The sequence below is a fragment of the Juglans regia genome, chromosome 2 (assembly GCF_001411555.2).
Source record: "Juglans regia cultivar Chandler chromosome 2, Walnut 2.0, whole genome shotgun sequence".
In the NCBI taxonomy this organism is placed as follows: Eukaryota; Viridiplantae; Streptophyta; class Magnoliopsida; order Fagales; family Juglandaceae; genus Juglans; species Juglans regia.
In genome coordinates, this window is record NC_049902.1 from 31,989,228 (window position 1) to 32,109,896 (window position 120,669).

Consider the following 120,669-nt stretch of genomic DNA (forward strand, 5'->3'; position numbering starts at 1 on the left):
TTGGCAATCCCTCTATCAAGACGTTCTTTGATGAGATTGAAACCAGCCCTCTTGTTTGACCAGGTATATTTAGGACCATTAAACCCAATATCCACAAACCCAAATCTATGCATGAAAAGAGGAAGGCCTTTTAAAGTGGAAGATTGAGCAAAGCTTTTACCACCAAATTTTTCAGATTGAGAAAGAATAGAATTGAAGTCACCAATTGCAAGAGAAGGCCCTAAAAAGGAATCAGTGGTTTGACTGAGCGTATCCCAGAACCATTGTTTTTGATTAAAAGCGGCAGGACAATAAACAAGATTTAAAAGCCAAGGCATATGAGCAGGATCCGAGTAGACCAAAACAGATATCATATTAGTACAGATATTCACAAGTTCTATATCGATACCAGGGCGATACAGAAGCAAAAGGCCTCCCCATTTCCTTGTCGGTGGGGAGTGAACAAAAAACGAGAATCCAAGCATATTAACAATACGAGTATTTTCACATGGGGATAATAAAGTTTCAGAAAGGAAAACAACATCAGGATTATAGGTCCTGATTTTTGCCCTAAGAGATCTAATTGCAGTGGATCGGGCAATACCCCTGCAATTCCAAGCAAGCAGTCTCATGGAAATTTCGGTGGCAGTGAAGCCCCTGCCACACCAGTCGTTGGATTAATAGGAAAAAGGTTCATGGTTTGAGTCTGAACTGTATTACCCGAGACTATCAAATCTTGCTTCTGAGATGGTGCATAATGTGTTGATGAAGAAATCTTTTTGTTCCTACGCTGTCTGCGGTCCACTTTTGTTTTTCTGAGTGGAGAGCTCTTCAGAGGGATGTGAGGTGCTGTTCTGAATTCTGGAACTGTGTCTTGAGTTCCTTCATGATCTTCAATGGCCGGCTCACGATCAGCAATTGTGATGGTAGAAGATAAGAGAATTTTTTTGTTTGGGAATTGTGTGTTTTGTTTCACTGGGTTGATGAGTTTCCTCTTTCTTGTTGATTCACTGGAAGAAGCTGGAGGCGAAAGTGGCATGGTGAAAGCTGAGTTCAATATATTCTGCTCTAGGGTTTGGGTAAGGTCGGGTTGGGATGAAGGAAATTGGGTGAGGAACGTTGAAGGGCTGGGATTAAGTTGGAAAGTATTAAAGGCTATGCCTCGGCCTGTTGGACTAACCAGAATCTTCGGAAGCTCTGAAATGATTGGGCTTTGGGTTGCTTTAAGTTGGGCTAAGACTTGATTGAGAATAGAAGGGTTAGACTCGGGTTTTGGCTGGGATGAGTTTGGCGGGTCGAGATAAATTGATGATGGATTCGGATTGGACGAGATTGGGATCCGCGGACAGGCGATATCGGTTAGTATACAGGATTGAGATAAGGGAATGCTGATGTCACCTGAGCATTGAGAGGAAACCGAATAATTGCCTGCCATAAGTGGAGCTGACAAGAATGACGGCTGAAGACTTTGAAGGGCGCCACGTGTTGCTGAAAAGTCTTCCACTGGTTCCTTTCTGGCTGAACAATAAATATGATGAACATGATTGTGAACAGTGTCGTCTTCTTTGTTGATCGAGAATTCTGAGGAGCTGCTGGAAAAAAGATTCTTGATACAGAATTCCTTTTTTTCTCCACTTTCAGTGTTGATAATAACTGCTTTGCCTTTTCCCAAATGATTAACGGGTGGAATATTTTTTGTAGGGGCTAAGCTGTCTTGTACCTCTTTAGAAAATGCTGGTTCAGGCACCGGTTTCTCGAGCAAGAAATTAGGCTGGAGTTGATTATAGAGAGAAACTTCCGGTTTTACAAGGCTGACAGGGATACGACGAGTATCAACAGATTCCGCACGCATCCAATTACCATAACATGGATCATCAGAAGAACTAGTGTAAATAGGACAGGATTGCTGAAGATGACCCAGCCGACCACATCCATAACAAAATTCCGAAAGCCTTTCATATTTGAAACAAATTTTTGCTGGCTTCTTATTAATTCTGGGTAAATTAAAGCCTTCATACAGAGGTTTCTCAGTATTTATCTCCACTCTAATTCGCATGAAAGGTTTGACACTGTTTTCCGGAAGATAAGCATAGTCAATCTCAATCAGATTTCCCAAGACTTTACCTATTTGGATCGCATTCTCAATTGTCATCATTTCTAGAGGAAGACCACAAATATGAATCCAAAAGGCTGAATAAGATAGGTCAATTTCTTGAATACTAAGTCCTGGAGGCCACTCTTTTAGGACCAAATGATAACCTTTAAAATTCCATGGGCGCTGATGAAATATCCTATTTTTCTCCATGCTTGAAGAGAAGGTGAAAAGAAAAGTATTTAAACCCAGATCTTCAATATTCAGGCCAGGTGCAAAACTCCAAACTGCTCGGATTGTGGTATAAAAGATGTGCTTATTAAGAACTTTTGTGGATACCAGCTTACCTATAAGCGCATGGTTTGAAATCTGAGCAGCTTTTTCTGTTGCTGGGACCAGGATGATGTCTTCCCAAGTCAGTGCTTTAGTTTGTTCTATAAGCTGATCGATACCTTGATTCTCCTTTGACATTTTGGGAAGATGGTTGGTGAGAATGATGAGAGTGGTTGAAAAGATTGACTAAAAGGAAAAATGGTAGATGGAACGGGACAGACGGTTAGATAAGAAGCGGGACCTAGGGGAAAAGGTATAGATTGGCTGACGGTTAGGTTAGAGGAAGGTCATGAAGATGGAAACAACAAGAGGAGAGAAAACTCATCTTTCCAGAGAGCGGTCCATACCAGTATTTACTGTATTTTTTTAAGTAATGCATTATCTGACAGTGTGGACTAATCTACCTACAAATTCATATTATAGCTAAAATCTAACATTCTAGCTAAAATTTGGACTTAGGCCATTGCCAATGCTCTTACTGGTCCACGATCAATGGTTTGGATTTAAAAATAAATTAAAATAAATTGAGATAATTTATAAATAATAAAATAAAAATTAAATTATTTATTATATTTTATATAAAAATTTAAAAATTTAAAAAAATTATTTTAATATTTAAAAAAATTAAATTATTTATTATATTTTATATAAAAATTTAAAATAATAATAATAATAAAATTAATTAAAATTAATTGATATAAATTTTGAATACAAACAATAACAGTCTATCGCTATGTCCAAAGAGCTTATTCTTCCCTTCCAAAGTGGAACCTGTTATTTCTTTTAATAATTATTTTATTATCAAAGAGTATATATCTACATTATTAAATTATAAAATTTAATTTATAAGATCTAAAATTTAAAATTTATTTTTTAAATCTAATTATGTAACATGTGGTAATGATATTTGCAATCTAAGCATATTCATTTTAAAAAAATGAATAAATATGATACTCATTTAAAAAAATTATATTTTTTAATAGTGAATATCACTTTTCTTCTAAACGAACTGTGCAAAATTTACATATTCTAAAACTATATCTACCATTATTCTTTTAATACTCAAAAAATTTATCTGAATCCTGCCCACTTTTTTTTTTTTTTCATAAGAGTGCGGCTAGAAATTCTTGTTCCAGAATTGGATTTGCCAGGGTTGAGAGGGGTAGTCCTATTCAAAAATGAAGGGTGGCAGTACATAATTTTTTTCAGCTTTGGGAGGAAATGTACAACATGCTCTCAACTGTAAATTTAGAATTAATAGTCATGGTTATGAGAAATATTTGGTATAGAAGAAATAAGTTTGTTTTTGACAAAAAATTCTTGGATCTTGCTAGTGTTTTACAGGTTTCATTGACAGGGTTTGAGGAATTCAAATTGACTCAAGGAAGGGAAATGGGGTGTGGCAAACCAGATTGCTAAGGTGGGGCAAGCGGGAGGCAAAGGGTGGAAGAAGCCAGTAAGCTCTAAACTAAAAGCCAATTTTGATGCTGCGATAAATGTATCTTCTAAGAAGTTAGGACTTGGGGTGATCATCAGAGATGAAAAGGGAGAGCTTTATGTTGTTTTATATGCTACAAGAGTATTTAGTAATGATGCTTTTGTTGTAGAGTGTTCTACACCATGGGAAGTAATGGTCCTCTGTGAAGAGCTGGAGTTAGGAGCTGTTATCTTTGAAGGGGATGCAAAGGGTGTAATTGAGGCTGTGAGCAAAAAGGATAGGGATGATTCCAACTATGGTCATCTAGTGGAAGGTCTGCAGTAGAAACTAGGACTCTTTGCCAGATGGAAGATAGGTTTTATACATCAAGAGGGCAATGAGGCTGCTCACCAATTGGCAAAATTGGCTTTACATGGGGGTTGTGATAAGTATTAGTTAGAAGAAGGGCCTGAGATGATTACAAATCAATTACTTATAGATAAATTGTATACTGACTCTGATACATAATAAATACAATGAGGTATATTGAGAGAGAGAGAGAGAGACATCAAAGTAAGCCAACAAAATCTTTTACAAGTCAATTATCGACAATCCTTACATCATTAATATCAAACTTTTTACATCTGTTAGCACAAAAACTATCAAAAAATCTGGTATTCTGATTATTTTTAAATTCAATTTAGTTTCATGAAAAATTGTGTATTTATACACTAACTTTAAAATGGAATAGAGAAATATTTTAGTCATTAAAGAATTATATAAAAATAAACTTATAAATTGATGTGATTGTATGCGATTCGTGAGATTATAAAGTTATTTTTGTTGTAAAATAAATCTAACGAATCACATGAAATCACCTCAACATATAATTTATTTTTATCTAATTTCTTTATATCTGTAGTACTTCTCAATCAAACAACTCTATTTCTTTTTAATGATTGGTTCTCATTTAGGGTTGGTTTAAATTCAGTGATGAGATGAGATAGTTTTAGATAAAAGATGAAAGTTGTAAAAATAATATTGTTATAATATTATTTTTAATATTATTATTGTTTTGAGATTTGAAAAAGTTGAGTTGTTTATTATATTTTGTGTGAAAATTTAAAAAATTATAATAAATAGATGAGATGAGAGACTTTCTGGTTCCAAACGAGGCAATGTCTAAGCACTCTAAAAGGCTTCTAATATGAGCAAAAAGGATACCCACATCCTATTACTTCACTGCCCATCATGTGTGGCAATAAAAGAGCACCATTCTCTTCCACTGTCCTAGACTACAACAGAGCCCGTTTCTATCATGTTTAATTACTTTTATAAACAAAGTTTTGAATACCGTACCGGAGGCCGTACCGTTTAAGGCACTGGAACAAAATATTTCGATATCGGTACCGTTTCATGTACCATTTCGGAATAATATTTCGGTACCGATACCGTTTCGGTACTATTTTATGTACCGTTTCGGAATAATTTATACCTGAATAAATTATATATATACAAGCATTAACTCCATTCCAAAATAACAACAAAAGAAGTCAAAAACTTAAGACTTGTATTACTTAATACTTCTCAATACAAGTCTTAAGTTTTAAGTTACAACTAACATAAATACCAACATTATCATGATAAAATCATTAACGTTACTACCGTCATAAAAAATCACTCATTCTCATTAAAAAGACAATAATGATCAGGATTCGACATGTTAATCAAAATATTTTCATCAACGTCACCACCGTTATCAACATCAACACTAACATTATCATCGTCTTCCTCATTTAGTGAGGCTAATGACTCATCAATACTTGTCCAATCCAAATCTTTTCCATCAAGAAGCTCAGATTCTTCACCCACCCACTCTTCCATCAAGTCAATATTTTCAACATTGATTGGATCTAAAGCACCTCTTTCATTTTTTATGCTCCTGTCAAAATAAAATTAAACATAAGTAAAAATGTTATATATTTTTCAACAGTGAAAAACATTAGTTATAAAAAAATTTACATCTCTTGCATTTTCAAGTTATAATGAACAAATATTAAGTCATTCAAATGTTTATGCGTTAATCTATTTCTCTTATTCGAATAAATAAAATCAAATGTGTTTCAGTTTCTCTCACATCCAGTTGCACTACAACATTGACTTAGTACTCGAACAACAAACTTTTGAAGCATTGAAACCTCGCAACCAAATTGGGTCTACCATGTAACTATAACAATAATGTAATTATAAAATATTAATTAAATGCAAATAAAAATAAAATAAGATAAAATTTAAAGTACAAAGTCATTAATAAATGATATTGCTAAATGATAATACCTGGATTAATCTTATCATGCTGGCGGATTGCTAAAGAATGTCCAAACTTACCTATTGCATTCATATACAAGTCAAGTTATGCAATGACATTGTCTTGATTATCGAGATCAAGTTTCATTTTCATAACACAGCTGTTGAAGCCTCTTACAACATCATTTTTATTTTTAAAGTTGGGGCTATAGTAAATTCCATGGTTAAGAAAACAACTCGCCGCATGTAATGGACTGTGAAACTGCTTATCCCTTCTAGAATCAATGATCCTGGTGAATGGACTAAATACACTAACTTTGTTATTGCATCTTACTTTTATGTTATCTTTGGCTCTTTCCATTGCATCATACAAGTATCTCATTATAGGCTTATCATCCTCGTCAACAGATCGTAGAACACGAACCAAAAACTCACTAATTTTAACAATAAATTGACATTGAGCCCAAAACTATTTATCTTCTAAAACGATCATAGATATCTCCTTCCCTATGTTGCTTTCAGAATGACTTGATGCAATCCATTTATCACAAGTAAACATTTTCTGAGTTATTTCTTAAACAATAGCAAGCATTGGATACTTAAAAAATTTGTCGCAAATCTTGTAATTGCAGAACGACACAAATCATGACCTTTAGTAAAGTCTTTTCTCATCAATGCCAAAACCCAATCATGGTTATATATTAACTTTGTTATCTTTTGTCTTTTTATAATATAATCAATAAGGGAAAAATGTTTTAGATCAGAAAAATTCTCCAAAATTAAGTGTATGCCATGAACTGCCCATGGAGACTAGTAGAAAGAGCCATACTTCTACTATAACTTTTTTTTTTACAGCTTTATAACTTGCATCATTATCCGTTATGAACTACACAAGATTCTCAACTCCAATTTCTTGAACAACCTTATCAAATATATTAAACAATGTTTCAACATCTTTTCTAAGACCAGATGTATCAACAGACTTCAAGAGCATTGTACCTTTCGGACAATAAACTAAAAAGTTGATTGATGATTGTTGTTTCTGGTTTATCTAACCATCTGCCATTAGTAAACAACTGGTCTGATTCCAAACCTTCTTAATTTGTTGTAAATAATCTTGAATTTCATCTATAGCCATCTTTAATAAATTTCCTCTCAACTCATATAAAGAAGGGCCTTTGAATTATGACCCGATGACAGTCATGGTATCGATAGCTGGTTGATAAAACTTGGATTGAGCAACATTGAAAGGTAAATTAGTATCATACCACCAGCATGCTACAACTATATTTGTTTTTACAATCATCTCATTTGAACACATAGAACTCTTAATTGAAGGTTGGGCCCAGGAGTTGTTCTTGGAGCAAAAGATCTACTCAATCCCCCTACTAACTTTCCAATTACAGATTCTTTCGACTTCCCCTTACCTTTTGAAAGCTGAGACTGTCCCTCCATACCATCACTATCATCAATATCAACAAATGTTAAATCTATATTGCCTCCAGTATCTGACCTTATTTTCTTTTCTTCTCTTTGCTTTTTTTTTTTCCATCAAGCAATCCTTCATTTGCCATTTTACATCTTCAGAGACATTTTTACATGCTTCTACATCGCCTGGAATCCCAGCTAGATGATGTTTCAACTGAGTGATCCCACCACCTCTAATAACTTTATTACAATATAAACATTCAGTATTATTTCTTGCCCCTGGCACTGCACGTGCATGGGCCAATACTGGATCTTTTGATTTTACAAGAGTAAGTGTTGGAGTTTAAGTCATACCACCGGTTGATTGACAACTAGACATTTTTAATTATTAAAGTATAAAAAATTAACACTAATAAGTAAGCAAAATTAAAAAAAAAAAAGTTAAAAGACGTAAGAAAACAGAGATAAGAAATATTTTTTTTTAAAAGTTATTTTTGGAATGATACAAAATCATTTTGTAAATTTGTAAAAAGATTTTTGAATTTCTTATTTTTCACCCTCCTTAATTTCACAATTTTTTTTACAATTAAATATAACCATCAATTTCATTAGATTTTTTAACAGCATATATGGGCAATTGACATTAATGACATGTAAGATCAAATAAAATCTAATGCATATGTAATAACGTATTGAAGATAATGGATGTCCATTTGGCAGGGTGCTACGATCACCCCTTTGGGGATGTTAATTTTTATTAAGGAATAGAAACAGTAAACAATTAGGGTTAATCATCCACGTTCAATACTTGAACAGTGATATATATATATATATATATATATATATCTATATTTATCATAGTGAGATGAACTTTGCTTCGCAATGGATGCAATCCACATTTCCCACATAGGCGCAAGGGACATACATGATACTATGACTAAGACTAGTACACAACATATTTGAAATTATTCATGAATTTTGAATAAAATTATATATCAAGGACTATCCATATATATATATATATTTAGATAATTTATTATAACTACAATTGTTGATTGCATCACATCTATTTTTTTTTTAAATAAAAATACATTGGGAGAAAATGACAATCCTTGACAATCAGACAATCACCCCAAAGCTATAGATATAATGTAGAATCTAAAAACAAACAAATACTATTTTTTTAAAATTATTATTTGGGACTTGGGTGCAGGGGTGTTACCGTGCTGTAGCTGCTGCTGCCGGCTGAAGGAGAAGGCTGAAATCGATTTGGGCAACAAAAAAAAATGTAAACCCTAAGTTATACATGTTACGTGAACATTCGAAATAACTCCTAAGTGTTTACTGAAATTTTAAAAATGCCATCCAAGATTCCAAACAGGCTACAGAATTTCGTACTGGCCGAAATATGTGCTTTGGCCAAAAAATCAAATATCGGCCAGTACACCTGATATTTTGGACAGTATGAAATGAATATATTACCAATATCAGATCAGTGGCCGGTATGATATATATCGGCCGTACCAACCGGTATGGTACAGTATCAAAAATACTATTTATAAATGCAGTTGATTTTCTTTCTTATCAAAGCGAGCCTTTTTTTTTTCCTTATATATAAAAATCTTAAATACATAAGTCTAGCATATACTTTTTATAAATAAAAAAAAATAGACTCCACAATAAAAAAATATAAAAACTAATTTTTACTTTATAAAATCTTTTTTTTTTTTAAATCTTGCACAAGATTTATATATTTAAAATGAGTTATGGTACATATAATCACTTTTGCTACTCCTTATATATTCTACTAATATGATTAATCAAAATAATTATTTTATATTATAAAAAAGTAACATAACTAATTATTTTAGTAAAATATATAAAGTATAAATTTTTGATTTAAAATTTGCACCTACCGTTATTATTATTATTTTTTCCCTTTCGAAAGATGGCAAAGTGATGATGCGTGAGACTAGTTGGAAATTGAAATGTACGTGACTTTTGATTAAGAGAAATTTTATTTGTAATCTTTATTTAAAGATTGTATTTAAAGATTTTTTATTAAATAAAAAAAAATCATCATTTTAGAAAAGATAGTTTTATAATTTTAAAAAATTTTAAAATTAAAATTATCTAAATTTATATTACAGTCTTTAAATAAAAATTATATCTAACATTTCACTTTGATTAATTGTGTAAAGGACATCCGAGGAAGTACATAATGGATAGACCACGTTTGCCCAATTTGTATCGGTCGGGCTTATCCACTTAGCACTTTTGTGATGTAAATAAGAATTTTTATTTGGAGCAGTCCCATCAGTTGCCACTACAATTTTATTTAATGCGTAGATGATTAGAAAATGTATATTTAATCCTAGTACATATCTATCTAAGAGCATTAGTATTAAATTTATTATTTTTATTTTTAAAATTTAAAAAAAATACATATTTTTTATAAATCTAAAACCTCTCTATTCATAACTCTATTGATTAGCTATTGATTCATCAAAATAATAATATAATATTATTATGTTAATAATAATATTTTTAATTTATTTTTTTCATATTTTAAATTATACTAACTATATGTTAATTAATAATTTAATTTGATACTTAAATTATTATTTACTAACTTAAATATATTGTGGCTTAAAATTAAGAAATAATAATTTAAATAAATAAAATAATGATTATAGAGTGTAAATAATGAATCTTTAAATTTGAAAATAAAAAAAAATATACTGTGATTAAAAACTTGACATTTGAACATATGATGAATTCAATATCAAAATTTTAAAATTAAAATCATTAAATTGTGAAGATTAGACTCATTTTAATAAATTCAATACTAATACTCTCAGTAATGACCCTCATCAAAAGTAAAACCTTGATTTCAAGATAAGGGACACCAAATAGTCATGCCACTGTGGAAAGTGGAAAATGGAAATCATGCTCAAGCTCTCATGTACAGGAGGGTTGTCCATTTTGGGTTGTCAATTTAAGAAAAAAACTGATTTTGACCGGTTGAAAAGAGTTGTCAAAATCAATTTGCGGTGGTGACTGTCCCAAGTGTCTCCAAGTAATTGTATTCTTGTGCGTGACGTTAAAGTCGAGTCCATTTTTGGGTGACAAGCGAATTTATAAATACTAAAAAAAAAAAAAAGTTACCTAATCAGTTATTTTCTATTAAATTGATTATATTATATTTTGATTAAAAAAATATTTATAATATGTCAAAATGAATCTATTTCGTCATAATAAATTACGAGAAAGATCGATTTTGTATGACAACTCATGCACTGTTATATAATATTTTGGTTATAAAATATGGAGTAGTTTGGACCAAATTTGTTTTTATAAAAATACTCAACCACTCCACTTTATATAGTTTGGTGACATGTGATTAAGCTGTAGCATGCAGAATGGATGGTAAATGTCGTCACACACCTTCTTCTACAGAATTATTAAGAAAACGGAAGATTTTTTTTTTTTTTTTTTCTATAAAGATGAATTGGTATAATAATGTCGCATTGAAAACAATGTTCTTGCCCACAGAATCGATTCCAAATTATATTTTTACTGGTTTTCATTTCATTTCATTTTATATAATTATTATAATTTTTTTAAACTCTTATATAAAATATATAAATAATACTAATTTTTTAAATCTTTAAATAAAAATTTTATTATTTTATTTAATTTTTAACAAAAACATCTCTTTCTCATCTGAAAATCAGGCCTTGTGGTTGTGCTACATGCCACGGCACACAATGTTCAACTGCCCGATTCGGAGAACCAATTAAAGGACAGGAAGGGTGAAAACGGTAAAAAAGAAAAAAAAAAGGAAATATTTTATAATCATTTTAAATATTTTTTTAATTACTAAAAAAATATATATGGAGACCCATTATCTGGACTACCATTGGACACGTTTTCCTAACAAAAAAGACGCATAATTGCTGACTGAAAGTTGAAGACACGAGTCACCTAACCCCTCATTTCCATCGATATTCCTTTCCATGGGAAAAAGTATCATCCAAGCGTCCAGGTCCTCCTATAAAGCATTTGAAAATGAAAAATATCAATCCAGTACCTCCCAGGAGTTATTTCATTTTAAGGATAAATAAATAAATAAAGATGTTTTCGCTAAATTGTCTGGCTAGGGTGCGGGTTAATACGAGTAATTCTACTTATCCTTGTTATTATTATTATTTTATAATATGATATTAAATAATTAAAAAATATTTATTATATTTTACTTATAGATTTATTATTTAATATCACATCAAAAAATATTGAGAAAATGATAATATAACGGATGATAAATAAATTTTTTCAGATTAATATTTTGTAGGATGGTGGATAAAGAGAAGTGATATTTACAATAATAGAGTGCAAAACAGTGCACTTTTTTCTTTTAAAAAAATAAATATAAAATTTATATAAAAAAATTAATTTTTTAATAATAGACTTCACTCATTTTTAAAAAAGAGTGTATACTATATATCGCTTGCCAATTGTATTTACAAAAATTCTATATACAGTCACATTTACATATTTTTTGTACACTTCATTAATATAATTAGTCGAATCACTTTTTTTTTTTAAATATAAAACAATTATTTTAACTAATTATATTAATAAAATATACTTTAATTTCTATTTGACACTAGTTGTACACCAAACACGGAGAGGTGCATGAATGAAGCTAACTGTTGAGTTAGCTGAAACGTGTATAGCCCGGGGCGATATGGTATAATGACTTTGATGCGCCATGTATTAATTGCCTCCATCCCCTGCCGACCATATAAATATAATTCGGATCATGTCGGATATGTTTGCAAACTCTTAATTTAAATGAAAAATGTTCATAGATTATAAAGTTATGCAAAATTAAGCCATGGGTTTCATTAAAAATTAAATTTGGATAGTTAAAATTTGTGAAAAATATGTTTTATTGATTAAACCTTTATAAATGTATTAACTATATATTAGGATTAAAACATAAAATTCTAAAACTTAAAAAAATTTACCAAAAAAAGAAAAAATGACAAGGGCCGCTTGATCGTAAGATCAGGTGGCCACCAGACATGGATGGCCCTTTTCTCTTTTCAAGTTTCTGATTTTTAACTGCTATTTACAAATTATTTGAAGACACTATCCAAATTAAGCCTAATCAATCGTATGCATTCTTAAGAACAACCTCAAGAATTACCGTGCAGATTCGTGAAGACTCTTCATGCGAAAGTTACGGGTAATGCAAACAGATCTCATGTGCGCGACTTGGTAAAACGGGCCATTTCTTGCATTACTCTTCCAATCATGACCATGGTTTCAACTTTCACATCGAAAAAGACGCCCCATTTAGCTAACCCTAGCTAGCTAGCTAGCTAGATATTGCATGTATATATATTATTTTAAGGCTTTCTTCCGTCTTTTTCCTCAATTTTGTAATGCGCGCTTATTTCACTTAAAATACATTAATATATTTAAAATTATTTTTTTAAATATTAAATAAAAAAAATTATCAATTGGTCAACTTGAACAGTCAAATTAAGAGGTAAAATAGTTTTTTTCTTTACCTTAAAACAAACAAAAAACAACATGTATTGCATGATGCGGAAATGAATGCTACCAAAAATAAAAAAAAAAACAACTTTTTGCACCGCTTAATATCGTCGCAAAAAATATGATCAGCTTCACAACTAGTTTTTAGCATCACTTACAAATTGGCGCAAGATGGTAGGTAATACTGAGTTCTAAAAGTCCTTATGAACTAATTACCATAATCGAAATAAAATAACCCCATAAATTAAAATTTAACAGAAGGGTTTCACTTGTGCATATGGGCAAAGATTATGGCTTGTTTGTATAGTGAAATGATATATTTTTAGATAAGTTGAATAAAATATTGTTAGCATAAGAAGATTTTTCCCTCAAGGCCCAAAAGGCATATTAAGCCCGGCTCGAAGCAGAAAGTCATCAACTCAACCCATTAAGAGACTCCTTTGTATATGACCTATAAGAGGGATGGTGTTGTAGATGATAAAACTCGTCGATCTGAAGACCCTTCGAGGAGTGTCCAGTTCTCGAGTGCTCGCCTACACAGCAGGAGTAATTTACGAAGAATCGTTGATCTACTGATAAGAAGGGCATGAACGGACTAGAAGGAAAATAGACTAAGATGAGAAAGTTGGAGAACCACACCGTATTAGTGGTTTCGCCACCTGAACAACACGTCACATTAATGATGCAGTCGTAGAGTCACGCCACATTTAAAGATTTTGATAAAAGGAACAGTACGGGAAATACGGACTTATGAAAGAAGGCACGGTCTGCTTTTCAGGCCTATAATATAAATAACAAATCTCAGGCACGAGAATAGCTCTCTGATCCTTAGACTCTTTTACTTGTTTACTACACTCCAAAAATATTTACTAATTTTGACATCAGAGGTTCCCGGCCCCAAGGCTGCCCTCTCAAAGCTGCAGTGTTTTCTACGTTGTGCAGGGCCTGTTTTCGAATACCTATGTTGTCGAAACTTGACCCAAAGGCGTGCGAAACAAAACGTTAACAGTTAGAATATTATTTTTTAATATTATTATTGTTTTGAGATTTAAAAAAGTTGAATTATTTATTATATTTTGTGTAGAAATTTAAAAAAGTTATAATGATAAGATGAGATGAAACTATCTATATATTCAAGAGTACTACTACGGGTTCCAAATTCAGGATCCAAAAACTATCCCGAATAGTGTAAATTTTTTCTTTCTTTTTTTTTTTGTATTTTTTTAATTATCATAAATATTTTTTAAAATAAATAAAAAATTCACAATATTATTAAAAAATGTTTTCTTAATCATTTGGTAAAAAAAAAAAATTCCATTCAAGATATTTTTTAAATCTCGAATTTGAGAGCCAAAGCATTTCTCTATATTCAAACAGGGCCTAAAGCATTCTTGTTTTCATCGAAACGAGTTTGACTTTTGCATTAAGGCGAGGGCCATGTTTTAACATTTTGCCTCCTTCGTCAAGTTTGCTCTGATCTCCTAGAAAACAAGATCAAATGGCCACTGATTTTTTATATATCAATTAATATTTATATATAATGAGGGTTATATGTATATATATAAAGTCTTTTTATATATAATAAATCTAGTAAATAAAAATATAAGTAAAATTATAAAGATACAGGATCTTTAAAAAGCGACTACCTGCTCGAGAAGCTACTTGACAATGGTAAGTGTTAGCCCGTGCTTGAACCTCTGGTCAACGACACTTTCTCGTATTCGACCCGAGTCTTTGGGTAAGGTGTGTGGGATAGTCACGTGAACAACCAACCAGCACGGGCTCTTTCTCTGCCCCTCTCGCCATGACGGGTAGCTTCACGCCCCTGTCTTACGGTCTGATCTCTCTCTTTCGAACGCTTCTGCACCCTCCATTGATGCAGTAGTTTATTACCCTTCGGTGGGCGGACTCTATCGCCGAAACATGTTCGTTATAAAAAGCTGTGAGAAACGTTAGCATCGGAGCACGTATTGGTTTGCCATTTTATAAGACTTCAGAGGGTGCGAAAAGAGTACTCTGTGTCTGTGCTGCCAGAGAAGAAAGAGGCGGCAAGTTAAAACAAAACGAAACGACCCAAAGCGTGCTGATATTATTACAATGGTGACTTCAGTTTTACCAAGAGTTGAGAGCTTGGCAAGCAGCGGGATTCAGGCAATCCCGAAGGAGTACGTGAGGCCCCAAGAAGAGCTAAACAGCATCGGCAACGTTTTCGAGGAGGAGAAAAAGGAAGAAGGGCCTCAGGTACCGACCATTGATTTGAGGGACATAGACTCCCAGGACGAAGCTGTTCGACAAAAATGTCGTGAGGAGTTGAAGAAAGCTGCCGTGGATTGGGGTGTCATGCACCTCGTCAACCATGGCATCTCAGACGAGCTTATTGACCGGGTGAAGATAGCCGGAAAGCAATTCTTTGATCTTTCCGTGGAGGAGAAGGAAAAGTACGCTAATGACCAGGCATCGGGCAGGATTCAAGGCTATGGCAGCAAGCTGGCCAATAACGCTAGCGGCCAGCTCGAGTGGGAGGATTATTTCTTCCACCTCGTCTACCCTGAGGACAAGCGCGACATGTCCATCTGGCCCAGGACACCCAGCGACTACGTGTAAGCTAAGCTAAATCTTTATTTGTTTTTACACACACACACAAAATGATATCTCTTGAATATAATTATTTCCGGAATTGATGAAAGTCTTACCGAAGGATCTGTCAGATTTATAATTCGGATGAGTTTAGCAAAAAGATCACGAAAGGTTTGTACGAAGTTTGTATCTTTGGAACTTGTATTTAATATTATTCACCTCTATCTTTATGAAAAGTAATTTGTATAAATTCTAAATGGATAAGTTTCATAATAATTTTTATAAAAAAATAGATTTCATATTAAAAAAATATAAAAAAACTATTATTTATTAATAAGATCTATTATTTCACAAAAAATTCGTATAAAATATATCTATTTGAAATTTATATCTAACATTTTTCTTTATTCGATTATGTTGGATTTCGAGCTGTAACATTGATCTGATCCCCAAATTAATTTTATATATATACTATGGAAATCTCCATCACCAACATTTATATATATTGCAGTGAGGCAACAGCCGAGTACGCGAAGCAACTGAGAGGCCTAGCAACCAAGATATTTTCCGTTCTATCTCTTGGCTTGGGATTGGAAGAAGGGAGGCTAGAGAAGGAAGTCGGCGGCCTTGAAGAACTTCTTCTGCAAATGAAAATCAACTACTATCCCATATGCCCTCAACCCGAACTCGCTCTTGGCGTCGAAGCCCACACGGACATAAGCGCACTGACCTTTATCCTCCACAACATGGTGCCCGGCCTGCAACTTTTCTACCAAGGCAAATGGGTCACCGCGAAATGCGTTCCAAACTCCATCATCATGCACATTGGGGACACCATAGAGATTTTGAGCAACGGCAAATACAAGAGTATTCTTCACAGGGGGCTGGTCAACAAGGAAAAGGTCAGGATCTCGTGGGCGCTGTTCTGCGAGCCACCGAAGGAGAAGATCATCCTGAAACCACTGCCGGAGGTTGTGTCCGAGAAAGAGCCTGCACTCTTCCCACCTCGCACCTTTGCTCAGCATATTGAGCACAAATTATTCAAGAAGACCCAGGATTCTCTTGCCTTGAAATGAGCCAGCCATATCTGCACGGTTGCCACTAAGATTTAATTTATTGTCAAATATTGGACATCAGACTATCCTGTGTTATTGCTCCGTTGTTTTGCACTTTTTGTTTCATGCGGCTCTCTGGCTGTCGCTATGCCGTTGGCTATTGGTTTGTCCTTTCGATTAGCTACTTCTCTGTCTCCTTATTAAATAAAACTTCATTATAACCAAGGATGTTTTTAATTAATCACCTATATTTGTAGGGTATTTCATCACCTATCATGTTTTCTTTCTTTCCTTTTTTGAAAATTTAATTACTGTGCTTTATTTATTTCAAAAACTCAAAAACCAATATGTACGGAATAGAAATATTCTAACCGTCCAAGTAAATAACTGTTATAAATAATGAAGAAACTAATAGATTTGTATAACAAAAAATTTTGGGATCTATATTGATAAGTTTAGAATTTTATAAAATTTTGTAGAGCATATGGAGATTATAAATTTTTTTGGGAGGCTATTTTCTGTATTTATAAAATTATGATTAAAAACTAGGGTATATTTTGATTTTTTTAAAAATTTTGGGGGGGCCATGATACATGTAGGTTCGCCACTGCTCGTAGGGTTGTGTAAGACCTACTAAAAGTCGGGTTTGATCAACACATTTTTTTTTAAATGTTCTTATTTTTCAAAGATGGCAGTGTCAGAAATCCTACGAGAGTTCTGCTTCAACATCGATCAACACCGCCTGCTTCAACATTGTTGGAGAGTTATGCTTCTTCAATATTCAAAGTAAATTTAACTTAAAAAGATGAGGTACAAAAAAAGAAATGGAGAAAAGAAATGGAGACAGAAAAAAATGTTTATTTGGTAAAGTAAGTTAAGCATACTCGAACAAGAGTATCGTGCGATTTAAGTCTCTGCACGACGTGTTTCCTCAAGTCACGTATTCCGCTCTGATCGTCATCATCATTCGCGCAATCCTCCACCAACTCATACCTACAATCCAAAAATAATCAGATTTTGAATACAACATTTAAATATATATGTATTATGACTGGCGGCTGACCTTTCTTTTAACACTTAGGAACCACAACACCAACCTCAGGAGGAAGAACATGTTGCTTGGGGAAAGAAATGGAGTGACGAACAAAGGAATGGAGGCAATGGGAAATGAGTAAGAGAATGGGAAGGCTAGGGTTTCATTTGCTTGACTTTACGGGTTAAAATCGACATTTGACGGGTTTGACCCAAAAATACATTAACCCGCATTTTATCAGTTGGGTCGGGTTAAGTCATTCAGACGGGCCAAGCCTGCGATTTTTCTGCCCAGGCCTACTTGTGATAGGGATCAATTGTAATGGAAATGGGATGTTAAGGAAATCTTGAAGTGAATGGAAGTTGTTGATGGATTGTAGATAACAAAATGGAAAATGACAAACATGGCTTATCAACTCGAGATATTCACTCTTCAAGAAACAAGCTCATGAATATTAGGAAAAGGAAGTAAAAAAATAAAAAAGAAATAAGTCCTATTGTTGATTTATAAATTGATATAATTTCATATAATACATCTAAAGTTCTTTTTTTATAACATATTGGCCAAGATGTCATGGTGATTTTAGCCAAGATTGATAATTTCTTGTGTCATATTGATTTTGTTTTGATTTGGTAATTTGCTGATTTTGTTTGATTTTGGCCAAGATTGGTAACTTGTGTCATGCTAATTTCTGTAAAAGAGTCGGGTTTGGTAACTTGTCTATGTTTATTATCTTATATGCATGCTAAGTTGCTATGTTTATCTTATCTGGTTTGTAACTTGCAGCTTGCCTACTGCTATACCCGAATCCATGATGATTTATTTATTTTATCAGATTTCTTGTATAATTGTATTGTATAACTGTGTAACAGATATGACATTGATTGTTGAGGCAAATTTGCATTCCTATCAAACATCCATTGGCAGTTAATACTAAGTTAAAAATATTTGAGTAATCATATAAGAGATTAAAACTAAGCTTAATTTTTTTAGTCTATTAGTGTATGCCTACTGCTGCCTGCTGATTTATCTTCTTGTGTCATGTTAAGTTGCTATGTTTATTGTACCTGGTTTGTAACTTGCGGCTTGCCTATTGTTATACCTGAATCCCTAATGGTTTATTTTATTTCTCTGATTTCTTGTATAATTGCATTATGTAATTGTGTTAGAGATATAACATTGATTGTTGAGGAAAATTAAGTTTTGCATTCCTGTCAAACATCTATTGACAATATTACTAAGTTAAAGGTACTTGAGTAATCATGCAAGTGATTAAAAATAAGCTTAATTTTTTTAGTGTATTAATGTATGCTGGGCAGCTGGTTGGTGTCAAGATTTCTGGGTCCATTCATGAAGACTGAGGACTTTTTTGAGTTTACTCCACATTTTTTTGTTCTGAAGTTTAATGTACTAAGTTCCATAATTTGTTTTTGTAAAGTATTTTTTGATTCACTTGTTCCATTAGGATGTCAAACCATAGCCAGAAAAGACTCTTGAAGGCTTCATGATGTAAAATTGTATTTAATTTGTTATTTCATGTATGTATTTATTTAAGTTTTTTATTATTTATTTTTTTAAAAAAGAGGTTCTAATCTCGTGCCGAGCTTAGCTGAACTCGACTAAGCTCGTTAGCAAACTGAGATTCGAGCTGAGCTCGATCTAAACCTTAGGCTCGACTTATTAACGAGCCGAGCCCAAGCTCGCTCATCTTGTGAACGAGCCGAGCTTAGACATCCCATGCTCACTCGAATTCGGCTTATTTACAACCCTAGTTGGGACGAAGAGTATCAAACATGATGGTTTATTTGGTTTCTTCAAGATCATGAACTTAATCATCGCTAACAACATTGATCATTGGTAGCACAAGACATAAGTTGGTATGGATCTGACGAAATTTATGATACGAATCAGTCTTGGGGTGCCTATCGACCTAGTGAGTTATATATATATATATATATATATATACTAGAATTTGATCAGATGCTTCCTATATTATGAAGAATATATTGTCCTTTGTAATCCTGATCACACGATCTCTGCCACATGTTGGGATCTTGTTAGATATTGCTGAGTGTGTCTGAGAGTTGATTGGACCTCCACCCTGTCACGAAGCACGAGACACTCGAGATTTCGTCTTCATGCTCCTATTTCAGAGCCGGTTGATACTCAGGAAGATGCACACCCGATAGATTGTGGAGTATCGGCCGGTGAGACATCCACGCAAACCGAAGCATCACTCACTGTTACTCGTGATGAGATTGCATATATAGTGCATGTAGAGATCCGCGCACAGACATCAGAGGTGATTGATATAGTGTGTATGAAGATTCGTAATGCCATCTCTGACTTACGTACAAAGATTAATTCTAGCATCTATAACTTACGTATAGAGATTGATGCGACAAATTTTGGGATCTAACCGGTTTACACCGATTTTGTATTTTCAATAATCGATACTGCACCGGTTACCCTCATAAACCGGTACTTTCGATTTTATCCTTTTCGGTCCGGTTTGGTCCGATTTTAGTATTATTATTACTAGTGTATTTATCAAAAAGAATATTTTGAGAATTTATTAGACCATAAAATGTAATAAATATATATACTTTATATTTTAAACATTTGATCAAACAAATATTCATGTTTAAAATTTAAATTTTATGTTATAAATTATAATATAACATTATTTCATATATAATTATATATTATATATAATATTAAAAATTAATTAAAAAATATATATACGAACCGGTCCGGTGCCGAAAAACCTAAAATAGGAACAGGATCAATTTTGACCGATTTTTAAAATGGAGGAACAGGTCCCGGATCAAACCGGTCCATAATCGGACCAAACCAACCAATCCAATCCAGTTCTCTGTTTTCTTTTTACAGCATTAGTCTCAAACTATGATCCATCTTTAATTTTGCACGCATGCACTCTGTCTCTACAGAACACATAATGTATGAAGCTTCACTAATTAATTACAATTTGTAACATGCAACAATTCTACCGATTTAGTATAGATTTCAATTATTTTGCTTGAAATTAGTGGACTCAATTCAGCTAGATAATTAAGTCATCATCTGACTTCAATGTCTATAGAACTTGAAACTTCGTCAATTAAGCCAATTAGGAGATATTTGGTCATGTATCAATAAACAAAATTATAGTCTAATGTATTTTTTTTTATTGTCGGAATTAATTTCTAGCCTTCGAGTAACACAACCGTACCTCTGTTGCATCTCTTCTTTCCTTGACTGAGGCTCTATATTAACAACTTTTGGCTATGCTCCATTCCCATAAAAGTTCTGATGATTCAAATCACACTGTTAATGATGTAGCTTCATCTTCATATCCCTTATCTGGTATTTTTTTCCCTCATGACTGGTACACTAATTCTCATTCTATTTTTTCCTCTCCCAAACATACATTGTTTGGTTCTTGATACGGGGGCAATAGATCACATGGTGCCCTCAGTTAATTTTTTTACATCCATTACTTCTGTTGTAGACACTTCTGTCAAACTTCCTAATGGCTAATCTGTTTTTGTAACACATATTGTCACTATTTGTATTTCTGAACATCTTATTCTCCATGATGTTCTTTGTGTACCATCGTTTACCTTCAAATTAATTTCTATAAGCAAGCTCACTAAATCGCTCACTTGTTGTTTTCTGTTTTCCTCTGACTTTTGCCTTATCCAAGACCTGACCAACTCGAAACTAATTGGATTGGGTAGACAACATGGAGGACTTTACATCATGCAGCAACCAGGCTCTTCTTGTCCTTTTCTATTGACATTGCTTCCACTTTCTCATAATAAACTTTATAGTTTTAATAATGTTTATTTGCCAACTGTTTGTTTTACCTCTTCCAAGTGTTCATTGTTTAAACCTGGGCATAATAGGTTAGGTCATCTCTCAGTTTCAAGGATGCTTTTCTTGAATAAGGTTGTACTTGATTTGTTCTTTCTAATAATCCATCTACAGTTTGTCTTTTAGCCAAACAAAAAAATTCACCATTTCCTAGTAATAATCATTTGTCTGCTTTGTCATTTGATCTTGTGCACTGTGATGTTTGGAAACCTTTTTCCATTCCTACCGTTGAAGGTTATAGATTTTTTTTAACAATTGTTGATGATAGTGCTCAGGCTACTTGGGTTTATCTCTTTAAGTATAAATCTGAAGTCTAAATTCTTATTCAAAACTTTCTCAAGATGGTCAAAACTCAGTTCCATGCAAAAATAAAGAAAATTTGTATTGATCATGGTTCAGAGTTTTATATCTCTCCATTTCTCAATTCAAAAGGAGTTATTCATCAACATATATGTGTTGAAACTCCACAACAAAATTCTGTTGTGGAAAAGAAACACCATCACATTCTTAATGCTTGAGGCTTATTTATTTTATTTTTTTATAGGAAAGCAAATTATCATTGATAAGAAACATTATAGACATTTATCAAGTTATGTAGCTTGAGAAATAAAGTTTGGAATATAATCCCACCACATCTCTAAACTTTCAACATTTCAAGCATATTGGCAAGTCTATGTGTTGCCACATTTCCTAAGTAGAAATTTTGATGGGTATATATTTATTTGAGCATGAGCCTGAGGTGCCAAGACTTTTATAATTCTCATGAGGGCATGGTGCTGCATGTGACAAATGACCTCACCAGATGCTTCAATTCGAAGCCTTTTTTCTAGTTTTTGTTTTTGTCTTTGTCTTCTAAGCAAATTGAAGTTTGTTCAACGTACTGTATGTTTGGTGGCTGAGAGTTCTTCCCCACAAACATGTGTAGGAAACTATGTCGACATGCTTGGAGGCCATGAGTACATCATTTATGGTAGTTACACATCCATCTAGAGAGCCACGTGGAGCGACATCCATCTAGGTATATCTAAAAATTGTAACCATTTGATTTGCTGAGGTGTAGGATTGTAGTTGTGAGTGGGGGCCCTCTGGAGAGTGGCCCAAGCCCAAAAAGACCAAGCTGCAAAGACCTTAGGCCCCTCAGACGGAGACCCAAAGGAGGCCAGGAGGCCAAGTCAAGAAGCTGCGTACCGATCCCACGACCACGCTGCTCGTTCGGAAAGGCCTTGGCTTCAAGCTTGGCTCGGTCAAGGAGCCCACCATTGGGCAGTGATTGCCTAGGACCTCGGTGGGCTGACAAGCCTTGCAATAGAGTACGTAGCGGACAATTGCCGCCTGGGGTAGGCGGTTGGGCATGTCTGATTGTGGGCATGTAGGGTTAGAGACACGCCGCATTCAATGCGTGTCAGGAAACTCAGCAGGCAACAACGTGTTGCTAAAGGTACCATAGGACGGCTCAACCACGACCTGACACACTGCCATGACAAGAGGGTGGTAGCAGGTACATCCCACGATCTCCCTCGACAGTCAGGTCCAAGCCAGGTATAAATAACGAATGTCCCTAAGGGAAGGCTCTATGAACTCGTCTACTATTTTCAACTTACTTAGATTTCTTCATCATTCAACCATTCTCTACTAACTTTGGCATCGGAGTGACCCTGAACATCACTAGAGCTCCTTCTTCCTCTTAGCTGCAGGTCCAGTGAGTTTGACTGCTATGATATTACTCAATAATAGTGAACCCACCTTTTTTGTTCGACATTCAAGATTTATTAGAGTTCCCAACAGTATCAAGAAGATCTTGATAACCAAATGGGAATATGAATATTATGATAAGCAATCCTTCCTTCAATTGGGAAGTGATCAGTCATTTCAAATTGGATTATTCAAAGGGCAGAAGACGACAAGGCCGTGTCTCTTCCTCTCGATCATGTTTCTACTTGCTAGCTCAGGAGATATGCTCGCAGTCTCCTTAATTATGTAAGGATATTGTTCATTCCTGCAGGGGAACAAGATCAGGTTAAATTATGATGGTTGGTCCAAAATGTGCAAATCCTCATAGAAAGTGCTACATACGGATCTTGGGGTCCAACTTCAGTCTTCAGCCAATATATAGAGTGAAAGTCGTCAGGCAATATAGATGCAGCGTGCGACGGAGAAACTTCAACCACCGACTACAAATTAAACATGCTGCGTCAACTAACGCCCATCTGGAATGTAGCATATTATGCAGTATTTCCTTGAGTTCATGTTTGAATTGAGGGTTGAGATGAGATAAATTAAAATGAAAGTTAAAAATTGAATAAAATATTATTAAAATATTATTTTTTAATATTATTATTATTTTGAGATTTGAAAAAATTGAATTATTTATTATATTTTGTGTAAAAATTTAAGAAAATCGTAATGATTATATGAGATGAGATAAGATGAGTTGAGTTGAAATCACTTCTTAATCCAAACGTGACCAAATGATAAATAGGTCCGTTTGCAGTTATGAGATGTATTTGAAAAAATTAATTTTTTAATAGTAAATTTTTTTTATTTTTTAAAAGGAATGCACGATATTTGCACAACTCATAACTATATCTAACATTACTCAATACCATAAAGCCCACGCTATAAGATTTATTTTATGTATTTTATCTCTTTCGTTACAAGTTATTAAAAAAAAAAATCTAAAGAAACATGAAAGATATTGTGTCGTTCGATCAGTGTAGAAAACTGTAATTCAAGTATCTCTATTCAATGTAAGGTCTATTTATAGTTAAATAGGCTACTGATAAATAAGAAAATACAATCAGGACATAAAAATAAATACAATTAAAGCTTAATGGCAAAATATTATATTCCATTAATCTAGTTAGGAATTATGTACGCTCAATTATTTTAAATAATAATTTAATTTAAATATTTTTTCTATTATATATTATTTATGTGGTATAATTTAATTTAAAAATTAAATTTTATAAATTAGGTAAATGATATATGATGTAAAGGCGTTGAAACCTTTTCGGTGAGTGACATTCAGATGAACGTAAAGGCCTCAAGTCCTTCCTAGCTCAGTGAATTTAAATCCTTCTTCGCAAAGAAATAATAATAATTAAAGAAAAATCCTCTTCCAATGAGTGGCCGTGACGATACGTTGTGGTACCTTCTCCATCCAGAAAATGATCGTAACCATCCACGTACTCATCCCTCATACCCCTTGGATTACCCTAGCATAAACATTTTAAGGGAAAAAAAAAAAATTTGAATTTAGAATTTTAGATAGAGAGTAGAAGAAGAAAAAATAATTAGGGCTCGGAAGTTGCAGAAGCTGACCGAGTTCGCGAGCTACTGCTCTGTTCTTTCACTCACTCAGTCACTTACTCAACCTCTTTCTCTTTTTCTTAAGAGGTGTGCTTTACTTCCCTTTGACTTTTTGTTTCGCTTTCGATCTTCTTGCTTTTTTTGTATGCACGTGCAATTTAATTTTTATCATAACATCTCTTTGGATGAATAGAAACAATGGTAAAAGAGAAAAGATCTTTATAACTAATTTAATTTGGATTTATCGTTAAATATTCTCAGAGAATTGATCGAGCCTGATTCAATTCAACCGTTTTCTTTCAGTTCTTGCGGATTTTACGATAATTACTTTTGTGTTTAGGAGACTGACACACTGTAATGGATGAAAATTACTCGGCTGTTAGAGAGGCTTAAGGGTGAAGTGGGTTTTCGTTGTATTGGCTTGAATTTTATGAAGCAAATTCTGATTCAGAATAAAACCTTCTTACTAGGGGAAAAGTGGGAAAAAAATTCTCCTGACCGACCTCTATGATATATTTCATAAGCGGAAGGGAGTCTGATCTTCGTAATATTATTTTATGAAATATGCGTGGTGTTTGAATTGTGGCGTTCTTGAAAAAAGAATTGGTATAATTGATTACTATGCTAGAGAGGGTGTGGATTAAATGGCATAGTGTAGCATATTGTAGGGTGTGGATAAATTATAGATTAGGCTCTTGCAGAAGTTTTACAAGTCATTGGATGATTACAATTAATTATCAGACGTTGATGGATTAGTGGGAAAGGGCTAAGCATAATTTTTCGCCTTTATTACTTGCGACTGAAAAGCTATGGCCACCAATCAGGACTATCTGTTTTAATGCATGGTGGGAGGTTGGCGTAGGTTCAAGAGGTGATGGGTGATGTTTTACACATTTTGAGCCACTTATAAGTGGTTTAGTTTGAATTGGGCCCTTGCCAACGCTTTGCCAATGCCTAAGGCAGTCAAACTCTGGAGACTGTTAATGGAGAGCTGGTATTTGTAAATAGTACAACAAGATGTAGTGATGTAATGGTTTTGTTCTCTATTAGTTTCAGTTTTGTGCTTGAATCTATTTGTTGAACTTCTTTTTAATATATGCATTTCCTATTTATTTGCTTTGATGGACCTATAAAAAAAAAATTATCTGCTTTGATGGTTGTTATTTGTGAGCAATGCTAAGTTGTGCTTCTAGAATATGTGTCATCCAACATATTCAAGGGATTTTGCAAGAATTTTTAATAAATTTGGTGCATAATTTTTTTGGTGAATGGGAAGCTCTGTATAGAGTAGGTTGTGGTAGATTTATCACAAAGATTAAGTGCTCGCCGAAGCCTTGAATCCTCCTTCCCTTGGTGTTCTGTAGTTGAGTTATTACTTGGGAGTTTTGAACTTCTTGCCTTTGTGATAGTAGTGGTGAGAGTACTAATAGTTGGTTCATAAGTTGCTAGCATTTATTATCAATTGCTAAAGGAATCATTAGAAGAATGCTTATGTAGTTCCTGTAAAAATGGCAGTTGTGCCATTGTAGCTTCTACTAGGTTTGGAAGGTGATTTGACATTTCTTATATATCTTCATTTATTCTTGTGAATTATTACCAATTCTTGGTATTGCTTATCTTTGTTTTGCACTCAGTTGTTGTCCTCGGGATTCAGTAAAACATTCTATAGAATTCTGATGCTCTGTATCATTTAACGTAGATAATATTGCTATTTGTTTCTTCACCAGATACCTTAGTTTTGACTTTTCTACCATCCAGCTGTATCTTCGATATACAGATGCTTCATAACGTGGTAGTTGATTCATCTGTAGGGACATGTCTTCTGATACTGCAAAAGAAAATGCATCTGTTGTTGATTCATCAGTAACTGAATGGAAACAAGACATGGGAAATTCAGATGACCCTGGTAATAATTGATGCAAGTTAATCCTAGTGTATTTAATCCTCTTGTAATTCTCATTGAAATATGAATGTTTAATATAGGACTAATCTGAAATTTTTATGTCAGAGAGCTCTAGTTACAAAGCTAATGAGGTTAGCTATCCATCAAGGGCAGATAAGGCAGGGAACTCTTATTATCCACTGGGAATTTCCACTACTGACAGAAAGGGTAAATTGTACAATACGAGATACTTCATCATTAAGAGTTTGAACCATCATAATATCCAACTGTCAATTGAGAAAGGAATTTGGGCTACCCAAGTCATGAACGAACCTATTCTAGAAGAAGCCTTTCATGTAAGATCCCTCTTACTCTAATTTCTTGCTCTGCTTTCGCAATTATTTTTGCTTTATATACAAAGCATATGGTTTTATTGCAGAACTCTGGTAAAGTAATTCTTATATTTAGTGTAAACATGAGTGGTTTCTTCCAAGGATATGCGCAAATGATGTCTTCTGTTGGGTGGAGGCGAGACAACGTTTGGAGTCAAGGAAGTAGCAAAGGCAATCCGTGGGGGCGCAGCTTTAAAGTCAAATGGCTGTGTTTAAATGATTTACCTTTTCAAAAGACTCTTCATCTCAAGAATCCATTGAATGAATACAAACCTGTCAAAATTAGCAGGGATTGCCAGGTGTCCTTTTTATTAAGTGCTTTCTTTTTCCTTCTTTTTCTGTATTTTTTTTCAGGGGGTGGGGGGGTGGGCTGGTTGGAAGGGAGGGTTTATACATTAAATCCAGTTTAAGAAAATGACTTTTGAGTCATGTATTCTCTCTAGGAGTTATCTCTAGATATTGGAGAAGCGCTTTGTGAGCTCCTTGATGGAAAGAGTGATGTGGATGACTCTCCAAGTAGGTATGTCTCTCAAGAAGCTGAATGGTCGACATGCTATGTTGAGAAAAATAAAAAAGACTTCTGACCAATTCCTAATCAATAACTTATTGCTTATTATTGCTTTATGCTGGAGCAGTCTTTACAGGAGTGATCTTCCTTCAAAAAGGCTTTGTGTAGAGTCTCCATGTTCTTTAGGGGATGAAGAGTATAATGTGCCTCCAATGCATATGTCATGGTCAAGAACACCCATTCTTTATCCTTTGCCTCTGTATCCACATCAGGCTGAGGCGAATAGATTTCATTTAGCAAACCAGATTTCTACAGGGGTTACTTTTCCTAGAAATCTTTCAATCACTGCTGGTGCATCAAAAGTTGAAAGGATGAAACGTTCTTGCAATAGCGGAGAAATTTCTAATTCACAAGCGGAAATGGATATGTCTCCTCATTTTGATGTTTGGGGTTTGTATGCAGAAAGCCCATTTGCTTGTACCCTGACTGAGGATGATCTTCTTGAACTGGTATTAGTGTCCTAGTTTAGTTTCTTTGTTCTGTTTGGCATCACCAATCTCTCTCTCTCTCTCTCTCTCTCTCACACACACACACACATGCATTTTTATTGAACATCTCAAGGCTATCTTTTATGTGAACATTTCCTTCCAATTTTATGGAATGATTTTCTCTATGACTACGAAATTATAAAGTCTTAAGTAACCCTCTCTTTTTCTGTCCCTCTCCCACCAGCTCCTCCCTCACACCAAAAAAAAAATGATTGAAGAAGTCATCATGAACTTGTTGATTGTTTTTCCTTGTGAAGTTTGATGGTCAAGGTCTTTTTTGGAGAAGGGTCTCTCCCTCAAATAATGGCTTTATTTTCACTAGAAGGAAAAAGGATAAATCCCTTTGTTAACTCTGTTTCTTATGTTGCACTTCGTATCTCTTTTAACATCTTTGTGAATTGGGACTAGGCTATTAATGAAGCCAGACTGGCATACTGCTGTCTGAGCTATTAAGAATGGAATTTTTTTATTTTGTTTTCCTTGTTTGTTATGGCAGTCTTATGAAGAATATCTGGAGCGTAGCAGAAGCAGTACACAATTATGCCTCCCTGTCAGTATGCTTATCCAATAACATTTCACTCATTTTTTTCTCATCTTTCTAAGTAGGTGTTCATTTTGTTTTATTTTTAGACTATTGTATCTTTTGTGAAATGATGCATATTTTGAGCACAATATATCATCTTGACCTGCAGACTTTGTCCCCGCTATTATAATTGTGGATAATCTCAGTGTCCCAATTTGTAACTTATGCCCTTCTTTGTTTCGGTTTTGGAGGATTTTGATGATTATTGTGGATAAGTATCACGCCACTAGTGATCAACTAAGCCTTTGCTTATGATCAGTCCACCTGCCATGTGATTTTTAAACCAATAGATCTGATCAGTGACAGTCCACCCACCATCTGATTATAAAACAAAGAGATCTGTTGAGGCCCATTTATAATTCACGATGTGAGCAGGGACTAGATAATGGCCACTGGAGTTGTTTCAATCGCATGAAAAAGTTTTCTTGACTCATTCTATTGTTGTGACAATATTTAGAAATCTAGGAAGATGCAGGACAGGTGGGTGGAGCATCTTTGTGTTCAAATACACTCCTAAACTGAGCCGTTACCGTCTTTGACAGGTGGCTGGACCATCTGGGAAAATGCAGGAATCATCAAGAAGCAAAAATCAGGATGAAAATCTGTGAGTTTATTTATGAAAACCCGACCTGTAACATCACAAATTTCTATTTGTTTTACCTGACGAAATGTTCTGCAGGAATTCGGGCTCTAAAGCTGACCGGCGAAAGAGGACTCATTGTTCGTCCCAAAAATTATAGTTCCCTTGATATGGGAAAAGAGGTTCTTTTTGTTTCTTTCTTGGGATGGTGTTGCTGTTTTCAGGAGTTTCGCAATTTCCTGCTAAGCAATGACCGATTGAAGTTATTTATTCTTATCCCCGGGACTCAATATCTTGTTACGTTGTACACAATTGTACCATAGCATCAAAATCTCAATACCGGACTCAACTGGGGAATGTTGCCAACTTGTACATAAATTGATGCAGCATTGGCCTTACATCCTTTGATTTGCTTCCTCCTGATAGGTGGTAGTTGGTTAGATTTGATTATTAGTTTAAGAATTCTATCAGAAGAGGCAACCGATCAAATAATTCTGACAGATGCTCCTAAAAAAAATTAACTGACGAATTTTCAAAGGAAGAAAAAAAAGGGACCAAAATTAGCAAGTTTTGGGGTGGGGAAATAGAGAGAATCTGATTGTATGTACATTAGTGAAGGGCTATAATCGATCCGAGCTAAGTTGAGTTTTTGGAATATTTAGTCGGGCTAGATTCAAATAATTCAGTTTGAGTTGAGAACTCTTCAAGTTGAGTCCAGTTCGAGCTGATTAAACACGAGCTTGAATTGAATTGAGTCGAGTTATTATTCAAGTTTTATTTGTACTCTTATATATATATATATTTTTTATTTTAAATAAATTTAATGATTAAAAATAACGATTTACAAATCAAAATATTAAATCTAATGAAATTTTTATAATTAATATGTAAACCTTATATTTAACTATAAACATTTTTATGAATACATTTCTTATATGGTTATACATTGTAGTATATAATGAAACTACCAAGTCCTATATAATAACTATTATACATTATAAAATATATACTATAACTAAATACTTAAGTACTTAATTAACTAACATATAATTATGAACTATATTCAATATATAAGTATAAATGACTAGGCATAAGTAATTGGGTTACATATTAAATATTTAATTATAAAGGTAATTATGCTTATGTTATTAAATTTAATATGTATAGAAGCATATATATGTATGTTAATAAGAATACTAATATATATAAATAACTTATATATATATATATATATTCAATGATGTATGGACGAGCTCTAATCAAATTGAGCTAACAAGCTTAGTCGGGCATGAACGAGCAAGTCTTAACGATTCTTAAATGAGTCAAGTCGAGTTTAATCAAGTATGTGTCACGGGCGGGTTTCTGCTTTCAGGATGGAGTTTTTTTTTTTTTTTTCTTTAAGTTTAACCGAGTGAGTATTGGACGAGCAATCGTATAAACTGATTCATTTATAGCCATATTAACATTACGTAGTATGACTAGGTTTTATTTAGACTAGGGAAATAGAAAATAAATTTAGATAATACCAGACATATAATTTAAATAATAAAATTTGATATTTTATAAAATGTGATATCCATCAAGATGATTTGAGAATATAATTTTTATAAATTTAGAGTGCTAACACTTGATTATTATAATCAATTGACAGTATCCTATGAAATTGAAGTCTAATATAAATTGACATAACAGTAGTTTTGTAAGAGCATTTACATTGGATTCTCAATAAATTTTCTTAAAATTTGGCTAAAAGACATGCTTCTTAAAACTTTTTCCTAAATTTTACTCATCTTTCAAAAATCTCATAAATCTCATTTCATATTATTTTTTTATTTTATTAAAATAATATTTTTCTATTGTTTATTTATTATTTTTTTCTCTCACTTCTATTTACAAACTTAACTCTCACTATTTTATATTTTTTCTTATATTTTAAATTATTACTCTCTAAGGAATATTTTAAACAAAAATTTAAATTACTGTTTTGCGGGTACGATAATATTTGTAAATTTAATTTTTTTTTACATTTTTGTAATTATTTAAATTATTATTTAAAACTATAACAAATTGTCAAATATGAATATAAAAGAAAATGTAGATAATTAGAAGAAGAATTTGTTTTATTTGTTAGAATAAAATATTTATAAAAAATAATTTAAAGATAAATAGCAGCTCCCCATATTTTTTAATATTATAATACGAAAACTTGAATTTTTATAAAGAAATAAAAAGGTGTAGAAAGGATAAATATTTTATTATTCTAATTGTTAAAATTATTATTAAGTGGTACAATGGCTGTTTAATACTGACCTACTCGCGCCTTCGCGGTGTGATTGTGAAGATTTCCCCTTTTGAAGCACTCTCTCTCTCTGACGCAGAGGAAGCGATGGAGATCAGTCCCACGATCATTGGCAAAGATGAGGTCATAGCGAAACTCAAGGACGACGGCGACTTCGACAAACTCCGCCTCAAAATCATTCGCAAGCTCAGGGACAACGTCAGTCTCCTCCTTCTCATTATCTTCATCTTTTTCTGTTCCTGCAAATTTGAAGCTTGGAAGCAATTTTCTTTATTTTAAAGGAAAATAAAATATCTCTTCCGTCCTGCTTAGAAAATTGGATAGATTAGAGTGATTAAAGACGAAACAATGCCGAAAATTTTTCTTGAAAGCAGTTGGTTTTTAATCCGTTGGAGTGTTTGAAGAGGAGGAAGATTTATTTTCTTGTTAATTTTTTTTTCTGTATGAATTCGAGTTTGCTTTATATTTGAGAAAATTAAGCTGAAATTATCCCTATTCTGAATCTCTGATTCAAGGTTACATTGAAATCTCAATTTCGTCCATTTTTCACGGAATTTATCTAATTTCAAAGCGAAGAACATGTAAATATATTCAACTTCTGAACCAAAATCGAATAGCTGGGGAGTCTCTGCGTTCAAATCTCAGTAGGCTTCGTTGCTTTGATTCTAACATATCCTGAAAAGAATGTACAAATGAAAATTTTAAAGTCTCGTTGGTTGGCATATGGTTTTTTGAAGCATATCGAATTGTTTTCGTGGATGGGAAGATAGCTCAGCTCGTCTTTTTCAATTGATGTGTGTGTGTGTATGTTATGTTCCTTTTAATTTTTAAAACCCCTTTTCCAGTGTCTGTAATGCTGACCAAGGAGAGAGTAAACGCAGGAGGAGTTGCGGAATGAGATTATTTTGACAGTGAAGCAGTCAGCAGCACTTAATCGTGCAGGTGCTGAGAATATGAAACCCAGACAATTATCTGATGCCATATATGATGACGTTGGGTAAGTTTCTAATTTTTCTCAAATTTTTTTTTTTGGTTTTTAATTGTTATTTTCCTCACCAAAAACAATTCTTACAAACCACGTTAATAATTTTGAGGATTGAATCTACGGTTCTAATTAATGCGCTTTCTGATAAAACTCTTTAATTGGGTTGTTATTTTGGGACAGGGACAATAAGGATATATAGTAAAAGACTCAAATGAAATCTGATGACCCATTATGCTGTTTCAGGAATAAAGTAATGAGCCGGATATCTGATGGTTTGTGGGAAACAATTAGATCAGGTGATGGCATGAAAAGTGAAATTACAGAAACTGTACAATCTGTTTATAACAAATTATTAAACCCAAAATGGAAAGAAGAGGGTGAATCATCCACCCATGGCATGATGCCAAAGCAGAAGGAAGCTGAAAATAACCGTTCCATTGCAGCCTCAGCTAGTGAAGCTGATGACATCTTTTCTGATAGTGAGCCAAAAGAACCTCCAGGGTTTTCTCTCCTCAATAACCATCAGAACAACAAGAATGAGGAGCAACACAGACAGGAGCTTCAGCCTCCAATGCCTCACAAAAGAGAACCTGTTGAAGCACAGGAGGAAGATACACACCACCCAAAGGTTGTCTTGGAGCCAGAATACGTTGATCTTGGTGTGCCACCTGGCTTTCCTGCAGAATTGGAGCAGACGCAGCGATGTGATGGTAGTGATGAGGACCCTGATGTGCCTCCTGGTTTTGGCTGATGCGATGACAAGCAATGCAATTGATCTCTCTATCCTGAAGCATTAAATTTTGTAGAAACTGTGTGATCAAGGATTAGAAACTGTTACCGCCGTATTCCCCTCTCCTTGTGTGCTGAATTTATGCTATTAGAGTGGCTTTTCTGAGTACACCATAGTTGAAGGTCAGATGCTTCAGATATTATTCCTACGATGCCTGTGACCTTTTTTTTTTTTTTTTTTATCATCATCATTACAATAGATCAAAAACAGGTTTTGGTTTTTAATTACCAAGTTATCAGGTTTTGCTTTTAATAGTAGTGAAGCTGTTTATATATTCAGTATGTTTCCTTCTATGCCTTACTAATTGGCCTCTTTGGACCTGATTGTATGACTGGCTTTCCACAAAAGGTCATTTTGCATGCTAGCCAGACCATTAGTGAAACATCTGAATATTGTGATCAGAACGGTAGAAATCAATGTGAAAACCAAGTTTCTGAGTTTCTATCACCAAGTTTTATAGGGCCATTGGGAGTACCACCCCATAACACAATAATCCACTGTAACTGCAAGTGGATATTAGGAGAAATAAATTATGTTGGACCTATGTATTTCAGGTTGTTTTGCACTGTATTAAGCTGACATCTCTTGTAGGTTCTAGTGCTATCGTCTTCTCCGCCTATCTTATGCAACATTCTTCTCCTGTTCTCCTGATTGTAGGATTCTTTTTCATCTGGCAGTAATATTTTTTTTTCACTGTAGAATTATTAAGTCCCGTACATCATCCACTGGAAATTCTTCTTTATGCTCATTTGCTAACTATGGAAGTAGAGTTCAGTTTTTTCGATGATCATATTCAAACGATCTATGATAATTATTAAATACAACCAGTACAAATATGATGGCACAGATGCTTAATCACACAGTACCGGGATTTTTTGATGATGACAATACAAGACATTGCTTGCATACAATCTCTACATGCACTACTCAAACCTAACAGAAATTGGGCTTCTAACGCAGTGTTTGGCAGAATCCCATTTTATAAAACCTTGCCCATATTCACCCATTTTGGTATCTGGCACTGTGCGGCTGAATGTTACTGAATATTTCACTTTCTGGTTCACCCGTGAGAAGTAGAGCTTATTGGGCTTGACACTCACATGAACTCCTTCTGGTGCAACCACAGTGACTGCAAAAGATGATGTTGCCTCGCCAACATTTGTCACAGTCCTGGTAAATGTCTGAGACGATCCCAGTGTAACAGAAAATGAAGGGTAGTTTAGCTCTCCTTCAGGGATACTTGATACGTCTGAGCACTTTATTGGTCTGTGCACAAGGATTCCAACCTCCTGGTCTTTGTATCCCAGACCACATAGATATGGTATATAATCGTCTGGTTGAATATCATAGATTAATCCTGGTTCATTTGCTCTTGATGGATTGACATGGCCTGCACCTATGGCAAAGACATCTGCAGGCTGAAGTGTTTGATCAAAAATTGGTTTGCCTTCAAGATTTTGTGTATCAGCAGAAGTCATTATAGCAGATTTAATAGCAGCTGGTGACCAATGAGGATGTGAGCTCTTGAGCAAAGCTGCAATGCCGCTAAGATGAGGGCATGCCATTGATGTGCCAGACATGATGTTGAAATTGAGTTTTGATTTTGTATCATCGTCAAGAGAGAAGGGCCAGGCTGCTAGAATGCTCACACCTGGTCCGATAATGTCTGGTTTCAGAATGCCTGGGCTTGCTAGGTTGGGGCCTCTTGAAGAGAAAGAAGCAACGAATGGGGATACTGAGCTTCCAATGAGAGTTCCTTTGAATAAGATAGATGCTGTAGGAGTTTCTGTAGAGTTTATGTAGGCTTTGATCTTTAGTCCAGCAGCAAAGCTGACATGTGTTGCGGGAAGAACATGAGCATCAGCTGAGGTACTAAAGCCATCAGTTTCTTCATTCATGAGAATCATGGCGGCACCCCCTGCATTTTTAACTTCCTCTCCCTTAGCGATTCTTCCTATCCCCCCTCCTCGCTCGCATAAAACTACTTTGCCTTTGACATTGATATCTTTCAAGGATCCCTCACCACATAGTGCAGACTCTGGTTTATCATTAACGCCAGCATAAACAAGAGGCAATGGAGTTGAGGGGAAGTCACCAGGCTGGAAGAGGGATTCACCATCGAGTTCTTCTCTATTTCCCAGCTTTGCTGTCGACACAATGCTTCTGTCAATGTTGCTTGCTCCGACTGTGAGTATCCACGGGGCTTCATTAGATAACGTGCTGTTGAAAGGGCCAGCATTCCCGGCTGAACAGCTTACAAATATTCCTTTTTGGATCGCTGCAAATGAGCCGATTGCAACACTGTCCTCGAAAAATGGAACAGAGTCTGACCCCAGGGAGAGTGAGACCACATCGACGCCATCTCCAACAGCTGCATCAAGCCCAGCCAGTATATCGCTCTCGGGACAATCATCCAATATATCTCCAAAGCACACTTTGTAAATTGCCAAGTGGGCATAAGGGGCCATTCCAACCGCTGTGCCCCTGGCATTTCCTAGCACATCGGCATTCTTTACAAAACCGCCAGCAGCAGTGCTTGCAGTGTGGGTACCGTGCCCGTCTACATCGATTGGTGGCTCATCTTTTCCTTTCATGGCTTTGGCTGCAACATTGAATGTTCTTGCACCAATGAGTTTGTTGTTACAGTCTGTAACGTTGAACTCACACCTCCCTTTCCATTTGGCTGGAGGTGGCTGCATTCCTGCATCACTAAACGAAGGATGAGAAGGCAAAATTCCACCGTCCAATACCCCAATAATCACCCCCTTTCCAAAGTTTGATTCTTTCCAGAATCCCGTTTGCTGGTGCAACCCTAAGAAGCTTGGTGTATGTGTTGTTTGTAGACGTAACATCCTCTCAGGACGGGCTGACACAAAACCGTCCTTCTCCTCCATAGCTCTCACTTCTTCCTGGGTCAGTCTCGCTGCAAAACCCCGGATAACATTCTGGTATGAATACAGCATGCGTGGCTGCTCATCCGAATTACTTGCGACGGTATTTGGCATAAAAGAATGGTACCAGCTCTCCTGATCTTCTAACTGGGAAAAAGCTCTACCCTCTGGTTGCTTTACATGGACAATGTAAGTTTGTAAATTTGTCATCTCGGAACTTTTGGTGACAGATGAAAGTGCACTTCCGAAAGCAAACTCGTAGTAGAAGTTAAACACGAAAAGAAGAGAAACGAAAGGTATAGCTGCCATGTTTTGTGACAATACACCTTTCTGCATGAAAGTGAGGAGAGGTAAGAGATTTTTGTGAGTTCAAGTGGTTTCCATACTGATTTATATAAGAGAATAGTAGAGTGAGAGGGGTCGGCATTTCCGCATAAGCCTGTTCCGGAATAAAAACATTGCCGTTGGAGCTATGTGATATGGTCCGGCACGTAGGGAATTTACTTTAGTGATTCCTATTATCCTGAAGACGGCAGCTGTATTTGTTTAGAGGATACTCATTGTCCTACGGAGCTTTCATTTTTTTTGCCCGAGCTTGTCTTTTCTTAAAATAGCAGGCTGACTCAGTCGTAATGGACAACATAAACAGTGGCTGCATGTAATTCGGCGAGTTGAAAACGAAGTCCAGGATTGATGTGTAATTAATCATGATTTGATCGGGCCAGGTTGTGAAATCATTTGCTGCAATATGCCGTTTGCAGCAAAGTAATGACAAGCATAAGAAAGATTATACATGGGATGGGAAGCCTTTTTCCACTATAGTATAATATTTCACAATGCCTCAGCCTTGAGATTTTCTTTTTCGAAAGAGAATAATTAGTATTTAGATTAATGCAACTTAAGCATCACTCTCCGGCTTCGCCCGCGCGCGCGCCTACTGCATGCATGTACATCTCGTCTGCACCCACCCTTATACGGTGGGCAGGTGTGGCACTTGAACCGTTCACATGGTATAATAATTAGCCCTAAAATACTTTTTTGAGAGCCAAACAATCACGCCGGCCAGATCAACTATTTTCACCATCAAACGAATAGTCAAATTAGATCCAACTCACACAAATGAAGAGACCGAGATCATAATCGCACAAAGAGAAGGAGACCACTCAACAGCTTCAAGGGCTCGAAATCCATGGTTTGATCGAGTCCTCGAGAGAAAGGTCCCTATATATGCATGCTAACGGATGTCCCTTCTTCATTTGAAAGTATCTTCTCCGAAATTATTGATTTTCTTTATATGCACGTAAACCTGGTTGAGTGCTCAGTACTGGGTAATCAAACATTAGCCTTTTGATCGTACCTTTTCGTGAGTCTATGATGTGTTTATTTAAAGCCTATTAATGTTAGTATGTCTCCTCATTTTGATCGTTCATGTATTTAAAATTTTTGTTGCTTAATGATTAAAGAAATGATTATTAGTGTATTGACATTTTTGTATTTTTAAAAAAATTAGTGTATTGATATATATTTTTTATTTTTAAAAATGTTTAAACATGTTTAAAAAATATTTCAAAATAAAAAGTATAAAAAAAAGTGCAATTTGCACTAGGAGTACACCAAGTGGGCAAATTGATGGGGCATAGTAGCACTACTCTATTTAAATCCATTTTATGTTGGGTTTGGATAGACAGTTTAGATGAGATGAGATGTTTTGAATAGTAGTTGAATAAAATATTGTTAGAATATATTTTTTAATATTATTTTTATTTAAAAATTTAAAAAAATTAAATTATTTATTATATATATTTTTGTATTGGAATTTGAGAAAGTTGTAATGATGAGATGAGATGATTTATGTATTCAAACTGAGTTAAGTGTTGGACTTGGCCAAAGTCACCATTCTTAAAGTAGCTCTCTGCTCAAATAAGAGTAACATGTTTGTCTAAGCTGTTTTCATGAGAATAAGAACAACAACATGATCATAAAGACTGAAGATTATGCAATTGCCACTTGGTAAAAGTAGGCAACAGCTAGAATTAGCAATCTTGGGTTTGCAGAATTTTCATATCTATTCACCGGTTAGTATTTTAATTTTATAAAGCGCTGAGTCTTTTTATTTCATTACTTTGAATAGTTTCGAAGATCTACCAAAAAGTGAAAGAAAGTTGGTCTATATATAAAGATTTTATAAAACTGAAGTTACAAATTAACGTGACATAATGTAAAACGTTAAATCGTAAATATAACGTCTCTCATCAAGCCACGATATGTTTACTCTTATAAAATCTGGTGAGCGGCGCTGCCGGTGCCAAAATTTGGAACACCCCAACGTTAACGAAACAGGAAAGATGACCCTCTCTCTCGCTCTGTACTGTCTTCTCCCAAAGCACCGCCTATACAGCTGCCAAGGTCCTCGAATGGGTTCCACATCCATAAGTGCTTTAGGTGGAACAGATTAATAAATTCCCTTATTAGTGCTCTAATTCAATGTCATGAATATATACTAACTGATCATTCGGTTTCTTAGAACTTCTACTAAAAGTCATTATTATCTGAGTTTTTATGATCGGCAGACCATAATAATTCAGACAATGATGACTTTTTAGTAGAAAAGTTTAAGATACCGAATCACTCCGTCTTCTTAACGGTAAACTAGTTTATTCTACATATACAGGAAAAGACGGTGTGTTCTAGAATTCAGAAGGATGGTTTGACATCACACAATCACAATGATATGGGAAACGATTGACCAAAACAAAAATGACAAAGATTGATATATATGGGTTACATCTCGAGAAACAATGGGCCGGTAAGGTGGTTGCGGAGTTTGAAATGATTAGAACTTGAAGGATGTTAATGCATGACACCCCTCAGAGCGGAAATTTATTTGTTATTTGTTCCTTCACCCATCACTCTTATTGCCAACTTCTTGTGCTCCAAGATATTGAGGCTCCGATGATCATTTAAAAATGATAGTTATTGGGCTTGTAACTGAGTAACGATCAGAAACCCATCTCAGGTATCCCTGAGAAAATGGCTTGCCGATGCTGCCACTTTGTGGGATGAATTCCACTGAATAAGTCACCTTCTGGTTCGCCTTTGTGAATGTAAGCTTGTTAGGATTTACACTCATACCGATCCCTTGAGGTACAAGAAGATCCAGAGTATAAGTGGAATTAGCCAGGCCAACGTTTGTCACCGTCCGCGTGTAATCCTGAGTGCTAGATCCCAGTACGATTGAAAATGAAGGATAGTTTAACTCTGCTTCCGCTATGATTTCTACTTGCGAGCAGTTCACCGCGCGTTGCACAATGAGCTCTACCTGTATGTCAGTGTAGTTCAAACCGCATAAATATGGAATATAATCCTCCGGTTTGGTGTCGTAAACAAGCCCCGGGTTGTTTGCTTTTGTTGGGTTAACATGGCCTGCACCGGTGGCAAAGATGTCAGCAGGAAGAAGCCTTTGGTCGAAAATTGGCTTTCCTCCAAGGTTTAGCACATCAGCGGTGGTCATGATTGCTGACTTGATGGCAGCAGGTGACCAGCTGGGGTGGGAGCTCTTGAGCAAAGCTGCAATGCCACTGAGGTGAGGGCAAGACATTGAGGTGCCGGAAATGACGTTAAATGTTGATTTTGAATACGTGTTATTGTCCACAGGAACTGGCCATGCAGCTAGAATGTTTACGCCGGGTCCAATGATGTCTGGTTTCAAGATTCCAGGGCTTTCTTCGCTTGGGCCTCTGGAAGAAAAGGAAGCAACACTGGGAGCAGATGAGCCTCCAATTACAGTTCCTTTAAACAAGATTGTGGCTGTTGGTGCAGAGGTTGAGTTTATGTAGGCTAGGATTTTCAAACCCGCAGCATAGTTCACCAATGTTGCAGGAAGTACGTGAGGATCAGCTGAGGTAGTAAAGCCATTGATCTCTAGGTCCATGAGAATCATGGCGGCTCCACCAGCAAGTGCAACTACTTGGCCTTTTTCAGTTCTTCCAATCCCCCCTCCTCTCTTACACAACACTACTTTTCTTCTCACATCAATGTCATTCAAGGATCCGGGGGCACAGAAAGCAGATGACATGTTACCATTTGCGCCTGCATAAACAAGAGGCAATAATGTTGAATCGAAATCTTTAGGCTGGAGTAGGGATTCGCCATCATATTGATCCCCGTTTCCAAGTTTTGCTGTTGCCCTAAAGCTTCTGTCAATGGTGCTCGCTCCAACTGTGAGAATCCATGGGGCCTCGTTCGATAAAGAACCATAAAAGGGACCGCCATTCCCAGCAGAACAGCTTACAAAAATTCCTTTTTGGATCGCACCAAATGCACCCAATGCAATCCCGTCGGCATGGAAAGGAGAAGAGCCTCCACCAAGAGAGAGGGAAAGCACATCCACACCATCCTCAACGGCAGTGTCCATCGCAGCCAATATGTCACTCTCAGCACAACCTCCGCCTGCGGAACATACTTTGTAGATTGCCAAGTGAGCAAAGGGCGCCATGCCAACCGCAATACCATTAGCACTCCCAAAAACGTTCGCACCTTTAACAAAATTTCCCGCTGCAGTGCTGGCTGTGTGGGTGCCATGCCCTGCGTCGTCAAATGGCGGTATAGCCACTTTTCTTCCATTTTGGAAACTTCTTGCGCCAATTAGTTTGTTATTGCACGCCGCCGCATTGAATTCACACTTGCCTTTCCATTTAGCAGGGGGAGAAGGCACTCCTTCATCACTAAACGAAGGATGATCCGGCAGTATCCCAGTGTCCAAAACTCCAATTATAGCACCCTTCCCCAAATTCGAATCTTTCCAAACTCCCAACCCCTGGTGCAACCCCAAGAAGGCAGGAGTGTGAGTTGTATGTAAGGACAGAATCCTTTCTGGCCGTGCTGAAATGAAACCATCCATCTTCTCCATGGCTTTCACTTCCTCTTCTGTCAATTTTGCTGCAAAACCGGTGACCACATTTCGGAACGAATACACCATGCGTGGTTGCTCGTTCGAGCTTTCGCTGGTGGAAGGCAAGAAAGATTCGTACCAGCTATCCAACTCTTCTGATTGCAACGTAATTCTACCCTCTGGCCTTTTAACGTGAACGATGTATGTCGGTAAGCTGCTTTGATTTTCATCTATCTCGATGGTCTTTAGAGATTCTTCTTGAGCCATAGTTGGAGAGAGATGAAGCATGAAAAAGAGACTAAGAAAAGAAATGACGACCATTTTTAGCAACACCCCACACTTGTTCTCCATGTTTGCAGAAGAATTAAGTGCTAGTGTTTTGTGTCAGTTCAACCCCATGCACAAATATATATAGATAGAGATCAGGAAAGAAAGGGAGGGGATGTTGGGCACGAGCGCCGGCATTAATTCAAGTAGCAGAGTCGTCATTGGATCTTCCGATACCGGTTTTTTGGGACTTGGCAAAGAGCAATGATAGGTTTTGCATTAGAATTTCAGGTGCGGATTTCTCAAATAACGAGGGCCAGTTCATCTCGTTTAGTACGAGCAGGCGATAGACCCTATGCTATTTCACGTGCATTTTAGCTTTGGAGGCGATCCAACTGATGCTCTGGTACCTGCCGTCAGCTCGTTGGCGCGTACGTACTCGTGATGGTAATTTTTTTTTAGACAATGCTATTATGCTAGTATGTAGTTTAAGTTTGTGTCCTATCATATATTTAATTTTTTTTATTTAATTATTAAAAAAATGGTTTTTAATATATTGATGTATTTTTTTTATTTTTTTTAAATATTTAAATATGTTAAAAAATATAAATAAATAAAAATACAAATTTGTACTAAGCGGCACACCCATCGATCATTGTTGGGCGGTAGTCTGACTCTTTTTTTTTTCTATAAGGATTTTTTTTAAGCAAACGTATTATAAATATATTTAATAGTTACAATATACAATAGTCAACAGTGTGTTAGGTCCCTACATTCATCTTAAACCAACAAATACACAGCACAAGAAAAAAAAATAGGGATCTAGAGTCAAAAGACTTGACCCCCACCCATTTCTCACAAGGGGAAGCTGCTTGAAGCGATTTTGATATAGTTCAAATAAAGGGTTGTAATACTATGACTAAGAATCGCAGTGAAGTGAGTTGTATTGTATTTTGTTGGTCCGGATTGAATGTAGGAGACTTCCACTACCTCTTTCCTACGATCATTGCTTAGGAAAAGTAAAAACATAGGAAAATAACAAACGGTAGATGTGTCGAATTGCTAGAGGATGAGCGCTAGGGACTATGGAGGTGCATGAAGGCCACACGCCACTCTAGAAAAGTGAAAGTTGGTCGGATCTAAAGCATCCGAGGTTGTTGGCCCTGAGGATGCCGCCCATGGTGGCAGCAGGTGCTCCTCGATGGGGCAGCACGTGGATCTCACGTGCGAGTTGAACTGCGTGTGTGAATCACACGCCACTCCATTCGTTATTTTGCTTCGACTGTTTGAAGTATTGGCAACAAGGGAGTCATGTAGTGGGGCGTGTGGTGGTCGTGGGGGGCTAGAAAGCAGTAGATCAGCGCTTCTCCTTGCTATAGATGAAAAACACAATAAAAACTAAAAAACAGTAGACAAGAAGATTAGATCTTTGGATTTTAGTTAGGAGGAAATTGCCTGGAGAGAGAAACTCTTGATATTTGGTCCTACGAGGAGGACCTTACTTCTAAATTTACTGATAATTCTCACTTTTGTTAAAAAAAAATAACATGTATAAAAAGAAAGTTTGGATTTACGAAAAATCTCAAAAGAAACTATCAATGAAACTTGTTTATCCATTTTTTGACTTCAATAATAAGGTTGGATGATTTTTGATTTTTTTTTTTGATTTTTTTTATGTGGTATTTTGTGGCGGTGTATTTGTAATTAATGCTTAATGATAAATGATTGAAAATAAAGACAAATATATATGTGATTCGACATTGAGACTTACGTCATGAGTGTAAAATCCACTTAAAAGTAATTAAATACAAGATCTTCATTATCACTATGCTCTCTACAATCAATCCCAAAGAGATGAAAATGATTGAGCCACTCTCTTGGTCTTCTTTTCCCTTCCCTATATTGATCCTAGCCCCAAAGGAAGCAGATCATTTTTCTTTATTGTTGAAAATATTTTTAAAATAATATATATTATATTTATTATTAAATTATTTTTAAAATTTATTTTGAAAGTCATGAGTTATTTTGGAAAAAGAGAATTTAAGGAAAGGTTGGTTATAATAAATTGGGTCCATATAGGACAAGGGTCCGAAGCACTCTTATGTCAAGAAAGGGGTTTTAATGATTTATTGATAGGAAGGGCCTCTACACGGGCTTGAGGCGTGCAGCCCAGCAAGCCCAAGGTGCAAAGCACAACGCCCAGCCAGCCCAAGCTCCCAGGAAATTGATCTAAAATTTAGTCTTTTAGAGAGTTACAAATGAATTAAATAGAAAATAAGGGAGGGTCCTTCCTACTATGAAAATTTAATAAATATTGTGGACTATTAATAAGGAGTATGCTTCTATAGAGATGATTGGAAGCAGCCCATTGCACAATATTATGTGCACATCAATTTTTTGATCGATGAACTTTCGTCATTTGCCACTCATCAAAACTGTTAAGAATGTGCTTGATGTATCTGATGATGGAATGCATTGTCCAGCCAGATTAATTACTTTGCATTGGTAGTTGCTTGTACTACTTGCTTGGAATAACCTTGGATGTAGAGCTTTTTCATGTTTCTGTTTTGTGCTTCTTGAATGGCAAGTAGAGCTGCTATACTACCTACCATTATTTCGGATAGCCACATCAAAAGATAAAAAATGGAAACCTTTAGAAATATGTCCATGCATTGAGAGCGCCTCTTCCTGATGTTGTTTAGACCTCCAGGCTTGTTTATGGTCTTTGCAGGGTATTGTGGACTTCGGAAAGATACAGATCTATGGTTGGGGTTATAGAATTATGGATGACCTGATTTCTAATGAACCAAAGGATGTCCATGGCTAAGATGGCAAAGAGTTGAAAATTTGAAATGCATGAGCTTCCTCATCAGCGAGGTCCAGTACATATAAATTGACCTAATGGTTGGCCCACGAATTGAATAATCCTATAAGGTAATTTAGAAATTATCTCTTCCAAAAGTTTTCATTTTTTCAAAATTTGTTATTAGGATCTGTTCATTCTGCAGAGAACATGTTTATAATCTCTAGGTTAAATAGTAAAATTTGAGGGTATTTGGATCTAATTTTGTGTATGCATAATACAGTTAAACAAACAAACTTGTTCTGAACTTCATTATATTTTATAAGCAAAATTGCTTCTAACTCGTGTGCATACCATTACTGTTGGAATTGTGGGGGCAAATGTTTTCTTAAGGATAGCGACATTATAATGCGTCTTGAAACAAACTATTTTCTCTCACTATTTTTTTTTCTTTTGCAGCACCTTTGTAGGGTTTGCACCAACATTTGTTGCCTCTTCCCTCTCTTCAAGTCTATTCTCTTTGCTTTATGTCTTGTACTCTAGTTTTATATCTTGTTATTGACTTTTATGTCTCATCTTTACTTTATGTCCAATTAAGACTTTGCTTGGATACTAAAAATAATAAAGAAATATTCATAAATAGTTTTGTGAATAATTTGTAAATAGTAATAAAGAAATTTGAAAATATCTAAGAACAATTTTATTATCAAACAGACCCTATGTTTTATAGCTAACAACTCTCCCTTTCTCCATTAATACTCTTACATAGGGCTGAACAACAACAGAAGAAACCGGCCGGCACCTACGCAAACCAACTGCCGGAGCATGGAATTGGCAGAGAACTGGTCGGCCGATAGTAGAAATTTCCTAAAACCAACGTCGGTCGGTTCGGTTCTGATTTGAACCTGGTTCTAATCGTCGAACCAGCTGATTAAATATATATATTTATATATATCGTAGTTAAAAAGACGTCGTTTCACTTTAGTTTAAGTGAAACGACGTCGCTTTAGACCTAAAGTATACAAAAAAAATAAAAGTGAAACGACGTAGACCAAACGGCGTCTTTTTATACATAACATATTTAAAAAAAAAAAACATGAGTGAAATGATACTGTTTGATTTTAAACTAAACGGTGTCGTTTCGATTTGAGCTCGTTTTCTTGCCCTCTCTACTTCTTCTCCGATTTCTTAGTTTCTCTCATTTTCTCTCTCCTCTGCAATATTTTCTCTCTCTATTCTTTCAGACGAACCTCGCCGCTAAGGGGATCGAGAACAACTGGAGTCGATACGGCCAGTAGGGGTGGGCAGCGGGGCCCCGCCCCCGCCCCCGCTGCCCCGGCCCGGTTCCGCCCCGCACCCGTGCGGCGGGGCGGACCACCCCGTCCGCCAGATATCACCCGAGGGGCTTCATCCGCTATGATGGGGACCACACCCGCCCCGCATCCATATATATATAAAAAAATATATATATACGCATGAAACGACGTCGTTTCTTGCGTAGGTTTTTTTTTTTTAAAACCCAGGCATGAAACGACGTCGTTTCATGCCTGGGTTAATTAGCCCCCCCCCCGATTCCCTCCCTCGGCCTCGCTCACTCTCAGACCCTCACTTCTCTCATCTCTGTCTCTCCGCTCAACCCTCCCTCTCTCTGAGTCTGAGTTTCCGGCGCCGCACCCAGCTACCAGCGGTGGCTTCAACGTCGCCGTGCGCATCCGCCATCCATCCGGTCCGTTTCTCTGCATCTCACCGAAGATCCGAATCCCGAAAGGTAAGAAACGACGAAACCCATTTTATTTTGTTGTGATTTATATTTTTAATGGAGATTGGAGGAAGGATGGGGTTTATCGGAGATGGAGGATGGGATTTTTGTGAATTGTGTGCTGTGGAGCTTAGATTGTGCATGTGTTTTGGTTTGAAATTTGAATGAGTCCGTGAAATGCATGTGAATTGTGTTTGATTTCTCATTTCTGTAATTATTTCGGTTTGGAATCTTTGGATTGAAATTAATTGTGTAATTAATTTGGAATGAAACCCCTAATTTAATTTAGGGCTCAAATCCGAAACCCTAAATTAATTTAGGGGTTTCAATCTTTGAAACCCCTAAATTAATTTAGGGTTTCGAAATACCCTAAATTAATTTAGGGGATTCAAAGATTGAAACCCCTAAATTAATTTAGGGCTCAAATCCGAAACCCTAAATTAATTTAGGGGTTTCAATCTTGAAACCCCTAAATTAATTTAGGGTTTCGAAATACCCTAAATTAATTTAGGGGATTCAAAGATTGAAACCCCTAAATTAATTTAGGGCTCAAATCCGAAACCCTAAATTAATTTAGGGGTTTCAATCTTTGAAACCCCTAAATTAATTTAGGGTTTCGAAATACCCTAAATTAATTTAGGGGATTCAAAGATTGAAACCCCTAAATTAATTTAGGGCTCAAATCCGAAACCCTAAATTAATTTAGGGGATTCAAAGGAGAAAAATCAGTAGAGAGCAAGCATGATTTGGAATTAATTCCGAAAAGTCTCATGCTATACTTTCATTCTTTGAGTTAAATCATACTTATCTAAAAAATTTAAACTCCAAAAAATCTAAACTCTTAGGAGATGATAAATTCATCGTTGGCATGTGGGGTCAAATATATAGCATCCAAAGCCTCGTATTAGCTAGAAAATGAATTTGATATTTTCAATGGGAGGTAAATGAGTTTTAGGCCCCATTTCACAATTTCTTTTGCATATCCATTATGTTATGAAGCCTATGATAATTTGGATTTTCTGCTGCTTCTTGAAAATCATATCCAATATTAGTAGTAACAATTGTTGTTGTTATTATGGAATGATCTCTGTGTGTGTGTGTACACATTTGAAGACATGCAGTCTTCTTGCGAAGCTGGGTGCACATGCATATTGGTTAAGTGGCACCCCTTTTTATGTCAACTTGTATGTATATATATATATAATAGTTGGATAGTATATACAACTAATAAGCAAATAATTGTTTATATATAATTGTATGTAGCTAGAAGGTGTCAAATTGGATTCAATACCTCCTTTGTGAGGACTTGCTTTCATTATATAGGCACTGCCGTGCATGTTACAAGGCTATATTATTTTTTTATTTCTCATTTCTTTGTTAATATTTTATAATTTGTTGGATGTGGACTTTTCCACCTTACTTAAATAAAGGAAACATCCATATTTTCTTGCCTCATATAGTGTATTTGTTAATATACTTTATTAACAACATATAGTGTATTTGTTGTTAATATACTTTATTACATTTTATAACCAAAGTACACAATATATATATGAATGTAAAGTGATAGTGTGATACTTTTTGTTATTCTACTTTTATTTTATGTTCATTATATAGTTATGTTTTCTATTATTTCAGATTTCTTGTTTGCTTTAGTTCATGGATATTCCAGCGGATTCGAGTGCGAGCTCTCCTTTTCAGGCCGAGGGCACCCCTACCCCTACACCTACACCTACACCTACCCCTCCTACTCATACCCCTACCCCTAGCCCTACGGCACCTTGCCCCGCCCCCAAGTCCAGCAAGAAACCTGCTTCAATAGGTTGGACTCATTTCACCAAATTAGAGGGTGGTGACTCAAGTAACCCCCAAGCCAAGTGTAACCATTGTGGCAAAATTTATGGATGCCACTATAGGAAACATGGCACCTCTCAATTAAAGGTGCACTTAGAAGAGCAATGCAAAAAAAGTCCAATATTAAAATCATTACAAGATAAAAGTCAATCTAGGCTAGAAGTTGGACTTCAAAAAATGGCGGATGGGACTAGTGGGGGTGCAAGTTTGAGGGGGTATACTAAGTATGATCCCGATGAGTGTAGAAGACATCTAGCTCGTATGGTCATAATGGACGAGCTACCTTTTCAAATTGTAGACGGGAAAGGGTTCCAGGCGTATTCTCACTACTTGGAACCAAGGTTTAATATTCCCTCTCGCCACACGGTGGCAAAGGATGTAAAAAAGCATTTTTACATTGAAAAGGAGAAGTTGAGGGGTCAATTGGCAGATCAATTTGTTTGTCTCACCACTGACACTTGGACATCGATCCAAAATTTTAATTATATGTCTTTGACTGTGCATTTTATTGATTGCCATTGGACATTACACAAGAAAATCATAAAATTTTATAAAATCACCGATCATAAGGGTGAGACAGTTGGGAAGGCCTTGGAGGCTTCAATAAAAGAGTGGGGTTTGAGCCGAGTTGTTACAGTCACAGTCGATAATGCCTCGTCTAACGATGTTGCATTAGGACATTTGAGAACTTATCTTAGAGAGGCAAATAAGACACTTATGGGTGGTGAGTGTCTGCATGTGAGATGTGCAGCACATATTCTGAATTTGATTGTCAGTGATGGTTTGAGAGATCTTCATGACTCGATTGCTCGAGTTAGGACTGCTGTGAGATGGGTGAGATCTTCTCCTTCAAGGTTGGAGAAATTCAAGGTTGCTGCGAGATCTGCGGGTCTAACATCTAAGAAGGGTCTTTGTACTGATATGCCTACACGATGGAACTCAACATTTCTGATGTTAGAGGCGGCCCAAGAATATAGGCTGGCATTTGCATTATTGGGTGATGAAGACATCCAATATGTAAAATATTTTGATGATCACGGGGGATTGGGGAAACCCGTAGCTGATGATTGGGAAGTTGTAACTATTTTTGTAGACTTTTTGAGGCTTTTTTACGATATCACCACGAGGCTATCTGGAACTTTGTACCCTACATCCAATGTTGTATGCCAGCAAATATGTAGGGTAAAAGAAGAATTAGATGACATGGTCGCGGGTGGTCACATTAGGCTGCGGGAGATGGCATTGATTATGAGGTCAAAGTACGACAAGTATTGGGGAGATTTAACTAGGGCTAATATTTTGTTATATGTAGCTGTCGTATTTGACCCGAGGTATAAGTTGGATGGCATGATATTTGGATTGGGCCTTGCGTACGGGCAAGTATGGGCGGAGCTTATTGCAACAAGGGTTCGGGAAACCCTTACTAGATTATTTGATGAGTTTTCCACCTTGCGGGGTGGTAATATTGCGGCACCTATATCTACCCCCTCAGCCTCAGGCTCACAGTTTCCTGAAGTCGAGAGTGGGAAAAGGAGTAGATTGGAGTGGGGTGAGAGGTATGAGCAGGCCCCCTTCCTCCGGACTTCTGTAGAGGCTCAGTCAGAGATAGACAGATACTTAGCAGCAGAGATGCTACCATTTTCACGAGATTTCGATATATTAAGTTGGTGGAAGGTGAATGCTGTGAAGTATCCCATCCTTTGAGAGATAGCCCGCTCACTTTTGGCCATCCCTGTTAGCACAGTAGCCTCAGAGTCGGCCTTTAGCACCGGAGGACGTGTATTAGATTCATTTCGGAGTTCATTAGCTCCTGCCACTGTGGAGGCTTTGATTTGCACCCAGAATTGGATCAAGGGAACTCCAATTCATGTTCCGGATGTTCGTGAGTATGAGGAGGTCGACGTCGAGGAGGAGGGTGACTTTTGTATTGGACTCACCATTGCCATGGTTTGCATAATTTCTTCCCTAATTGTTTGTTTATAACTTTTTAATTCTAATTTGTTTTATTTTTAACTTATTAATATTTCAGGTTTTTTGACTTATTAACTTTTATTTTTAACTTATTGATTTTCAGTCTCACAGCAATCGACATTCGACACAACTCAGTGAACTCACAACTACGGCTCCACCCCAAAATTAATTTTCTTAATTTACAATTATTGTAATGTTGCTACAATAGTTAATTATACAATTTGTAATATTTATTTTTTTTAGAAGAGTTTGTAATAGTGTAATAGTTTATTAGTTCTCTTAATTTGTATAATTGTAAACTATTTATTGTAGCATAGTGTCTTATTGCCTTAGTGATGAATATTACTTAATTATTTAATAGTTAAAACTTAATATCTACTTATCAAAAAAAAAATATTTCTTTTCTGTTTTTAAATTTTATATTTTTTTTAATATAAATAATGGGCCCAAAGTGGCCCAAAATGAATTCTGGGCCCAAAGGGGCCCAAAAACTGATTCTGGGCCATTTATGGCTAGAAAGCATCAATGGGGAGGCCCAAGATTCAGACGGGTGGGTGGTGGGGGTCCACCCCCACTCAAGGCATGGACTCACCATGCGGGCTGGTCCCGGTCTTCCTCCCCGCACTGGGCTTGCGGGTGGTCTCCGCCTTAGGGGCTGCATCACCCCTAACGGCCAGTATTTCTCCTTCCCATCGGCCGATACAGTCGGTTGTTCCATGCAAATCTCCTCCATCGGTCTGCGTCGGTTTTCACCCCTACCCTTACATATGGAGGCTTAAATCCTACTTGAGCTCTTGGCGGGCCTTCAATCCTACAAGTTAGCCTAGCTCCTCCCTTTGCTTCATTTTAATACGTGAAAATGAACAGCTATGAGGCTTCGAACGTTATGCTTATCTGAAACAGTTGGATATGACTAGCTACACAAGTATTAATTGGGCTTTTAAGGGCAGAAAATGTGATTAATTAAGACAACTAATTTTGATATATGCTCCTTAATCTTAACTTGTTTTGAAAGGCTTCAGGTCTGCCAGAAAAAGAGGAAATGATTCTGGTTAAAAGGCCATATTTAAAAGCTTATAATTTAGAGAAAATATAAATGTAAGCCTACTGTTTATGGAAGTCGGCGCACACCTAATGTATGGAGTGAAAAAAAAAAAAAAAAATTTGGGCGGTGTGCTGCGGGTTCCGGCTGATGCGCAGCACAACCATATAATTTAACTTGAACAAAATACGGAAAGGGAAAGGAAGAAAGCTAGCATGCACAAAACATGAGAAAATTAATCCCTTAGCGTCCTTTGCAAGCCCTTGTAAAAAGCTTGGTTTCTTTTATTTTTATTTTTCATAATGCTATTTGAAAAAACAAATTGCTTTGTTCCACTTTGAAGTTTTGTATTCATTTTCCTTGAGAATTATAATATAATTAGTGATATAAGAGTTATATCCTCATTGGAAATATATGAAAAAAAGTTGAGAGTACAAAGTTTAAAATGAAAGATATTAATTTTATATTTATGTTATTGTAGAAATCTTCTTTAAAAGTGTAAGGGAAATAAAAACAAAGAAAATTTTATTCTTTAGAAAAAATATGAAAATAATAAATTTATAAATATTTTATAACTCTGTTTTAAATAAGAGCAATGCTACACAACCTCCCAAACCTCTACACATCACATTTTTTAAAATTTTTTAATATATATTTTTAAATTAATTCAATTTTTCTATTTGTTATTTATATATTAAATATTTGATAAAAAAATAATAATAAAAATTAAAAAAAAATGTAATGTGTGGAAATTGTATGAATAATAGGAAGTTGTATAATTTTTTTTTAAATAAATAATAATAGCCATATAAAATTGAAATTATTTTTAATAAAGTAATACATTAATCAGATGTTAAATATTTATTGGTATCAGGCTGTAGGTAAGATCTGGAAAAAAGGAGAGAAGACGGGAAATCTAACTATGAAGAACAGGGAAGTCAAAGTGTATCTAAAACAAAAAGCTGAGATAAAATAATGGCATTTCTCAGGTCGGTGGCCACAACGAGCACTGCCATAGCTGCCTCTGCTCTCCCTGCAGCCTTTGCTCTCTCCTCTCTCTCTTCCTCCCAATCTTCACAGTCCCAGAAACCCATAAACATCACCTTCCTCTCCCCCGCACGTAATCAAACCCCAACTCGATTTGGTCTCCTCAAGGCTTTCGCTCATCCGCCCTCGGCTCTTCACATGGACGCCCCGGCTTCTCATCACAAGCCCACCTCTCAGGTTCTCTCTTCTTTGCAGCCCATTTCTTCCTTTACTTTAATATTAGCTAGGCTTTCATCAGATTTTTAAATTTCTTTATTTTTTAATCTCAGGGCGATGATACCTTACCAGAGCTACTGGTAAGCTTCAGTTTCCACTTTCCAATCAATCTGATTCTCCCTTCTTTCATTTAAATCCCATCTTGTCCCTGTTATTTTATCAAGTCTTTTGCAATTTCTTGGGGGATTGAGATGGTTATTAAGGTTGGTTTTTTTTAGGATTGTCGAGATTGGGTTTTGATCAGCCGAATCAAATGTTTGAGCTACATTTGTTTTATATGAAAATACTTGTTAGTGATGGAAATTCAGTGATTATGTTGGATTATTTAGCGAAGTCTTAGACTTGGGTATTGGTTTGGTATCAGACGGAGTACATGGTGGATATGAAATGTGAGGGTTGTGTCGACGCAGTGAAGAATAAGTTACAGACTGTTAGTGGTAAGTGATATATGCTGGTATTTAATTTCATACGTGGTTCTTTTTTTCCTCCCTTTTTTCGGGTTTATGACAAAAAGATATGTTTCTGGTGAATTAATCTAGGGGTAAAAAATGTTGAGGTGGACTTAAGCAATCAAGTAGTGAGGATTCTTGGTTCAACACCTGTGAAGACCATGACTGAAGCTTTAGAGCAGACGGGTCGAAAAGCCCGATTAATTGGGCAAGGGGTGCCTGAAGGTGGCTCATTCTTATTCTGGTTGTTTTACAAAATCTGTTTTTATCATTGATATGAATACATCGGTGTTATTCTTCTTCTTTGTTCTTTTATTGTTCAACTTGACGTGTAAACTATGTCTTGAATCATTGTGCTCCTACTAAATGCCTACCTTGTTTTCTTTTAAACTTCCAAATAGGAAGCGATTTTCATGAACACTAAGTGACTAGTAGCTTTTTTTCCTGTGTTGGTTTATGGTTTTATACTCAAGGCGACTTAAATCACACTTTTAAGTTCAGTATTCCAATATGAAAAATTCTTCTCATCAGCCACTATTCATAACCCCACACCCTATAAAAAACACTCCATATCCTATGAAAAACACCCCCATACTCTATGAAAAAGTTATAGGTGTGGGGTGTCTACAGTGGTTGGTCCGTAGAATTACTCATTCCAACATTTGCAGTATAGCTTGCTTTTCACAGTTTTTTTTTTTTTAATAATTAATAAGAATTTTATTAGCAAGAATAGACACAGACCAAGTACATAGGAAGTATACAAAGGAAATACCTACTGTGAAGAGCAAGCAATAGTACATAGGAAGAATTTTATTCTCAAGCCTAGTTTTTCTCTCCGTACAACTTCCCCTCGTACAACTTTTCTGCATTGTCGCAATGGTGGTGGTGGGAGCTTGATCGTGGTTTTGTTTTTTAGAAGGGAAGGATTATGGGTCATCGAAGAGTAGTTTACATAGAGCTAAAGTCTTTTGAGGTGTTAAGGGATGGGCGTAGGATCCTCATTACCGAAAAGGGATGGAAGCTGGTGAAGAAAATGAGTTTGGAGTTGGGCACGGCGCACTGGTTCACTAAAGCTCTGGAAGATTGTTTAAGGGCTGGGAAAAAGGAGTTCTAAACAGGGCATAGGGAAGGTGACAGGGGCTTTATAGCACAGAGGTGCTCTAACCTTCAGGGTGTTTTCATGGCACTGGTGTAGTACGGTAGAGGTGGTCGCGGGAACTGTATCTTTTTTCCTGAAGACAGGGACGGTATGGGTTGGAGGAAGTTGGTGGAGGTCCTAAAGGAGGCTGGGCGAGGTGGTGGGTCAGTGACGACGGCCACTCCACCTTCGTACTTGGAGGCTTTCAAAAATCCAAGGGTTTTGGACTCGTCACGTCATTTAGGCATATTGGGAGGTGCATCGCCATTGCAGCAGTTTGGAAGAGACGTTGTTCCTGTAGGGACGCAATGTGTTGAGGGTGGTGACAGAGGGGGTGTCAGTCTTAATAAGAAAGTGATCTTGCGGGCTATGATGGATATGCAGAGGCAAGTGGATGATTTGCAGTTTAATTTTAAATGTGTTAAAAATGTGCGTTCAAGAGGATAAAGAGGAAGGGGGCGTGGGTCTGGGTGACAGGGGGGATATTGGCAAAAGAGAAAGGGCTAAGAAACAGAGCTGGGTTGGGCCAGTGGGCCAGGATCAGTCGGGGCCCAGTCACAACTTGCAGGCTGTAAGGCAGGAACAAATAGAGCTGGGCCCAGGTGATGGGCCTCAGCACTCACGACCTATGGGCCCTGTTTGGAGGAGACGTCTCCCGTCTGCCTTAGGTTTGCCGACGGATGGGCCTCAGCCACCCTTGCTGGCGACGAGCCAGGTGGTCCCAGGGAAGACGGCGACACCATTGGCGAAGCCCAAGCTGCTGGATTCTGGTTTGGTTGCGAAACAAGGCAGGATTTCTGCCGATATGGGTCAGTCTCAGTCCACAGCGCAGGACGACGGGGTTTTGTCGGCAACAGCTCTGCCAGTGGATCCTTTGTCTTTGGTAGAGGCTCCGATTCTTGAGTCCTCTCTGTCTTGAGATGGGGGGGTTTCCAAGATATTTCCAAGGCGGTATCCAGGGGGAGATGGTGGAGTTCCCTCCACCAAGCGCCGCCGCTGCAGTTTCCCCTAGCCAGAAACTGCCGATGAACTTGTTGGGAGGTTCATCTCCCTTGCTAGGGGTCCAGATTGATCTCGAGGATCATCTTGAGTCTATAGGGCTCGCCGATGTTGCTGAAGCCCCACTTCTAGGGGTAGAGGGGGTTGGGATGGAGGTGGCAGATGTTGGGCTCCTTGGCAGTGAGGTATTGGTAGTCCCTGAGACTCAATTTCCCTCTACTGAGGCTGTGGTTGAATGGGAGGGTAGGAAATTATTTGGGGAGGAAGAAAGGGGAGTGACACCTACTTTGTAGTGGACTTCTAGTGAAGGGGAGCCTATCCCATTGAACCGTCTACTACCAAATGAGTCGCCTACACCGGATTGGATGCTACAGAAGGTGAAAGATCTACAACACTTGATAGGTATGGACTGTGTGGGTTATGAAGAGCAGTTTTTGGTGTTACTTACTGCCATTGAAGCGGGTCACACACAATCTACGAAATCAGGATCGAAAAAACAGCAGGAGCTCAAGTGCCTCACTTGGTCATTGAACCATGAAGGAAGCTCAAGCCGCGAAAGATCCAAAGGGAAGGGGCTTGCTTCTCCTTTATAAAGCCAAAAATTGTATCTTGGAATGTTCGGGGGTTGAATGAGGCAAGTAAGCAACTTCGTATAAAAAACTTGCTGCGAGAGTGGAGGGCGGACATAGTTTGTTTACAAGAAACTAAGCTGAAAACTGTTTATAGAAGACTAGTTCGAAGTGTTTGGAGTTGTACTTGTACTTATGCGGATTGGGTGTATCTTGCTTCAAATGGGGCTTCAGGTGGAATATTAATAATGTGGGATAAAAGAGTCGTTGAAAAAATAGAGGAGTTTGTGGGGGAATATAAAGTGGCATGCTCTTTTAAGAGTGGTGGTGGATAATTTTGTGTGGGCTTTTGCTGGGTTATATGGTCCAAATGTTGACAATGACAGAAGATTTTTATGGGAGAAACTTGCTGGGTTACACAGTTGGTGGGATCTTCCTTGGTGTATAGGAGGGGATTTTAATGTTATCAGATCCCCTAGTGAATGGTCAGGTGAAAGTAGGATGCGACCCGCAATGCTAGAGTTCTTAGATTGTATCTTTGAGTTAAACTTGTTGGATATTCCTCTCTTGGGGGGCTCTTTTACTTGGTCGAGTCCCAGTTGGACAGATTTCTCATCTCACCGGAGTGGGAGGAGCATTACCAGGAGGTGTGCCAAAAGAGGCTGCCTCATCTTTGCTCAGATCATTTTCCTATCTTATTGGATTGTGGGGGCATTCGAAGCAGGCGTTGATACTTTAAGTTTGAAAACATGTGGTTGAAAAATGAAGGTTTTGTGGATAAGGTTAGGCATTGGTGGTCTTCTTATCGGTTCTACGGTAACCCCTATTTCATTTTAGCCTGTAAACTAAAAGTTTTGAAAAATGACCTTAAGTCTTGGAACACACAATCCTTTGGAGATATAGGAGAGCGTAAGAAACTTATGGTCAGTTTGAGCGAATACTTGAGTCTAGAGTTCTCTTACCGGAAGAAATATTGCGGAAGGCCAAGTTGGTTTCAGACTTAGAGAGAGTAATATCATTAGAAAAGATTTCTTGGCGCTAGAAGTCGAGAGCATTGTGGTTGAAAGAAGGGGATCGGAGTACAAAGTTTTTCCATAGAGTTGCTAACTCTCATAGAAGAAATAATACCATTGAAATGCTAAATATTAATGGTATGATGTGTAAGGAGGCCCCTGTGATTAGTGACCATGTGGTGGATTTCTATGAACAACTGCTTACAGAATGTGAGGGATGGAGGCCAAAACTGAATGGTCTTGGTTTTGATACTATTGAGCCCCAGGAAGCGGCGTGGTTGGAGAGGCCTTTTAAAGAGGGAAAAGTGTATGATGTAGTGAGACGTATGAGTAAAGATAAAGCTCCAGGCCCAAATGGCTTCTCAATGGGCTTCTTCCATTCTTGTTGGGAAGTGGTGAAAGGGGATTTGATGAATGTGTTTCAGGAAGTTTCCTTGGTTGGAAAGTTTGAGAAAAGCCTAAATGCCACTTTTATTACATTGATCCCTAAGAAGATTGGAGCGTTGGAGTTTAAGGATTTTCGACCCATCAGCCTGGTGAATGGAGTGTATAAAATTATCTCTAAGGTTCTTGCCAACAGATTAGGGGCAGTTCTGGGCAAGATTATTACGAAGCCACAAAATGCATTTGTTAGGGGGCGACAAATCCTGGATTCAGTCCTTATAGCAAATGAGGGCCTAGATCGCATATAAAAGGCTGGCTCCACATGGCTTCTTTGCAAACTAGATATGAAGAAGGCATATGACCATGTAAACTGGGATTTCCTCTTGTATTTGGTTAGGGAGATGTTGCTTTGGAGTTAGATGGCGTAGTTGGATCAGTTGGTGTATTTCTACGGCCAGATTTTCAATTTTGATTAATGGCTGCCTGACTAGTTTCTTCAGCAACTCCCAAGGTCTAAGGCAAGGAGATCCTCTGTTCTCTCTTCTTTTTGTTTTCGTTATGGAGGCATTAAGCAGGATGATATCGGCAGTGGTTACACATGGGTTGGTGGCCGGCTTTCCGATTGGTGACCCCAATAGGGGTACTATTACTATGTCTCATTTACTTTTTGCAGATGACACCCTTTTATTTTGCGAGGCAGATCACAACCAGTTGAGGACATTGAAGGCTCTGTTATTATGCTTCGAAGCAGCGTCAGGCTTGAAAGTTAATTTTGAGAAGTCAGAGTTAGTACCAGTGGGGAATGTGAGTAACACTAGGTAGCTAGCTAGCATTCGTGGGTGCAAGGTAGCTTCTCTTCTCATTACCTACTTGGGGTTACCTTTGGGGGCTGCTGCTAGGGCCTCATCGATATAGGATTCAGTTATTGAAAAAATAGGAAGGAAATTGGCAGGGTGGAAGAGATTGTATTTGTTGAAAGGTGGCCGGTTGACTCTCATCAAGAGCACCCTTTCTAACCTACCTATGTACTTTTTATCTTTGTTCCAATTGCCTGTCAGTGTAGCGGCTCGGATTGAGAAATTGTATTGTGATTTCCTTTGGAGTGGGATAGGGGATGAATTCAAATTTCACCTGGTCAGCTGGGATAAGGTGTGTAGGTCAATCTCGTTCGGTGGTTTGGGTATAAAGAATTTGAGAACATTCAATCGGGCCTTGCTTGGGAAGTGGCTTTGGAGGTATAACATGGAGACAGACGCCCTATGGAAACTGATGATTGATTGTAAATATGGAAGCTTATGGAGGGGCTGGTGCACCAAAGAGGTAAATGGAGCAAGTGGTGTGGGGATTTGGAAACACATTAGGTGCGGGTGGGGGGACTTTATTTCTCATTCTAAATTGGTGTTGGGGAGGGGGTTGTATTAAGTTTTGGGAGGACATTTGGTGTGGGAATGTGGCTCTAAAGGAGGCATTTCCAGCTGTTTTTCGAGTGGCTCGCAATCAGGAAGCATCCATTGAGGACCTCATGGTTATATCAGGGGACCAAGTGTAGTGGAACGTCACATTTAGTAGAGCGGCGCAAGATTGAGAAGTAGACATCTTTGAGGTTTTTTTCAGCCTCTTATATTCTGTGAAGCCAAATAGACAGCAAGCTGATAGTTTATGGTGGAACCCCGCGGGTAAGAGCATCTTCTCAGTTCGATCCTTCTATAAGGCCCTTTCCCAAGCCACAACTATTCAGTTCCCATGGAAGAGACTTTGGAGAAATAAGGCATCTCCGAAAGCGGTCTTCTTTACATGGACAACAGCGTGGGGGAAGATTCTGACTACTGACAACCTGAGGAAGCGACGGATAGTTATACTAGACTGGTGTTGCCTGTGTAAGAGATCCGGTGAGATAGTGAAACACCTTTTGCTACATTGCAAGACAACTAGAGCCTTGTGGGTGGAAGTCTTCAGCCGAGTAGAGTTATCATTTGTTATGCCGGCAACTGGGGTTGAGCTATTGGCTAGTTGGACACTTCTGAGAGGAGTTCAACAAATTAAGGAGGTGTGGAAAATGTTCCCGATTTGTATCATGTGGTGCATATGGCAGGAGCGCAATGATCGGACTTTCGAAAACAAGGAGCGGTCGCCGGAGGAACTTAGAGGTTTAATTTTCCGTACTTTATTGCTATGGACCATTGCTTTAGATTTTAATGGCCTGAATGTTCATGACTTTCTAGCTTCCATTTCATTGACTTAGATAGGTTTTATCTCTTGCATATCATCTTGTGTACTTGGGTTTTGCCTATCTCTATTTATAATATTATCGATTACTTATAAAAAAAAAAAAGTAGGAAATTACGACAGTTGATAGTATTTGATTTCTCTGTCATGACTTTGGTTTGTTCTCAAGTCAAGAAATGATTCTTCTTGATTGCTCTTGCTCTACAGATTTTTTGATCTCTGCTGCTGTTGCGGAATTCAAAGGTCCCAAGATTTTTGGTGTGGCTCGCTTGGCTCAGGTGAATATGGAATTGGCTAGGGTTGAAGCCACTTTTAGCGGGTTATCTCCTGGAAAACATGGTTGGTCCATTAATGAATTTGGAGATCTGACAAGAGGTGCCGCAAGCACTGGAAAAGTGTTTAATCCAATAAACGGAAGGAATTCAGAAGAGGTTTGCTCTCTCTCTCTCTCTCTCTCTCTCTCTCACCATACCAGCCTTAAATTACTGAGATAGTATTGAGTTTAACTGATAGCGTTGCTTGGTTAGTGTAAACATATGGCATAATGAATGCTATCGAAAGGGTACAATAATCTCTCTGCAGTTGATGATGATTAAATTGTGATCTTTGTGTTTATGTCAGTTTACTGATTTCTTAGATGTATCATAGCACTAGTAGTGAACTAGGCATTGTTAAATTTTGGCCAAACTTTAGCTAGTTTGCTTAAAAAACATCTACAACAAACTATCTAAATCTATAATAAATTTGTCCATCATCTTCTTGGCTGGCTAGATTTAGCCAGCCCAAGTTGCTGGCCAAATTATTTTTTTGCCTTAAAATAATCTTCCCGCTTGTAGGAGGCACAGCGCGCGAAGTTCCTTATTCAGTGAATATAAGGCTGCGAGTATATATTTATCTATGTTTTGCCTTTTTGCTGACAATGGGCTACGGGAATACTGTACTACTACCAGCAGCTTGGTATATCCAAACTTGGTGGTGCAGAGTGCAATATAGGAAAGGGAAGTTAACACCAACAAAAGTAAATATTTACTTCTTTTTTGACTTTTCAAAATAAAACTTCGCTTGTTCTTCTAATACAACGAAGGGATGTTTATTTAGATGTGTCATTAACAGTTTGGGAAGGCCACACACATGCTTAAAGTCAGAGCGTATATAGTATTGACAGCAGTTAAAAAAGACTGTTAAAAAATTATATTAGTTGGAATAATATAAACATTAGAAAATTAATGTGCACTTTTTTAATAAAGAATAAATATTTCAATTACCATTGAAATTAAAATAAATGAAAATGCCAAAATCAATATTTCAATAGAATATTGATAGATTTAGAGAGTTTGTTATTTGATGGTGTTGAAAAGTGGCTAGCTAAATTTGAAAAAGTAAATTTCCTGGTCAAAATTTGGCCAAAGAATGGCTAGGCCACTACTAATGCTCTCGTAATGATAACTTATATTGATATTCAACTATATCTTTGGGAAACATATCTATCTATCCTGATACAAGTGAACTGGATTTGCTTAGTGTTTGGGAAACTACATCTACACCTGTCATAGATGGCCTTCCAAAAATTTGGAATTCCTAAATAGCCCATCTCTAACCACAACCAAATATAAGATGGGGGGAGGGGTAGAGAAGCCTGCAACTTCGAAATATGATAGATTGTGAATCCATGACCCAAACTTTCCACAAAAGAAAATCTACGTCCCCAACTACCAAATATGATAAAACCCAATGCCCAACTTAATAATCACAACAAAATCGCTCTTCACAATCATCACATGACGGCATTTCTAATTTAAGTTGCATGTTATATTCAGCCACTTGGTGACCTGGGAACATTAGAGGCTGATGAGAAAGGCGATGCATTCTTCTCAGGCGTCAGAGAGAAGCTGAGGATTGCTGATCTCATTGGGCGATCTTTAGTGATATATGGAAGTGAAGATAAATCAGATCCAGGTGTTACAGCTGCTGTCATTGCTAGAAGTGCAGGGGTTGGTGAGAACTACAAAAAGCTTTGCACTTGTGATGGAACCACCATATGGGAATCAAGTGACAAAGATTTCGCTATCAGCAAGGTTTGATATCATTGGGTAAATCCCGCGCTATACTTCATCTAATATCATAGGTGCCCGAGACCCCCCTGGTGAAGAAATTGTAGTTTTCTCGATTGTTTTACAAGAGATTGTACGCAATAAAGACAGCATGCTATCTAATAGACGATCTTATTTAGGGTTCAATCAAAATGTAAACAAGCTACTGAACTTGTCATTGTTGTCAATGCAGCATGCTTATTGTGGTGTAGGATAGGGCAAAGCTGCATCTAGTGCTCGGATCCAAAGTTCATTTACTTGGCTTATTCTTCTATAAAGCTTGTCATTCCCTCGCCCACCTCCCTCTAGATCTACACGATTTTGTTGAATAGACTGTCTTTCAAATAGTACTACTCTTTTGTATAATTATTTGCTGAATAAATGCCACCACCTCTCTGTCACGGCGGTATTGGCTTTTGTGAGCTCTACGGCATTTGCTGAATAAAGAGAGAGCATTGCTCATGTTGAATTTGTTTTTAAGAATACCCTGCTCTGAATGAACCATCCTACTCAACCGTAGTTCTTAATGTTAGAAACAATAAAAGGAAAAAAAAAAAAAAAAGTAAAGCAAAATTAGAATCAACCATACACTATACAAGATTTACAAGAATTTGATTTAATAAAATATATGGTAAATCCTAATTATATTATTGGGTTGGATTAAGAGTCAAAATGGACTAGTTTAATTGTCAAATCACGTAAATCTTATGTTGTGTGATTAATTCTAATTTTAATTTATTTATTTTCGTTACCCATCATTAACTCACTAAACTTGGGTATCTTTATAAAAGATTTTCACCGATGAGATGATCTCCTTTTGGTGTCTCTATATTCAACCTTTTTTTTATTGACACCGGATATCCGAGAACTAAGTCACAATTAATCCCAGAGATGCACAGACATTCAGCACGAAGTTTTCCACAAGTTCACCTTGGATAATTCAAGAAAAAATTCCCCCAGTCCGATCACCCCTAAAAATTGTTTGCACTTAAAAATAAATTTGAATCTTCAACCTGGAGGGAGTATACCACCAATACCAAAACCTTTACCACTTGAGCCATAAGAGTTTATTCAAACTTACCTGAAAAGAAAACCATTATCGTTGAAAGTCGGAGACTCTTGATTATATAAAGTTATTCTTCAAATGAGTTCGTTGGCATTCCAACCCGGAACACAAGGAGATTATAGTTCAAATAGAAACAAGAGGTGGATAGCATCGATGCTCATGTACGACCATGTCTGATGACAAGCAGCTAGTAAGATAAAAACCATATATTCATAACCGAACCCAATGGAGAAAAACGAACCGCTGAAAAAATATATTAGTTGCCATTCTATGTATGCATCCATCCAATTAATAAAGTCCCGATATAGGACTAAAATGAAGATTAAGATTTCCAAGAAACCCAATGAAGCCTGCTTTTCAGTGTTCTTCAACAAGTCTGGGCTCTGACACCCATGAAGATAACTGCATAACCTATGGTCAAATTAACACAACCGAAAGGGAAGAAAATAAGAATACATCTCCAAGATGTAACAGAAATTCCCTACCATACAAAAAATGTTGCTCCATCAAGCCATCTGTCGAGATGTGATAGATTTCAATAAGTGACATCAAAGATCGCTACTTGTAAATGTTTAGGATCGGATTACATAATTCCATTCTCCATCTAGGTAATCCAAGTAAAATGATCATCATTTGACAAATGAATTATCACTTTTTATTAGTTTGTACTTGAAGTTTAATACCGCATGGCGAATTCATTCAGAATATAGAATGACTAGTGCCGTGCTTCCATAAACAGTCAACATGACGAGCGCTTTGTGGCTGAAAAGTTGCAGTTTAGGCCTTTGATTGTGGAAGTAACCCTTCTCTCATGGCCATTTCACAAAGAGCAACGGCCATTAGAACCTTTGAATCAGGTGTCATGCGCCAGAGTTTTTTATAGGGAACGACACAAACCTCAATCATCTCACCATGTTCACGAAGACCAGTTTGTTTTCCTTGAAGTTGCATGATAATCTCTTTGCCCACACACCCCCGGTACAGAAAGAGGCTAATTTCTTCATCGCATCCACCCTAGGCATAAAAAAGCAACGGAAAATGATAAACTGAACTAGAGAGGGGAAGAAGAGGATTCAGATGATTTTATTGAAAAGGATTCATATGATTCGATGGATAGTTAATCCCGAGTTCTCATTTTTTAAATCACACACTTGCCTGATCCCAGCCACTTGCAGACCATACATATCTGACCCACTGCAAATAATATTAACCTGGAACAACATGCTCCTAAATCCTAACATGCACTGCTATTCCTATTCTTTATTTATGAATTTTCCCTTGGTATTCACTGCTCTCAATATAGGAAACGAAAATCACACAACTTAAGAACTCACCTACTATTAATGTAGTTAATGTTACAAATAATAATTCATTTAGACCAGATGATTCTGACTAGCATGATTTTCCTTAATGAGAAATGCACTTCCCATACTAAGCTTCTTCGGAAGTTGAACGAGAACTTAATCGATTCATAGAATTTCTCACCATCAGGTGGGCTACTACTCAAGTACACATGACGGAAGAAGATACACCTAAACATAAAAGGTGAAAAGAAGAAAGAAATCATGGAAAAGAGATGCACTCTTTGTTTATGGTAAGTACCTTCAATGACACTGCTTTCATACCTGAATCTTGAAATAAAAGTTTCTTTGTGCACTAACTCTTCAAACCCAAGTGTGAAACAATCAAAAGGTAAACCAGAACAACGACCACCGCTAACATACCGGGGAAGGAAAGACTCTGCATCCAGTGGATGGTTCCAGGAAGGCTGTGAGATCAACCATGTCTTCTAGATTTAAGTGTATACCAGTCTCCTCCTCAACCTGTCATAATCAAAAGATCAAAACTATGTCCATTTTTAGCACAACTTTGATAGACGTTTAAGCACCGCAAGGTGAAGCAATCTCATATTATACAAAACTAATTTCACTCTCATAAAGACATCAAAGAAAGTCAACCTATTCCTGCAATTTCAGTCAGTCTCACTACCACCTAAGTTGCTGCCTCCTACATGCGCATTCGCAATTCTTACCATATTAAAAGTTTACTAAACAAGATCTGTGTCACATACATATTGGTTGCTAGAAATGAAAGGCACAGAAAAAAGGGATAAGATAGATGCATAGAAACACACATACATATATTAAATCATTTTTGAGAGAGATAGACAGACCTCCCGAGCTGCAGTGCCAACAAAATCACCCTTGTCATCATCCAACATTCCAGCAGGCAATTCCAAAATAAGCCTCCCAACAGGGACCCTAACCTTTGACACGTAAGAACTTTCAATTAGGTCTGGAGAAAGTAGCAGTACGGTCATTATCTTAAATCAGTGCCAAATGCATAATAATATTTTTGTTTTCAATAAATTCGGGTGAAGTTTCAGACAGAACACTGGCATACATCAAGCTTAACACACGCACACACACAGATAAAGCTAACCTGTTTGGTAAGCACGGCATAAGTTTCACCCTCCGACTCCAAGAGGATCAGTATGGCTACTGCTGGACCTCGTGCAAATACAATACCTGGAACCTAAGAACATTTTAGTACAAACAGAAACAAGAGGATAGCATTGGATGCGTTGGATGGAGAACGAGACAACAAATGAGATACATATCTTCCAAGGTATATGAGGTCTCAAGTTCATCTATCAGCAAAAAGAAAAAAATAAATAAAAATCAAGAATTACCATAACATTAGTAAGGCTATTCGGTTGGACATAGCTGGGATAAAACAAGAGGTACAAAAAAACACAAATTGAACATAGTTAAAATGTCCAGAATACAAAATGAATCCGATTCAACTTCGATTCAGAAGCAGAGCATGGGTATGATTAAATACCTTTTTTCCTGTCTCCTTATCCAAAACGTCAGCTTTGAATTTGAGAAAACCAACGCGCTCTCCAAACATATCGACTCCCTGTTAAAACGCCCCAAATGATGATTCAATTGAATTAATACTGGAACAGACAAAAACATTAGGAAAAATACATGAATACTGCTTGTATACGTAGGTATGAGATAGCTACCTGGATAAGCACACGTTTCAGCGACAGGGCATGGTTGCCTAAAATTCCGGTTTCAGTTTGCAGGTTCTTCAACCATTGCTTGAACAAGAAGGAATTAATAGCATTCCTGCACCATTAGGAACCTTCTTAATAGCAACAAAGTCCCGGTGAGAATCACGGGTCCGTTTGTTGGAACCTATCTGAAAGTATTTTTAGCCCATAAAGTGATTTTGGAATATGTTATGTTTACCATATTCCTGGAAACCCCCACCCCCCCCATCTGCACAGACACAGCTACTTTTACTTGGAATTCGTTGGCAACAAACTGAAACTAACCATAATTTTTCACGGTAGTTAGTCAATTACAAATAAATGTAACTCGCCTGAACTCAGAATTGGAGATGCCAGGTGCGGCTACAATCTTTACGGGTTCACGGGGTCGACTCGGAAGGGTGATCGAGTGAGTCAGGGGGGCCGACTCGGCCGACATTTTGCAAAAGAGGGATCTCGTACGTCGAGTGTGGAGCAGAGTAAGGGGAGAGGAAAGCGAGAGTCTTTTGGAGAGTGTGTGGAGAGGCACGGAAGCCTGAAGAAAATGCGCCATTCTGTTCTGGGAATAGTTCTCTGCACCTGGATAGCTATTCTTTTTCGAGTTTGGGGTTGTTTGGACGCAGGTACCACTTCCACCCAAACGGGCTCTATCATAATTAAGTAAAAAAGTAATGATGTGTACAATTTTTTATTTTTATTTTTATGTTGGGTAACTTCTCCGAGCTGAGGTCTAAATTGCGAAATCATTTATCGTGGATTCTTGGGTGGAGAAAGTGTGTTATGCTTGTAATTATCTATTGTGAGAACTCTGCGATGTCGAGGAAGAGAACTGAAAAAATATCTATGAAATCTGAAGGAGGAAGAGATCTGAAAGAGGATGCACGAGATCTGCAATTTCACCTTCCAAACTTGAATAATATTTCTTCCCGTTTTCCTTTTCCTCTTTTTTGTTTTTTATTTTTTTATTTTTTATTTAATATTATTGCTGACATGGTCAGAGGAGTTCGCATACAGGCACAAGTCTCTAGCAGTACTGTTAGATTTAATAATGGGGGAAAGAAAAGATGCTTACGTTATAAAACAATTAATATGTAGGATACCTTTGCCACGTGAACTGACTATTTTATTGAGAAAAAGAAAAACCCGATCCAGAACTGAAGAAATTGAATGAAATAGTTCTTTTACGTATTAGTTTAACATGCATTCGACTAAAACAAAAGTCGAAATGAAATATATATATATATATTTTATTTTATTTTTCTTAAATTTATTGAATTCTTCTATTTATTATTCATATACAATATATTTAATAAAAGAAAAAAAATATAATATCTAATATGTGAGGATGATAAATAGAATTTTTTCATGAAATAGCCACATGGGTATGATGGCTATTTTTCACCAATTATTTTATATTTTTTTGATTTTCTAATAAAATTATTTACAAAAAAGAAGAGTAATATTAGATATAATTAAGTAAATATTACATATTTTTTTCTATAAAAAGAGTACAATTTATTGTTAAAAATTACTATTCTAATATAATTTCTTATTTATTAATTTTTTAAAAGAATATGTAACACGTGCATGTCATATAATTACAAATATGATTTCTCAGTAAAGAAATCTCTAGCGAGAAAAATGAGAAGTTTTACGGTAAGAATTTTGCATTGAAATTATATTCTAGTCATAAAATAATTAGATAAAAATAATCTTATATATTGATATGATTTGATATAATTTTTAAAATTATAAAATTATTTTTATTATAAAATAAATTAAAATTATATCAATTTATAAGATATTATGTCAATTTATAAGATTATTTTATGTAATTTTAGTATTAAAAGTCTGTCATTTTCGTGATAAAAATATGTAAACAAATAAGCTAACATTACTGTTCAGTGCACGAATTCCTATTATATAGGATGACTCGTTGGTGCCGTTTGCTGCAAACTACAGACTAAAAACATTGCTTAGCTCGAAGGCGGACAACAATGGAGACCTTGACTTTTCTTCTTTTCTCTTTGGTCTTCTTGATATGCAGCCAGGCCCTTCTTCACCTCCGAAGCTGGCTTTTCAGCAAGAGAAAGCTTCCTCCCGGCCCAACTGGCCTTCCCATAATCGGGAATCTCCTTGCAATCGGTGATACGCCGCACGAGTCCTTAGCCAAGTTGGCCAAGAAGCACGGCCCCCTCATGACCGTACGACTCGGGTTCGTCACAACGGTGGTTGCTTCTTCAGCAGAAATGGCGAGGGAAATCCTCCAGAAGAATGACCAAGCATTTCTAGGGAGAGCCATGCCAGATGCTGTAGCCGCGGAGGCTAACTTCGAGCTGTCAATGGTATGGCTACAGGGGGATAAAAAGTGGATAAGCCTTAGAAAAATATGTAATAGCCAGATGTTCACAACACAGAGACTTGACGCGCTGCAAGGCCTGCGACACCAAATGATGGATACTTTGGTCCGAAAAGTGGTTGAAGCCAGTGAAACTGGGGAAGCCATTAATATTGGGAGGTTAGTGTTTGGAACCACGTTAAGTTTGTTGTCCAACACCATGTTCTCAGTGGACTTAATTGATAAAAAATCAAATAGTATTCAAGAACTAAAGGAGCATGTTGGGACGATATTGGAACTTCTGGGGAAGCCTAATGTTTCAGACTTTTTCCCTTTGCTAAAGCCATTCGATCTACAAGGCATCAGGCGGACTATTAAGGTACCTTACGATCGATTGCATGCGTTGCTTGATGAGGTGATTGATCGACGTTTGAAATGCAGAACCTCTGCATCACCGAGGTGTAACGACTTTTTGGATGTCCTCCTTGACCATGGCGAAGAACATGGCCCTAAGGAATTTAACCGCGAGGATATCAAGATTTTGCTAACGGTGATCTCTCTCTCTCTCTCTGTGGAATCCATATTTGTTTCATTTACATCGATCATCACGTACAGTTTATATATTTATCAGGACATGTTCATTGGAGGAACTGGTGCAACTACCACTATAGTGGAATGGGCAATGGCTGAGCTGCTTCGCAATCCAGGAATGATGGCCAAGGCAAAACAAGAACTTGCTAAAACAATCGGATTAGGACGTCGAACCATTCAAGAGAAAGATATCTTACGACTTCCTTATCTACAATCAGTCTTGAAAGAAACGATGCGGCTTCATCCAACAGCACCTTTGCTGCTGGCTCATCGTGCTTTGATCGATGTACAAGTTTGTGGATACACCATTCCAAAGCACACTCCGGTGATCGTGAATGCATGGGCAACAGCCCGAGACCCCATGTGTTGGGACAAGCCAAAAGAGTTCATACCAGAGAGGTTCATGGCTGGCGGCTCTGCAGAAGTGGATTACAGGGGCACAAACTTCTCGTTCATCCCGTTTGGTTCTGGGCGGCGGATTTGCCCAGGTTTGGCTCTTGGGGTACGAATGCTTAGCTTGCTGCTCGCTTCTCTGATTCATCTCTTCGATTGGAAGCTCCCTGATGGAATGGCACTTGAGGAGATTGACATGAGAGCCAAATTTGGAATCGCAATGCAGAATCCGCTGGTTGTCATTCCCAACTTGGTTGTGGCCAAAGCTAATGAATAATTATTGAAAAACTCTATTCATCATTCCCACATATCACACATCATATTTTTTTCTCTTATCAAATATGTGATATATGATTAATGATGAATAGAAAAATTTAATAAGTTTAAGAATAATAAAATAAAATAATTTTTTTTTTAAATGTAGTGTGGTATGTGAAGATAATTAATGAGTAACAAAACTCTTAATTATTTATTGTAATCTTTTTCTTTCTTTTTTTCTTTTAAGGAAATTTATCATGTATTCGAAAATTAATTTGTGTAGCGCTAGAGTGTGTAAATTTGTGCACTTCTTTTTTTAAAAAAAAAGGAGAAATTTGGGACACAAGAAAACAAATTTTTTTTTTTATGCTAAACTCAACTTTTTTTTAAAATGAGTATGCGAAACTTGCACACCCTTATTAAAACTGTATTTAGCATTAGTGCTGCCAAATTAAATTGACTAATTATACACATGAAATATATCTTAGAACTATGTTATAAAGGGAAGACTATTATATATGTATGATTTGAAATTCAAATAAAAAGATCTTATAGTATTTTTTATAAATTAACATTATCATTCATACTGAATACTTAATAGAATGAGTTGTAAATTAAGTTACTGTATGAATACGCGCGATATTGATCTACTGAATATCATATTTTACAATAAAAGAAAAAACACTTCAAAAAAAAGTACTAAAGATTTTCAAACGTCATATACAAAAACTAGAAAAAACAAAAAAACAAAAAGAAATTAGAACGTCATAGGACACCCATGCATGTCACGGTGTCACCGCTATCATATAATTGTGAGGGGTGGAGCACCAAGCTTCCTAGCTATCTCCCTCCAACTTAATTTAAATATTGTAGTACTTTGTAGTAAAAGAAAATTTTCAATCTGATTGTGAGCGTTACTTTTATCAAATTTATTCTAATATATATCAAATAACGTTTTGCGCTATTAAGTTTTCATATATAGATGGATGGAATGATCAGTTTTTGTAAGAAATTATAAATTATTCAATTAACGTCATTTTTCGAAACTGGTTGATTTTTTTAAAAAAGTTGAAAACCAAGGGACTAGTAGCTGATATATATATATATATATATATATATATATATATAAATATATATATCTGATTAACCTAATACATGAGTTAATAATATAATGAATATCAACATATATATGTTCTAGTACATGATATGTTTATATTTTTTGGGGAACCAATATATGATATTTTTATTGATAAATCCCCCGTAAAGAGTCTGATATAATATATATATATATATATATATATATGTGTATATATATATATATATATATTAACTACTACTACCAGCTCATCTAACCTAACCTATTAATCTACATATATGTATATATATATATATATGTGTATATATATATATATATATATATTAACTACTACTACCAGCTCATCTAACCTACATATATGTATATATATATATATATATATATATTAACTACTACTACCAGCTCATCTAACCTAACCTATTAATCTTATATATAACTCCATGCATGGTTAGCCCCAAGAGGAGAGTCAGAAATCTAGATCCACCGAAGATAGTGTCCCAAAAGTGACAGATACTCTATTTTATTCTATTTTATTTTATTTTTTTAATAATTAATGAAGTATTATTTTAATAAATTTGTAAACTTTTTAAATATTTAAAAAATTATAATTTTCAGTGGCCGTAACATGCATTTTCCTTTCGAATAATCATATATAATGTTAGATCAGATCTAAAAAACTATTTTCTAATTATTGAGATTTGAATGTGCAAATCATCGTACGAAGGCATATATGCATGTTTTTTATAATATTAATTGTGTCAACAAATTATCATATAACTAATTAAGGACATGTAAAATTGATTAATTTTAAGTTTTAAATTCAGATGTTAAAAGAAATAACTATCCTAATTGATACTAATTCAATAAATATAAGTTATAAATATCTTATATAATTAAGAAGTACACAAAGAAAAAAAAAAAACTCGTCTATAGATAATTATAAAATTTATAATTTACAAATATCTCAATTTAAATGAGAAATGCTTTGGGTCCCGAATGAGATTTTTTATATTTTTTATTTTTACCGAATGATTAAGAAAATATTTTTTAATGATGTTATGAATTTTTTATTTTTTTTAAATGTTTATAATAATTAAAAACACATGAAAAAAAAAGAAGTAAAATATTTCACTATTCAAGACACATTTTGAGTCTCGAATTCGAGATCCGTAGCAATACTCAATTTAAATATTTCTTGTAAAGAATTAATTGAAGTAATCAATAATTCAATGGGGCCATAGACTAGTCTAGAGGGGCACCATGGAGCATTAATAATGGTATTGGTACCACTAATCACTGTCCCCAAGTTACATTAATAAATGCTATCATTAATCTTCTATAATTTATTTATTATTTTATACATTAGAGGAGGGTGTCGAAGTACCCATGATTTTCATTTGAGAAATGTGGGTATTGTGTCGTAGGCCACAGGCCTTTGGCATTGCCGCAACCATATAAATTAATTCTACCATTTATGGCCACAAGACTTGCAATATATTATATGTAGTTTTCCTATTTTCTAGCATTAGTGATTGCTTCATTAATAATGCTACCATTGACTGCTTTAATTTATTAAAAAGCACCTTTAACACGTGTTACCATTGTGTGTGTACACAATCCCCCATCTGATCTCATTTTGGTCTACAATTTTTAAGTCACGGCTCATTTTGGCCTCTGTCTTATTTATAGGAAAAGTAACAGTAGTTTGGATTTTAATTTAATCTTCTTTCATAAATAAACCAGGTCCAAAACCTTTTTTATGGTAAAGATTCAAGAAACCTATTAGATTTTGGGACAAATCCCTCACCAAGCTTAATTCCCCATTTCATGACAGCTAATGGGTCGTGGCCCACCAAGGACCATATAAAAACCATCTAGAAGAAGCAGCATGGGAATAGGGAGCTAGAGCAGAGGATAACAACCCATATATAACAAGTTTTTGACAAATAATATAGGACAACAGGAATCCCTAAAAGTTGGTTATAAGTGGTAAAGGTTTTAGGCTTGTGAGTATGCTCTTTAGGTCTAAGATTGAAATCTTTTTGGATGCAAATAATCTCTATGGGTCATCGAACTGAAAAATTTTTCCTTGAATGACTTGATGTGCATTGCGAAAAATTCTTTGTCAAACGCCTATGGCATATATACCCCCTAGATTAGTTAAGATGCTATTCTCAAACACCCAGTGCCGATAAAAAAAATATATATATAGGACCATAGGTGTGGTGGTTAAAGACCGAATAGTAGTTCTATCTTATCTCATTATGTCATCTAATTAAAAATTGATGATTACATAGGCAATTTTAATTATATAACATATTGTTATAGAATGAATGTGCCACATCATCCATATATCATATTGTTATAGGCAGAAGAGCAAGAATAAAGAGTGGTCCATCATAGTATAATAAAATCCATGAGTGTAAAAAAATGAAGAACAAAATTGGATAAAAAACTAATGGAAATTCAACAATATAGTGACACTCCCGTATGAGAATTTGTCTTAAAAGTTGATAATGGACAAAGGGGAATTGAGTGTCTTTATTGTGCACCAATGTCCCTTATTTATAGGTCATGAGGCACTGGTTGACAAGGGGCACAACTATTGATAAGACAATAGTTGGCAAAAGGCACAACTATTAACAAGTAACACAACATTTTGACTAAATCAAAAAGTTGTCTCTTGACACTTCCTCAACCATCACCCTTATGAGAACCTTCACCATGAAGAGAATGTCATTCCAAGGGGTACACCATTTGCTGATTACACCCTTAGAATTACATCTCTCACTTGATCATACAAAACGATGATGATCCAGTTGAGTATTTTACCTTAGTACCAATATAAGCTTTTCATTACTCAACTTTCATCTGTATATTCTTACAGACCGACGTCAGAGCATGACAAGCCTCTACGTGCGTACGCTTTTGTCATTATCTTATCTGACCACACCCTCCACCATATGTGCTCCCACTGACAACATATAAAGGGTGACTTCATTTTACTAAAAAAAATTAGTGAACGACATCAATTCTCATTGATTGGATCAATAATCAATATCTCTGTCACAATTGATTACTTCAACCGAATACATAACATATATATTGACTTGCGCTAAATTTTCGTTAAATACTTCCTCTACAGGCTATTCCTGGGGTTTTCCCTAATCACCTTATCAAGGACTTTACAAATGATCAACCAATTATTTGGTTAATCAACATGCACTGAAATTTTCTTAAGTGCTCACCCTAAGTCCATTCCTTAGGTTTTTGTTTGTATAAAAATGTTCCAAAAGTTTTCATCAAAATAATAACTACTCACTAGATTTTGAAAATTTTTAGTATATTCAAGACCTCCTACCGTAATTTGGAAGTGTTCTCTTGGATTCGAAAGCTTCTAAAGATTATTATAATATGCAAGTGTGATTGTCAAACCAAGCACTTGCGTATTTATTGTCTTCTCAATGCACCAAATTAACTCCTCTGTCATGACTAGGCTTTGATATCACTGTAGAAAAATGAAGAAAAAAAATGGATGAAAAGCTAATGAAAATTCAACAATATGGTGATACTTCTATGAGGGTATTTGTCCCACAAATTAGTGATAGATAAATGGGAATTAAGTGCCTTTATTGTGCACCAATGGTCTCTATCTATAGGCCATGAGACATTGGTTGACAAGGGACACAATCATTAGTAAGATAATGGTTGGCAAAAGGCACAATCATTAACAAGTGACACAACCTTTTGACTAAATCAAAAGGTTGTGTCTCTTGACACTTCCTCAATCATCATTCTCATGGGAACCATCATCATGGAGAGGATGTAATTCCAAGAGGTATACCGTTTGGTGATCACACTCTTTAGAATTATAATGAGAATTAGAAGAAAATATGAGAGTTAAATGTGCCTAATGTGGTAAAGATTTTCTTGTGAAAAGATGTTAATAATGCTCTTCTTACAAAAAAAAAAAAGGAACCTTTTTAGAAGGAAGGACATAAAGAATGCTTCATGTCCCATATATGAAAGGGAGGATGAAACAATATGTCATGCTTTAAGGAGTTGTTTTGCAGCATCAGATATATGGGCATATGTGTTGAGTCCATTTAAAAAATGGGTATACATGAAGACAAACTTCTTTATACTATGGGAGAAAATGATTAAAAGAGTGAAAAAAACAACATTTGGAGCTTGTTGCTGTAGTATTGAGAAAATTCTGGCTTAGATGTACTCAGCAAGGGTTAGAAGAGTATCAGATAGTTCAAAGGACGACAATGAACACAAACAGACCAAAGGCAAGGGTTAGAAGGAGAATGTATGTACCAGAATTAAAAGCAATTGTGTATATTTCTCACATTGTATTATTCTGTGTACAGCCTAGATTTGGACAACCTTGGAGTTGGAATTGCAACTGCTGGATTCTTCTTCTTGGTAATGACACCGAAAGTGTATGAAACATCAATCTCTGAACCCTGTGGTAACTTCCACTTGAAGGAATGCAAAAATGAAGTTAAGATGTAATTGAGTGTCCTGTCCCTGGTATAATCTCGCACACACTCTTCTTCCTTACTCAAATAAAAAAATACTTAAAATTGTTGCAAGAATAAACAAACAGATAGGCATCGTTTGAATTCAAAATCTATCTTAACTCATCATTATAATTTTTTTAAATTTTCACGTAAAATATAATAAATAATTCAACTTTTTCAAAACTCAAAGCACTTTTCTTAAATTTTCACGCAAAATATAATAAACAATTCAACTTTTATTCTACTATTCGTGAATCATCTCAACTCATCTTTAAATTCAAACTACTCCTAAATTGGATGGCGGCCAATCCATCCCGAACTTGTGGTTAATTCAAGCCTTCACTTTCATAAATATTTTTCTATGCAATGATGACCGACTTACACAATATGATAAGAATAATGTTAAGTGCAACATCTAAATAGATAAATTTTATATGAATCTTTTGTAAAAATATAAATCTCACTAATAAATTTTTTTTTTTTTTTTTAAGATAAGATCTACCTCTTTTTATAAAAACTTACACAGAATTTATCTATTTAAAGTTTGCACAAATCGTTTTCCACATGATACATAAATCGTCCACTACCACCATCCACTACCACTAAGATTAAAAAAGATATATATATATATACACACCCATAATTATTTTATAGTTTATCGATTTTTTGATGAAATTAATATTATATCTTAAATTTATTTTAATAAAAACGTGTAAATTGACAACTATTTTGTCTATATCCTTTAATTTCACTTGAAAAACTTCTGCGTAAAAAAGAAATCTCTAGAAAGGAAAGCAAGAAGTACTGTAGCAATAATTTTACATTCGACTTTGGAGCTAATGATTAAAGTCTGTCATTTTTTGTAATAAAAGTATGTAAATAAATAAAGCTAACCTGTACTGATCATTGCACTAATTCCTTTTATATACAGGACTTGTTGATGCCATTCGCTGCAAACTGCAGACTAAAATATTGCTTAGTTCAAACGCCGACAACAATGGAGACCTTGACTACTTTTCTTCTTTTGATCTCTTCGGTCTGCTTGATATGTAGCCAGGCCCATCTTCACCTCCGAAGCTGGTTTTTCAACAAGAGAAAGCTTCCTCCCGGCCCAACTGGCCTTCCCATGATCGGGAACCTCCTTGCAATCGGTGATACGCCCCACGAGTCCTTAGCCAAGTTGGCCAAGAAGCACGGCCCCCTCATGACCGTACGACTCGGGTTCGTCACAACGGTGGTTGCTTCTTCAGCAGAAATGGCGAGGGAAATCCTCCAGAAGAATGACCAAGCATTTCTAGGGAGAGCCATGCCAGATGCTGTAGCCGCGGAGGCTAACTTCGAGCTGTCAATGGTATGGCTACAGGGGGATAAAAAGTGGATAAGCCTTAGAAAAATATGTAATAGCCAGATGTTCACAACACAGAGACTTGACGCGCTGCAAGGCCTGCGACACCAAATGATGGATACTTTGGTCCGAAAAGTGGTTGAAGCCAGTGAAACTGGGGAAGCCATTAATATTGGGAGGTTAGTGTTTGGAACCACGTTAAGTTTGTTGTCCAACACCATGTTCTCAGTGGACTTAATTGATAAAAAATCAAATAGTATTCAAGAACTAAAGGAGCATGTTGGGACGATATTGGAACTTCTGGGGAAGCCTAATGTTTCAGACTTTTTCCCTTTGCTAAAGCCATTCGATCTACAAGGCATCAGGCGGACTATTAAGGTACCTTACGATCGATTGCATGCGTTGCTTGATGAGGTGATTGATCGACGTTTGAAATGCAGAACCTCTGCATCACCGAGGTGTAACGACTTTTTGGATGTCCTCCTTGACCATGGCGAAGAACATGGCCCTAAGGAATTTAACCGCGAGGATATCAAGATTTTGCTAACGGTGATCTCTCTCTCTCTCTCTCTCTCTCTCTCTGGAATCCATATTTGTTTCATTTACATCGATCATCACGTACAGTTTATATATTTATCAGGACATGTTCATTGGAGGAACTGGTGCAACTACCACTATAGTGGAATGGGCAATGGCTGAGCTGCTTCGCAATCCAGGAATGATGGCCAAGGCAAAACAAGAACTTGCTAAAACAATCGGATCAGGACGTCGAACCATTCAAGAGAAAGATATCTTACGACTTCCTTATCTACAATCAGTCTTGAAAGAAACGATGCGGCTTCATCCAACAGCACCTTTGCTGCTGGCTCATCGTGCTTTGATCGATGTACAAGTTTGTGGATACACCATTCCAAAGCACACTCCGGTGATCGTGAATGCATGGGCAACAGCCCGAGACCCCATGTGTTGGGACAAGCCAAAAGAGTTCATACCAGAGAGGTTCATGGCTGGCGGCTCTGCAGAAGTGGATTACAGGGGCACAAACTTCTCGTTCATCCCGTTTGGTTCTGGGCGGCGGATTTGCCCAGGTTTGGCTCTTGGGGTACGAATGCTTAGCTTGTTGCTCGCTTCTCTGATTCATCTCTTCGATTGGAAGCTCCCTGATGGAATGGCATCTGAAGAGATTGACATGAGAGCCAAATTTGGAATTGCAATGCAGAACCCGCTGGTTGTCATTCCCCACTTGGTTGTGGCCAAAGCTAATGAATAATTATTTTCAAGTCGCATGTCGTCAACATATTTATGAACAGTCATGTATGACATGTAGTGCACTGATGTTCTCATGATCATATAAGAAGAGAGAGTTTGAATTTAAAAATATATTCTAGTAGTTAATTTAATATAGGATTGGAGTGAGTGAGACTTTATAAGAAACTTCAATCAATGAAGATTTTAAATTAAAATAAATTTTAATGACCGATTTTTAAATTTTAAAATAAGTTTAACTCGTTTAATGCTAAATGAGAATTGTTACAAACACAAAAAAATTATATAAAAATAAACTCACAAACTGTCGTAGTTTCATGTGATCTGTTAGGTCTATTTTACAACTTTATAATATGATGTACTACATTAAACTATATCAATTTATAAATTTATTTTTGTGTAATTTTTTTATGATTAAAATATTTCTCGTATTAAATGCGATATAATCTAATTATTGAACTTAATTAAAATTCTTAATCAATTTTAATAATTTATCGTTAGGCCCATTAAAAATAATTTAGATAAAATAAAAATGATCAATATTCTAACTTTAAAATCATTGGGTCGGATTGTTACCGTCTTTATAAAGCGTGGTGCTGTACGTGGATGGAGCTCTTTGTATTTATAAGCCACATAAGGGTTTCTAGAACCTTTTAATTTGGTTGGTCTAAATTATGTATTAAACTCGATGGGCTATTATAATTTTTTAAGTTTTTTATTTGGGTAGGGTCTAAGCTATATATAATGAAAAAATTTTATACATCATATTATTATTTTATTTTTATTTTACTATTAAAGATGTGACACATATATCACTACCATTAGATGATATAAACTCAAATTGAAGATAAGATGTTATTATAGTCACGATAAGATCGATAAAAGAAATCAGTACATCCGATTATGGCCTTCTACCTTTTTTTATATACCTTTTTTTTATATATGTATTATATAAAAAAAAAAAAAATGACCACTAAAAACGTAATAAAAACCAGGAAAATTTGACTCCAATAAACACGAGTAGCTTTGTTCAAGTTCTCATGTTTAATGTGCTTCATTTCTATATATGGAGGAATAGTTTTCTTCTTGTCTACAAAGTACTTAATTTGTTAATTAGAGCAGTAGCATTCGGTGATGGACAACAAATTATAGCTATGGCCATCGAACATATATAATTAGATATGGCCACCGATCGAACATATATTGTAGAAAGATGAATCACCCTTAATAGAATTAAAGATGATCAGTACTGGTGTTAGGGCCACCGAAAATTCTACACCGCCTACTTAATAGTGTAATTTCTTTTCTTTTTCCTATTTTTTCAAACATTTTTTAAACTCATTTAAACATTTTAAAAATAATAAAATTATTAGAAAATATTTCTTTAATCATTAAGTAAAAAATAAATTAATTACTTTATATTTAATTATTCATTTGACACCCTCACACTGCAAAACAAATTTATTAGGCCATAAAAAGTAATTAATATATATATATATATATACTTTATATTTAAAACATATGATCAAACAAATGTTCATGTTTAAGATTTAAATTTTATATTATAAATTATAATATAACATTATTTCATATATAATTATATATACTATAAAAAATATTATATATAGTATTAAAAATTAATTAAAAAACATATATATATATACGAGCTGGTCCGGTGCCCAAAAACTGAAATCTGGGCATCGGACCCGGTTTTGACCGGTTTTTAAAATAGAAAAATCGGTCCCAAACTGAACCGGTCTTGAATTGGACCGAACCAATCGGTCCAGGCCACTTTTTCGATTTATTTTTATAACTCTAGTTATCGTTATTAAATGAGCTCTGCTGCTCATCATTTCTACATTTCATATTTTTTTTATTCTTTTTATTCTTTTTAAATTAAGGAGACGTTTGGATTCGAAGATGAGTTGAGATGAGTTAAGATGGATTGTGAATAGTAGTGAGATGAGTTGTGAATAGTAGTGAGATTTGTGAGTTAAAATTGCTGAATAGTAGTGAGATGAGTTGAGATGAGCTGTGATTACAAACGTCTCCTAATTAAACTTTTCTACTCATTATTCATACACTATATATTTAATAAGAGAAAAAAATTAAAAAGAATAAAAATAAGTTTAATATATATAGTTATTATGAATAAAAAATTTCTTATTAAATTATTAATCTCGATCATCCCTTACTTTCTAGCAACAAGACAAAAAACCTCGTCCTTATAATAGACCTGATTTCTTCATTGTTTGTTATTTCTCTTTTACGATCAGAATATCAAATCTAGGAAAGATGGATTTGTCCAACACTTTGCTATGTATTTGCATCACCTGGGTCATCATCCAAGCCTTTCGCATAGTTCGAAGCAGAACTGCAACTCCGAAAAAGCTTCCACCAGGTCCAAAACCATATCCAATAATCGGAAACCTCTTCGATATGGGTGACAAATCCCACAAGTCCCTGGCCATGCTTGCCCAGATTTATGGCCCCATCATGTGCCTAAAGTTAGGCCAAGTAACAACAATAATCATTTCGTCGGCACAAATGGCAAAAGAAGTCCTTCGAACGCATGACCAACAGCTGTCCAGCCGCACAATCCCGGACGCACTCCGAGCCCACAAACACGACGAGTTGGGGATGGCATGGATGCCAGTTTCGACCCAGTGGAGGAACCTTCGCAGAATCTGCAATGGCCAGCTATTCTCCAACAGAGCACTCAATGACAACCAAGATGTCCGGCGGATGAAACTGCAAGAGCTCCTTGCCGAGACTCATCAAAGCAGCCTAACCGGCGAGGCAATAGATATTGGCAAGGTGGCTATCAAGACTACGCTTAACCTGTTATCAAACACAGTATTTTCGTTGGATTTGGCCAATTCAGATTCTGACATGGCTGGAGAGTTTAAGGAGATTGTAGGGGATATCATGAGGGAGGTAGGGAAACCCAACTTGGCAGATTATTTTCCTCTGCTTAAGAAAATCGATCCCCAAGGTGCAAGGAGGGGCTTGACAGTTCACTTTTCAAAGCTAATAGACATCTTTGATCGCTTAATTAGCCAGAGGTTGCAGTTGAGGAAAGTGTCTGGTTATGTCACGAAAAGTGATATGTTAGATAACCTTCTCAATATCAGTGATGACAACAGTACGGAGTTGGACAAAACTACGATAGAAAGCTTGTTCGTGGTATGGACGACCATTATTACTCTTTCTTTTTCTCTATCGTGATTCTTCTTTTCTTTTCTCTCTCCTCATATTGTTTACTTGGATTTTCAAGATTTTTTTTTTTTTTTTTTTTTTTGCATGTTAACTTCAAATTTAAATTGAACAATGTTTATACCTACCTCGAGTCATATAATAACTTTTTTGACATAAATCATACTATACAAAAAGAAATAATATTTGTAGTGTTCTAACATGTGTAAGTTTGTACAGTTCTTTTGAAAAAATGTGAGAATTATATTTTTAAAAAAAGTATACAAAATTTTTATAACTTAAAACTGTATATTACATTACTCTTATACTTGTTGATAGGTATTCAATCAATAAAAATCATATCATTTTAAATTTTTTTTAAATGTGTATCCGATTGATTAGGCCTTATTTGGTTACACAAATGAAATAAAAATTGAATAAAATATTATTAGAATATTATTTTTATTTTAAGATTTGAAAAAATTAAATTTTTTTATGATATTTTATGTGAAACTTTAAAAAAATTATAATTAATAAATAAAATAAGATGAGATGGATTAAAATAAATTGTGTAGAAGCTCTAAAACTAGCATCTTCATCCATCGTAATATGGAAAGAAGATTTTTAAACTTTTTTGGTGTTTTGGATTAGGACCTATTTGTTGCGGGCACCGAGACAACTGCAACCACAGTAGAATGGGCAATGGTAGAACTATTTCAAAACCCAGAGGCGTTGTCGAAAGCCAAAGAAGAGCTGAAGCAGGTAATTGAGAAAGGCAACCCAATAGAGGAATCGGATATTGCACGGTTACCTTACTTACAAGCCATAGTCAAAGAAACGTTCAGATTGCACCCAGCAATTCCATTTTTACTACCCAGAAAAGCTGATGCAGACGTAGAAATCAACGGCTATGTTATCCCAGAGGGTGCACAATTGCTAGTGAATGCATGGGCCATAGGCCGAGACCCGAGCTTATGGGAAAATGCAAGTTCATTTATGCCAGAGAGGTTCTTGGGATCTGATATTGATGTTAAAGGTCGGAACTTTGAGCTTATACCATTTGGTGGTGGAAGAAGAATATGTCCTGGTTATCCTTTGGCGACGAGAATGCTACACTTGATGTTAGGTTCTCTTATTCACAACTTCGATTGGAAGCTTGAAGATGGAGTGAAAATCGAGGATGTGAGCATGGAAAATAAGATTTCCTTAACATCACAGATTGCTCACCCACTTAGAGCTATCCCTATTCCAGTCTAAGGTTTGTAGCAATGAATATATGTATGTGGTGACTTGTGTTTTTATTTTGTTTGCTTTATTTGTATTTGAGGTATTCTTATCATTATTATAATTATAATACTGTTATTATTATTATTATTATTATTATTATTATTATTATTATTATTAATGAATAAAAGCTGAGCTTTGGCTTTAATTAGAAGAGGGACTTCTTTGGAAGAAGAAATATATCGCTTACAAAATTGAAGCGTGAAATTCAATTCATAATTAGCCTCACAAACCACACACTATTTTTTTTATTATTATTATTATTTATTAAATATGTGATATATAGATGATGAGTAAAATATTTTAATTATTTTAAAAAGAATAAAATTAAAAAAATAATAAAAAATATAATATGTAATATGTGAGATTTATAAATAGAAAAGCTCGAATAAATGGGTAAGTTTTATACACCGACCCTATATACTTTCCCATTGCTGGGGACATCTCCGGTACGGTGTTGTCCTATTGCGAATGCAAGAGGCAATACATTACTCCAGCTCTACAAAATCTGAAAAAATTAAAAGATAGCACATGATAACCTAACTAGGCTTCAAACCTCAATGAGCTGGGCGCTTTAATTTCGCACGAGTAGTTGGTCAGAACAAATTAATTCAGATTAACTATATTGCATCCTAAATTAAAATAATTTGGTGTTGAATCGAGTGAGAGTTTTGATGCGTTTGTTTTCAATTTTTCAAGAAAAATTGATATGATTTTTTTTTAAAATATTATTATTACGAAAGCAGTGATTTTAACAACATTACCGAGATAAGTAGTTTAAAAATTTTCATTACAGATAAACAATTAAAATGGAAAATTTGATGATCAGATGGTATATGATCCGTTTCCTAAATAGAAAATTTGTATTCGAAACTTTCTGTAAATAACGTATTTCACACCACCAATCATACGGATAAATTGCAATAATGAAGAGACGGCTCTGGTCGTCCTCAGAAAACTCTGATACTTAAGTCAGTAACCATATAAGGATAAGTGTATATGAAAATGAAGATAAAAACGTTTGTTACCTCTATCAAATTATTTATAGAAGGATATGGCGTGATGGTGACTAACTCTGATCACCAATCCCGTGTACTTATCCTTCATGATTTCTTATTAACTAGAGAAGATATTTCTTGTTTCGTAAGAATTATCTTACTCAAGATAATTGTATCTAACCGTGGACCTTATCTCTAACTAGCTCTTTGGAGTTATATATCTAGTCTCATGATTGTGGTTAGGAGCCCCCTAACCCTAAGTATTGGCCTAGCCTTCGTGGCCTTACTAATGAGCTTAGTTTTAGTTGCGTTTGGATGTTGAGATGAGTTGAATTTTTTATGAATAGTAATGAGCTGAGATTATTGAATGAGTTTGGTGTGGTCCACTTAAGATGAGTTTAAAATGTGTTTGGATGTTAATATGAGTTTAGATATATTTATGAAAAGTTGTAAAATAAATTAGTCCCACCATTATTCGGCTACTGTTCACATGACAGTAAAAATAGTTATCTTCTGGCGTCAAACACAGCACTTGAGATAGAGAGTGATCAATAGGTCCCACAAATTAAAGAGAAATAAAGAGAGTGTCGGGCAAATAAAGAGAAAAAAGATAGAGAAATAAAGAGAGTGTCTGTGGATCCCACGAATTAAAAAGAAAGAGAGAGAGAAGCAGAGAGAAGATGTCAATGGATCCTATTATTTTTTGAGAGAAAAAAAAAATAAAAAGAGAATGTGGATCTCACAAAGTCTGAACTGAAAGTAGTTTAAAATAAAGACTAGAGTGTGTTTAAATGTCAAAAGTATTCTAAAAATAAACTCATCTAAAATAAATTTAACATCCAAACGAAATCTTAAAAGATTGGCCTGAAGCCCAAATGTCCTCCAAAACCTTCCAACCCTTAAAAAAACAAAAACAAAAAATAAAAAACGAGTACAACAAATACTGGCTTACGGAATAGAGTGGTAATAGAAGGCCCGTGCGCTGTCTTCGAATAGTATGATACGAAGTGGTCATATGCTTATAACTCAATCACATTTTATTTACCATTCTTAGAGTATTAATAGTGGTTTATACATCTTTATATGCAAAATTATCTTTTTTGAAGAATAATTTCGCATATAAAAAAAAACTCTCATATTGATTTATGCATATTTGAACTAAATAATAATAAAATATTATTTTTTTTTATTTTTTATTTATTTGCTAAAATTATTTTTTTATATATATTTTACAATTAACATCTACTTTGTATTATCAACTTTATCAACTTAATACAAATTTTATGTATCAAAATCATCTTAATATAAATTCTACAAAATTGATTTTAATGGGTAGGAGATAGAAATAAATAGTAAAATAATGTTTGAAGAATGAATAGTGATTCTTCAAATTTGAAGAATCACTATTTATAACTATGCAAAAATTTAGAAATGCATAAATTAATGTAGATGAATTTAAAAACATATTCTTTAAATTTAAAGATGAAGATGGAGATGGAAAAGCCACTACCAATGCTAGAGTGGTTTGGATTCAGAAATGAGTTGAGATTGGTTGAAATGGTTTATGAATAGTAGAATAAAAGTTGAATTATTTATTATTTTGTGTGAAAATTTAGAAAAATTGTTTTAAAATTTAAAAAAATTGAACTGTTTATTATATTTTATGTAAAAATTTAAAAAAATTATAATGATAAGATGAAATGAATTGAGGTAAGTTGAGATGAATTATGAATACAAATGAGATCTTAATAAAATAATATTTTTTAAATATTTAAAAACATCAAATCAAAATAAAAGGCAAACTAAAATTTTAAAAAATATATTATTTTAATCTATAATAGTAAATAAATTGCTAACAAGTTGTTAGTCTATCATTTTTGTTTATTATGTCATCATAAAAAATAAAAAATAAAATAAAATAAAAAATAGAAGAAGAAGAAGGAGGAGGTAATCATCACTATTACAGGAAAGTCAGGACTAGAAAAATAAGGAAATTCTCTAAACTAGATCACAAAATAAGAAAGCAATCTATCAATGTGTTGTCGAATGGAAAATCTGCATGTGATCGGAAAGTTCCAGTCTGCAAGGGATTTCTTTGTCAATGCTTTATCCGAATATCTTTGGGCCATGTTTCGTGATAAAATTTCTCTCAATTCATTTTATCTCATATGATTCTATTATTATAAATTTTTTTAATTTTTATATAAAATATAATAATTAATTTAATTTTTTTAAATCTTAAAATAATAATATTATTAAAAAATAATTTTTAGATAATATTTTATTCACACCATCTAAAATTATTTGATCTCAATTCATTTCATTATCCAAACGAACCAATAAAAAATACTACTTTGTCTCGTTAATATTACTGCTAACAGTTACTATTTGAATATTTTTATTTTTATTTTTATTTTTCTATGTAGTGATTTAGAAATAGACTATTAATAATATTATATATTTTTTTAAATTTTTACTTAATAACTAAAAATGTTAAAAAAATATTTAAAACAAAATAAATAAATAAAAAAGCACCAACGGTACGCCCAGCCTACTAGCACCTTACACTAGTGGTGCTACCACGTGGAAGTGTTTCCAACCCCTTCCCTATTTCAATCCAATAATTTATTGGGTCTATAATTTTTTTTAAACTCAAATTATAATATAATTGAATATAATATAATTTTAAAAAAAATATAAATTCATTAGAATTGTATTTTAGATTATCTCGATCTTATTGGCTAATTTTATATAGAAGGTAAAGTCAATATAATAATCATACTTAAGTAAGGTATGACTTAAGGAGTTTGCACCTCCTCAACCTGTCTTGGCAACGCCCACTTTCCTTTTGCCAGGTGAATGGTAATTATAACTTCTCCCACATACTTCCTGATAGTTAGGTGTTAGTGATGATTTAAAGCAGCTAACAGGTCGGCATATGCCACCCCTAACAACCTTTGTCGGTTTCTCATTAGTCTTGGGCCGGGCCAAACAGGTCTCTCACTTAGCGAGACAAGCCCATCAAAGGCCATCATCTTCGCTTTGCCAGACCAATGGGCCTTCCTTTAGATTGTGGGATCTCAAACTCTTGAATTGGACCTTTTTACCCTCTCCACAAACTTTTCACAGTAAACAGAAACGGCAGAGAGAATTAACAGTAGGATTGATTTTCTTTTCTTTTTCTGACCGGTAGAATCAACACTAGATTTTTACGAGGGAGTGATATGGAAAAAAGAAAACTAACCTGTATATCGACGGGAAAGAAGCCGTAGAAGTAAGTCTAGGATTTTCTTGCAAGGCTCAGTGTCATGCCAGTTCTTCAACATATCAGCCTCTGAGAGAAGATGTCGCTACAAATTGTGTTGGCTTTTTTGACAAGGCTATGGATACAATAAAATATGGCTGGACTTCCAACAGGAAGATTTTAAACCAAAGCTGCAACTCCTGAATTGCTTAAACGAGGAAAAAAAAATACTTTCAGATTATTATACTGGCGAGATTCTGGTTCTGCAGTCTCGTAAAACCCCGGCCTGAGGAACCCAGTGCTTTTCATTTCTGCTTTCAAGTATAACTTATCAGAGGCCACGTAATCAGTTGGTGTCGTGGTGTAGTTGGTTATCACGTCAGTCTAACACACTGAAGGTCTCCGGTTCGAGTCCGGGCGACGCCATTTCACATTGAATTTTTTTGTTTTTTCTTTCTTATATTATTTCACAGCCGGAGTGATCAAATGAATCATACTCGTTAGTCGTTTCTCGATCGTTTCGTTGTTCAATCTAATTACCGATGCATATATAGGCAGATTAAGATAGGCCCAAAGCTTCTGCAGTTGATCTCTAGTTTTCACACAAGGGACAGACCCCTTGTAAGGTATAAAAAAATAAATTTAAAAATTTAATTAGTTTGATGTGATATATTAAATTGTAAAATTATATTTATTATAAAATAGATCCAACATATCATATAAAATTATATCAATTTATATATTTATATATTGTATCATCTATCAGTCGAATTAGGTTAATTTGACGTTGGAGTATATGATACATGGACACAGCCACAGGCCCACAAAGTTAGTGCCGCTTCGAAGGGGGTCAAATGTTTCAGGTTTGTTTCTGGCTATAGTTACTCGTGGTATGGCCTGAAATAATGATCAGGGATATGGTTTTAGTGAAGTTTGCTAAGTTATATAAGCTATAAAATGAATTCCCTCGTTAGTAGAGATTATGATATGTTTATTTTTTTTTTGTAGGCACTGTAAAAATTATATTCTCCCTTACATCTTTAGCCACATCTATCATATATATAAATATATATATATATATATATTTATATACTAGTTAGGGCAACGTGCGCTGCACGTGTGCCCAGTTGTCTACCATTAAATGTTGCGAGATATATAATAGACAATAAAATATGACCAACTTCAGATAGAATCATCGTGTAAAACAAATCATCATATTATCACAAGCAGCATATGAGTAAGGATTTTTAACTAATTTCCATTTTTATCTCATATTATAAACCCTAATATCAATGATTATATCCAATAGTGAGAATCTTGGATCTTGTTAGGCAGTAAACTCAAGAATTGAATGCACTTAAATGAAATGTAACATCCATAAGCAAATTAAGATTATTTCTTTTACTAAAAATAAAATATTGTTTGGTTAAGCTTACCAAAATCTCCTATTTTAAAGACTAATGTTTCTATAATATTAAAAAATAATATTCTAACAATATTTTATTTAACTTTTCATTTTCATTTCAACTAATCTCATCTCAATTAGGATCTAACCTATCAAAAAAAAAATCCTCAGTATCCAAACTCACCTAAACGGCAAAAGAGCAAAAACATAAGAGAACCGAATTTGATGAGAAAAACAGGAAAAAAGAGAGAGAGAAATTGATAAGAACACTGTTCATCCCTTACTTATTTTCAAATAAAAGTCTATTTGAAAATAGATTTTATTCCAAAATTTTCATATCATATCTCATCTCTTTTTTAAACATAACTGAAATACAAAACTTTTAAAATAATCATTACAACTTTCTCAAAATTTCAAATTTCAAATAAAACATAATTTATCTTTTTAAATTTTAAAACAAAAATAATATTATAAAATTAAAATCTAAGTGTCTTATACTATTTTAATTTTATAATATTTTTTATTTAACTCTTTCTCTCTTTCAATTATTTTTTATAAAATTTCATCTCATCTAACTCTCTCCAACATTATATAAATTTTTAGAGAAGGAAAAAATTAAAAATGTTCTAATATATATTAACATATTCTAGACCATATTATTTAACACTACAAATAATGTTAAATTATTGCGTTAGTTCAAAGGCAATTTAGCTCTTAATTTAAGAATGCAAACTAGATCATCTTAATTTACTTCAAAAGTTTTCATAACTCTTTTTAATATTATTAAAACAGAAACACTATAAGAAATAATAACAATGAAAAATATTAATTTATTTAACATTTTCACACTTGGCTAAATAAAATAGTAATAATGACATATTATATTTTTAAATTATTAAGAAGTTATAATTTATTTCCTTATGAAAATTTGTAATTATACTAACCAACCTATTATTATTACTCTTAATAATTATAGTTGAATGCGCATGTTGTATATTTGTTATTTCCAAAATAAATATATAATGTGTCAGTTTTAAAATTCAAAACGATGGTGATAAGTATTAAATAATTTAATCATATATTTTATAAATTCTCATCCTTTACATTTAAAAAAAGATAATGATAGGGTTACTACCTTATTACTATCCAATTACTATTTATAGTTAATTTCAAGTTTTTTATTTTTTTATCATTTTCTTTGAAGTATTTTTTTAACATCCTTAATCGAAAAAATTAAAAAAATATATAATTTTATTAATAACACTTCCTTAACCATTAAGTAAAATAAAAAATTTAAAAAAAATCAAATATAAAAAGAGTAGTAAATGAGTAGTAGGAGAGTAGTAACCCTATCATTTTCCTTTAAAAAAAATTAAATAAACTATAGTACATTAGAAACTATAGATTTACCTCAAATAGTATAATTAATTTCAGGTTAATTAATAAACTATTCAATTTATCCAGAAATAAAAAAAAAATATTTAAGTTTATTTTTTAATAAATCATTAAACAAAAATCATTAATAAAAGGAAAAAAATAGATTTATACTGAAATGTAACAATTGAATTCAATATGTACATAATTCAAAATTAAAGGAAATAAAACACAATAAAGACAAAAAATTAAATTAAATTAAAAAAGAAAAAAAGAGAGCTGCGACTTGGATTCGTTGTGGCGGTTAACGGCAGCACGATAGGAGCTGATATTGGAAGGAGAGGAACGCCGAACGGAGGAGAAGAGAATGGGTGGGGCGGTGTTAGCCACACCCGCGTGCGGCGGCGCACTGGAGGCGACGAAGAATCGGACGGGCCGCGGCTTGGATTCACTCGTGGCGGTCAACGGCGGCAAGAGAGGGGCTGAGATTGGAAGGGTATGGATGCCGGTCGGAGGGGAAGAGAATAAGAGCGGCAGTGTCGAGCACGACGGCGTGCGACGGCGCACCGTAGCAGATGAAGAAATGGACGAGGGAGAGGGGAGGAGGTGCTCGCGCGCGGGAGAACCAAGGGTAAAATAGGAAGAATGTCAATGGCAAAATCGAGATTTTGAAATAAAATTAGGGGTAAAATTGAAAATAAAATGTTAAACGAAAATATTGTTACTAACCTATTCGCGCTTTATATATAAATAGATATTATAAGGGGGTGTGGGGGGGTTGGATATGTCTGGGCCTCTGGCCATTAGATTCTTGACATCATATATTAATAACTTAATAAATTTTGTGGTCTCGCGTTTAATTGAAGATATAAATTAGATTTTATTAATCTTATTAAATTTTAAAATTAAATAATACTAGATACCATTTCAAAATACATAAATTTTGTACACTTTTTTTAAAAAAATGGTTAAACCATCGTTAAAAGTGAACTTTTTACGTGGATTAGATTTCTCTCCAATTTTTTAAAAGAGTGGCTATGCAGAAACGCATGGGCTCCCAACAGTCTGTTTTTTTTCTTTTTTAAGTATTTTCTTAAAAATTTTAAATAATTCATAATATTATTAAAAAATATTTACTTAATTATTAAAAAAAAAAAAAAAAAAAAACCCCAACTGTCTAGAGCCCGGTTTAGCATTTCTAGTATAGATAAGTACATCCATTAATCATTAGGCAAAATCAGTACATCCTAAATTAGTATAGATCATTAATCATTAAGCAAAATCAGTACATCCTAAAGTACAGATCTATTTCCTCCGTAATTTGCTAGATGCGCCTCAAGTTGAACTGCAGAACTGAGACAAGAGAATCAGGCCCCACTTATCACTAGACACGTCAGCTATGTAGTCCTACAAAGCCTACATAGCTGACGTCATTATCATGATCTGACAACGCGCTTGCTTCTGCTGCATAATCTGACAGTCTCAGAAGACCTGACGTGTAGAGTGCAGACTCACCACTCTCACCTCAATGTCACTCTCAGTCGCTCCTTCTCCCTACATCAGTATGCGTGCATGTTGGGTAGGAGAGAGCAAGAGCACAGCAGAGCTGATGCTTGTGCTACGGCTACAAGTATCGTCCTTCAAAAGCTCTTTCTCACCGATACCCGTTATATTAGGCCGTTTGCAATCTTTGACTTGGAAAATTGGTATCTATTGCTGCTGCGCCTGCAGAGGGTCTCGTTCTTGCACACTGGTTTAGAGATTGTCCCTTTGTTTTTGGCTCTCTTCTTTGACCACTTTAATATGGAGTCAGAAGCCCCAGCTAATTTCATGCTTTCCAGTTTTCCAATTTCTGGTGACCCATTCTCTCCCATTGTTCACTTTTCTTCCGTTGCTTTGAATTCAGAAACCGCGATTTCAATCACCATATGTTTTTTCTTTTGTCTTGTCTGTAGGGTTCGGAGCAACGAGTTGGGGTGATTCTTGGGACATGAAGACCAATGAATCAACTGCAGAAAATGGGTCAGCTCCAGTTGGGTTAAATCTTGAGCTTGGACATGGGTCTGATCACCTCACAAAATCGTGTGGCTTCACCGTTCTTCAGCTGCAGGAGTTGCAACTTCAAGCACTTATCTACAAGTACATGGAAGCTGCGCTTCCGGTGCCTTATCATCTTCTTCTTCCTTTGTGGAAGAGTGTTGCTAGCTCTCTTGGTGGCCTCTACGATGCGGTTCCTTCAGGTCACACGAGCTGTAAGTATCCCAAGTCGTCTTCTTTCAGTCACGGTGATGACATTCTACATGGGCTACATGGCTTACAAGATTCTGTTCTCAATATCCCTAATCTTCTTCAATTTGCTTACTGTCCTTGAGATATGATTTGGGTTTTTTGCTTCATGATTTCCTGCCTCAAGTGTTGGGGTCTAGCCCCGTGCCTTGGGACTATAGAAGTAGCATGGATCCAGATCCAGAGCCTGGCAGGTGTAGAAGAACAGATGGGAAGAAATGGAGGTGTAGCAAGGAAGCTGCTCCACATAAAAAGTACTGCGAGAGGCATATGCAAAGAGGCCGTCAGCGTTCAAGAAAGCTTGTGGAACCATCTGGAACAACAAATACTAGTTCATGGGATGCTCATAGCTCAAGCACCAACCTCTCTATCTCCCTCTCTGTGAATAGCAGCAGCAGTAGCGGCAGCAGTACTATCTCTCCAATACTGGGTTTCTCCTCCCACGAGAGTTCTTCATGGAGGTAGCTAGGTACTCAGAGAATGATGCTTTGCAAGTGTAGGGAAGTGCAGCTTTCTGGGTATTACTTGTAACATCAGTTAGTTCGGGGATTACGGGCTTTGTCTGTCTTTGAACAAGAGTGGTAGTGGTACCAATTTTGTCATAGGTGTTGGACTGATCAACTTGAGACAAGTTTGTTTGTTCTTAAATGTTTAGGTTTTGTTTCATATAGTCCGCCCAAATGTTTATCTAGAATAATATTTTGTCAAAAATATTCTCACCGCTTATTGTTGGCAGTTCGAGAACAAGAGAAGGATAGAAATGTTGGAATTGGACAAGAATGCACATTAACATAATGTTTTAATTACTCTACCGACTACCGAGTTACCAAATCTTTAATCCAGGAAGTTAGCTGAATTTGAGGAACGTACTTGGAATGAATGATCAAATTCAAAATAGATGTTGTGGTCCAATGCTGGGAGCACCCAAAGCAAGGAAAATGGATCAATTCCTGGACCTCGATCCAGGTCCAGATTATAGATTTCAAGATTATAGATTTTCTAGGTTCAATGGGCCAAAGTCTGGACACTGATTCAATTTTTTTAGCCTTAATTTTGTCTATGATCATAAACCCTAATACTTTGCCAACAGAAGAGAAGATATGTTCAGGGTATATTATTCTCGATCGACGGGTACCCTCAGATCAGATGCGGAGAACAGAGAAAGTATTTCTCATATTTCAAATCCTCGACTAGGGAAAAGAATGAATTCTGTTAAGTACAATTATTTTTGTGCAATCTTTAGAGCATCCACATTGGTTTCATCCAACAACATTTCATCTCTAAATTTAACTAATTTTATTAACAGTTAGTCCACATTGAATCAGCCAAACCCTTTTTATCCAAAATATGATATACAGTAATTTTATCTTTTTTTTTCAAAGATAAAAAGAACTGTATCAAGTCCAAATGCGTTGTTTATTAATTTCAGCTCCTTTTTCCCGAAATTTCTTTATCTTTCTTCTTCCCTCTTTATCTCCCGCATCTCTTCTTCCCTCTTTCTCTCTCGCATCTCTTCTTTCTTTCTCTTCTTCTAGTTTTTTTTTTTTTGTTTTCTCTTCTTTCTCTTCTTCTAGTTTTTTTTTTCCCCTTCTTTCTCTTCTTTTTCTTTTTCTTCCCTCTTTCTCTCCCACGGCTAAAAAAGCTTCAATCTTTCTCTCGCGCGACTATTCTCTCCAGCACGGTACTGCGGCAGCTTCTCTCCAGCACGACAAGCAATAACACGATAAGATTCGAAACCCTAGCCTTGATTTTACTCTTGATTTTATTGTTTGGGTTTGATTTTGTTGATGTTGTTTGGGTTTGATTCGAAATCCTAGCCTTAATTTTGCTCTTGATTTTATTGTTTGGGTTTGATTCGAAACCCTAGCCTTGATTTTACTCTTGATTTTATTGTACTGCTCCTTATTTGACTCGTCTAGCTATCGTATCTCTATCTCATTTTCGTGTGTTATTTGACACGAAAATCCTAGATCAAGTGTCTCACTAACTATGTAATTTTAATTGTTGTTGTACCAGACGACACCTTTGCTGGGTTGTTTATGAGGATGAGAGGCCAATACAACCCTAACACAGGGAATTTTGGAAATTTTGCCAAGCTAAATTAGGGCAATCATGTTATTCATTTTTTTTTCCCTTGTTTGTTTGTCATATTGAAAATTTGAAACCTAATATGAGGCATGGAGGAACGAATAAGAACAAAGAAAGGGCAAAATAGAACACTGATAATTGCATATTAATAACTTGTGGAGAAAGAGAATCAATGCCTTTGATACCTTTTGTATAGTTGTCTATCTTTTTCAACCAAAACACAAGCATCTTAGGTAGGTTACATTTATGTAATATGTGTTCTGATATCCCATACTGAGAAGTGAAGAGTAGAGGTGGTATATGAGATCCCATATTACGTGAGAGGGGGAAAGTTCATGCTCTTTGTAATGAATCCAATGGGTTTCAATTGTAATATTGACTAGTCGTTTTGGATGTTACATGTGTCCTACAAAGTTATATGATGGAACTCCTAAATGATTCACCAACAAATTTCCAACTACTAGTGTAACCTCTGCTATTGTATAGATTGTCATGGTAGTGATTAAAGTATGAGGAGACATTATTGCAAGAGAAACAAGTACAAGATTGATTGACAGAAGGATGAAAATTTTTGTTTGCCCTTTACAAACTTCTTGTGCTGCCCCTTAAGCAAAATATACTGTTATTCTACATCTAATGTGAGCTTTACTCCTTTTCAAATACTTTATGGTAAACGAGTCTTTCAATAAAGAATTCTATGGAACTCCAATCATTTGGGTTATGTTCCTCTCTTCCTTTTAAAACCTAATGTGTCTAAAGGCAAGCTTGCCCTTCTTGTGGCATCAAAATAAACATGTTATATTTCATTTTCAGAAGTTGAATCTTCTCTAAACTGTTTCCAATGAGACTTTTTTGGTAATATCATTTTTGGTGGATCTCCTAGAGAACAACACCGTAGTAAGTCTTTTTGGCTGTTTTTATCTTGGGGTTGTATTTGTTTTGGAGTTGTAGCCTATGTTATTTTGTAGTTTTTTGTTATTTTGGATCACAAATATGAGTGTTTGTAAATGTGGGCAACAACTATATATGAATGTTATACTATGGACAGTGATAAAACTTTTATATTTGGATATTGATATGATATAAATTGTTCTTCATATTGTTCTCATTTTTCTTTAAAGCATTTCGTGTATGTAGTAATATTCCTTTGTTTATTGGATTGTGAAAATGAAAATGAATATAATTGTTAGAGATTATGAAAATAAAAATTAATTAAAAAATAAAAATTAATTAAAAATAAAAAAAAATATTTTATTGTCATAGAGAGTGTGATAACTAATTCAATGTAGACTTCAAATTTTGAATAATTAGTAAAAAGTGAAAAATCTACATATTCTTTAAAATTTGAAAAATAGAATGGCCAATCCAATGCTAATGCTCTTATATACTCAACTGATGTGATTGGTCAAAACAAAAAAAATGGTGTAACTAATCATATTAGTAGAGTGCAGAAAGAGTATACAAAAGTGACTGCACATAAAAATTTTGATAACGTTATCTGACTTTTATTGTGATGCAGCAGTGTCCATTGTATCAAACGGGTGGCATGCATTAAATAGATGAGAAAAGTTTGGGATCGGATGGGTGTGAAAAACATTTTCCTACCGGCCAATAAAAAAAGACATCTAGGTAATTTATTCATCACTGAAATGCACCCGCATGTATGAGAAAAGATGCCCACTCTCCCTCCCATCTTCACTCTCCCTCTGCTGCCCAGCCCTCTCCTTTTTCTCCCTCCCATCAGCGACGCTCCATGCCAACAAACCCACGCCAAAGCCCTCTCGAGCCCATCTACACTCCTCCACGCCGAAGCCTAACAGAAGACCAACACACCAACTAAGTGGCCAAAAATGAAAAAAGTGGTGGAAATACTTCACGAAATAAATGGCAACTTCTTGTAATCTGTTAAAGTTGGCCAAACAAATGAAATCAGGTAGTGGGTTAATGCAATCAAGAGAGTCCTCGAAAGAGTGAGGACTACTCTTAAGTTTCTGTATCACACATTAGGCTAGCAATTGAAGTGCTGAAAAGAGCAAGCTGGATGCTCTGATTTTTGTGTGCCTAGATGCATTTCCAAATTTAATTATTAGTTTGCTATTGAGCAAAGTTCCATGCTGAAGCCCAACAGAAGACCAAGCCGAAGACCAATGAAGGAAATCGCACAAAGTATAGACCAAATAGATTTTTTTTTTTTATCCTTTCAAACTTTGAAGATGATGTTTTGGGGCTTCCATTGGCGTCGAGTGTAGTTGGGGGAGTGAGAGGGAGAGAAAGGAGGAGAGGGCTGGCTTTTTATTTTTTGGGGGCTTCCGTCGATAGTAGAGGAGTGCAGATGGGAGGGAGAGAAATGAGAGGGCTTTAGCATGGAGGAGTGCAGATGGGCTCGAGAGGGCTTCGGCATGGGTCTGGCGTGGAGCGTCGCAGATTGGAGGGGGAGAAAGGAAAGGGCTGGGCGGGAGAGGGATAGTGAAGATGAGAGGGAGAGTGTGCGTCTTTTCTCATATATTTGGCATTTTAGTGATAAATAGATTGTATACGTGTTTATTTGTTATTAGCCGGTGAAAACACCCATCCGACCCCAACTTTTCTCTAAATAGATTCCAATAACTCTTTAAAAAGTTCAAAAGCACAATGTTATCTTTTGCTTTTTTGGCTTTTAGATTAACAGGAATGCTAAATATAGTCTAAAGTCCACAAGTCTTCCACGCTTTTTTGAAAAAAAAAAAGCAACAATATTAAAGTATAAATCTTTTATGCGAGTCTCAAATTTATCTTTTTTTTAAAAAAAAAATACTTAAGATTTGTACATTTTAATACTATAAAAATCAATTCTTTTAAATTATAATTATTATTTAAGAAATAAATATAAAATGGAGCAAATACAAGCAAGAAGTGAATTCCCGAGAAGAAGTTTGCTCTTCAAGCCTTGAAAATTCCATTTCTTTAGAAAAGATTCAAGTAGTCCTAATTCTAGTAAAGGCCGTCGTCTTACCAAATGAGTCGTTGAGAGGCTAACATTGTATAATTTTTCCTAACCATTTTATTGGATCCGAGAAGATTAAAAAAATGGGTTCAAAGTTCAAACCGACAATACTTTGCATATATACACGTTAGACCACAATGGAAGTCATTAGTGGGATATCGTACTCAACTAACCAAATCTACCCCTAAAACATCTTTCCTTAATTATCTCTCCCCCAAAATCATCTTGAACTAAGGTCCTATTTAGATATAGAAATATTTTTAATTCATCTTATCTTATCTTATTGTTATAATTTTTTTAAATTTTCATATTAAATATAATAAATAATTTAAATTTTTTTAATTTTAATATAATAATAATATTAAAAAATAATATTATAACAATATCTTATTTAACTTATCTAAAATTATTACAACTCATCTTATCATCTAAACCAACCCAAACATAAGAACCAAAATGGTCTCAATTTAGCTATTTGTCATGTTGGAGATAAAAATATGTTGAATTATTAAAGCCCATCAAAATAGGTACGAAGTGACAGAGACTCAAGTGGGGCATCAATTACATGAAGAAACTTTATATTGAGAGGAAGAGATTTTACCTTCTCCCTCTTCCTTCTTGTTTATATGAATATTGTAACAGAGAATTTCAGAAAACATAAGAGTTTGTACAAATCACCGTATGTAGTGGATTTCACCTCTCAATTCATGAATGCAAGTTTAATGTCGAACCACATATATTATTATTGTCTCATTTTATTTTCTATTTTTCTACTCCTAATCTATGGATGAGCAATCCATGTGACCATGTTGTTCACTTCCGATCACCTGAAAATGCACTATCAATATAAATGGTTATTTATTTTTAACTAATTACTCATATTCATCTCTAATAACTCAACACATAAATATACTTATTGGGTATGTTATCCAATTTTTATTTAATTTTTTACGCATCTTCTGCAATAAAATAACTCACCCCTCCCACAGCATATTCTTTAATTTATGAACCTATATTAGAGAATTACTTATCGAAACAAATAAATTAAGTTTAGTTTATTTTCATAATTTCTTTTAACTCATCTCATATAATTATTATAATTTTTTAAAATTTTAAAATAAAATAAAATAAAAAATTTAATTTTTTTTAATTTTTAAATAAAAAAATATTTTTTATTTAATTTTTAATTTTAATTTTAATTTATTTCTTCTCATCTCAACCAAAAATAAATTAGGCCTAAATTCTAACACAAAGAATAAAATTAGTCTATAATCCAAGTCAGACCACAGTCAGACGCGCACCGTAAAAGACGGATTTAATACAACACTCTGGTCCTCTTTAGTCTTTACCTTACGCACTTCGCTTCCCTCAGAATCTAATCCATGTTTTTATTCCCTCCATGCCCCCTCAGTCTCAATCCAACGGCTCCCACCACTCCTTTACTTCAAATCTAAATCCCCACCCTCTATGTACCTTCCTACTCTAATTCCCATCCTCTCGTTTTCAATGCCGTACCCACTCTCTCCCTCTCACTCGTTCAGATCTGATCTGAGCCTCCATTTTCTTTCTTTCTCTCTTCTCAAAACCAGCACAGAAACTACACATTCAGCAGGAAGCATTGCCTGCTCGCTCGCTTCTACAGGCTTGAATTTTGTATTCCCGTCTTTGTGCTTTGGCAATGGTGGAGGCACAGACATGGACGACGCGGCGGATGAGCAACCCGAGGCTGGAGACCGGCGCAAACGACCAAGTGCTGGACATTCCTGTGACCCCACCGGGGGATGTTCGCAACAACAACATGAGCTGGTCCTACTTTTCCTTCTCGCCTAACCTGATGACCGCCATGATCATCGCCTCCTGGTACTTCTCCAACATCGGGGTACTTCTTCTTAACAAGTACCTCCTCAGCTTCTACGGCTTCCGCTACCCCATTTTCCTCACCATGCTCCACATGCTCTCCTGCGCCGCCTACAGCTATGCTGCCATCAACTTCCTCGAGCTAGTCCCGCTCCAGCACATCCACTCCAAGCGACAGTTCCTCAAGATCCTCGCCCTCAGCGCTATCTTCTGCTTCTCCGTCGTCTGCGGCAACACCTCCCTCCGCTACCTCCCCGTGTCGTTTAACCAGGCGATCGGCGCCACGACTCCTTTCTTCACAGCCATATTCGCCTTTGTCATCACGTGCAAGAAGGAGTCCGCCGAGGTCTACCTCGCCCTCCTTCCCGTCGTCTTCGGGATCGTCGTGGCGAGCAACAGCGAGCCCTTGTTCCACTTGTTCGGATTCCTCGTCTGCTTGGGGTCCACCGCCGGCCGCGCATTGAAGTCCGTTGTACAAGGAATTATCTTGACCTCCGAGGCTGAGAAGCTCCATTCCATGAACCTGCTCTTGTACATGGCTCCCATGGCCGCGATGATTCTATTACCGTTCACGCTTTACATAGAGGGCAATGTGGCCGCGGTCACGGCCGAGAAGGCCAAAGGAGATCCCTTTATAGTCTTCTTGCTGATTGGGAATGCGACGGTGGCGTATTTGGTAAACTTGACGAATTTCTTGGTGACCAAACACACCAGCGCGCTGACTCTCCAGGTGTTGGGAAATGCCAAGGCGGCGGTGGCGGCGGTGGTCTCCGTTCTGATTTTCAGGAACCCCGTTACGGTCATGGGGATTACGGGCTTCGCCGTTACCCTCATGGGCGTGGTGCTCTACAGCGAGGCCAAGAAACGTTCCAAGGTTACCACTCATTAACAGAGAAAAAATAAGAAAAGAAAAAAAGAACTGAAAATCAAAAAAGATTTTCACTTTTGAAATTGATTTGCCTTATTTTGTTCTTCTTTAAATGATTATCGGATTTTTATGTTTCAATATATATATTTTTTTTATGGAAGGAAAGGGGAATTTGGATCAAAGTGAGATGTGGAATTGGATTGTATAGGAATATGATGGTGGAGAAATGGAAAGGGAGCCCTTTCTTTTCTTTTAATTTTTGTCTCAATTTTTGGGCTATAATTGGGGGAATGGTTTAAGAGAACAGGAAGAAGTTTCTCTTTGTATACCTTTCCCCGTGTGTAACCTTACATAAATGTTTTGATGCATTTTGAACATGTACCATTAAATCTTAGTGCATTTTTGTGGGGAGGAAAAGTCTCCGCCACTTTATTTGGTTAATAGACTTTCTCTGCTGTTATAATTCCGTCTTTTGCTCTGCACTTACGCTTGCCCATTCTTTTTCAGCAATCAGATATGTTCGTGTTTGTTGGTTTTGGCTTCTTTTCTTTCTTGTTATTCTTCGTTGGGTGCAGTTTTTGCTTGTTTGTCTGCTTTCATCACGGTTCTTTTATTCCTTAATTTCTCAATTTTCATGTCAAAGGAGTCCTTTACTGATTGATTTCTAGCTCCTGGCAAAAGTTTCAGATTTTTCACTGTCACTTGGGATGGTGCAGTTAATGAATGGTCTCTATTAAAAGCTTCCAAGGAATGGATTCGAGAGACGAATATAAGTTTTAGCAGTCTCAACCAGCAACCTTGGATCCCAATCAATCCATACAGTTAGTTTCGTGGTAGTTTGAAGTAAGTCATTGCTAAGCTTCCTGCATTTGACAGCAGGAATGAGGTCAAGAAGCCAAACTTGTTGAAGAATAATCTCACATGGCATGTAGATAAGATCTTGGGTATGTTTATAAAGAATGAGTAATTTTTTCTTGTTTTATGAGATGAGTTAGGTCATGAATTTCTTCCTGATATAACAGTCTGCCACAGGACAAATAGGAATCTATACTATTTGTCCCGTGACAAGGATCGGGTTTTGTACACATGAGGGAGGGTGTTGAGGAATAATTTCATATTACTTGTAGATAAGGTTTTGAACATGTTTATAAAGAATAAGTAATATTTTCTTATAAAATCGATTTTATGTGATGAGTTGGGCCATAAATTTTTTCAAAACTATTACTCCAATAATTCCATTTGAATTCAGTATTACTTGCTGGAAATGAACTCAATAAAAGTTCAATTGATTCTTGAGTGCTTGTGAGAAAAAGACACGTTTTAGTTGCCATGAAGAAGGAAAAGAAGCTCATTTGATATGAGTGGATAAAACTAGGTCAGATGAGTACTGTAGAGTTACTCTGTTTTGTCAACGAATCTGTGTAATTATTGGTACTGGTATACCATGCATCGTGTGACTGTGGCTGTGATCTTTGGTACTTTTTTGCCTCTGTACTTTTTGGTTATTCTTCATCTTTTCCCCTTTTTCTTAGCTGGTCATTATCTTGGGCTATATCTTCCATTTCTCATGTAAATTGCTGAGAATACTTTGACAGTCATAAATTAGTAATGCTATTTTTCAATTTAAATTTTATGATCCCCAGTTGCTGTTATATTACATTTTAAGTAGTTTCCTAAATTGATTACTTAAATAAAATACGAAAAACAACATTTTCATAACCCTCTTTACGGAACAGAAACTGCATGCCCTGCTTGCTTGAGTACCTGTCTAAATGAATCTGCATCGGGTCCATGTCGGTGGATGTTAACTTTGAAGGTCACATTCAGTTTTAGGGTGTCTCAACTCATTGTCACGTTGTTTGCTACGCTGCATTGCGTGTGTTGTGATGTTTTGGGAATGGGCAGAGTCATGGTGTCTTGGTGCATTTCCATCTGCATCGGGGAAGAGACATGGACAGGTGCAGAGTACTTGCTTAATTTTTGGTGGTGGTTGAAGTTTCCTTCTCATCCTTCCTAGTTTAAGTTTCATATATTGCGTTAATTAGAGGGTAAGATGAATTATTTGGTACAACCCCTCTCTCTCTCTCTCTCTCTCTCTCTCTCTCTCTCTCTCTCTGAGGTTGAAACTTCAAAAACTAGATTATCCCATAACCCAGGGATATTTGTTCTGTTTACTTAATTAGACCAAAAAAAGGAAAAAGAAGAAAAATCCAGCCCCGGGGATATTTGTTCAAGCTCAATCAGGAGAAGCGTGTTCTGTGTCTTGGGTTGGCAGAGGTTGGCTTCTTCGGGATTGGCTCTATTTGATTTGGCTCAACATAAAACATCAAGTTTGACTGCTACAACAGAGCAGTAGTTGGTCAATTGCCTTCCAATTGTCTTAATTAGGCACCCCTTCTCAGAAGGAGTCCCATTCCCCTAAATAGAAGGGACAACTAATTTTGATTGTTGTTCAAAGACTATGATTTTATATGATTTTTTTTTTTTTTTAATATTTGGGAGAGAGAGGTTTCGAACTCTAGATTCCATTTTAGAGATCGGTGGTTATGCATAGTTATATCAATATAATGGAATCCCGCTTAACCTTTTTTTTTTAATCTCTCTCATAATTGAGAAGTAATATTGGACAAATAACCGTCGAAAAACCGATAAAAATAACTGATCTTACTATTCTAAGAAAGTCTAATTATGTATGCGTAGTTATCTCCGATGTTTGTTGCAATTCTACCTAGATTTAGCCATCTCGTACATGCCCCCGTCGGATATTACTTCTCAAAAATTTCGACAAGGTGATCAACAAAAGAGAATCAATCTGATAAAAGAGAGCTTCTGGATATGAAGGCCTTTATTCCTTTCTTAGTCCTTGCTATTGCAGCAACTCTTGCCCCTTCAATTCTGGCCAAGGAGTTCATGGTTGGTGACAGCACGGGTTGGACCATCAACTACGATTACGAAAGTTGGGTAAAGGGAAAGGAGTTCCATGTGGGTGACAAACTCGGTAAATTAGCTCTATAAACTCTCTTTTTTTATGCAATAATTAACAGCGAATGCTCTACTCTTTATCTTGATTCTTATCATCCTCAATTATAGTGATTGATATGAACAAAGAACAACATTTCAAATGTTTTCAATTTTATTAATCTCACTCATTTAATTGTTGATGGAAAAATGGATGACATCTTGGTGCAGTTTTCAAGTACCCGAAGGGAATTCACAATGTCATCCGAGTTGATAATGCTACTGCTTACGAGAATTGTTTGGCATCCACTGAAACTGAGACCCTGAGCAGTGGAAACGATGTAATAACCCTTACAACCCCAGGAAAAATGTGGTACATTTGTGGGGTTTCGGGGCATTGTAAAGAGGGAGAACAGAAGATTGCCATTGAAGTGTTACCTCAAAAACTATCTTCCGGATCAGAACGGCCTTCTCCCAGTACTTCTGCATCCAAGGGATCATCTTTTGCACACACGCATCATCATGGCTGGATGATTGCAAATTTTGGCATCCTTGTGATGACCATCATAGTTTAAATTAATGTTGCAGCATTTCAGTTAAATCCCTTGTGTTTATGATATTCAAGCGTTTTGGAATTGGATTCAAGGGTTGTATTTGTATTGGAGTTGGAAGTAAGATTTATTGATTACTACGTTATGAATATCAAGATTTGTATTGTTTTTACCACTGTTGACCAGAATTACAGAGCGTCCAAAGGAAAAAAAAAAAAAAAAAAAAAGCCTCTGTAAAGCCATTTGAAGCTGCCCAGTTTCTTGAGTTGCAAAGAAATGATTTTTCTGTTAATTATTCTCGCACGATGTCTCGGTAGACTTGGCAGTCTGTCAGGCAACACGTTGAGATTATCCCACCTCAAAATTGACCAGTCAAAACCTTAAAAATACGACACTACTTTCGTTAGACTTTCAAGTTTGTTCCTAATAGAAAAAGGAGGTTCAACGTGGAAATGTAAAAAATGCACGTGGTGAGTTCTATTAAAAATACCTAGAAGAAGTAAGGGCCAACCTAAATTTATCTTGGATAAAAATTAATAATTTAATACATAGATTTTGTTATGCATCAATCACTGTTTATCCTCACACTTAACAGTTTTTTTTTCTTTTTTTATAGGATGTAAGATAGTAAATAATGACTGATGAGAAGAATTATTTATAATAGATTGATGGTAGTCCCTAACGTCTATTTCCCCTTCTATTACATCATGGAATAGAGAAGAAGTTTTTCCTAAATTGTAGGCGTTTTAAATCTAACTCAATTCATTGAAAAAATAATGCTCTTTTTTCCATTACAAACTGCTAAATCCAGAACAAACACAATGCAAACTTTGGACTCGACACACTCAAAAACCATTCCCAAAAAAATAAAAGATAAAAGAATTTGACTGCAAAGTATTCCAACAAGATTTAAACCCTGACCATCATAAGGATGCCAGAAACAGCAACCATCCACCAAAACGTGGGTGCAAAACGTCCCCTGGCTGCTGAAGTGGGAGAAGGTGCAGATGCTGGAGACACTGGTGTTTGAGGCAACTCTACTGTTATGGCAAGCTTCTGCTTTCCATCCACGCAATGCCTGGAAACGCCACAAATGTACCACTTTCTTCCTGGTGTTGCTAGGATTATTTCATCGTTTCCACTACTCAGGGCCTCAGTGCCCTCAGGTGCCGCACATTCTTGGAAGCCAGTTCCATTAACTCGAAGCACATTGTGGGCTCCCTCTGGGTACTTAAAAACTACACCAAAGAAGTTCATTTGTTCAGCATATTAGCAATGAGAATCGTGAAAAAGAGCTCTAGAATCTGATATACTACAACAACCACGTTAGTCTAAATAGAAAGAGACCACCATTAAAGACATGGGAAAGAGAGTTTAGAGAGGTAATTTACCAAGTTTGTCACCGACATGGAAGTCTTTTCCTTGAGCCCAAGCTTGGTAATCAAAGTTAATGGTCCAACCCTTATCATCACCAACCACGAAATCCGTGGCCAAACTTGAATGGACAAGAGTTGCTGCAATGGCAAGGATGAAGATGTATTTGGTGGCTGCCATTAATTGAGATTTGAGAATCAGAAGCTCTCTCTCTCTCTTTGTATCAGATTGATACTCTTTTGTTGGGTTTGTCAGTGCTTGTAGCAGGAAGAAGTGCTTTGCCTCGAAGAGTTTCGATTGTGGCCTATTTATAAGTTAAACGACATCTCTCACATATTGATCGACCGTCTCTGGACGGCAAAATGCCAATGCCGAATGGCAGAATATAAGTTCCTAAGAGATGGGTGAAAGTTTTCAAATCAATTATAAAAAGATTAATAAAAAATTAATTTTGCTAATCTGTTCTGTTCCTTGAATACATATTTTGAGGGCTGGCCTGTTCGGCTCAGCTGCTTTGAGCATTTACAAGAACTAATAGGCCTGCAAGAATACATAATATTAGATGGATGTGCACTCCTTTAAAAATATAGCCTACTATAAAAAATAAAAATAATAATAAAAAAAAGGGGTCACACCAACTTAAAAGAGAAAACATGATTGAAAGGGACATCAACAATTCCTGTGATGAGGCACACGATGAAAATATTACAACCATCGTGTTTTGCTTTGCTTTGCTTTGCTTGAATGTAATCTCATATCTACCACTCACACACCATCCCATATGCCATATAAAAGTTTATATATGAACACCCGTGAGACATTTAATACATCACTAACGTGAAAGCAAATAAGGTATTAGTATAGTATTAAGGCTTTCTTATATATATTTTAATTATAATGAATCTCACTGCAAGTAATTGCGACAGATTGTAAATTACCCCCGAGGGGGAGGGGGGAGTAAGAATAACGATTTTAAGGTCTCTACACCACACACTATTCATATGACATAATTTGATGTAATATATATCCCTTGACATTGATCATTACAAGTGTCGTGCCAAGGGGGGTAGATGCAATTTAATCAGCATAGAAGCATTTTGACGTACATATAAATGCATGAATAGCTCTATTCTAAAGTTTCTACATCATCCACATACATAATTTGATTTGGAAGATAAATGTCCTTGACATTGATCATTACAAGTGTTGATGCCTACATAAACAGGTAGAAGATGCCATGAGGTGAGGTGGCTTTGATACCTATACATAACACCAGGGCTTTCAACATTCATTTATTGGATTATGAACTGAAACCTACAAACTATACGAAATGCAAAAGCCTAATTCAACGTATTTTTGCGAGAATGTCGGCTTCTTCAAAGGTGAGATAACTATGGACCACTATGGATTCCATGTACAAGCAAAGAGCTTGCTAATGCTTGAGGTGCAATAAAATTTTATGTACATCATCAATGTTCCATCCTTCCCCGCAGATACTCTGAACTGTTGTCAATGCCAAAAACCTTATTGGAAAATTTCCCTCGTTTAAATACGTCTCAGCGGATGCCCAAGCTCCTGTGGCAATTTAAAAGCGAGATTATACAATTCTAAATGCAAAAACCTTAATGAACCGAGAGAAAGAAGCGTTCAAAAGCATATTTATCCCTTATTCAACCGGGCATACCTCATACTCTGCACACCAGCTTCAGAGATGCACCCATCACTTCCATATTGAACCTCCTTTCCACCAAAAATAGAAGGTTTTCCTTTCATCCGCTGCAGTATCTACAAGAGGATATGACAATACCTCATCACAACAAAGGCATGACTAAAAGCTTTAATTTTCCAACAAATTTACAAAAAACCAACACTAAAAGAAAATGGCATTTTGGACCACATGGCATCTCCTCCCTCCTTAGAAAGTGCTTGAGAGTGAGCCAACAGGATTCTGTTTGGGTGCATGAGTGGTGTTTGCCTATAGAGACATTAGATAAACAAAAAATAAAACCATAGGGGCATACTCACCTTATGTTCTAGTTGAAAAGCATCTGATCTGTTTTCTTTTGAGCCCTTACACAAAACAAGTGAAAAAAAAAAAACAAACTCAATACAGTGGCATGCAAATGAACTAAAATTGATAGTTTGTATATTCATTTAAAAGTAGAAACTTAACATAGCAAGGATAACCTTTAGAGACAAAGGGGTATTCGGAGGCAATTTGGACCAAGATTCATTACTTGGCTGGTGTCCAGATGACAGGGAGAGCTAGCATTCAAAAAGGAGATGAAAAGAGAAAATAGGAGATAAATCTACGATTACAATTACATTGCACAAATGATATGTACAACAAGCTTCTGACAAAGAAAAGGGGGATACAGCATGCAACTCATTTAATTCAAGGTTTACCTTACTGAAAAGCTCTGTCGGTGGATTATGCTGAATTCTCTTCTCTGAATGGAAATTGAATTCCTGTATAGGAAGTAACAAAATCATACCATCTCCGGTAATTCAATCAACCAGGAATCTCATTGTTATTGGGACTAGGGAAAAGATAAACATCTTTAGAATACCATTGGTACAGTTGCATCTCGCTTGCTATTTCGGAAAACACCGATGTCTCCTTTACTTGTAAATATCTGCATTAGGCGAGGGAATTAGTTGACAAAATACTAGCACAAAATTGGACCAAATGATCTATACTAACAAAAGATTACCTTCTTATTAAGAGGACGTGCTTTGAAGGGGAGCATTACATCACATCCATCCTGCTTTGGAGCATCCAAGGTATTTGATCTAAACAAAGCAGAAGTCAATATCAAGCAACTACTCCTCTCAGTCTAATATAATGTCAAATGTACTTTGAGTTTTTTTTTTATTCCTTAGAATGAAGTTTTATTACCTTTTGTCCTCGTTTCTATTTCCTGCAACACTAGAAGTGCTGCGTTTGTCCAACCCCTGGAAAGGAAGAACTTCAAATATTGAGAGATGAGTAGGCAGGCAATCACCAACAAGAAGCAAGAGAATTCCCGCTCACTTCTTGGGTACAAAATTGAAACAATGACAACATCTATTTTTATTTCAAGTAATATTCTAATGAAAATTTGGAATTTAGAATAAGGTTGTGTCAACTATTCAAGTAAAAGTAATGAAAACCTTGTGGGAATCATTGTAATTAAGTGAGGATGATGAAAGAGCAGATGTGTGTTGCATCGCCCTCTCCAATGTCTTCAGGTGAAATTCCTGAGAAGTAAAAGGACAAACAAAAAACATGCTGCAAATAATCACAAACTTGTTTGTAAAATTGAGTAATGGAAGTCTTAGTTTGCAATAACACTCGGTACTTTGGAGTGAGTATACTCCAGCAACAAGTAGGAAACGGGGTAGGATATAGCACAATTACTTGAAACTCTGGCAACTTTGGCCTGCTCTTCTTTGGAAGTGGCAATGAAGGGGCCTCGAGAATCTGCACATCACAGACATAAAATTCAGGGGAGGGAGGAAAAACAAAGAGATTCAATCTTTACTGATTTCAAGTACCAACTTTTCTGTTCAATGGGCGTGCTTTGAATATTCTTACAGCTGCTTTTGCATGTTCCAGATTTGTATTATTCTTAGGCCTGAAATATATACAAAGTCATTTGTGCCTGCAGCCCGAAAGACAGCAGATTAAATATGTGAAGATATGATCAAGCAGTACTAAGAGAATAACCTTATCCGTTGGGCCCTGTGTGCTGTTTCAAGGTCAGGCTCTCTTGGAATAGTAAGCCTCATTATACCATGCGCAAAGCTCTTATCAACAGTTTCATCCTGCAAATCCACTCAAACATGTTCAATACGAGAAAAATAGCCCACAGATGGCCATTACACTATCCTCCAGTCAACCTTCAGCTTCCTTTCATGTTTACCTTCCAAATACTCAAAAGCTTTTGTTTCTAGTATCAATCCAATCAAAAAGTGTTAATATGTTACAAAAAAGATCCAAAAAAAAACATTTCCACCAAGAGTTTGCAACTTTAAAATGAATTTGTGCTTCAAATATAAAAGCCAATAAACTTTTTTCTCCAATTGGTCAAAGTTGTCCATCAAGTAAAGTGAGAGTTTTAAACCATGGGGACAAGGGTCCTATTTTCCAAATTTTGCAAACTACAAATAGAGATTAATCAAAATGATGCAAATTTGGGATATAATTCCAATGAGTATGTGTGTACTAGAAATATCTAAGTTTAACTTGAGTGGCAAATTGAAGGACCAGAAGTGAGTAACATGCCTTCTTCGGCGGCTTGTGAACGAAACTGGTTAGTTGGTCTACACCTGTAACCTGTTATACAGAACGATGGTTAGCTTCAGATATGCCTTTTGATGATAAACTAAACTTAAAGACAGAAGAATATTTTCATATGTCCTAAATTGGATGCCCAATCTGTAACAAGAAGCATGATCTCGCAACCCAGCCTACCAAAAGAGTTGGGTTATGTAGGCAACCTTAAACATAGGCACCATTCAGAACCATTTTAAGTTTTCTGAAATCAGCTCTAATATTTACTAATTTCCAATACCAAAATTATAAGAGCATTTTTAACAACAAGCATTTCATGTTGTAGTTGTTTACCATGAGATACAAACTTCTTCGAACATCATAGAAAATCGCTTTCTAGGCAATCACATATTGTTCACAAAACAGTATAAATATCTACTATGGCAAGCTCTTTAAAATATAAATAGATCAAAGAGACAAGAAGATAGACTAAAACACGTACTGTACCTTTCGCAAGTGACCTCCCTCCAGCTTCTGCCTCTTGGCAGCTTGGCTTTCAACCCCAGAAGAAATATGCAAGCTTCTCTCACTGTGATGAGCCAATTGTGTCTGGAATCTAATAAAAGGATGGTATAATATTAAAAAGATGACAAGAATACAAAAACTACAATGATTGACCTCCTTCATCTTGTCACAAGGCACTGCCATGGAATCAAGGGCATGAAATGTATATATCTGGCGCATCTAAAGTACGGTGCACACTAAAAGGAACATCTTGTGAGAATGACAGCATTTATGAAAAACTATCGAGAACGTTAAAAGCGTACCAGGTCTAATTTCAGTCTTAAGATTTTTCATGATTATAGAATGACATAATAACTTCATAAATAAAACACAGCATTTCTGAAACTCACCTTGAAACAGAAATGAGGGGCCGATTTTGCTTAGCCAGCTGACTTGCCGTAGGTTTCAACAAGGTTGAGCTCCTAGGGAGAGAAGGCTTTACAGTAGGCTTCACTTTAGCTTTTAGGTTGTCGGTGCAGATATGATTGTAAAATGTCATTTCTGCCAAGAAACAGCATCACAAACACAAATCAAAATGAGGTAAATTTACCAAGACAAAATCATGAGAAAAATGAAAAAACTATAGCGTTAATATGTCCAAGGTCTTCAATTTTAACTGTATTAATCCGCAGATGAAACACTATCCACATTCCAGACCAAAAATTGGCATTCATCAACAGAGCTTCAGTCAAGATGTAATATTAAAAATTAGATGTTTCTAAGGATTGAAGTAATCATTGTCAAGTGCTGTCCTCATAAGTCTGTAACCCGCAGAAAAATCATTCTTGCACATCCATCATTTATCGAGGTAGAGAAGTGTTCACCTGTATTTAATTCCAACGGTAGGTTCAAAACTTTTTGCAGATTGCAACTCCGTAATTTGGTGAAGATCCCTCTAAGCATTCCTTCACAATCTGGAGGACCATGTACAACATCACTATTAGAGAAGAGTTATAAGTGAATCAAAATAAGAGTGTTCCCTTTGGAATCATGCTTCCTTGAACCATAAAAGAACAGCATAACTACAGGTCATATCATTCTACTTATAAATTGTCCTACTACAGCAGACTCAGCTCAGCACTTTTCTTAATGAATATCTGGCGGTTGCAAATGTATGTAGCACAGGCAACCTGAGGAATTCCTAGCCAACATCAAGCTTTGGCTAAAAATTAGATCATTTCGGATTAGAACTCATACCTAAGATTTAATTTTGAAGGAAAATATTCGTGAAAACCTTAAACCTCAAGACTTTTTTTATATATAAGTGCCTTAAACCTCAAGACTGGACAGCGTCTATAACATGCAAGTCATATTAAACACAAATATGAAATATGGGCCATCATCGCAACTTAAATTTGAGTGGGCTTAAATTTTTACTTTTATTTTTATTTTGAAAAATTCTACTCATCATCCCACATCACACATGACTTTTTAATTTTTAATTTTTAATTCTTTTATCCTTACCAAATGTGTGATGAATGGATGAAGAGTAGAGAAACTCAATTAGTTTAGGAGGAATAAAACAAAAAAAATATTAAAAATAAAAAAAGTGTGGTGTATGGGATGATAAGTAACAAAGCTCTTTTAATTTGGGCTTAGGCTACGTTTGGATGGTAAGGTGATCTCAAATTATCTGTGAATAGTAGTGAAAAAAAGATGAAAAAAATATGAAAAAATATTGAATAATAGTAAAAAGTAAGTGAAAAGTAATGATAAAATATTGATTAGTAATGATCTCAAATCACTCCACTACTCAAACACAACCTAAATGTTCATTAATGAGATTCTTCAGCCTTGACAGCCTCATAAATCATGGAATCTTGCGCTTCCATCAAGAACAACTCGATGAAAGTTTTGATCAATCAACAGTGGTGGGCCACTTTTTCTTTCCTATGCAAGCAAATATTTCATTAAGAAACGAAAATCGAGATACATGAGAAGGGTGGGGTTCCCAACAAACACCTCATTACAACAACCACAGCGCTAAGGTGAAAAAGATATCGAATTTTGGGACCAAAAATTGGTCCTCACCCATACCCTACAAAAGAGGGCGCCATCTTAAATGACGGTTTTTTACCGTTCGCACAACGGTGAAGACTATGATGCCACCGCTAAAGGTGGTGGATGCTGAAGGTACACTGCAATTTGTTGTCCTGGGATGTTTCCTAAAGAGACCCCGTATTCTCTTTCTCGAGATCATCAGTTAGCGAAATCGGAAACACAGTAATGGGCCACTTATTGAGGTATAGTGGCCCCCACGCAAGGAAGAGTGCTAAAGATAAAAATATAAATCATTAAACAATCCATTTCCATCAACTTAACTTTTAGGGACAATAGGTGATTTCCCAGTAGTTCATCGCATTAGAATCGATAATGGACAAAAACAAATAAACAATACCTTTACCGTTGGCATCAAATGCACAAACTTCTCTGTTCATGCTTACATCGGCGTCAATATTAGTCTCCACGTCCTTTGATTTTGGGGACGTATTAACATTTTCCATCAGCATATCCTCTCTCATTACCAACTTTGTTACAAAAGCTGGACCATGAAAAGAAAAGCATATAAGCCTATGACGGGCAGAAATGGAAGAGTTTTTGGTTAGCAAAAAGGGGGAAAAACAAGCTGAGAATGGCAAGTGACATCTATTATCGCACTTAACAATGGATTAGATACAGCAGATAATTCAAAGGATCAAAGAAAAAAATGTGAAATGGAAAAAAAGAGCAAGACAGAACAATTTTCTGCCGCAAATGTTACCAAATACGCACTCGTATTGCAAAATTTTGATTTCAAATTTGTTCCAAAAAAATGCAGTAAGCTAAACAAGAAGCGTGAACTCTGGGGCTAAAAATGCAGGAAAATCAGCTAAGCAAAGTAAAAGTAGAACAGCTATTAATGAAAGGTGGTTCAAAGAATATTAAGGTTTAAGTTGGAAGCACTCACGAGAAGGAGGATATTCTGCGGCGGACATGAACCAGAGCTCCGCCAGACGAGCCTCTTCTCGAGTCTCCGGTCGAGTGAAATCGAAGTACATTGCCGCGCTAAACTCGTAGTCGAGATCGACTTCATGGACCTCAAACACTGGTTCAACCTCCATTTCCTCCTCTCTTTCTCTCTCTCTACAGCCTTCACTTTCTCTCTCCATAATCCCAGCCCTTGAATCCCCCACTGGTTTCACCTGACCAATACCATCGATTCCAACTGTTCTCTTACCCCCCACACACACACTATCCTTCTCTCTCTCTCTCTCTCTCTGTGAAAACTTCCGAAGCTCCGAATCCGGTCGGGAAAATCCCCAACTTTGGAAATCGTCGCTGCGCTTTGTAGCAGAGCGGCGCAGATTTCGCTGCTGCTACTGTAGCATCCGAGACTTTAAGAAACCAGAAGAAACGGCAATTTTGAAGGGCTTTTTAGGCATTCTGCTCTCTGTCCGAGAAGCCGAGAAAGAGTACAACTCGTTAGAGCAGCGTACAAGCGTTTCGTAGCGGTCCAGAATTTGAATGGATGGCTCCGGAGAAAGAATATAATTTGAACGTCGTGTCGAATATGCCCCTACGATTACGCAGGGATTGTGGGTTTGGTTTTTTAACCAAATAGACATAACGTACGAATCTTGTAAGAATATTAAATAATTCTTGAATAATATAAATATTAAATATTATAAGATCTATAATACCTCATTATCTCTTTCTTCAAGTTATAAAAGATATACTAATAAATTGAATTAATAATATTTATTAAATATTTAATTTTATTTTAAAAAATTATTAATGATATTTATTGGATACCAGGTGCACTTACTTGGCTAGTCTCAACACTGCTGACCATGGATCTTGATTTCGTGGATACAAACCGGGTTTTGGAGTTTTGAGCCAAGTGATGGGTAAAGATGTGTGATTTCAGTGGTTAGTTTCGAGAATGTGTCTTCGAAGTTAAGTGCAGTGTTATCGGGCTCTGGGCGTTGTTTCGGGAGGCGAGATCCTGTCGAGTCGTCTGAAATTTCGGCGCATCCTGGGTTTGCCCTTGTGTTTCAAACATAACTTCAAGATTGACCCTAACGGTTCTATTCCTTGGCAGGTAGGAAAAGTAATGGAGAGCGGAAGGGAAATGCCAAATGGGCCCCATCTCAGCAAATTCAAATGAGACGAGGATAAATGGTAAAACCGGTATTTGGCAGCTTCCTATATAATATTAGATATTAGATATTTGTATTTATATTTATTCACATCCCCCTAAATTCCTAAGAATGAGCTGTAAACATAAAAAACAGTACTTTAATCTCGGTAAATTCTTTTTTTAATATTAATAATAATTAAAAAATAATATTTACGATAGTAGAGTTAATAAATTTTGCTCAATCTCTTTATAAGAATTATAAAGTGGATAAATTTAAAATTTATATAAAAATTTATTTTTTTAATAATAAATTCTATTTTTTGAAAGAGTATATGAAAATTACACATATTAAATTATACCCAACATTACTCATAATAATTAACTTTATTGTCATAAGTATTTAACCAAACATTATTTAGGAATTTTATTTTTTTTTAAATAATTTAATTATAAAGAGATTTTTTTTATAAAAATAAAATTACAAAATAATTGTAATTGATATGATAAATTATAAAATTATTTTTATAGTCATATTAATTTTTAAATTTATTTTAATAAAATTTAATTTTAAATTTTGTTTGGAAGCTGGAGAATCAATGAAGAAAATAAGTATATGAAAGTTGAAAGAGGACTGTTAGAGACACAAAAGAATCCTATAAAAAGATTCTACAAACTATCAGTGTGCCACGTGCCTTTTTTTTTCCCCTTATCTTCTCATGCGTTTTCCCTCCCCGTCCATTTTCCCTCTCCCTTCCCCACGTTGACTGTTTCCAACCACCCTAGCCACCGAACCGTCGACCACCCTGAACACCAAAAGATGCCCGTCAGCCACGCATGCTGCGATTGTCCCAACCACGCCGCAACCACCCCATGCATCTCCACACTGCGACCTGTGCTGCGACCCCCCCAACCATGATGCAATCACCTTGGCAACCACACACCGGCCATGCAAACTGCAACTACCCTTGCCATGCAATCGCGACCACATCGCAACCAGCCATAGTGCACATAATGTGCACGTTAAGCCGCAATCCCACCCCTGCCATGAGCACTCATGTCATAGTCGGCAATGACGCTTAGAGCACCGGAGACTTCTATCCATCTTAAAGTGCTTCACGACCATCATGACTGGTGTGGAGAGGGAGAAGAGAGAGGCACAAGGAAGGAAGGGAGTGGAAAGGCATGGAGAGATAAGGGGCAAAAAAGAGAAAAAAGTAATAATAAATGACACATTATCAATGTCCCATATGTTTGTATGAGATTTCTTCATGAGATCTATTTATGTAATTAGTATGGGAAATGCTTTGGGTCCCGAATTCGGGACCCAAAGTGTGTCCCGAATGTTTGTTTTTTTTTTTTTTTCTTTTACTGAATGATTAAAAAAATATTTTTTAATGATATTGTGATTTTTTTATTTTTTTTAAAAATATTTATGATGATTAAAAAAATACATAAAAAATAAAAATAAAAAAAAAATAAAATGTCTATTCGGGACACAAAATGGGTCCCGAATTCGGGACCCATAGCAGTGCCCAATTAGTATTTTCCAAATTTAAAATTTCAAACGCAACAGAGTAGCATTTATTTGAAATTAGGAATCAATGTCATGAGTATCTGTGTCAGTGTGTGCGCATTGGAGGTGGTTTTTGAGTGGATGGGAAATGTTATGAATGTGTTCCACACCGGCACACACTTCACATCATTTTTTTTTTTTTTTTTTACACTCAATAGGTTGAGTGTGTGCCGTGTGGGACAGATGCATATATTTTTCCGTCATAGAATAGGTTTTAGGTTACCTTCCTTCAATGTTTTGTGTTCATTGGTTGGATGTGCATAGGATACCCTACCCTTACTACTCTCTTCTGTCTCGCCTGACTAATCATACATGCAGCGCAAGCAATTTCATCATCATTTTGCAGTCTACGTTACAACTGCACAGCACAGTCCACACTCAGACATCTCTGAACACCACCAACACGTCATCATGCATTGTCCGACTAAAACAGGAAGTAATCACGTAACGGAACAAAATATAAGTTACTAACCACCCATCTACGATTTATCTATTATTTTTTTTATAAAATATAATTTTTTAAAATTTTAAATACATCAAATCAAAATAAAATAAATAAAATTAAAAAAAATATTATTTTATTCAATAATAGTTTAAGAGTAATAAATTAGTTGATAATTTATCATTTCTAAATAAAATAAGATTGTGTATGACATATGGCAAAATTGTTTTGCCCGCACATAATTAATTTTTCTATGAAAAATAATTTAACCATAACAAGATTTTATAAGAGTAAATTAACCAATTGATGTGATTGAATGCAATACACCGTATATTATAAAAGTCGATCTTAAAGAGAGAACCTTACTATTTGTTTACTATATTTCTACATTCTTGCCCTACTTCCTCGAGCCCTACTTATATATCCCTTTCCCCTCTCTCTTTCTAACGTTCAAAACAAGCCCATATGAAGTACAGCCAAGTAGTATAGCATCGGTTTTTTGTACTGGCATGCAAAGGTTCAAATCCTTTTACTCCAAATTATTAACACCCCATCACATCTATCAAGAAAGAGCTAACGACTATAGGAGAAACTGCTTATTGAAGTCCCTAAGCCCCAGCTTATAACAACTTTAGGTGTGTTTTAATGGTATACTCTCCGTCATGTAATGTAAGCATGTCGTATGTATAATAGAGATAGTGTGGTGATTGACCTCAATGCTAATGGTTATCCCCAAGGTTCAATGAACAAATGAAGCCATGATCATACCCGGATAGGGATGATGGTCTTCCTTTAATGTCTTCAAGCCACTCATGATAGAATAGATAGGCTCTCTCTTACATGGACTCGCTTATTTGAGGAGAGCTTGGTTCTTTTTCATTTTGATAGGAGTAGGGTGCGTGTTGCTTGTCAAAGTCGTAGGTTGTTGCTAGTGAGTGAGAATCTCGAGTCGGTAGAGGATTTCAATCATCCGGCACAACATGTTTAACCTCAGCAGCGATTACATTATGTTTCCCACGCTAAGATTGCTCCAGAAGCTCAACAGTTTAGTCCAGTTACTAGTTTTATTGTAAAGTAAAATTAATGTATCATATAAGATCATATCAATTTATGAATTTATTTTTTATAAAATTTTTGTTATGAATATAACACTTTTTATTTCCATTTAACGAATTGGTGACAGGATTGATTGTTAGTAAAGGGTAGAAGGGACAAGATTCGGTTAATAAACAGGAAAGGGAAAGCAAATACCAATACCATGCATTGAAATTTAGGTTAATTGGAGTGAGAAGTGGATGTCCATTGGGATTAAAGAAAGAAGAGTAAGGAAGAACTGTTTTGCAAGTGAATACAAATGTCATTGCCTGTGGGGGCGAGAAGTTGATAATTTCTAACGAGCCAGTGGGTTTTGGCCAGTTTTATAATGAATAAATGATTATGGTTTTAACACTCTGAGACATCCTTCTTATTTACCACACTACACACTTTTACAAATAACAATCTCAAAAGTAAAGTCTATAAAATTTTTTTATTAATTACTCACAAAATATGAATGACATGATATAATCATTATATTATAAGATATACGCTCTGTTTGAATTCAGAAATAAGATAAGATGAATTGAGATGATTTATGAATAATAATAAAATTTATGAGTTGAAATTTTTAAATAATAATAAATAATAGTGAGATGAGTTGAGATTAATAACATAACATATTATCATATGATAATAGATCAAATGTCGTATTTTAAAATTATCTAATAATTATTCAAGATTGTGAACATTAACCGATTCAACATTGCCTTTGAAACTTCCATCATTATTGTGATGTACAACAATTTCCAATATTTAAAAAGTTGTTAATAGAGCTACAAGTAGATTTGAAGAGTGAGATGAAAATTTTTAATTTTAGATACAAGTTTAAAATATTATTATTGTTTTGAAGTTAGAAAAAGTTGAATTGAGATTTGAAAATTTTAAATTATTTATTATATTTTATATAAAAGTTTAAAAAAATTATAATGATGATATGATAATTTTATATCTCATCCTATATCCCAGACATTACTAAGTTTGAATCTTGTGACTTATGTCGAGAGGATGTACAATTCAACAACATTAAGGTTTCGTTTGGTTCCTTAACTCATCTCAACTCATCCCAACTCATTATTATAATTTTTTCAAATTTCAATACAAAATATAATAAACAATTTAATTTTTTCAAATTCTAAAATAATAATAATAATAAAAAATAATATTTTAATAATATTTTATCATCTCAACTCAACTCAGTTCAATATCCAAACGCACCCTAAGATTCCACTGCATATTTTCTATACTTTTTATTTATTTAAACAATTGATACTTAAATTTTATTAATCATTCAGACGTAAACAGTAAAATAACATAAACAGTCAAATTCTATCAACAGTAGATAAACTTTCTTACAATAATTGTATAAACTAACAAAAATTAATACATGTCCGACGTAAGCCGGAATCCAATGCAATCAACCAGTAGAAAATGTCCCTCACCTCTCATGAAAGCTATCGATAACTTAAGTATTCTACATTTACACCCCTCACTCCATCTTTAAGCTACACCATATATGCTGAGGAGAAATGATAGTTATAGTGATAAATTGATAAATGTATAAGTGTCGTATAATAATTTAAAAAAAAAAATAAATATAGGATCTGCCTAAAAATAAATAAATTTTTTAATAATAAATCTAATTTTTTTTAAAAATACTTACACGATATTTATACATTTTACACTGTATATAATATTACTCTATACTACGTTAGGGGTGAAAACCGACTGTATCGGCGCGGTTTTGGGGTAAAACCGACGCCGACCGATAGTTTATTTTTGGGGGAGGAAACCGGCCGAAACCGATCGATGGGGAGAAAAACACCGGCCGTCTCGACACCGGCAATTCTCTGGCGGTTCACGGTCGGTTCATCGGCGAGTTTCGTCTGAGAGAGTAGAGAGAGAGAGTGTCGCAAAGGAGAGAGAGCGGGGATGAAAACGGCGATGCGTCACTGGGAAGAAGACGCCCGAGGAAGAAGACGACCTAATTTCAAAACGACGCGTCGTTCTACTTAATTTTTTTTAATACGTTAAGAATAAAACAACGCCGTTTAGTTTAATACCAAACGGCGTCGTTTCAGTTATGTTAAAACACAACTGCAGACTTAAAACGACGCCGTTCCACTTAAACTTAAGTGGAACGGCGTCGTTTTGAATACAGAATATATAAAAAAAAAAAAAAAATTTCTTTAATCGGCCGGTTCAGCGGTTTGAACCAGGTTCGAACCGACGCCGAACCGGCCAATATCGGTTTATACTATTTTCTGCCGCACGCCGACCGGTTCTTCACCGGTTTCGGCCGGTTCTGAGCTCCGGCGGCCGGTCTGAGTCGGTCTAGGTCGGTTTATCGATTTTTTGTACAGCCCTATACTACGTGGATAGGCTCAATAGTCTCTCTAGATGCACATGAGATAATCCCAGTAACCCCTCAAAACCTCACCAACTTTGGTACCCCAATATCATTTTTAAACCAATTCAATCGCCGCATTCAATAAATATGATTCAGCCTTTATTTAGATTAAAAATTTATTTTAACTTATTTTATTTTATCATTATAATTTTTTTTTAATTTTTATATAAAATATAATAAATAATTTAATTTTTTAAAATTTTAAATTAATAATAATTTTAAATATTAATATTTTATTTTATTATTCATAAATTATCTCAAATCATGTTAATCCCACCTCCTCAAAATCAGCTTCACACATTAGAGCAAGCTGCCCTCCAATAGTGCCCTCAAATCCCGCAAATATTGTCAGTCCCACCACCAAAGTATGCCCAAGAAGCTGCCATCAAACATACATCCACGTTCGCTACATTAGCTATCATGAGCCTTTTGAAACCACATCATGATTAGGACCATCCTTTCAAACAAAATTAGCAAAATCTCAATTACAAAAGCACATAATCTAGAGATTCAATTAATGGACTGGCGCATCAATCGCATTTAGATGCCAAGGAGATTTGACATATTTGGATGTTATCATTCAAAAGCACTTCCATATTGAAAGACTTCCATGTGAAAACAATGACTTTAACAGATAGGACGAAATTAGACCATTTCCATGAACTCTAGAGGGCCCCAGAACTCGTATAGTCGTATCTCATTAGCTTGTTTCAAGCTGATAATTTTCTACCCTTTCATTATGTCTCCTAATTAAATAATTAATATGGTTGTCTATAAAAGAAATAAAAATATGTACGGATATTTCTGAACTATCTTTACTTGTACATAAGCTATGGATGCCAAACAGAGCATTTTTAACAAGTTTAGAAGGTGAGATGATAATTTTATATTTTGTTTTGAAGTTTAAAATATTATATTTTAATATTATTATTATTTTGAGATTTTAAAAAATTATATTGAGATTTGAAAAAATTGAATTGTTTATTATATTTTATATTGAGATTTGAAAAATGTGTAATGATGAGATAATAATTTTTTATTTTATCTTGTACCTCAAACCTTCTCTACCATCGTTTGTAGCAAGCCGTCGATTCCCGACTGGACTTGGTTTAACACACTACCAAATCATGTTGTTGTCGAATATTCATGACCACAAGTTTATAGTCTACACCATTTTGACACCGAGCCTTCAACATCCGTGTCTGGAATTCTTTCCATTTCTGACTCTCTGTCTGTATATATTGCTCGTGTTTCCTTTTGACAAAATTGCAGATGTAAGGAGTATATGATCAAACGTCAAACGGTGTATTTTTTGAATTTATACACTCTTATGGGGGTGTTGATTGAGTAAGTGTTAAGTGATATTGTTGATGCGGAAAAAATTGCATAAGAGGCAGGAATGAAAGAGTCATTCCTGACCCACTGGTCGACTTGGGCCTTGATCAGTGTTATTTGGAGTCCCTGACAGTGTTTTGGTGCGGCTGTAGGATGTTAATGCGTACGTCCATGGTGGTGAATGAAAAACAAGTGCAGAGAAAATAAGAGAAAGGGACACAGATTTACGTGGTTCGGCATGTTGCCTACGTCCACGGGCGTTTGGGGAGGAAAAATTCACTATAATATACTCGTTTACAGTCTCTCATAGCTTCTCATTTCTCACTATACAAAAAAAACTAGATGTTTTCTTGTTGGAGAAGATGTCTCCTTCGAGAGGTTGAAGAAGAAGAAGAAGCGATCGTCCGTTGGTCATCTTGCTCTTTGCTTTTATCTGACCCTCCATTGTGCGTGCCTGCCTACCAGGAGGTGACTAGTCCCTTTGCGTGTCTAAGCATGCCTCCATTTGTCCAATTGTTTCTAACACCTTCTCTTACACTCCTAACCCATAGTCATTTATTGTCTCCACTCATTTTCTCTCTATTTTGTCCTATAGTTTGGCCTGGTGGGCTGGGTCTAGCCATAGGCTATATAATTTATCCCCCATAGATGCCCGTGATTATTAAGGGCAACTTGTTCCGACGAAAGACCTTGAGAATTTTTAAAATAAAATATGCAACATAGGTCATCAATAAGAAAAAAAAATTTCAAAAACGGGTTCTTCGTTCTCCATTACGCTTGTGTTAAGCGATAAATGTTTCGGGGGCGAATTTAGGCGGGAGGTGCGTGCGATTGTGTAAGGTGTGAGCAAGGATGTAGCGGGAGGTATACTCAATAGCGTATAATGTGAGCGCGGAGCTCGAATGTGGTGGGAGGTGTACTCAATCACGTATGATGAGAGCGCGGAGCTCGAATGTGGCGATAGGTGTACTCAACCACGTATGATGCGCAGTTTGGCAGTTTTTCGTTCATATGTTTATCGTCATTGAAAAGTGTAGGTTCGTTTGATGTTTTTTTTTTTCGATTTACTGTCAGTGTTAGAGTTTGTATGAAGTAACCCACGCAAAGCAGTTAGAGGGCTGTCAACCCCCTGGATCCACCTTAGGCAGTTGCCGAGCTCGCTGGCTCGTTCTCGAAAGTAACCCACCCAAGGTGATTGTGGAGCTCAGAGGCCCATTAACTCCGAAGACTCGTTTCTGGAGGTAACCCACTAGCAGCGGTTATGCATCGTGGCGAGTCTAGATACTCAACTTGTAGCATGAAAGTCGGCAAGTCAAG

The 120,669-nt window shown here is 35.7% G+C and overlaps 15 protein-coding genes and 1 non-coding gene across 17 annotated transcripts; 11 read left to right on the top strand and 5 right to left on the bottom strand.

The window, feature by feature from the left end:
- Positions 1–14,942: 14,942 nt before the first annotated feature.
- Positions 14,943–17,025, top strand: LOC109010746 (leucoanthocyanidin dioxygenase). Its single transcript, XM_018991659.2, has 2 exons — positions 14,943–15,724; positions 16,213–17,025. Exons 1-2 carry the CDS (start codon positions 15,222–15,224, stop codon positions 16,775–16,777), a joined length of 1,068 nt encoding a protein of 355 aa, XP_018847204.1. The 5' UTR covers positions 14,943–15,221; the 3' UTR covers positions 16,778–17,025.
- Positions 17,026–24,853: 7,828 nt separating this feature from the next.
- LOC109010754 (YTH domain-containing protein 1-like) lies at positions 24,854–29,882 on the top strand. Its single transcript, XM_018991669.2, has 9 exons — positions 24,854–25,061; positions 26,786–26,880; positions 26,983–27,212; positions 27,296–27,547; positions 27,692–27,768; positions 27,884–28,265; positions 28,801–28,854; positions 29,430–29,491; positions 29,567–29,882. Exons 2-9 carry the CDS (start codon positions 26,790–26,792, stop codon positions 29,625–29,627), a joined length of 1,209 nt encoding a protein of 402 aa, XP_018847214.2. The 5' UTR covers positions 24,854–25,061; positions 26,786–26,789; the 3' UTR covers positions 29,628–29,882.
- A 1,896-nt stretch (positions 29,883–31,778) lies between these two features.
- Positions 31,779–33,683, top strand: LOC109010776. Its single transcript, XM_018991692.2, has 3 exons — positions 31,779–31,964; positions 32,648–32,763; positions 32,995–33,683. The coding sequence occupies exons 1-3, from the start codon at positions 31,854–31,856 to the stop codon at positions 33,500–33,502; spliced, it is 735 nt and encodes a 244-aa protein (XP_018847237.2). The 5' UTR covers positions 31,779–31,853; the 3' UTR covers positions 33,503–33,683.
- Positions 33,684–34,464: 781 nt separating this feature from the next.
- Positions 34,465–36,800, bottom strand: LOC109010575 (subtilisin-like protease 4). The gene has a single exon (XM_018991446.2). It carries the CDS (start codon positions 36,766–36,768, stop codon positions 34,465–34,467), a length of 2,304 nt encoding a protein of 767 aa, XP_018846991.2. The 5' UTR covers positions 36,769–36,800.
- A 2,588-nt stretch (positions 36,801–39,388) lies between these two features.
- On the bottom strand, positions 39,389–41,674 carry LOC109010579 (subtilisin-like protease 3). The gene has a single exon (XM_018991458.2). It carries the CDS (start codon positions 41,672–41,674, stop codon positions 39,389–39,391), a length of 2,286 nt encoding a protein of 761 aa, XP_018847003.1.
- Positions 41,675–51,906: 10,232 nt separating this feature from the next.
- LOC109010785 (copper chaperone for superoxide dismutase, chloroplastic/cytosolic) lies at positions 51,907–61,574 on the top strand. The gene is made up of 6 exons (XM_018991703.2): positions 51,907–52,243; positions 52,336–52,362; positions 52,647–52,719; positions 52,822–52,956; positions 59,268–59,491; positions 60,878–61,574. The coding sequence occupies exons 1-6, from the start codon at positions 51,995–51,997 to the stop codon at positions 61,139–61,141; spliced, it is 972 nt and encodes a 323-aa protein (XP_018847248.2). The 5' UTR covers positions 51,907–51,994; the 3' UTR covers positions 61,142–61,574.
- Positions 61,575–62,675: 1,101 nt separating this feature from the next.
- LOC109010805 (nudix hydrolase 14, chloroplastic) lies at positions 62,676–65,890 on the bottom strand. Its single transcript, XM_018991727.2, has 7 exons — positions 65,610–65,890; positions 65,248–65,353; positions 65,061–65,138; positions 64,659–64,751; positions 64,390–64,482; positions 63,941–64,039; positions 62,676–63,230 (listed from the first exon to the last, which is right to left on the bottom strand). The coding sequence occupies exons 1-7, from the start codon at positions 65,828–65,830 to the stop codon at positions 62,994–62,996; spliced, it is 927 nt and encodes a 308-aa protein (XP_018847272.1). The 5' UTR covers positions 65,831–65,890; the 3' UTR covers positions 62,676–62,993.
- Positions 65,891–67,274: 1,384 nt separating this feature from the next.
- Positions 67,275–68,876, top strand: LOC109010317 (geraniol 8-hydroxylase-like). Its single transcript, XM_018991117.2, has 2 exons — positions 67,275–68,165; positions 68,247–68,876. Exons 1-2 carry the CDS (start codon positions 67,275–67,277, stop codon positions 68,874–68,876), a joined length of 1,521 nt encoding a protein of 506 aa, XP_018846662.2.
- A 6,603-nt stretch (positions 68,877–75,479) lies between these two features.
- Positions 75,480–77,097, top strand: LOC109010588 (geraniol 8-hydroxylase-like). The gene is made up of 2 exons (XM_018991469.2): positions 75,480–76,376; positions 76,468–77,097. Exons 1-2 carry the CDS (start codon positions 75,480–75,482, stop codon positions 77,095–77,097), a joined length of 1,527 nt encoding a protein of 508 aa, XP_018847014.2.
- A 2,276-nt stretch (positions 77,098–79,373) lies between these two features.
- On the top strand, positions 79,374–81,609 carry LOC108999510 (geraniol 8-hydroxylase-like). The gene is made up of 2 exons (XM_018976414.2): positions 79,374–80,279; positions 80,940–81,609. Exons 1-2 carry the CDS (start codon positions 79,389–79,391, stop codon positions 81,543–81,545), a joined length of 1,497 nt encoding a protein of 498 aa, XP_018831959.2. The 5' UTR covers positions 79,374–79,388; the 3' UTR covers positions 81,546–81,609.
- Positions 81,610–86,166: 4,557 nt separating this feature from the next.
- On the top strand, positions 86,167–86,240 carry TRNAV-AAC. The gene has a single exon. It is a non-coding gene; the product is annotated as a tRNA-Val (tRNA).
- Positions 86,241–90,129: 3,889 nt separating this feature from the next.
- LOC109010816 (growth-regulating factor 7-like) lies at positions 90,130–91,583 on the top strand. The gene is made up of 3 exons (XM_018991736.2): positions 90,130–90,448; positions 90,549–90,845; positions 91,007–91,583. The coding sequence occupies exons 1-3, from the start codon at positions 90,166–90,168 to the stop codon at positions 91,342–91,344; spliced, it is 918 nt and encodes a 305-aa protein (XP_018847281.1). The 5' UTR covers positions 90,130–90,165; the 3' UTR covers positions 91,345–91,583.
- Positions 91,584–97,241: 5,658 nt separating this feature from the next.
- Positions 97,242–99,116, top strand: LOC109010824 (probable sugar phosphate/phosphate translocator At1g12500). Its single transcript, XM_018991746.2, has one exon. It carries the CDS (start codon positions 97,629–97,631, stop codon positions 98,694–98,696), a length of 1,068 nt encoding a protein of 355 aa, XP_018847291.1. The 5' UTR covers positions 97,242–97,628; the 3' UTR covers positions 98,697–99,116.
- Positions 99,117–101,361: 2,245 nt separating this feature from the next.
- LOC109010597 (blue copper protein-like) lies at positions 101,362–102,483 on the top strand. The gene is made up of 2 exons (XM_018991480.2): positions 101,362–101,673; positions 101,865–102,483. Exons 1-2 carry the CDS (start codon positions 101,511–101,513, stop codon positions 102,206–102,208), a joined length of 507 nt encoding a protein of 168 aa, XP_018847025.1. The 5' UTR covers positions 101,362–101,510; the 3' UTR covers positions 102,209–102,483.
- A 567-nt stretch (positions 102,484–103,050) lies between these two features.
- On the bottom strand, positions 103,051–103,790 carry LOC109010606 (blue copper protein 1a-like). Its single transcript, XM_018991487.2, has 2 exons — positions 103,576–103,790; positions 103,051–103,422 (listed from the first exon to the last, which is right to left on the bottom strand). Exons 1-2 carry the CDS (start codon positions 103,736–103,738, stop codon positions 103,094–103,096), a joined length of 492 nt encoding a protein of 163 aa, XP_018847032.1. The 5' UTR covers positions 103,739–103,790; the 3' UTR covers positions 103,051–103,093.
- Positions 103,791–104,572: 782 nt separating this feature from the next.
- On the bottom strand, positions 104,573–111,850 carry LOC109010833 (protein TPX2-like). Of its 2 annotated transcripts, XM_018991759.2 has the most exons (18): positions 111,325–111,850; positions 110,776–110,919; positions 109,202–109,291; positions 108,728–108,878; positions 108,321–108,429; positions 107,826–107,876; positions 107,268–107,365; positions 107,100–107,175; positions 106,959–107,021; positions 106,712–106,798; positions 106,458–106,513; positions 106,273–106,351; positions 106,129–106,194; positions 105,965–106,027; positions 105,746–105,823; positions 105,584–105,628; positions 105,243–105,343; positions 104,573–105,133 (listed from the first exon to the last, which is right to left on the bottom strand). In XM_018991759.2, the coding sequence occupies exons 1-18, from the start codon at positions 111,524–111,526 to the stop codon at positions 105,115–105,117; spliced, it is 1,578 nt and encodes a 525-aa protein (XP_018847304.1). In that variant the 5' UTR covers positions 111,527–111,850; the 3' UTR covers positions 104,573–105,114. The 2 variants fall into 2 exon arrangements, with proteins under 2 accessions (XP_018847304.1, XP_018847317.1); XM_018991772.2 differs by lacking the exon at positions 104,573–105,133 and having other exon boundaries at positions 105,254–105,343; positions 105,732–105,823.
- Positions 111,851–120,669: the final 8,819 nt, after the last annotated feature.

Bases quoted from the DNA above. Each gene is read 5' to 3' on its own strand.
- LOC109010746 (XM_018991659.2), top strand. From the start codon at position 15,222: ATGGTGACTTCAGTTTTACCAAGAGTTGAGAGCTTGGCAAGCAGCGGG. The intron at 15,725-16,212 runs GTAAGCTAAGCT...TATATATTGCAG, and splicing joins AGGACACCCAGCGACTACGT to TGAGGCAACAGCCGAGTACG.
- LOC109010754 (XM_018991669.2), top strand. From the start codon at position 26,790: ATGTCTTCTGATACTGCAAAAGAAAATGCATCTGTTGTTGATTCATCA. The intron at 27,548-27,691 runs GTGTCCTTTTTA...TATTCTCTCTAG, and splicing joins AAATTAGCAGGGATTGCCAG to GAGTTATCTCTAGATATTGG. The intron at 28,855-29,429 runs GTCAGTATGCTT...CGTCTTTGACAG, and splicing joins GTACACAATTATGCCTCCCT to GTGGCTGGACCATCTGGGAA.
- LOC109010776 (XM_018991692.2), top strand. From the start codon at position 31,854: ATGGAGATCAGTCCCACGATCATTGGCAAAGATGAGGTCATAGCGAAA. The intron at 31,965-32,647 runs GTCAGTCTCCTC...GAGTAAACGCAG, and splicing joins TTCGCAAGCTCAGGGACAAC to GAGGAGTTGCGGAATGAGAT. The intron at 32,764-32,994 runs GTAAGTTTCTAA...ATGCTGTTTCAG, and splicing joins GCCATATATGATGACGTTGG to GAATAAAGTAATGAGCCGGA.
- LOC109010575 (XM_018991446.2), bottom strand. From the start codon at position 36,768: ATGCAGAAAGGTGTATTGTCACAAAACATGGCAGCTATACCTTTCGTT.
- LOC109010579 (XM_018991458.2), bottom strand. From the start codon at position 41,674: ATGGAGAACAAGTGTGGGGTGTTGCTAAAAATGGTCGTCATTTCTTTT.
- LOC109010785 (XM_018991703.2), top strand. From the start codon at position 51,995: ATGGCATTTCTCAGGTCGGTGGCCACAACGAGCACTGCCATAGCTGCC. The intron at 52,363-52,646 runs GTAAGCTTCAGT...GTTTGGTATCAG, and splicing joins ATACCTTACCAGAGCTACTG to ACGGAGTACATGGTGGATAT. The intron at 52,720-52,821 runs GTAAGTGATATA...GAATTAATCTAG, and splicing joins TAAGTTACAGACTGTTAGTG to GGGTAAAAAATGTTGAGGTG.
- LOC109010805 (XM_018991727.2), bottom strand. From the start codon at position 65,830: ATGGCGCATTTTCTTCAGGCTTCCGTGCCTCTCCACACACTCTCCAAA. The intron at 65,354-65,609 runs GCGAGTTACATT...CTAATGGTGCAG, and splicing joins ATCTCCAATTCTGAGTTCAG to GAATGCTATTAATTCCTTCT. The intron at 63,231-63,940 runs GTATGTTAGCGG...TTTTATGCCTAG, and splicing joins GCAGAGTCTTTCCTTCCCCG to GGTGGATGCGATGAAGAAAT.
- LOC109010317 (XM_018991117.2), top strand. From the start codon at position 67,275: ATGGAGACCTTGACTTTTCTTCTTTTCTCTTTGGTCTTCTTGATATGC. The intron at 68,166-68,246 runs GTGATCTCTCTC...TATATTTATCAG, and splicing joins ATATCAAGATTTTGCTAACG to GACATGTTCATTGGAGGAAC.
- LOC109010588 (XM_018991469.2), top strand. From the start codon at position 75,480: ATGGAGACCTTGACTACTTTTCTTCTTTTGATCTCTTCGGTCTGCTTG. The intron at 76,377-76,467 runs GTGATCTCTCTC...TATATTTATCAG, and splicing joins ATATCAAGATTTTGCTAACG to GACATGTTCATTGGAGGAAC.
- LOC108999510 (XM_018976414.2), top strand. From the start codon at position 79,389: ATGGATTTGTCCAACACTTTGCTATGTATTTGCATCACCTGGGTCATC. The intron at 80,280-80,939 runs GTATGGACGACC...GTTTTGGATTAG, and splicing joins CGATAGAAAGCTTGTTCGTG to GACCTATTTGTTGCGGGCAC.
- LOC109010816 (XM_018991736.2), top strand. From the start codon at position 90,166: ATGTTGGGTAGGAGAGAGCAAGAGCACAGCAGAGCTGATGCTTGTGCT. The intron at 90,449-90,548 runs GTGACCCATTCT...TCTTGTCTGTAG, and splicing joins TTCCAGTTTTCCAATTTCTG to GGTTCGGAGCAACGAGTTGG. The intron at 90,846-91,006 runs GTAAGTATCCCA...TCCTGCCTCAAG, and splicing joins TCCTTCAGGTCACACGAGCT to TGTTGGGGTCTAGCCCCGTG.
- LOC109010824 (XM_018991746.2), top strand. From the start codon at position 97,629: ATGGTGGAGGCACAGACATGGACGACGCGGCGGATGAGCAACCCGAGG.
- LOC109010597 (XM_018991480.2), top strand. From the start codon at position 101,511: ATGAAGGCCTTTATTCCTTTCTTAGTCCTTGCTATTGCAGCAACTCTT. The intron at 101,674-101,864 runs GTAAATTAGCTC...ATCTTGGTGCAG, and splicing joins CCATGTGGGTGACAAACTCG to TTTTCAAGTACCCGAAGGGA.
- LOC109010606 (XM_018991487.2), bottom strand. From the start codon at position 103,738: ATGGCAGCCACCAAATACATCTTCATCCTTGCCATTGCAGCAACTCTT. The intron at 103,423-103,575 runs GTAAATTACCTC...TCTTTGGTGTAG, and splicing joins CCATGTCGGTGACAAACTTG to TTTTTAAGTACCCAGAGGGA.
- LOC109010833 (XM_018991759.2), bottom strand. From the start codon at position 111,526: ATGGAGAGAGAAAGTGAAGGCTGTAGAGAGAGAGAAAGAGAGGAGGAA. The intron at 106,514-106,711 runs GTTTTCATTACT...CTTCCTTTCCAG, and splicing joins ATTACAATGATTCCCACAAG to GGGTTGGACAAACGCAGCAC. The intron at 105,629-105,745 runs GTTATCCTTGCT...GTTTTGTGTAAG, and splicing joins ATACCCCTTTGTCTCTAAAG to GGCTCAAAAGAAAACAGATC.